The sequence below is a fragment of the Lepidochelys kempii genome, chromosome 27, assembly GCF_965140265.1.
Source record: "Lepidochelys kempii isolate rLepKem1 chromosome 27, rLepKem1.hap2, whole genome shotgun sequence".
NCBI classification, from domain to species: domain Eukaryota; kingdom Metazoa; phylum Chordata; order Testudines; family Cheloniidae; genus Lepidochelys; species Lepidochelys kempii.
The window spans coordinates 6,525,914-6,670,092 of record NC_133282.1 but is presented as its reverse complement, the minus strand read 5'-3'; the positions used below and the strand labels follow the sequence as shown (position 1 = coordinate 6,670,092).

Here is a 144,179-nt window from a genome sequence, read left to right as displayed (position 1 = left end):
GGCAACACTTTTTAACAGAAAAATTTCCCTGTATCATGCATCTATCAGCATCCTTAAAAATAAACGTGGATTGTGGTGACACGGACTCCCACTGGTGGTTCACTGCTCTGTCAGCAACTCGTCAGGCCTGACACACTAACTGCACCGAGCACACTGCTGTCAAATGACAGCTGGCAACACACAGGTCATTTGTATCATTGTGTGATGTGTGCGTGGACGGTGCATGAAGAGTTACGTGTGTGTGCAGGAAATACGTTCTAAAACATTTTGATGGCAGAAGCAATAAACAAATTTGCCCTAGACAGAGGAATGTTGATTTGCTTGTTTGCCTAAGTCTCACATGGAAACCAAGCAGGCTGATACCAGAGACAATGGGCAGGTCATTTGCTTCTGAGGTAAACAACAGAAATTAGCAGGAGGATGAGGAAACAGTCTGGCATTAGCACACCAGAGTCTGAACCCCAGGGGGCCAGCCTGACTCTTGAGCCAAAGACAATGAACTTTGGGAAATACAAGGAAAAGCAAAAGGGCATCGTGTTATCACAAAGAGGCCAGTGCTCTTTGTATGGTGGATACCCTGCCATGTGGGTGGGTTTGACAAACTAGGGTACAATCCAGACCAATGCAGGGCTGTGTCACCCCTGCCCCGTAACCTGGGGGGCCTTGCTGCTGTAGTGTCCAACCTAGTCTGCCCACAAACAGCCTGCGGATCATTTCCAGATGTGTTTGTGTAACTGCACACTGTTTGTTGCACTTGGACTAAACTCCGTCTTTTACCAGCCTTGGTTATACCGCAGGGAGACCCCCAACACACTAACAGTCCAAATTTCCCCCCATGAAATGTAGTCTTGTGCTGCCCAGTCCTCTCCTGGACAGTCCAAATATATTAAGTCTGTTAGTCCTTTAAGGGAATAAATACACAACAGTTTATTACCTTAAATAGTTACCCACACACTTTTTAAAAACACACTGGATTAGATAAAACAAGTTTATTAACTACAAACAAACAGATTAAATGAATACAAGTAATGAGGCATAAAATACATAAGTGGTTACAAGAAAAATAAAGATAAAATGTTGTCTTGTGCCTAGCTTACCAAACTACCTGTATATTAGATTCAAGCAGAGTTTCTTACCACATTTCTAGCAGCATTACTGACCAAACTCTTCAGGTCAGGACCCCTCCTGTAAAGCCCAAAGGCGGTTTCCTTTGTCTTCTAAGGTGCAGAGAATGAGGTGGGCAAGGAGAGAGAGCAGAGTGTCTTGGGGGTGTCATCCTCTCTTTTTTATAGTTTTTTTAGTCTCTTTTTGTAAAGCATTTCCATCTAAGAACAAGTAGACAGGCAGTCTGCTGGAGAAAGGAGACTCTAGGCTGTTTCTTTGCTAAAATGCGGACTTCTTTGTTCCTGCCAAAGATTGGTCACTTGGTAGGTGATTGTCCGTCAGCTTTGTTGACGCCTCGCTTGCCCTTTATCTTTGAGAAACTGATTTAACCACTCCCCAAACTCACCTGGGAAATGCACGTCAGACACGATTTTTATGTTCATAACTTTACATATAATGGTACTATATGCACTCTACCATGATATTACTAGGCAACAAATTATGAATGTTCACCTTGTACAAAGATTATTACAATAGCGTGCAGGGGTGTATTCCACCACAGTGGGTAATGCTAAAAGGTTTCTTTAGTTAGAAACTTATTTTAGTCAAGGATTTTAGCTTGTTAAGTTTTAGTCACTTAGAAGCATGTTATGCTTGTTTGATTTGTAACCATTTCTGTCTCTATTGTTCTTAATATCCCTTAAATTTCTGTCCTTGGTTAATAATCTTATTTTTGTATCATAAGCACGACAGTGCTATTATAGGATGATCTGAGGAATGGAAAATCTGTCTTATGAAAGGAGACTCAAGGAGCTTGGCTTGTTTAGCCTAACCAAAAGAAGGTTGGGGGGAGAGATGATTGCTCTCTATAAATATATCAGAGGAATAAATACCGGAGAGGGAGAGGAATTATTTAAGCTCAGTACCAATGTGGACACAAGAACAAATGGATATAAACTGATCATCGGGAAGTTTAGACTTGAAATTAGATGAAGGTTTCTAACCATCAGAGGAGTGAAGTTTTGGAATAGCCTTCCAAGGGAAACAGTGGGGGCAAAAGACATATCTGGCTTTAAGATTAAACTCGATGAGTTTATGGAAGAGATGGTATGATGGGATAATACGATTTTGGCAATTAATTGATCTTTAAATATTCATGGTAAATAGGCCCAATGGCCTGTGATGGGATGTTAGATTGGGTGGGATCGGAGTTACTATAGAGAATTCTTTCCTGGGTATCTGGCTGGTGAATCTTGCCCATATGCTCAGGGTTCAGCTGATGCCATATTTGGGATTGGGAAGGAATTTTCCTCCAGGCAGATTGGAAGAGGCCCTGGAGGTTTTTCGCCTTCCTCTGTAGCATGGGGCACGGGTCACTTGCTGGAGGATTCTCTGCTCCTTGAAGTCTTTAAACCATGATTTGAGGACTTCAATAGCTCAGACATAGGTGAGAGGTTTATCGCAGGAGTGGGTGGGTGAGATTCTGTGGCCTGCAGGAGGTCAGACTAGATGATCATAATGGTCCCTTCTGACCTTAATATCTATGAATCTATGAATTCCTGGTTAAATAACGCAAAATGGTAGTACATCTCTCTAGAGACAGCGAACTTGGTAATTGCGACAGTGACCAGGGTTAGAGGCTACAGGGAGATGCTTCTGGAGAGTTTGGGGACTGAAGTACAATAAGGGTTAACCTGCCAGGCAAAATTAGGACTGGTGGCATCCTGTGGAATCTATGGGGCTGGCTAACAAACTGGAGTGGCAAGGAGTTGTCACTTTGGTTAGCACCAGCAGATGCAGAGGGGTGACTTACAGTTCTGGACACCCTGAGAAAGCATCACATCTCATGACAGATGTCATGCCTTTGCTTTGCGAACAAGAGAAGTGGGGAACTCAATGACCCCTACAGACTAACTGGGTAAAAGATTACACTACTTGTCTTCTTAAGCAATTTTCCACTTAACAGAAAATTTGCTTTAGAGCATCGACATAAATTCCATTTGAAGTAAAACACTGGGTCTGTACTCTCATACACACTATTTCTCTCTCGTATGCCTCCACTCCAACCTTTGAAGTGAGGTTTTTCTTCAAAACTCATTAGTCCAAAGGATGTATCTTACATCAAATATACTTTAAAAGATTAGTCACCCTTTCCTATACTAAAAGGGAACTAATGTAAAATTGCAGTGTTCCAGTATAATTTGGGTTATCACAAAATCAGTGTCTTACTCTTTAACCAATAATTAACTTCATGTTTAATTTCATTTTCATTGGTAACAATAACATATTCAAAGATTACAAAATCTTATATGTGTTAGTTTTCTCTTAATTTCCAGTTCTACCAAGTGAATCCCAGGTAAAATTGCATTCTGTGTCAACATAGGTGTCTTCCACTTCTTTGAATTCATTTATCTCTTGGTCTTCTGCTATCAGTGTTGGTAAAAGGGGCCTCACACTATGTGGGAAGGTCTGCATCATGAGAACAAGCACCTCTACTCTATTTTCACACTTTCTAATCTTTCAAATTAGCAGGACATGAAGGAGAAGTGATGCACAAAACACCCGGGCAAAACTAAGAGACAAAAGCAGAGAATCAACATTTATGTATCTGGCTGTCTGCACTTGGGAATCTGACATATCTATTCCCTCATTGGTTATCATCACTTACACAGCATGAAAGTCCTTGTTGTCCACCGAGGGAGCCAGACTGGGATCCATGAGGAAGGAATGTCCTTTGAAGGCTTCTTTCTTTGCCTCTTGAAACTTTGGCTCCAAATGGTAACGGCCAATTGTTCCCAGTTTAACTATGGCATCCTCAGGGACCTTACTCAGTGCCATTAACCTAGGGAAAGGTATTCTAAACATAGTTTTACCTGGGCTATAGACCACCGTAGAGTCCTTCCCTGGGATGAAAACCAACCAGTGGTACCTGCTATTACTGAGTGCTTGCCAAATCCTTGGCCTTGATCAGGGTAAATTTACACTTCTCTGGAGCAGAATCCTTTACCAAACCACCCAAAATCTCAGTAGTGTTACTGAGGAAAGACTTCTCCAAACATATCCAATTTGTTTCTTTAATCTGATGGCACAGGTCTAAATTATGGACTGCATCAGAATCCCTGCAAGCCACCAGAAGTGGGGTATCTGTTCAAAAATCACTATTTCGCAACTACCTCACATTCAACACGGAGTTCATTTTATACACATTTGCAACCTGTACAAAGGGTAAGTTCAGCAAAAATGCCACTTCCATTTTCTCCACATCCACACAGATGGGGACAGTGTTTCCCAAAACATAGGCAACATACCTGATTAGGAAGGAAACATCTTCAAAAGTAATGTGAAGGGCCTGGGCCACAACAACTTTGGGAACCAAATATACGGTTATTTTTCCTAGTTCCAAGTCACTTACTCTGCAATTCTCTTCCCAGACCATTGGAAATGATACCGCCTTAACCAGCGGAACATGGGTGCGATTGTAGTCAGTTACTTCAGTTAGCTGCACAGATTGGGGTGTACTGTTATTTACCATCTCAGAGTAGAGATTTTAAAACACTACTGTTTCCATGGTAGCATGACCAATAGGTTGAAGCGTGACCTCTCCTGATGACTGAACTGCATGTGAACATCCCCCATGGGCCACATCATCATGGAAGGGCAAGGAAAAAACAAAAAGAAAGAAATGACTATTTTAGCCAATGGTCATTTGTCTCAAAGTCCCCACTAAATCCGAGCTATGTTCCGTTTAACAAAACTGCCATCCAGTTATGTGATTAAATGGTCTTCAGAAAAGAGAGAGAAACTGACAATACCAAGGGGTATAAGACACTTTTAGTTTCATATAAACTAAAATTCCAGAGCAGGCTATACCTGATGACTCAAATCAGGACAACAGATTCTCCCATTTTGTTGTCCTCTGATCCACCCAAATGTGCTTCACTCAGCACCATCTCATTATTTTTGAATCATGATATTTTCAGAAGTTTTAGCATCATTGTAATGGAGAAAAATAGCCAAACTTCCCATCAGCAACAATCCCAGTTTAGCAGAAAAAAGCACAGAAGCAGCTTTGCCAGTTGAGGGAAACACAGATTAAAGCACAGAACAATTACTTGGTGTTTGGGATTCATTCAAATTCCTGCTTCAGGTCTGCGAGGAGGGGCAGAATGCAGGCAGGATAAACTCTATGGATATGTCTACACTGCTAAATAAAGAAGTGGCAGCGAATCTCAGATCCTGGGTCTCTCGACTCCGGTTCATGCTACAGCGCTAAAAGCCCTGTCCCCAGGCTTCAGAGCCCAAGCTCCAGCCTCAGCTGTTTCCTTGGCTATTTTTAGATCTGTAGCTTACGCCCACGCATGTAGATCCAGGCAGGCTCTAAGACTTGCTACTGCAGGAGTTTTTGGAGTGTAGACATAACCAATCTGTCTCCAAGGGGGAACTCAATGCCTCTGACAATCACTCTGCTGACCGTGGGGGGACCGTGATGCCCAGGGTTTGTCTAGGCTAGGAAAAGTGATGGAGGTTAAGTCAGATCAAGGAGGAACATGCTAGATAATGCTTGCCACTGTGGGCTATGGCTGCACTGCAAGAATAGTTATGTTTTACATCAGGATAGTTAACCTGAGCTAATTATCTCCATGGAAAATCCTAGTGGAGACACGGCCTAAGTAGATTATATCTCAGTGTAGATAGTCGAGGTCACCCTTATCTCCCCACCCGGGGCTGATGGACATTCCTGGCAGGTGAGGCATACCATTCCCTCCACTACCAGGACAAAAGAGCTGATAGAAGGGGCCCTGCGATTCACCCCAAAGGGTGAGCTGCAAAAGGCAAAAGTGGGGCAGCTGAGAGACTGCGGTAACACAACTGGTGCAAACAGCCTTAAAGGTCTCTATGTGGGAATTAGCAAGGGTATCTTTGGCCAGCCTTAGTCAGTGGGTCTACTGTCCTTTGTGGATCCTCTGATGTCTAATAAGGTTTGAGCGGTCATTGAAGCTTTTCCCACACTTGGAGCATTTAAAGGGTCTGTCTCCCGTGTGGATTGTCTCATGTCTAATAAGGTCTGAGCTCCGAGTAAAGCTTTTCCCACACTCACAGCATTCATAGGGTCGCTCTCCTGTATGGATTCTCCAATGTGTAATAAGGCTGGAACTCACACTGAAGCTTTTCCCGCACTCTGAGCACCTATAAGGTCTCTCCCCCATGTGGGTTCTCTGATGCGTAATAAGGTTTGAGCGGTCGTTGAAACTTTTCCCGCACTTGGAGCATTTAAAGGGTCTGTCTCCCGTGTGGATTGTCTCATGTCTAATAAGGTCTGAGCTCCGAGTGAAGCTTTTCCCGCACTCTGAGCATCTGTAGGGTCTCTCCCCCACGTGGGTTCTCTGATGCTGAGTAAGGTTTGAGCTGTCAGTGAAGCTTTTCCCACAGTCATGGCATTTAAAGGGTCTATTTCCCGTGTGGATTCTCCAATGTTTAATAAGGTTTGAACGCTGATTGAAGCTTTTTCCACACTCTGAGCATTTATATGGTCTGTTCCCTGTGTGGATTCTCCAGTGTGTAATAAGGTTTGAGCGACTACTGAAGGTTTTCCCACACTCAGTGCAGGTGTTTTTTCTCTCTCCTGTGGGGATTCTCTGCTGGGCTGTGGTTTCCTGGAGGTCCTTGCCACTTCCCCGACAATCCCCCGGCTGCCTCTCTGGCCAGTGCTGACTCTCATGCCCTTTTCTCCGCTCACAACTCCAGTGAACATTCCCTTCAAATCTTTCTGAAAACATCCCGGGTGGTTCCTCTTGCTCGTGATCTTTCTGCTGAGGATTCTCCTGCTTGTTCTTACTTACTGTCCCTTCACTTGCTGGGATAGAGAGAGAGAATCCAGGCATGAGTTATTCCAGGTGCTAGGCAGAAAGGAAACCTCAGATAGGGGATGGGAAAAGGGGGAAACAAACTACAGTAATTGCTGGAGAGATGCAAATAAACAACCCAGGAGCTGAACCCCTCCCATCTTTCCCCAGAGAAGAGAGAGGAGACCCATCCCATGCAAACACTCAGGAGGAAGGGAGACTCAGGAGGGAACTACTGCCCTGTGTCAGTGAGGATGGGTGGGAAGCTGTGACCTCCTTCATGAGGATGCATCACATGCTGTGGACAACCCTGATTAGAGTTCACAAGGGCTTTGTAGGGAATCCCACTCTTTTCTTCAGATACCAAGAAGTTTTGAGTTAGTTTAACTGATTCCTACCCCTGCAGGCACCTCCCTGGATCTCTTTTTCCTCTGAGTCCTGGAGGCCCTGGACCCATGGCTCTTCCCCTTGTTCCAGCTGGGAGACATCATCAGGTTTGGAAACTGGAAACCCTGCTCAGGGGAAAAGAAAACAAGGGAGAGCAGGTGAATTTGTGGGACATTTGTCACAAACAATGTGTTGTGCGTTTAATCCAAGCTCATTTTAAAGCAGCGAAATCCAGGTGCCCCAAGCTGCAGGACACTGCTAATGGGGGAATTTAACCACCTGCGTCTCTGCTGGGAACACACCCAGCCAGACACTTGTCATCAAGGGGATCCTAAAACACACAGAAGGCAACTGTATGTCGCAGAAAGAGAAGACTGCAGACAGAGGAGTGGCCCTGGCTGCGCTTTGCACCAACAGAGGTGCCCAGTGACAACGAGAGGCCTCAGGAGATGGGGACCATTGGGCTGGCTGGGTCCGCATGCGTGAGGAATGTCGTCAACATCAAATGCAGCAGCTCAGGGTTATTAGACTTCAAGAAATTGAATGTTGGGGAATTACGGACTCTACTGAGTTACGTGTAATGGGAGAGAGTATGAAAATCCCCCAGGGTGGGGAGAGGGCCGGGGAATTAGACACTAATTTGGGAGAAACAAACTGTAATTATTCCGGAAAAGGAGAATGCAAGAAATAAAACTCAGGCCACATGACCTAAGGAGAGACCAGCTCAAAGATCCAAGGAGCCTGCAGGGAAGAGAGATTGTGGCTGCTGCAGATGGGGAGTGGGAAGTGAGATCCTCTGAGTCCCCAGAAGTCTCACTACCATCCTGTGACATCACCAAGAAAGTGCCCCTTTATGCCGGAGAAGGGGTTGTCCCATGGCAGGGAGGAAATGCAGGAATGGTGTCCAGGGTTTCAGTGGGTAGGGACGAGGGGTGCAGGGGGAGGACAAGAGTTATGACAATATAAAAAATACGTAAAAGAAAGTGAAAGTGGACTAAAGAAAATGGAGGGTAGGCTCCAAAGCAACGGGGCTCGGGCAGGGATTCTGTGTTCATGGGTTGGGACTCCCCCAGCCCCAGATCCCTCCCAACCTGCCCTCCCTCCCTGGTGGCCATTAGTCTTATTCCTCCACACTCCCCGGCCCGCCCCCAGCCCTCCTCACATCCTGGGACCACAGCACCTGCTCCTTGTGTTCTCCTCCCCTGGCCCCAACCCCCTTCGCTTCCAGGTCCTCCACCGCTTTCCACCCCACCCTCCCACTATTCCAGGCTTCCCCACTCCCACGTGCTCATGCCCCACAAAAATTCCCTTCCCCCCCACCAGCACCACCACTGCCTGCAGTACATGCCCTCCCTTTGCTCACAGCACCACCAGCCTGCCAGCTCCTCAGAGCTCCTGTCCTGAATGCCTCCCATTGTCCAGCCCTCCTCGGACCTCCAGAGCACCTGCTCTACAGTAACCCCATCCCCACAGTCCTCCCAGCTCCCAGGAGCTCTTTGCCCCAAACCTTGCCCTCCCCAGCCTACCAGTGCCCGGCCCCTTCCAGAACATCGAGTTCAGCCAAGTCCAACTCACGAAAACCAACAAATAGGGTTATGGTACCGGCCCACACAGCCGAACTCTGCACTCTTTGATTGACGGCCCCATGCACCCATCACGCATTCTGCCTTGGCCCTGTATGGACCAGGAGCTCCCTACACTTCGCCTGCCCCGCAGGAGAGCACCATACCTACTCAGTGATACAACTCCTTCAGCCCCTTTAGAGCCCCGGTGTGCACAATTACCATTGACTTCCCCTTCATTAAACCCACACCACACACATCTCTCCCCTAACTGCTGACACACCCCATGGCAAGATGGCCCCTGTGCCCTGCCAGTGACAATGCAGTGCTAAAATCAGGCATGCTAGATCTCTCAAGGTCCACACAGACCTCTTTCCTCATATCCCACAGGTTAGGGAGAGGGGCTCATCCCCCTTCCCCCCCACCCCCAGAGAGCCACAGCTCCCCAGATCACCTCATAACACAATGACTGTGCTGCCGAGCTCCTCCAACACACACCTCCACCACTCAGTACTGCCACACTGGATGGAACTGTGAGACACTTGATACTGTTATTACCAATATTTTAAAGTTGCAATGAATTGTGCCAGATATGCTGTGTAAGGTGTCAGGGATTTGCAAAGTACAATCATCTTGTTTATATGTCTGTATCACCTTTGTATTGTGTTCTAGATCTGTATGGTACATCTGTATTTCAAAATTTGTGTTGTGTTTCTGGGTGACACCCTCAGACAGAATGGCATCAGAACTAAGCCTGCTTGATGGGCTATCAAGGGACATCAGCTGTACAATGAACCCATTAAAAAGGCCAGGGACTACACCTTATGAGTCAGCAAGACATGTAGGGGCAGGCCTATGGCCAGAGAACTCTAAGGCTTTTCCATGCCATATATTGTGAAGTCTGTGTTTGGGACAAAGGAAGTACCAGCCACATGGCAAAAGGAATATAAAGGGTGGGGCTACATCTTCTCCATTTTGTCTTCATTCCTGCTTCTTACCTCTGGAGTAACTATTCTACAAATGAAGCTCTGAACAAAGGACTGAATGACCCATCCAAGCTGAGGATCTGTTCCAGAGGGACTTTCAAGCCGGAAAACTTACCAATACTGCTCAGAACCTGATATATGGACTTTGAAGTCTCGTATGTATCTGACTGCTTTATCATTTAACAGCTCTCTTCTTGTTTTACAATAAACCTTTAGTTTTAGACACTAAAGGATTGGCTGGCAGCATGGTATTTTGGGTAAGATCCAAACTAATATTGACATGGCAATGTGGCTGGCCCTTTGGGGGTCAGAAGAACATTTTGCATAGTGAGCGGAGCCAGAGGACTGGAATGCAGTAAAGGGGGCTGAGCGATTTCTTTTTTAGCTTCTTGGTACCAGCGCGGGGAATCAGGAGCAGTTTGCGACTGGTTGGTGAATCTAACTTCAGTGAGAACCACCAGTTTTGGGGGAATCTGCTCTTCTTTTTGCAGCCTGCCCTGACTTTGACATTTTCAGTGAGGGCTGCCCCAAGCACACCGGGTCACAAGAACAGCTACTCCTAATGCAATGAATGCAGCTGGAGTACAGGCCAACAATAACAAAGGACCTGCCAGCTCCAGGGGGGAAGAGATGGGTTGTGTGGACATTCACCTTAACTCTCCATTTCCTGGGCTGCAGAACTTTTCAGTTTTGCTGAACTCAGCATTCTGGAAGGGCAGGTGCTGTCACCAGGCCTCTGCATTAATGATGTTTTTTTCCATTTAGTTTCTCCTTCAGCGTCTCTCTCCTATCACCCTTTCTATTTCCTTCGCCCTCTCCCCTCCCTCTGGCTGGACGACTGGGCCACCCTCTATTCCTGGGTTCCTTCACTCTCCTGCAAATGCTAACAGCAGCGAATGCCATTTTGGCTCCAAACTTTCTGCCTCGTCCCCATCTCTCCTAACCATTCTGCTGGTTTCAGGATCTCTGGCTGTGATAGGGACACAGCAGTGAAAGGGTTACTGTGCACAGCTGCAACCTGCCTGAATTCAGTCGGGTTTCATAAGTAAGGAAAAGATTATGAACAGTGGGTTTTATTGGAATCAGTAGTTCCCAGGGTCAGTCCACATGTGCTATAGTAGCTAGCTGCTCACCCAGATTTGGTCCATATACAATGTAGCGCTCTCTTCCTATTCATAGCCAATAGGGATATAAAACCTGGTCCAGTGTTTCTCATCTGATGGGGCATGGCCCCCAGGTGGCTCAGGAAAGACAGTCATGAGGGCCAGGAAATAAAGAAAATCTCATTGCCCCTGCGCACTCTTATCCCTCAAGGTCAGGGATTCTCTCTCAGCCTCTTGAAACACATACCATGAAGGGTGAACACCCTTCCATAGGTCTGTTCTTACTTTTAGAGTAAATGCAAGAAAGTTGCAAAAATTCCTTACCTCGGACAAAGAATCGCCAATGTGAAGTGTGAGAAACACTGATCTCCACTAGCGAAGCCCCCTCCTCTTTCAGGATAAGCCCCTATACATCTCAGTGCTCTCTTCCCTTCCACAGCCAGTCTGTACACAGTATAGCAGCCCCATGTCTCATTCAGCATCAGTCTAGACAAGGGATAGCTTGGTTCCAGTCCCTCACTCCTGAGACTCTGCGGCCGCCCTGTGGCCTTTTTCAGTCGCTCATTAAAACTGCAGACTGCCCCGTGTATGGATGTTTCAGCCTTGTCTCCCCATTTCACACCACTCAGGTTCTTGTTCCTTTCCTCAAAGGGAACTGTGCCTGTCAGCTCAGGATTCACTCTGACCCCCACCAGACATCACCGCAGGAGTGATGTCACTGTTCCACCGCTTTCAGGTTTATCTCGGGCTGGAGGCAGCAATCCCCTGCCGCTAACACGGTTCTTGGTCTGAAACCTCCCCATCAGAGACAGAAACGTACCTGTGTTGTTCTCCAGCTCTAGTCGCAGAGTCTCTGGGGAAGGAGAGGATGGGAGAGGTGAGAATCCAGGCCCTCGCGTTCATGGGCATATTCCTATTGGTTACTAACGTGCCTGCTTTTCATTATGAGATGGTGACCCAGAGCGAGGCTGATAACTCAGGCAGAGCCAGCCCCACAGGGCTACTCGCATGGGGAAGGGCAACTCCCTGAGCTGGGGCTGTGAGACGGAGCCCAGGGTCAGCGACATCACTATAGCCCTGACTCCTCCCCACGGCGAGGATCCCTCTAACTAGAAGGGACGCTGCTGCAAACTCCAATTCACCTTTGAATCCCAGCAGCACCTCCTGCAGGATGGCACTTTTCAGAGAGAAATCGCTGAGTCTCTTCTCCAGCTCCGCAAACCCCGGCTCTGGCTTCTGAAACGGCCCATCCTCCCTGTTGAGGAAAGCAGGAAGGGTGAGACATGGGTCCGATCTCCAATCCCAGAAGCCCCCAAACTCTGGGAAACCTGCATCTGAGCTTTATCATCTGTGATGTCACCCGCCCATAGCTCTGTGCTCTCCATGGGCCCAGAGACATGGGATGTGGGAAGCCACTGAGGCACAGAATGGAGACAGGTTCTGGTGCCCTCTCTGGAACACGCTGGGGTGCTGAGCCACCTCCACCCTAGGTTATTCCAGTAACAAGGGGCACCAGCATTGGGATATGTGGAAAGGGAGGAGAGGAGAGACGAAAGAGTGGGCGTGTCCCATGTGCTCACAGCGGCCACAGAGCCCAGATCTTCCCCAGGGATTTAACTTGGACTATTTAATGCCAAAAGCCCTGAGAACTTCAGCCAAAGCAGTGACCCCAGGGGTGTCAGCCCCATTGGTGGAGAGCACTGTATCCCACTTTTTATCATTGTCCTTCAGCTAGGTCATAAACTGGGGACACCCAGGCACAAAGATCAAGGGGGGAATCTGCCCCTTATGTAGAAATCTTTTAATTACTGTTCTTTATAAAGTACTTCATTGTCACAACTTTTTTCACTCAATGGGAAAACCGCCACTTCTGCTATTGCTACCCTTTGTTTCCCTGCCTTCCCAATCCTCCTCCCTCTCTCATCCTTGTCTGTGTGTCTCTCCTCTGTTCTTTCCTCCTTAGAGAAACTCCCTATTCCTACCTCTCAAGGGCTTCACTCCCATCCCCTCCGCTCAAGAGATCAGCAGTGGAATGTTTAACGTTGACCTTCAAGTGACATCATTACAGCTGACACACCAATGAGATTCACATGGGCCAGGGGAGTTCACAAATCTCTGAGCCAGGGTTTCAGGCTGTTTCACAGACTCAGGCCTGGTCTGCACTCGAATATTAGGTGGTCTTAACTACATTGCTCAGGGGTGCGAAAAATCCACACCTCTGAGCAGTGCAGATAAGCCAACTTGAGTGCCCCAGTAGACAATGCTAAGTCTAACAAGGAAGTCTCCCATCAACCTAGCTACTGCCTGTCAGGGGGGTGAATTACCTATGCCAATGGGACAACCCCTCCCGTCGCCATAGGGAGCGTCTACACTGAAACACTGCAGCAGCGCAGCTCCACCGTTTCAAGTGTAGACGAGCCCTCAGGAAGGCGGCATCGCCTCCCTTTGCATTTCGGAAGGTTTCTTTGCAACCATGAAGGCTAGAATCCGATTTTAAAAAGACAGAAGCTGAGATTCTGCACACTGTGAACACGTGACATAGTCACATAAATACACGAGCCAGGCTGGGTCTGGCCCACACGCCCTATGTTTGCCAGCCCTCATTAGCTGTCAGATAGTAAGAGGCTCTTCTCCGTCCTGAGGCAGCCACTAAGGAAAGACGTGATCTCAGGCATTCAGCCAGTGTGTCACAGCAGGGGAAGCGCCGTCGGCAGTGGAATTCCAATTCTAAACCATCGCTTTCCAATCGAATGCGGGAAATGGAGCCCAGGACGTACCTGCTCTCAGTGCATCCCGCACCCTGCAGAGGGGGAGAAAGAAGAGGTTGTCAATGGGCCGGTCCCAGACTGGCGTGGCCTCCTGCTCTGCAGGGGAGTCACCACTGGAACCCCAGGTATTTGGGGAATTTCAGACACTTGGGTTCACGTTCAGAGAACAGCTGACATCTCCCTCCCCACAGCTGGGACATCTGCCCCCAGCAATCCCAGGAGTCCCTGCTAGGAGGTCACCATTGGGGAAAGTCTCTCCCCAGGCACTTTACAGGAAGAGAATATCCCCCCTAGTGCTGAGAGCTCCCCCAAGTCCCCTCACACCACTGAACCCACTAACCTGGGACGACATGGGACCTTGGGCCTGGCGGGGAGAGGGTGGGCTGGGAAGTTCACCCTCAAAGTGCAAATGCAGACAGACAGGGCAGGAGAGGCAGTCTTGGGGTTACAGGACCCAGGACTCCCAGGTCCCATCCCTGACTCTGACACAGACTCACTGTGTGACTGTGGGCAGAACTGTGTTCCATCCTGTGCCTCACTTTCCCCTTTGTACAATAGGGATAATGTTCCTGACCCCACCTTGTGAGGTGCATTGGGGTCTAGGGCTGAGAAGCAGCGTATTACCACTGCCATAAGCCAGTCTGACCTGTGGGGATTGGCTCCTCGGCTGCTGCTGCCCCTTCCCTCCCAGAAGGGAAATCTCCCCAGACAGTCTGGAGACACCTTCATCCCTTCTCTTGACAATGGCTCTGGCTAGCTCTTCCAGCTGGGACAGCAGGAGCTGCTCCTGCTCCTCCAGAAACCCTCGCAGCTCCTTCCACTCCGCAACGATCTTCTGCCGCTCGGCTTCAGTCTGTTTCTGCAACCCAGGGAGAGGGCAGCTTGGTAAGAGGGGAGAATCAGAACTGTGCCTCCCAGCAGATGGGGGAGTTATTTACCAGAACACAGGGTTGATGCAGCAGATGACGGGAGTTCAGTTAGGCCAGGAAGGGTGGAGGAAGGAGGGCGGGGTGAGCTGTCCATGGCTAACAGGAGGGGCTTTTCTCCCAAAACCTCATCAAATTGCACTCAACCAAACTCTTCTTCATCTGCCGACCCACATTTCCCTTCCCCCGTGTCCCCTAAGCTCTAGAAAGGAACCCTGGTCATTATAATATCTGAGCAGCCCTTGGGCAGGTCTCTCCAGGCCACAGACTGACACTCTTCTGCACAGCAGCCTCTTGGACCCTAAACACATCATGTTGCTCCCACATCTGACCCTGCCCTCTCTCTGGGATCCAGTGGGGATGTTCTCCTGCCTGAGGCTGGCTGGATGGGCCCTGTGTTTGCTGTATCATAGAATCATAGAAGATTAGGGTTCAAAGAGATCTCACAAGGTCATCTAGTCAAACCCTCTACTCAAAGCAGGACCATTCCCAACTAAATCATTCCAGCCAGGGCTCTGTCAAGCCGGGTCTTAAAAACCTTTAAGGATGGAGATTCCACCACCTCCCTAGGTAACACATTCCAGTGCTTCATCACCCTCTAGTGAAATAGTTTTTCCTAATATCCAATCTAGCCCTCTCCCACTGCAACTTGAGACCATTCTGTCATCTGCCACCACTGAGAACAGCCGAGCTCCATCCTCTTTGGAACCCCCCTTCAGATAGTTGAAGGCTGCTATCAAATCCCCCCTCACTCTTCTCTTCTGCGGACTAAATAACCCCAGTTCCCTCAGCCTCTCCTTATAAGTCATGTGCCCCAACTCCCTAATAATTTCCATTGCCCTCCGCTGGACTCTCTCCAATTTGTCCACATCCTTTTGGTAGTGGGGGGCCCAAATCTGAACACAATACTCCAGATGTGGCCTCGCTGAATAGAGGGGAATAATCACTTCCCTCCATCTGCTGGCAGTGCTCCTACTAATGCAGCCCAATATGCCGTTGGCCTTCTTGGCAACACGGGCACACTGCTGACTCATAGCTAGCTTCTTGTCCACTGTTATCCCCAGGTCCTTTTCTGCCACTTAGCCAGTCAGTCCCCAGCCTGTAGCGGTGCATGGGATTCTTCCATCCTAAGGGCAGGCCTCTGTACTTGTCCTTGTTGAACCTCATCAGCTGTCACTCGGGGCACTCTGGACCCAGGCAAACCTGAGGGGAAAGGGGCTCTGGGCACCTACCAGCAGCTCCACGCTTTGCCGCTCCTCCTCGGCTTTTTGTAGACAGGCCAGATGCTCTCCCAGTGCCTCCTGCAAGAAGTGGGGAGGGGGATGTTACAAACTGCTCCAAAGGGCCTCACAGCTCCCAGATTTCAGGGCCCAAACCTGCCCTGTACGTGCCTGTGCAGAGCCCCTGGGACTCCGACTTTCTTGCCAGATACAGTTCAGCCTCAGCGAGGAAGATCTCACGGGGGCAGAGAGAGCAGAACCAGGTTTTCCAAGGAAGACACAGGACACCCTGGTGAAGTGCCAGGTGCAGCCCAAACCTCAGCCCCAAACATTCCCCAGCCCCACCCACATCCCAAACAACTAACTTCAGACGTTCCCCCAACTTCCCCAGCTCCATCTCCAACATACCCAAAGTGCCGGATCTGAACATGGACCCCCTCAAACCAAATAACCCCCAAACCACCCCCCCCCAACACCCAGCTCTGACCCCGGCACACACACTGGTACACCCCCAGGCCCAGCTTTAAACCTGCCCCCCATCTACAGCCCCCTCACACCAACACATCCCGAAGTCTGGCTCTGACTCCCCCACGGACACACCCCAGAGCCCAGCTCCAAGCAGCCCCCCGATCCCATCAGAAGGGCCACACTGGCTCAGACCAGTGGCCCCCCAGCCCGGTCTCGTGTCTCGGGCAGTGGCAAGTGTCAGATGCGTCCAGCCCCGACTGCGGGCAGAGTTTGGGGACACCCGCAGTTGGGGGCGGGAGGGAAGGAGAGTGTGTCCCGGACTATCCTGGCTAAGAGCCATTCACCAGCCGGGTCCGCGCCCCCTGCTCCCGGTGTGGACGCTCCCTGGTCTCTGTTCCGGCATCGGGGCTTGTCTGGCTCGTTCCCCGTCCCGTCCCCTGGCCCCGGACACCCCGTTACTTCCCCGGCTGCGGGGAGCGCGGGGAGATCTGCCCCCAGAGCCGCCCAGCAACCCCGGATCTGCCCCGGCGACCCCGGTTCTGCCCCCAGAGCCCCCCCCCGTGACCCCGGGTCTGCCCCCAGAGCCCCCCCCCCGTGACCCCGGGTCTGCCCCCAGAGCCCCCCCAAGAGACCCCGGATCTGCCCCCAAGAGGCCCCCCGTGACCCCGGATCTGGCCCCGGCCGCGCGGCCCCGGCCCCGGCCCACCTCGCTGCCCCGCGACCGGCGGGGCCGGAGCAGGCGCCGCGCTGGGCCCCCGGCCCCGGCCATGGCTCCCCGGCGGAACAAAGGGCTGCGGGGGGGCGGGAGCGGCGGCTCCGCCCCGGATTGGCCCGGCGGCGGGTGGGGCCCGCGCAGGGGGGTTCGTGACGCTCGGTGACTCCAGCTCCCGAGAGAGGAACCCGGAGCCCGGCTCGGCGGGGCGGGGGACCTCGGGGGTCTCGCCCGGCAGCGGGGCCGGTTCCAGCGGGGGAAAGTCCCTGCGAGGCAGCCCGGCGGGGAGGAACAGAGCGGAGAGCGGGCAGCGGTTCCAAGCTGGCTTGGCGGCGGCGGCTGCTGCTTCTCTGTGTCTGTCTCTGGCCATCAATGCCCGCGAAAGGATAAACTACAGTGAAGCTGCTGCCCTCAGCTCCGGCCGGATTGTAGGCGAGAAACAGAAGAATGTTTCTTTCCGAGCAAAGCAGAGAGTCCTAGATCCTAGGGCCAGAAAGGGCCACTGTGATCATCTGCCCTCCTGCAGAGCACAGGCTGGAGAAATTCCCCAAAATAATTCCTAGAGATCTGTTAGAAAAACAGCCAATACTGATTTTAAAATGGCCAGCAAGAGAGAATTCACCACCATCCTTGGTAAATTGTTCCAATGGTTAATCACCCTAATTGTTAGCAATGTGCCCCTTATTCCGGTCTGGATTTGTCTAGCTTCAACTTCCAGCCATTGGATCTCTGCTACATCAAGGAGCCCATTATTCAGTATTTGTTCCCCATATAGATACTTATAAACTGTGATCAAATCACCCCTTGACCTTACCTTTGTTCACCTGAGTAGATTGAGCTCTCTGTGTCTATCACTACAAGGCAGGTTTTCTAATCCTTTATTCATTCTCGTGGTTCTTCTCTGAGCCCTCTCCAATTTATCAACATCCTTCTTGAATTGTGGGCAGCAGACCTGGACACAGGATTCCAGCAGTGATTGCACCATTGCCAAATACAGAGATTAAATAACCTCTCTGCTCCCACTCAAGATTCCCCTGTTTATGTCGCCCAGGATCACATTAGCTCTTTTGGCCACAGCATCATGTTGGAAGCCCATGTTCAGCGGATTGTCCACCATGACCCCCAAATCTTTTTCAGAGTCGTTGCTTCCCGGGATAGAATCCCCCATCTACCACTGACTTGTCCTCCCCATTATTTACCACTCCTCCAATTTTTTTGTCATCTGCAAACTTTACCAGTGAAAGTTTTATGTTTTCTTCCAGGTCATTGATAAAATGTTAAATAGCATAGGCCTAAGGCCAAGAACCAATCCCTGCAGGACCCCACAGAAACTGGCCAATGATTCTTTGTTTACAGTTACATTGTGAGACCTCTCAGCCAATTTTCAATCCGTTCAATGTGTGCCTTGTTAATTTTATATTATTCTAGTTTTTTAATGAAAATGTTGAGCGGCACCAAGTCAAACACTTTTCAGAAGTCTAAGTGTATTCCATCAAGGCTATTACCTTTATCAACCAAACTTATAATCTCATAAAAAAAGATACCAAGTTATTCTGACAGGATCTATTTCCATAAATCCATATTGATTTGCATTAGTTACATTACCCTCCTTTAATTCGTTATTAATTCAGTCCAAGATCAGCCACTCCATTTTCTTGCCCAGGATCGACGTTAAATTGACAAGCCTGTAATTACCTGGGTCATCTCGTTTATTTTTTAAAAATTGGCACAATGTTAGCTTTCTTCTAGTCTTCCGGGACTTACCCCGTGCTGGAAGACTTATTGAAAATCCATGTTAATGGTCCTGTGAGCTCCTTTTAAAACTCTTGGATACAAGTTATCTGGACCTTTGAAAAATAAACCATAAAAATGTCTAACTTCGGTAGTTTCTGTTTAATGTCCTCCAGAGATACTGGTAGAATGGAAAGAGTGTTATTACCATATGATGAGACTATATCTGTTTGTTCCCCAACTACAGAACAGAAATATTTATTGAATACTTCTGCCATTTCTGCATTACTATTCATAATTCTACCATCTCCATCCAGTAATAGACCAATACCATTGTCAGGGGATTCTTCTTCTTCTAATTTTATTTTTAAAATCCTTCTTATTGTGCTCAACATTGCTGGCCATAAATTTCTCCTTGTGTCTCTTTGTTTCCCTTATCCACTTTATACCTTTCCTAAATTCTGATTTATATTATTTACTATTAATTTCCCCTTCTTCCATTTGTTATATATATTTTTAAAGTTTTTTAAAGCAGCCTTCACTTTCCCTCTAAACCAGGTCATTTTTTTTTTTTTTAACCACCACAGCCTTCTTCCTCAATGGTGGGATTTTGGCGTTTGCAGTATCTGAAATGATTCTGTGACACTGTGTGCCTCAAAGTAAGCACCCTGGAACCCGCATATTCACTGCTGTCATATAATTATGATCCATTTTGTATAAAGTATACCCTGTAGGGTATCATTTTAAAAGTCTTGATCATAGAAGATTAGGGTTAGAAGAGACCTCAGGAGGTATCTAGTCCAACCCCCTGCTCAAAGCAGGACCAATTCCCAGTTAAATTATCCCAGCCAGGGCTTTGTCAAGCCTGAACTTAAAAACCTCTAAGGATGGAGATTCCACCACTTCACTAGGAAACCCATTCCAGTTCTTCACCACCTTCCTAGTGAAATAGTGTTTCCTAATATCCAACCTAGACCTCCCCCACTGCAACTTGAGACCATTGCTCCTTGTTCTGTCATCTGCTACCACTGAGAACAGTCTAGATCCATCCTCTTTGGAACCCCCTTTCAGGTAGTTGAAGGCTGCTACCAAATCCCCCCTCACTCTTCTCTTCTGCAGACTAAATAAGCCCTGTGCCCTCAGCCTCTCCTCATAAGCCATTGCCCCAGTTCATTTTCATTGCCCTCCGCTTGACTCTCTCCAATTTGTGGGTGGGGGGGACCAAAACTGGATGCAATACTCCACATGTGGCCTCACCCGTGCTGAATAGAGGGGAATAATAACTTCCCTTGATCTGCTGGCAATGCTCCTACTAATGCAGCCCAATATGCCATTAGTATTCTTGGCAATAAGGGCACACTGTTGACTCATATCCAGCTTCTCATCCACTGTAATCCCCACGTCCTTTTCTGCAGAACTCTCGCTTAGCCAGTCGGTCCCCAGCCTGTAGCGGTGCATGGGATTCTTCCTTCCTAAGTGCAGGACTCTGCACTTGTCCTTGTTGAACCTCATCAGATTTCTTTTGGCCCAATCCTCAAGTTTGTCTGGGTCACTCTGGACCCTATTCCTACCCTCCAGTGTATCTACCTCTCCCCCCATCTTAGTGTCATCCGCGAACTTGCTGAGGGTGTAATCCATCCCATCATCCAAATCATTAATAAAGATGATGAACAAAACTGGCCCCAGGACCGACCAGTTGGGCACTCCGCTTGATACCAGCTGCCAACTAGACATGGAGCCAATGATCACTATCTATTGAGCCCAACAATCTAGCCAGCTTTCTAACTACCTTATAGTCCATTCATCCAATCTGTAATTCTTTAACTTGCTGGCAAGAATATTGTGGGACACTGTATCAAAAGTTTTGCTAAAGTCAAGCAATATCATGTCCACCGCTTTCCCCATATCCAGAGCCAGTTATCTCATCATAGAAGGCAATCAGGTTGGTCAGGCATGCCTTGCCCTAGGTGAATCCATATTGACTGTTCCTGATCACCTTCCTCTCCTCCAAGTGCTTCAAAATGGATTCCTTGAGGACTTGCTCCATGATTTTTCTGGGGATGGAGGTGTGGCCTGTAGTTCCCTGGATTCTCCTTCTTCCCTTTTTTAAAGATGGGCACGATATTTGCCTTTTTCCAGTCATCCAGGACCTCCCATGATCACCATGAGTTTCCAGAGATAATGGCCAATGGCTCTGCAATCACATCAGCCCACTCCCTCAGCACCCTCGGATGCATTGCATCCGGTCCCATGGACTTGTGTATGTCCAGCTTTTCTAAATAGTCCTTACCTGTTCGTTCACTACTGTGGGCTGCTCACCTCCTCCCCATACTGTTCTATCCAGTGCAGCAGTCTGGGAGCTGACCTTGTCTGTAAAGATCGAGGCAAAAAAAGCATTGAGTACATCAGCTTTTTCCACATCATCTGTCACTAAGTTGCCTCCAGCATTCAGTAAGGGTCCTACACTTTCCCTGAACTTCTTCTTGTTGCTAACATACCTGTAGAAACCCTTCTTGTTACTCTTAACATCTCTTGCTAGCTGCAACTCCAATTGTGCTTTGGCCTTCCTGATTACACCCCTGCATGCTCAAGCAATATTTTATACTCCTCCCTTGTCATCTGTCCAAGTTTCCACTTCTTGTAAGCTTCTTTTTTGTGTTTAAGCTCACTGAAGATTTCACTGTTAAGCCAAGCTGGACAGCTGCCATATTTGCTATTCTTTCTGCACATCGGGATGGTTTGTTCCTGTGCTCTCAAAAGCCTTCTTTAAAATACAGCCAGCTCTCCTGGACTCCTTTCTCCTGCATTTTAGCCTCCTAGGGGATCCTCCCCATCTGTTCCCTGAGGGAGTCAAAGTCTGCTTTTCTGACGTCCAGGGTTCGTATTCTGCTGCTCTCCTTTCTTCCTTGTGTCAGGATCCTGAGCATTAATATCCTGTTGGATTGGACGTGCTGTCATTGTATGGGAAGTTGTGAAGTTTTGCCATGTGCATTACTGAAATATGTTGTGAGGTTGGGAGATGGCCACAGCCAACCTTTCAGTTACAACAAAGGACCAGCCAGACACGTGCTGATGGCCCATTAAAGGGAATTCGCTCTCCCACTGGCCATCCCAGAGACTTCTCCGAGAGAGCACATATCACTTCCTGGCAGGGATCTCTCTAGCAAGCTAGAAGAAGGTATAAAAAGAGAGACAGTGACATCATTACTTGTCCTCTCCCCCATGCCATCTCAACACCTGGAAGAATGTCTGGAAGACAAAGGCTTTGAACTGGGAAAGGTGGTTCTAGTCTGTGTATTGAGGAACCGTAACCTGCTGGTACCATCTGTCAGGATGAGACATTTTTTGATTCAACTCTTGCTTAGACTAAAAGTTTAGGATTTAGACTGCATAAACATGCATTTTCCATTTTCTTAAGGAAACTACATCTGACGTTTATGCCTATCGTTTATAATCACTTAATCTATCTTTCTGTAGTTAATATATCTGTTTTATATTTTACCTAAAAATACCCATGACTGAATCTTAACCTTAGTTATGAACTGCCAGGTCTCCTCTCTGACTTCCTCTCTCAGATTCCTTGGAGGCCAGCTCCATCCTTCCTTGAACTTGGGGTCCTGCTGTTTCCCAGCACTGGCTGTCTAGGACCTCCTCAGCTCCTCTGATTAATGGGATGCGTTTGCATCCCACTAAGAACCACTTGGTAATTATACAGTGGGGATTGGAAACCTTTTGGTTTGAATGAATCACAGGGTTCTCCATGGGCAGCATGTGACACCCCCCTTCAGGGAGGCTAGCCCCCTGGCCCTGCCCCTCCCCCCCAAGACCCCACCACTTTCCCCCTCACCCACCGGAGTCCTCCCCACCACTGTGGCCGGAGGAGCCCCAGCTGACCCATCCCAAGCACCGGGCTGCCTGCCCCAGCTACCCTGAGCCCTGGGTCCCTGGTTGGCCTGCCCCAGCCACTCCAGCTGCCCCAAGTCCCAGGCCAGCAGCTGCCCTGAGACCAGGCCGACCCCTGGGCTGCTGGCCATCCTGAGCCATCCCAGGCCACCGGCTGCCCTGGGCCACCAGCTGGCCCTGGCTGCTGGCCAAGCCCCAAGCTCCAGGCCACCAGCCCAAGCTGAGCCCCTGCCAGCTTTGGGAGAGAGGGGGAATGAGGGTGGGGCCTCTGGACAGAGTGTGGGTGGGGCTACAGCCTGGGTTTGGGGAGGCTTAACCTCCTCTGGCCTGTTATTTCTGCTGTGCATTGGGTTCTTGCCAATTAAAGTGTTTCCATATGCCACCCAATTCAGGCTCTGCAAATACAATCTCTGCATAGAATCAGTCAGACCTGGGCCTTTGACCTAAGGACTGTGAAGAAAATGTTTGAACTTTCTTTGCCCTGCCACTAATTCCAAGGGGGTTACACCGCTCATTTGGAGCTGTGCATAACTGATTCCAATGGTAGGATCCAGCTTCCTCATCTCACAGAAGAATTCACTCTGTAGCTCCAGAAACTGAAACACACAGCAATAGAGATGCCAGCAGAACTGACTGGACCTTCTGTCTGTCATCCACCACCCAGGGTGGGTTTCACACGGCTTCAGTCAATAAGCCAATGAGTTCCTTCTTCCCATGGATGTTTGTAGCATAGGGGATGGGGGGCGGGGTGGAGGTGGAACCTGAAAAGACTTTCCTGATTCAGAGTTTCCTTTTCAATTCAGTTTTTCAGAAGAGAGAGGATAACTCTCTAAACTCTACAGAATGCCCCATACTGTTGCTCTCCCCACACTGAGTAGCCAGCAGCTAAATTTTCCCACCAACAACACCAGTGACAGATGAGTTAAGAGTCTTTAACTCCCGCAGTCCAAGCCGTGCAGATCCAGGAACAAGCGCCAGGGGCCAGGGACACTCCTGAGTGACAAATCCTTGCTGCCTTGTGACAATCCCATTCCAATATTTTGAAAAGAGATATTGATACACACAAAGGAAAACAAAAGGGGGGAGGTTCTGTCAGGAATGGAGCTTTAGCCCACTCCTCCCTACTGAGACCAGAAGACCCAAGAAAGAGGAAGCTAGAGGCTTGAGGTTAGTGGCTTAAACCACTATGCCACCTTGCCACTGCTGAAAACTTGGTTTACTGAGTATTGAGAGAAGGAATCTGCCTTGGTATTTCTCTTAAGTAAACCATTTCATGGCATGTCTAAGCAGTTCACTCTACCTGAACCATCTTCTTTGGATGCTACTTAAATCCTGTGGAACAGAAATGTCACACCCCAATGGCCCCCTCTCTCAGGGAGGCACCGGGGAAGGCAGATCAGCACTGTATGTGGCTAACACTGTTGCAAGCATCGCAAAGCATTTTGGGGAGGGTCAAAGGTGTGTGAGTGGACAGTGGAAGTTTCCTTTGCAGAATACGAAAGGCCAGGGGGGAGAAAGAAGAAGAGCAGAGAACTGGTTAACTCAACACTTCAGCTAGCTCCATCTGAAGATAAGATGCTGGCCCCTGCCCAAGGTCATGGGCTTAACGAAAAATCAGCAGCTGCCCAGCCGTGAGAAGAGGAGAACTAAGTTGAGCAGAGCTGCAGATATAGCAGCGAGAACAGTGAGATCAAATGAGAGGGGACAGCGAAGGCCAACGGAAGGGAGCCGGGATGTTTTGGGAAACTGAGGAGGCCACAGCAAGCCGGTTTGGACTGGCACAAAAGGCACCAGAAGCAGAGGTCGCTGAGTGGAATACCCCCACAAGGAGCCCAGGACTTAAAACCCTCCTGAGAGCTGGAGCAACTCGGAGATCAAGAGTGGATCCTTGGACGACCTGGGCCCAGGACACCACTCCTGTCCACCCTCCCCCCCTCTTTTTCTGACGTTACACCCAGGCCTGGCCAGTCTCGGGTCGTGCATGTGTGAGTATGAAAGTGGGTTAGGGCTTGGGGCACTAACACTTTCTTTCTTCCCCTGAGTGATGTGGGAGCGTTCCCAGCACTCTCTGCTGTTATTTTATTATTTTATCAATAAAACTTTAAAACGCAGACACTTGACGTGTTCCGTACCTCCTCCCCAAAGATCCTGCGGCATCAACCTTATCAACTGACACCCCAGGCAGATTGGTAACGAAAATCTGTCACAGAAACAGCAAAAAAACACCTTTTTTCTACCCAAAGGCTCCACGAATTAACAGCTATAGGAGACTCCAGGTAATGATGGTGAATGCAGGACATCAAAGTGGCCAGCAGGGGGCAGGAGTGCAGATGCAGCTACCTCTGAGGAAACAAACAGTCTTTAACGAGGGTCTCTGGAGTCTGCTCCACATAGAGTTTTCCAACTGAAATACTGTACATGGACATTCCCAGAGTAGAGCTGAACAGCAAACCTGGCTCTCAACACACAGGGTGTGTTTCTGCGCTTTGTTCGGTTCATGTACAATAACCCAGAGAACTTTGTGAACAACAGAACAAAGCATGTTGTTTTTTGTTGGTTATTTTTTTAAGTCTTCCCTTCCCCGTGTGCTCAGTGATCTGGCACCCACAGCTTGTTGCAGGTGCGTTGGGAATTTAGTGGTGAGCAAAGCTCCATTCCAAGCTGGGGTGGTGATTTCCGGCCAATGCAGCAGTCTGTCGTCTTTGTCTGGAATTGGGTTAATTTCTGGCATGTTGTGTGATACGCACACTAAGAACAGAATGAGTGAATAAACATCCCAAAGCCCAGCAGGCTGTAAAGGGCTGGAATATACAGCGAGCTCTGGGTGCCACCCTTGTGTCATCTAACAAAGACAACAACCTGTGGGAACATCCATCTCTGCATCATAGTCTTCAATGTTCCATGCCCAGCTGTAGGAGATGGGTAGAGAGGCGGCATAAATGTTTTGTGTCAGTTTTTGCTACTGCACATTTCTTTTATGTTACAGTAACAATCAAATTAACAAAAGGGAGAGGGAAGGAAATGGAAAAAATAAAATGAAAATTATAATATACTTTGGTAAAGAAAAGATCAAGGTTAAGCCAAACAAGGCTGGATAATAATAATAATAATAATAATAATTAATAAATAGTAAAAATAAAATAAGCATGTTGAGGTCTCACTGACATTTGAACTCAAATGACTGGATTCAAAGTCCACAGTGAGACCATTATACCATGGGACCTGCTACTGCCCTTCCTCTGAACACCCGTGATGACCAGGACTGAGTTGGGACAAGTTTTTGTTTCAGACTTTGATTCCCTCTGTGTGTGCCCTGTCTCTTTCTCTATTTTCCCTATCTGGCATTATGTGTGAAAGAAAGCATAGAGTCAAATATAGTAAAAATCTTAAATGAATCAACCTGTACCACAGAATCTCTATGGATAGACATTCCATGCTTGAATAATAAGAATATAGTGGTAGGAATACACTACCGACCACCTGACCAGGATAGTGATGGTAAATGTGAAATGGTCAGGGAGATTAGAGAGGCTATAAAAATAGAAACCTCAATAGGGGATTAAAACTATCCCCATATTGACTGGGTACATGTCACCTCAGGTCAGGAGGCAGAGATAAAATTTCTAGACACCATGAATGACTGCTTCTTGGAGCAGTTAGTCCTGGAACCCACCAGGGGAGCAGCAATTCTTCATTTAGTCCTAAGTGGCGCACAGGATCTGGTCCAAGTTGTGAATATAACTGAAAGAAAAGGAGGACTTGTGGCACCTTAGCGACTAACCAATTTATTTGAGCATAAGCTTTCGTGAGCTACAGCTCACTTCATCGGATGCATACTGTGGAAAGTACAGAAGATCTTTTTATACACACAAAGCATGAAAAAATGGGTGTTTACCACTACAAAAGGTTTTCTCTCCCCCCACCCAACTCTCCTGCTGGTAATAGCTTATCTAAAGTGATCACTCTCTTTACAATGTGTATGATAATCAAGGTGGGCCATTTCCAACACAAATCCAGGTTTTCTCTCCCCCCACCCCACTCTCCTGCTGGTAATAGTACTCCCAGCTATCTTCGAGACACCACTGATTTCCTAAGGAAACTACAATCTATCGGTGATCTTCCTGAAAATACCATCCTGGCCACTATGGATGTGGAAGCCTTCTACATCAACATTCCACACAAAAATGGATTATAAGCTGACAGGAACACTATCCCTAATAATGTCACGGCTAATCTGGTGGCTGAACTTTGTGACTTTGTCCTTACCCATAACTATTTTACATTTGGGGACAATGTATACCTTCAAATCAGCGGCACTGCTATGGGTACCTGCATGGCCCCACAGTATGCCAACATTTTTATGGCTGACTGAGAACAATGCTTCCTCAGCTCTCGTCCCCTAATACCCCTACTCTACTTGCGCTATATTGATGACATCTTCATCATCTGGACCCATAGAAAAGAAGCCCTTGAGGAATTCCACCATGATTCCAACAATTTCCATCCCACCATCAACCTCAGCCTGGACCAGTCCACACAAGAGATCCACTTCCTGGACACTACGGTGCTAATAAGCGATGGTCACATAAACATCACCCTATACCGGAAACCTACTGACCGCTATTCCTACCTACATGCCTCCAGCTTTCACCCAGACCACACCACACGGTCCATTGTCTACAGCCAAGCTCTGCGATACAACCGCATTTGCTCCAACCCCTCAGACAGAGACAAACACCTACAAGATCTCTATCAAGCATTCTTACAACTACAGTACCCTCCTGCTGAAGTGAAGAAACAGATTGAAGAGCCAGAAGAGTACCCAGAAGTCACCTACTCCAGGACAGGCCCAACAAAGAAAGTAACAGAACGCCACTAGCCGTCACCTTCAGCCCCCAACTAAAACCTCTCCAATGCATCATCAAGGATCTACAACCTATCCTGAAGGACAACTCATCACTCTCACAAATCTTGGGAGACAGGCCAGTCCTTGCCTACAGACAGCCCCCCAACCTGAAGCAAATACTCACCAGCAACTACATACCACACAACAGAACCACTAACCCAGGAACCTTGGAACAAAGCCCATTGCCAACTGTGCCCACATATCTATTCAGGGGACACCATCACAGGGCCTAATCACATCAGCCACACTATCAGAGGCTCGTTCACCTGCACATCTACCAGTGTGATATATGCCATCATGTGCCAGCAATGCCCCTCTGCCATGTACATTGGCCAAACTGGACAGTCTCTACGTAAAAGAATAAATGGACACAAATCAGATGTCAAGAATTATAACATTCATAAACCAGTCGGAGAACACTTTAATCTCTCTGGTCACGCGATTACAGACATGAAATTTGCAATATTACAACAGAAAAACTTCAAAACCAGACTCCAGCGAGAAACTGCTGAATTGGAATTCATTTGCAAATTGGATACAATTAACTTAGGCTTGAATAGAGATTGGGAGTGGCTAAGTCATATGCAAGGTAACCTATTTCCCCTTGTTTTTTCCTACCTCCGCCCCCCCGCCCTCCGTTCCTCAGACGTTCTTGTTAAACCCTGGATTGATGCTGGAATTGGCCCACCTTGATTATCATACACATTGTAAGGAGAGTGATCACTTTAGATAAGCTATTACCAGCAGGAGAGTGGGGTGGGGGGAGAGAAAACCTTTTGAAGTGATAAACACCCATTTTTTCATGGTCTGTGTGTATAAAAATATCCTCACTGCATTTTCCACTTTTATGCATCCGATGAAGTGAGCTGTAGCTCACGAAAGCTTATGCTCAAATAAATTGGTTAATTGGCCACAAGTCCTCCTTTTCTTTTTGCGAATACAGACTAACAGGGCTGCTACTCTGAATATAGCTGAGTCACTCAGTAATAGCAACTATAATGTAATTGAATATAACATCTTTGGGTGGGGGGAATACCAAAGAAACCAAGCACAATAGCATTTAACTTGAAAAAGGAGAAATACAGAAAAATGAAGATGCTAGTTAAATGGAAATTAAGGGAAACAGTTACAAGAATGAAATTCCTAAAATTTTTTTAAGTACATCAGAAACAGGAAGCCTGCCAAACAGTCAGTGGGGCCACCGGTCAATCAAGGTGCTAAAGGAGCACTCAAGGAAGACAAGGCCATTGCAAAGAAGTTAAATGAATTCTTTGCATCAGTCTTCACTGCAGAGGATAGAAAGATTTCCAAACCTGAGCCATTTGTCACCTAAAAAGGTGACAAATCTGAGGAACTGTCCTAGATTGAGGTGTCAGGCTTTGGAACAACTTGATAAACAGTAATAAGTCACCAGGACTAGATGGTATTCACCCAAGAATTCTGAAGGAACTCAATTATGAACTTGCAAAATTATTTAACCTATCACTTAAATCTGCCTCTGTACCAAATGACTGGAGAATAGCTAATGTAACATCAGTTTTTTAAAAAGGCTTCAGAGGCGATCCTGGCAATTACAGGCTGGAAAGTCTACCTTTAGTACCAGACAAATTGGTTGAAGCTATAGTAAAGAACAGGATTATCAGACATATAGATGAACATAATATGTTGGGGAAGAGTCAACATGGCTTTTGTAAAGGGAAATCATGCCTCACTAATCTATTAGAATTCTTTTAGGTCAACAAACATATGGACAAGACTGATCTAGTGGATACAGTGTAGCTGGACTTTCAGAAAGAAAGAATCTTAAGCAAAGTAAACAGTCTTGGGACAAGAGGGGAGGTCCTCTTCTGGATCAGTAACTTGTTAAAAGACAGGAAACAAAGGGTAGAAATAAATGGTCAGTTTTCAGAATGGAGAGAGTAAATAGTGGAGTCCCCAAGGATCTATACTGGGACAAGTGCTATTCAGTATATTCATAAATGATCTGGAAGAAAGGGTACAGTGAGATGGCAAAGTTTGCAGATGATACAAAATAATGCAAGATAAGTCCAAAGCTGATTGTTAAGAATTACAAAAGGATCTCATAAAACTGGGTGACTGGGCAACACAATGGCAGATGCAATTCAATGTTGATAAGTACAAAGAATGCACATTGGAAAACATAATCCCAACTACACATACAAAATGATGGGATTTATATTGGCTGTTACCACTCAAGAAAGAGACCTTGGAGTCATTGTGGATAGTTCTCTGAAAACATCCACTCAGTATGCAGCAGCAATCAAAAAAGCTAACAATGTTAGGAACCATTAGGAGAGGGATTGCTAATGAGACAGAAAATATCATAATGCCTCTATGTAAATCCATGTTATGCCCACACCTGGAATATTGTGTGCAATTCTGGTCACCCCATCTCAGAAAAGATGTAGTAGAATTGAAAAAGGTAAAAAGACTGGGACCATTCAGTTTACAAAAGAGATGATTGAGGGGAGACGTGATAGAGGTCTATAAATCATGACTGGTGTGGAGAAAGTGAACAAGGGACCCTTATTTACCTGTAACCCTTCTGCCTGTCAGAGTTGGCAGCAACAAGGGCCGTGTTCAATATCTAGGGGATCCACTCCAATAACACAATGCAAACCAGCTCAAGCCCCCACCCAGTGACCTGGGACAAATATATACCACCCCCGCTGGGCGCCTCCAAGAGGCAATACTTCCCCTCTCGCAAGCACATAGTCTGAGTGTAGCAAAAAGCCTTTTAATAACAGAGAGAAACAATGTGGCATTATGTTGGCGAAACACCACCAACAGGATTCATAACACAACCCATGAGCAAAAAAAAAAAAAAAACCCACCCCAAGCAAATTGGGGCATGCCCTTTCCCTTTGGTTCTTGAGTCCAGCAACCCCAAATCACCCAAAGTCCCAAAAGTCCAATGACCCAAAAGTCTCTGTCCCTGGTCAGGGCAGCCCCAGAGTTCGAAAGTTTATCTGCAGAGCTTTACCTCCCAACCTGGGTGGAGATGGGGGCGGGGGTAAGAGGCACCTTACATGATCTGAAGCTGAGCGCCCCACAGTTCCATAGGCCTTCTCTCCGCTCTGCCAGCCACCCCACGAACTGCTTTGCTCAGCTCCACTCTGCTCTGCAGCCCACCAGCAGCTCCCACCGTCCCACAAACTGCTCCGCGTCCCACCAGCAGCTCCCGCTGTCCTATGAACTGCTCCACTAGCCAGTCCACAAGGCGCTCCAGCCGACCCGCAAACTGCTCCACAACATATCTTCAGGCTCCCCCACTACTTAACGCAACACTCAGGGATTTCAGCTCTTAGTCCGTTCAGCTCTTTGGCGAATTCAGCTTGCAGTAGGGGAGCCTCAGTGCTGGTGCACCATTAGCCCAAAGTGAGCTCAGTGGTCTGTAACTAGACTCCTAATGAAATCAAAATTAGCTCTGATATTCCACAGTGGAGAGAGGAGGAAGTGCAATTAGCATGTAAGGCCCTCACCAAGGGGCCCATGCCACCAAGTATTAATACTTGTCCCCAGCCTCTCTCAGTTCACAGAGTTTTGGAACCCATGACCCTTGCCTAGCGAGTGCTACTTAGTTGATGGCGAGTCCCTCCATCATAACAAAAGGCCAAGTACAGTTCCAAGCACAGTTCCCATAATCAGGGTAATAACAATTTATTCTTCCTGCCCCAACAACAGAGACACTGGGGCTCCCACAGCAGCCAAAGTGACCATTTGGGCAGCTATGGCCTCATTCTAGGCGGGGTGGGTGTGCCTATGCAAATGAGATCAGCCCCTGAAGTTCTTTTCCACAACTTGCCACACCTCACCACCAGATGTCAGGGTGGAGCTCACCCTGACACTGCTTACATCCCCCTTCACATAATACAAGAACCAGGGGTCACCTGATGAAATTAACAGGCAGCAGGTTTAAAACAAACATTAGGAAGTACTTCCTCACTCAATGCACAGTCAACTGGGGGAACTTGTTGCCAGGGGATGTAGTGAAGGCCAAAATTATAACTGGGTTTTAAAAAGAATTTCGTAAGTTCCTGGAGGATAGGTCCACAATGGTGATTAGCCAAGATGGTCAGGGATGCAACCCCATGCTCCAGGTGTCCCTAAGCCTCTGACTGCTAGAAGCTGGGACTGGATGACAGGGGATGGATCACTTGGTAATTGCCCTTTCTGTTCATTTCCTCTGAAGCATCTGACACTGTCCACTGTTGGAAGACAGATACTGGGCTAGATGGACCATTGGTCTGTCCCAGTATGGCCGTTCTTATGCTCTTATCTGTATTTCTCTCCTCCCCAATCTCCGCCTTTCCCCTCTTGCTTTCTTTCCCTGCATTTGCTCAGGAACTCCCCCCACAGCACTTAGGAACAGCCAGGGTTGACACAGCTATTCATTAGTCGGGATTGTACCCTGCTTTGTCACACCAGTATCACCCATCTCTGGGAGGAACAAATCTGAATTGCCTTTGGAAAGCCACCTTTAATAATTCAGGTATGAAATCATTATAATACGTTAATAAGATTAAAGCATCCTCAATTCCAGTGTCACAATCAATGTAAATGCTTTGTCCTTATATTTTATCAGACATAGAGTTGCCAACTTTCTAATTGCACAAAACCAAACACCCCTGCCTCCTTCTTCCCTGAGATCCTGCTCCTGCCCCGCCTGTTCTTCAAGGCCCCGCCCCCTGCTCTCCATCCCCCTCCCTCCGTCTCTCGCTCTCCCACACCCTCACTCACTTTCACCAGGCTGGGGCAGGGGTGCAGAAGGGGGGTGAGGGCTCTGGCTGGGGGTGAGGGGTTTCGGGTGTGGGAGAGGGCTCCGGGCTGGGGCAGGGGTGCAGGGGAGGTAATGGCTCTGGGCTGAGGGTGTGGGCTCCAGGTGGGGCCAGAAATTAGGGGTTTAGGGTGAAGGAGAGGGCTCCGGGCTGGGGCAGGGGGTTAGGGTGCAGGAGGGGACTCTGGGCGGGTCCCAGAGGCACTTACCGCAGCTCCCAGGAAGTGGCCACCAGGTCCCGGTGGCCCCTAGATACATTGGTGGCCAGTAAGGCTCCGCACCCTGCTCTTGTGCCTGCAGGTGCCGCCCCCCGCAGCTCCCATTGTTCACAGTTCCCGGCCAATGGGACTGCAGAGCCGGCACTCAGGGCGGAGGCAGCGCATGGAGCCTCCCTGACTGACCATGTGCCCAGGGGCCGCAGAGACCTGGTGCCTGCCTTAGCCCCGGGCCCCCGCTGCAGCACCTACCGGACTTTTACCGGCCTGGTTGGCGCTGCCAACCAAAGCCGCCAGGGTCCCTTTTCGACCGGGCAGTCCGGTCGAAAACCGGATGCCTGGCAACCCTAATCAGCCACAGAAACAAAGTGAGTCAACCTAAATCCCCTTTCAGTGTCAATACACACGGAAGAATCATGTGTCAGTGCCCTGCACAAGAGCCCTGTGTGGCTCAAACACTTGTCTCTCTCACCAACAGATGTTGGTCCAATAAAAGATATTCCCTCCCGCACCTTGTCTCTCTAATCTCCTGGGACTGACACAGCTACACAACACTGCATAAAGCCCTGCATGACCTTTACTGGGTCAGGATTTGGGGTTTGGGTTTTTTTTCAGAAAAAGAAAAGGAGGACTTGTGGCACCTTAGCGACTAACCAATTTATTTGAGCATCAGCTTTCGTGAGCTACAGCTCACTTCATCGGATGCATACTGTGGAAAGTACAGAAGATCTTTTTATACACACAAAGCATGAAAAAATGGGTGTTTACCACTACAAAAAGTTTTCTCTCCCCCCACCCCACTCTCCTGCTGGTAATAGCTTATCTAAAGTGATCACTCTCCTTACAATGTGGATGATAATCAAGTTGGGCCTTTTGTACTGGTAAACACCCATTTTTTCATGCTTTGTGTGTATAAAAAGATCTTCTATACTTTCCACAGTATGCATCCGATGAAGTGAGCTGTAGCTCACGAAAGCTCATGCTCAAGTAAATTGGTTAGTCTCTAAGGTGCCACAAGTACTCCTTTTCTTTTTGCGAATACAGACTAACACGGCTGTTACTCTGAAACCCTTTTTTTTCATGTTTTGCATGTAACAAACGTTGAACCTTGTCATTAATATTGCTATTTCCATCTTGGGGATGTATTTAGATACCTGTTGTTCTGTTATATGCTTATATTTTACATAAAAAAAATAAAAATAAAGTTAAACAAAATCACTTGGCTTTTCATTCCTGAGGTTCTGGTGCCATCGTGTGGCCATTTTATTCCACTCCTGCCAATTAAAAGCTTCAGCATTTTGTGAAGAAATGATAGTTCCTGGGGAGAGACCCTGCAGGGGAAGCTGCATTCATTTAAAAAAAAAAAAAAAGAGTACAGATTGAAATATTCCCCTGGCACCTCAGTCTCAAGCTGCCTGCCCCGCTCACAGCCCAGGAGTTGCTGATGCCCCTCAGCCCCAGGGTGTGAAGCCATGGCGTGGTGCACTCCTTGCTCTTCCATGAACTTCTGCAACCTCATGATCCAGGAATCACCCAGAGTCCACAGGTTGGAAAGCCTGGCAGCACACACATTTATTTTCCCTCAGCAGTCCAGGTACCTGTGCTGTCAGTTCCAAACCTCCGCACTGTGTGTCTTTGGAAACACCATATTAGCCTGCCCCAAGATTAAGAATAGCAACTGTAGTAAATTACAGATTTTTTTGTCAAGCAACCAGCCCCTCCTGAAAGGACAAGGCCCCCCAGAACATGGCTCAAGCGAAAGGAGTGGGGGGAAGAGGTCTGTGTAGATGGGCATGGGCCACCCAGACCTGGCACACACATGGGGGGCAGCAAGAGGAGTTCTGACACCCCCCATATCCCAGTTTATAAGAAGGATGCTGGGAGGGGCAGAAGCCCCCCGAATTTGGGCACTCAAGTGGGAGGGGAGAATGTGGGGCTGGCAGATGCCTCTGCCCCTATTCTCATCCAGTTGCCCTGCCACTGATCCTCATCCTGTACTTAACTTACCTCTATCCCTAGCTTTCATCTTAACCCTAACACTGATTCTAACTTCAGTTCTACCAGAGGACAGAGGAATAGAACTAGGATTATCTTGAATATTTTGTACCATCTGAAAACCTGCACCTATATCATACCCTAATCTAATCCTAACCCTACGTGTAGAATGAAACCTAATGATAACCCTACACCCAAATCCTAGAAGAGCCACAAACCTTAACCCTTACCATAGCCAACCCCAACCCTAGCCCAAACACCAACCTCAGTCCTAACCAATGTTCCCTCTAATTTTTTCCATTCTTGTGCAGAATGAATTTTGTTATGTGCAGCAACATCAGGGTAAAGTGTGGATGTACACCACCAGTAGAAACAAAAAACCTAGATATAATATATATTTTTAAAAAGTTATAATTACTCCAGCCAGGACAGGACAGGACAGGACAGGCATTTTAGAACTCACTACTCAAAGAATTAAATTTAAGCATAAGAGAGAAATAAAATTATGAAATGCATAGACCAGTCAAAAAACTAAAATAATGGCACATTAAAAGAATAACAATACAGAGAATATATGTGCACTGCAGGAAGTACCAAGAAGTAACAACACCAACACAAGAATGTGTTGGGAGGTGAATGTGAAAGAGACAAAGTGTGTGTGTGGTGTGTGACAGAGACAGTATGAGGTGTGTGAGAGACAGTGTCTGAGTGTGTGTGTGTGAAAGACACAGAGACAGTGTGTATGTGTGTGAGACACAGCATGTAAAAGTGTGAGACAGTGTGTGTGTGTGCGTGAGAGAGACAGTGTGAGACAGAATGTGTGTGTATGTGTGAGACAGAGACAGAATATGTGTGTGTGTGAGAGAGAGATAGACACACACACACAGATTGTGTGTGTGTTGGCTGCTGGGGAAGTCTATGAGAGACCGTGCACTGTCTCTTTAAGCCACTCGCACCAGAAGGCTCAGACCGCAGCAGCTGCCAGCAGCTCTCCTGCTCCTGAGCCCTGTCCCCTCTCCCCCGCTCTGCAGAGGTTGGGTACATGGGCAGAGGGAAAGCAGGGGGAGGGGGACACCCTGACAACAGCACCTCCCCTTCTCCCCCCGCCCCCCACTCTGCACAGCAAACAGGAGGGTGCCGGGAGCAGCTGGCCCGGGGCTCCAGGGCAGAGGGCAGGAGCAATGCAGCTGCAGAGCAGCACGGGGATGGGCACCTGAACACACGTTGCGTTGCGGTGTGCGGCACTTGATTCGCTCCTGGGCGGCCGCGTGCTCAGAGGGAACACAGGCCCTAACCCTACATTTATCTTCCAACACAACTCAAACCTTAGCCCTAGTCTTCTCCTTCTCTCTACCCCAGCTCTTTACTGGGACCTGTGCTGTTCAACACACTCAATGATCTGGACAAGGGAGTGAACCGTGAAGTGCTGAGGTTTGCAGATGACACAAAATTATTCCAGATTAACCTTGTCCTATTCTTTGAGCCTAACCTTATCCCCATCCTAGGCCTATCTAGACAGCACTAACCCTAGTCCCAGCAGTACCATGTAAGCCTAGCCCCAACCCTAACCGTAGAACCATCCTTAACCTTCGCTCAAACTCCATTCCTAAACCCTCTCCCTTCACGTAACCCTAATCCAACCCCTAGACATAGCAGTGAGCCTCAAACTACCTCCAACTCTGACCCTCTCCCTAACCCTAAGCGTATCCCTTTCCCAATCTATAACCTTAAGCATGACCTCTCCACAAATCTAAGCCCTAGCTCACCCCCGCTTCCTAATTTGGCTATTTGAGGCCTAGCTATTCCAGCCAGTAATCACACCCAGTGTGAAGAAATTGTGGAAACTTTGTGCAGCTGGACATGGAACAGCTGGAGCAGGAAGAATCCAGACTGTGAGGAGCACACAGGATTCCTGACACCCAATCCCTCAGTTTGAGCCCAGGGTTTGGGCTGCCTGTTTGGAACCTGTGTCGGTTCTAAATTCACACACAACCCTATCAACCAAACAATCTGAATGTTCAATGCAGTTTAGAAGCACCCAGAAGTCTAGTCAAGCTAGGGCCTTCTGCAACAAACTATGAAAAGCAGAGGTTAAAAACCACTGCGGTCAATGTCACTGAACGGGAGACTGTCCACAGTAGATGTTGCAAGAAAATGTGGGAGCCAAGAAAGAGCTCCTGAACACTGGGAAAGGAAAGTACTGAAGAGCCCATTGAAAATAATGGCAATGAGATTAACCCACTCAAATTCTGGCTAGTTACAATAATTTAGCAAAATGATTACCCTGGCTATTTACAGGGTTGTAGCCTACTTAAACTCACAGAAGGTCTATGTACTGCAACATTTGATCACTCTAAACACAGCAGGAGAAGCAGCACTTATTCAGAATCAAGCAAATAAAAGGCATAAAAGAATAAGCCCTGAGAGCCACACATGACCCCCGGGGCTTGAAGCAGCTACAGCAGAGTGAGATCACACAGAACATGGTGGGCTACTGCCTTAAAAAGCCAGGGTCTGCCTTTCATAGAATCATAGAATATCAGGGTTGGAAGGGACCTCAGGAAGTCATCTAGTCCAACCCCCTGCTCAAAGCAGGACCAATCCCCAATTAAATCATCCCAGCCAGGGCTTTGTCAAGCCTGACCTTAAAAACCTCTAAGGAAGGAGATTCTACCACCTCCCTAGGTAACGCATTCCAGTGTTTCACCACCCTCCTAGTGAAAAAGTTTTTCCTAATATCCAACCTAAACCTCCCCCACTGCAACTTGAGACCATTACTCCTTGTCCTGTCCTCTTCTACCACTGAGAATAGTCTAGAACCATCCTCTCTGGAACCACCTCTCAGGTAGTTGCAAGCAGCTATCAAATCCCCCCTCATTCTTCTCTTCTGCAGACTAAACATTCCCAGTTCCCTCAGCCTCTCCTCATAAGTCATGTGTTCCAGATCCCTAATCATTTTTGTTGCCCTTCGCTGGACTCTCTCCAATTTATCCACATCCTTCTTGTAGTGTGGGGCCCAAAACTGGACACAGTACTCCAGATGAGGCCTCACCAATGTCGAATAGAGGGGGACGATCACGTCCCTCGATCTGCTCACTATGCCCCTACTTATACATCCCAAAATGCCATTGGCCTTCTTGGCAACAAGGGAACACTGCTGACTCATATCCAGCTTCTCGTCCACTGTCACTCCTAGGTCCTAGCCAACTTTCTACCCACCTTATAGTGCATTCATCCAGCCTGTACTTCTTTAACTTGCTGACAAGAATATTGTGGGAGACCGTGTCAAAAGCTTTGCTAAAGTCAAGAAACAATACATCCACTGCTTTCCCTTCATCCACAAAACCAGTAATCTCATCATAGAAGGCAATTAGATTAGTCAGGCATGACCTTCCCTTGGTGAATCTTTAAAAGAGGCACTTTAATTCTGTGAAAAGAAAAGGAGTACTAGTGGCACCTTAGAGACTAACCAATTTATTTGAGCATAAGCTTTCGTGAGCTACGATGAAGTGAGCTGTAGCTCACGAAAGCTCATGCTCAAGTAAATTGGTTAGTCTCTAAGGTGCCACTAGTACTCCTTTTCTTTTTGCGAATACAGACTAACACGGCTGCTACTCTGAAACCTTTAATTCTGTGCTGACAGAAAGCTCAAGTCTCATCTTAATACAAAGGCTATTCACAGGTAACTACATAACATAAATGCAGAGTTCATGCTGCCCAACACTGCCTCGTGCCCTTCCAGAATGTGGATTGTGGCTAAATTTAAAACCTCTGAAAACCAGGGATTATAAAGTTCTGTTACACACTGTCTCTGCCCTGCAACCTGAACTCTACCCCTGGAGCGGGCACTGGCCACTCAGAATAAACGTTTAGTTCAGCTAGGGCTGCCCCACAATGAACAGACATGAGGACTGACTAACCCAAATGCCTCACACACCTGCATTCCCTCCTGCCCTCCGCTCTTAGGGGGACCTCTCTGGAATGGTGCAGGTGCCAGACATCTGAAAAGAGAAGCAGCTGCACCTAGAGGGATCCAGGATTCCTCATTTGTGCACTAACTTGGCTGTGTGAGAAGCACAATGGTAGATTCTTGCAGTGGGGATTTCTAGCCATCTGGTAGCAGACATCAGAGGGCGATGAACATGTCCCAGAGGGAATCCTTATGCCCAGGGTCAGGGGCCAGTAACACCTGACCACTCTGCGGTAGTTTGTTGGCATGGGGGAAGTGGCCAAGTGGCCAGGTGTAGCCAGCTGGTGTCATTCAGCTCAACCCAAATATGATTTTTGCTTCAGTGAAGACAAGGTGTAACACCTTGGAGCAGGGGGTTGGACTAGGTGACCTCCTGAGGTCTCTTCCAACCCTGATCTTCTCTGATTCTATGAACTTCTCCTACAGTGCTCCTGATCGGTCACTATTGTGCTCCACATCCCCTGAAGGGTAGAGTGCGGTCTCATCTGCCACAGCAAATTGTGGGGTCCTTCGGAGAGGAGAAAGTTCAGGTTGTGGGGGAGGGGCGCGGTACGTGCATGTTAACAAGTTCCTGGGTTATAAATATTTCCATGTGTCTACACTTGACATTCTAGAAGGGCACGAAGCACGTACATTTCTATTGGTGCCTAAATTTCCACTGGGGGGCACGTGCAAACTGCCTCAGTCCTGACAACTGGTGTCTAGCTCAAGTCTGTGCCCTGGCAGGCTCCCAGACTAGGTGTCCCCTTGTAGATCTCACCTGTGGGGCCTGATCCAGTAGGTGTGCTCGGAGGAGATATGTGCAACCGACGGCCTCAGCACAGTTCAGGAAGCCACTCCCTCAAAGCCTGCTATTATTTCACAGACATTTCCAATCTTTCACAGCAATGATTGCCTTGCAAGCCTCCATCACCACAGCACAGCAGTTGACTTGTTGATGCCAAACTGATTAGCCACTGGCCGGTAGCAGTCTTGGGATGCGGGGGAGGTGGTGGGGAGAAAGGGCTCTGAGGTGGGGCTGGCGATGAGGAGTTTGGGGTGCAGGTAGGCTGCCCCGGGTCTGGGGCCAGAGGACTCCCCCATCCCTCTCCCTGCCGGCAGAAGCTAGCTCCAGGGAAGGGGCCTGTCTCTCCCCTGCTGGCAGGCATCACAGGAGCTCTGGGGCTGGGGCCCACAGCAGCCCTGCAGACCCCAACTTGCGCCCCTCCCCAGTTCCAGCCCACCCCCTACCACTCTCCTCTCCAGGTCCCTGCTGCATGGCTATTTATAGCCTGCTCCGCGGCTGCACAGCTTAGAGGGAATTTAGGAGAGCCGCACTTCGGGTCGATGGGAGCCGCCACTGGTTTGCGGGCCTTACAATGAAGAGCACTGATCTAGTGCTTCATACCCTCTGGGGGGTTGAGTCTGTGATGTCAGCCGGGCCGGAGAGTAGAGTCACTCAGAGAGGGCAAAGTAAGACGTACACTTTAACTCAGTAATTGCAGGTTTTGATAGGCCTAAGCTTAGCTGCCTCCAAGTTCTGGAAGAGCATGAAATAGCCCTGAAAGAGCACATGAAAGAGCAACCTTCACTCTAAGTTAACAGAGTTTTCTGGCAGTGAATATACATGGAACGCTTCACATTTCCAAAGCACTACACACCCAGCGACTCACTCGCCACACCACCTTCGTCAGGCCCTGCTTGCCCACGGGGAAACTGAAACGGCCAGAAACGTGAAACGCCCTATTCCAACTCCGCTCAGCCTCCGAGCAGCAGTGCCAGCCTAAACACTCAGCTCAATCCTCCGGGCCAGGCTGCTTCTCTTTCTAATCTTTACTTCAGGTGAGCTGCTCAGCCAGCGTCTACAGCGTTCTTAAGGACCATCAAACAAACCAATTGTGGCCAAGGTTACAAACTGGAGGCTAATTTTCACCTTCTCTATACAGCAGACCAACTCTTTACCATCTATTCATTTTGTTTTTCAGATGTCAGGAATGCAGAGTAGTCTAGTGGTTAGAGAAGGGGACTGGAGTTAACTACTCTGTTGGGTTTAGTGTGCAGGGACTGGATGGTGTTGGTAGCCTATGATACACAGATGGACTAGACCAGCAGTGTCCAATACATTTGCCACTAGCCACATGTGGGTAATAGGCTATTGAATTGTGGCTAATGCATGCGGCTTTTTTATAATGTGGCTAAAAAGAAAAATTCAAAACCACAGGTGTGGCTTGCATCGAATTTCTATTGGACACCGCTGGACTAGACGATCTGGTGGTCCTTTCTGGCCGTGTACTCTAGGACTCAATCCCATCCATTTTTTTCATGATCCAAACTTGTAGCACAGCATATGGCTCTTTACACTTAACAGGATTTTTATGTGATCCAGTGCTTCACAGGAGCTTCTTACTGGACAGTTCCAATACAATCCTATCTGGTAAGCCACAATGTCAGCCGGGGGAGGCAGATCTCCCTCTCGCCCAGACGACCGATTGGTCTCACAGGGAATGATCTCCACTTGCTCTTGGTGAGAGGAACAGGCAGCAATCGAACAGAAGCCACCCTTGAGGCACAGTGCAGATCCTCTGCTGTGCCTGCCCCACTACTGCCCTGACGTGCTTATCCTGAAGGCCCAAAGGGCTGCCCCCCAATGTCATTTCATCAGTCTGGATGTAACAATATGGGGCTGGGGCTGCCAGAACTGCCACATCAGGCATCTTGCATGAACCATAGATTCATAGATATTAAGGTCAGAAGGGACCATTATGATCATCTAGTCTGACCTCCTGTACAACGCAGGCCACAGAATCTCACCCACCCACTCCTGCGATAAACCTCTCACCTATGTCTGAGCTATTGAAGTCCTCAAATCATGGTTTAAGGACTTCAAGGAGCAGAGAATCCTCCAGCAAGTGACCCGTGCCCCATGCTACAGAGGAAGGAAAAAAAAACCCAGGGCCTCTTACAATCTGCCCTGGAGGAAAATTCCTTCCCGACCCCAAATATGGCAATCAGCTGAACCCTGAGCATGTGGGTAAGATTCACCAGCCAGATACCCAGGAAAGAAAAGAATTCTCTGTAGTAACTCAGATCCCACCCCATCTAACGTCCCATCACAGGCCATGGGGCCTATTTACCATGAATAGTTAAAGATCAATTAATTGCCAAAATCATGTTATCCCATCGTGCCATCTCTTCCATAAACTTAGCGAGTTTAATCTTGAAGCCAGATAGGTCTTTTGCCCCCACTGCTTCCCTTGGAAGGCTATTCCAGAACTTCACTCCTCTGATGGTTAGAAACCTTCATCTAATTTCAAGTCTAAACTTCCCGATGGCCAGTTTATATACAGGGAAGCCTGGCTGTTTAAAAATAGCCAGAGCTTCGCGAACCAGCTGAGCGGCGGAGAACCAGCTGAGCAGCGGGGACAGTAGAGCAGCTCACAGCAGGAGTTTGCCTGGGAGTTCGCCTGGAGTGAGCCCAGTGAGGCTTACGTCTTGCAAACTGCTCTGAGGAAGCTCGTAGTAGGAAGGTGATATGGAAGCGGGGGGTTCAGCTGTTGTGACCTGCACTGGATGTGCCATGTTTGTCTTTCTTCCACAGGACAGAAGCGACTTTGTCTGTACAAAGTGCAAGCTGGTCTCCATATTGGAAGAGAAGATTGAAGGTCTGGAGCAACAGATAACGACCCTGCGTTGCATACGGGAAACTGAGGATTTCCTGGACGAAACTCAGGATAGGCTTCTAGGGGCACAAAGCTCTACAGATATAGAGCAGGTTGCACAGAGGAGCCAAGAGGCCAGTGAAGAAGCTTGGCAACATGTGACCTCCAGAAGAGGTAAGCGGAATGTCCGGGTTCCAGTAACACAGACACAGGTAACTAACCGCTTTCATGTTCTCTCCACAGGTATCGTTGCAGAGAGTGGACCAGATGATATGTCTGGGGCGAGAAAGCAGAAGGAGACTCCGCTGGTTGGAAGGCATGAGATGCGCTGTCCTGAGGTTGGGGGTTCCACGACCACCACTCCCAAGAGGAGAAGGCGGGTGGTGGTGGTCGGGGACTCTCTCCTCCGGGGGACTGAGTCATCTATCTGCCGCCCTGACCGGGAAAACCGAGAAGTCTGCTGCTTGCCAGGGGCTAAGATTCGCGATGTGACGGAGAGACTGCCGAGACTCATCAAGCCCTCGGATCGCTACCCCTTCCTGCTTCTCCACGTGGGCACCAATGATACTGCCAAGAATGACCTTGAGCGGATCACTGCGGACTATGTGGCTCTAGGAAGAAGGATAAAGGAGTTGGAGGCGCAAGTGGTGTTCTCGTCCATCCTCCCCGTGGAAGGAAAAGGCCTAGGTAGGGAGCGTCGAATCGTGGAAGTCAACGAATGGCTACGCAGGTGGTGTCGGAGAGAAGGCTTTGGTTTCTTTGACCATGGGATGGTGTTCCATGAAGGAGGAGTGCTGGGTAGAGACGGGCTCCATCTTACGAAGAGAGGGAAGAGCATCTTTGCCAGCAGGCTGGCTAACCTAGTGAGGAGGGCTTTAAACTAGGTTCACCAGGGGAAGGAGACCAAAGCCCTGAGGTAAGTGGGAAAGTGGGATACTGGGAGGAAGCACAGGCAGGAATGTCTGTGAGGGGAGGGCTCCTGCCTCATACTGGCAATGAGGGGCGATCAACAGGTTATCTCAAGTGCTTATATACAAATGCACAAAGCCTTGGAAACAAGCAGGGAGAACTGGAGGTCCTGGTGATGTCAAGGAACTATGACGTGATCGGAATAACAGAGACTTGGTGGGATAACTCACATGACTGGAGTACTGTCATGGATGGTTATAAACTGTTCAGGAAGGACAGGCAGGGCAGAAAAGGTGGGGGAGTAGCACTGTATGTAAGGGAGCAGTATGACTGCTCAGAGCTCCGGTACGAAACTGCAGAAAAACCTGAGTGTCTCTGGATTAAGTTTAGAAGTGTGTGCAACAAGAGTGATGTAGTGGTGGGAGTCTGCTATAGACCACCGGACCAGGGGGATGAGGTGGATGAGGCTTTCTTCCGGCAGCTCACGGAAGCTACTAGATCGCATGCCCTGATTCTCATGGGTGACTTTAATTTTCCTGATATCTGCTGGGAGAGCAATACAGCGGTGCATAGACAATCCAGGAAGTTTTTGGAAAGCGTAGGGGACAATTTCCTGGCGCAAGTGCTAGAGGAGCCAACTAGGGGGGGCGCTTTTCTTGACCTGCTGCTCACAAACCGGGTAGAATTAGTGGGGGAAGCAAAAGTGGATGGGAATCTGGGAGGCAGTGACCATGAGTTGGTTGAGTTCAGGATCCTGACGCAGGGAAGAAAGGTAAGCAGCAGGATACGGACCCTGGACTTCAGGAAAGCAGACTTCGACTCCCTCAGGGAACGGATGGCCAGGATCCCCTGGGGGACTAACTTGAAGGGGAAAGGAGTCCAGGAGAGCTGGCTGTATTTCAAGGAATCCCTGTTGAGGTTACAGGGACAAACCATCCCGATGAGTCGAAAGAATAGTAAATATGGCAGGCGACCAGCTTGGCTTAATGGTGAAATCCAAGCGGATCTTAAACATAAAAAAGAAGCTTACAAGAAGTGGAAGGTTGGACATATGACCAGGGAAGAGTATAAAAATATTGCTCGGGCATGTAGGAATGTTATCAGGAGGGCCAAATCGCACCTGGAGCTGCAGCTAGCCAGAGATGTCAAGAGTAACAAGAAGGGTTTCTTCAGGTATGTTGGCAACAAGAAGTAAGCCAAGGAATGTGTGGGCCCCTTACTGAATGAGGGAGGCAACCTAGTGACAGAGGATGTGGAAAAAGCTAATGTACTCAATGCTTTTTTTGCCTCTGTCTTCACTAACAAGGTCAGCTCCCAGACTGCTGCGCTGGGCATCACAAAATGCGGAAGAGATGGCCAGCCCTCTGTGGAGATAGAGGCGGTTAGGGACTATTTAGAAAAGCTGGACGTGCACAAGTCCATGGGGCCGGACGAGTTGCATCCGAGAGTGCTGAAGGAATTGGCGGCTGTGATTGCAGAGCCACTGGCCATTATCTTTGAAAACTCGTGGCGAACCGGGGAAGTCCCGGATGACTGGAAAAAGGCTAATGTAGTGCCAATCTTTAAAAAAGGGAAGAAGGAAGATCCTGGGAACTACAGGCCAGTCAGCCTCACCTCAGTCCCTGGAAAAATCATGGAGCAGGTCCTCAAAGAATCAATCCTGAAGCACTTGCATGAGAGGAAAGTGATCAGGAACAGCCAGCATGGATTCACCAAGGGAAGGTCATGCCTGACTAATCTAATCGCCTTTTATGATGAGATTACTGGTTCTGTGGATGAAGGGAAAGCAGTGGATGTATTGTTTCTTGACTTTAGCAAAGCTTTTGACACGGTCTCCCATAGTATTCTTGTCAGCAAGTTAAGGAAGTATGGGCTGGATGAATGCACTATAAGGTGGGTAGAAAGCTGGCTAGATTGTCGGGCTCAACGGGTAGTGATCAATGGCTCCATGTCTAGTTGGCAGCCGGTATCAAGTGGAGTGCCCCAAGGGTCGGTCCTGGGGCCGGTTTTATTCAATATCTTCATAAATGATCTGGAGGATGGTGTGGATTGCACTCTCAGCAAATTTGCGGATGATACTAAACTGGGAGGAGTGGTAGATATGCTGGAGGGGAGGGATAGGATACAGAAGGACCTAGACCAATTGGAAGATTGGGCCAAAAGGAATCTGATGAGGTTCAATAAGGATAAGTGCAGGGTCCTGCACTTAGGACGGAAGAACCCAATGCACAGCTACAGACTAGGGACCGAATGGCTAGGCAGCAGTTCTGCGGAAAAGGACCTAGGGGTGACAGTGGATGAGAAGCTGGATATGAGTCAGCAGTGTGCCCTTGTTGCCAAGAAGGCCAATGGCATTTTGGGATGTATAAGTAGGGGCATAGCGAGCAGATCGAGGGACGTGATCGTTCCCCTCTATTCGACATTGGTGAGGCCTCATCTGGAGTACTGTGTCCAGTTTTGGGCCCCACACTTCAAGAAGGATGTGGATAAATTGGAGAGAGTCCAGCGAAGGGCAACAAAAATGATTAGGGGACTGGAACACATGAGTTATGAGGAGAGGCTGAGGGAGCTGGGATTGTTTAGCCTGCAGAAGAGAAGAATGAGGGGGGATTTGATAGCTGCTTTCAACTACCTGAAAGGGGGTTCCAAAGAGGATGGCTCTAGACTGTTCTCAATGGTAGCAGATGACAGAACGAGGAGTAATGGTCTCAAGTTGCAGTGGGGGAGGTTTAGATTGGATATTAGGAAAAACTTTTTCACTAAGAGGGTGGTGAAACACTGGAATGCGTTACCTAGGGAGGTGGTAGAATCTCCTTCCTTAGAGGTTTTTAAGGTCAGGCTTGACAAAGCCCTGGCTGGGATGATTTAACTGGGAATTGGTCCTGCTTTGAGCAGGGGGTTGGACTAGATGACCTTCTGGGGTCCCTTCCAACCCTGATATTCTATGATTCTATGATTCTATGATTTGTTCTTGTGTCCACATTGGTACTGAGCTTAAATAATTCCTCTCCCTCTCCGGTATTTATCCCTCTCATATATTTACAGAGAGCAATCATATCTCCCCTCAGCCTTCTTTTGGTTAGGCTAAACAAGCCAAGCTCTTTGAGTCTCCTTTCATAAGACAGGTTTTCCATTCCTCGCATCATCCTAGTAGCCCTTCTCTGTACCTGTTCCAGTTTGAATTCATCCTTCTTAAACATGGGAGACCAGAACTGCACACAGTATTCCAGGTGAGGTCTCATCAGTGCCTTGTATAACGGTACTAAAACCTCCTTATCTCTCCTGGAAATACCTCACCTGATGCATCCCAAGACCGCATTAGCTTTTTTCACGGCCATATCACATTGGCGACTCATAGTCATCCTATGATCAGCCTATACTCCAAGGTCCTTCTCCTCCTCTGTTACTTCCAAGTGATGCATCCCCAGCTTATAACTAAAATTCTTGTTATTAATCCCTAAATGCATAACCTTACACTTCTCACTGTTAAATTTCATCCTATTACTATTACTCTAGTTAACAAGGTCACCCAGATCCTCCTGTATGATATCCCGGTCCTTCTCTAAATTGGCAATACCTCCCAGCTTTGTATTGTCCGCAAACTTTATTAGCACACTCCCACTTTTTGTGCAGAGGTCAGTAATAAAAAGATTAAATAAGATTGGTCCCAAAACCGATCCCTGAGGAACTCTACTGATAACCTCCCTCCAGCCTGACAGTTCACCTTTCAGTATGACCCGCTGTAGTTTCCCTTTTAACCAATTCCTTATCCACCTTTCAATTTTGATATTGATCCCCATCTTTTCCAATTTAACTAATAATTCCCCATGTGGCACCATGTATCAAATACCTTACTGAAATCTAGGTAATTTAGATCAACTGCGTTAACTTTGTCTAAAAAATCTGTTACTTTCTCAAAGAAGGAGATCAGGTTGGTTTGGCAAGATCTACCTTTCGTAAAACCATGTTGTATTTTGTCCCATTTACCATTGACCTCAATGTCCTCAACTACTTTCTCCTTCAAAATTTTCTCCAAGACCTTGCATACTACAGATGTCAAACTAACAGGCCTATAGTTACCCGGATCACTTTTTTTCCCTTTCTTAAAAATAGGAACTATGCTAGCAATTCTCCAGTCATACGGTACAACCCCCGAGTTTACAGATTCATTAAAAATTCTTGCTAATGGGCTTGCAATTTCATGTGCCAATTCCTTTAATATTCTTGGATGAAGATTATCTGGGCCCCCCGATTTAGTCCCATTAAGCTGTCTGAGTTTCGCTTCTACCTCAGATATGGTAATATCTACCTCCATATCTTCATCCCCATTTGTCATGCTACCATTATCCCTAAGATCCTCATTAGCCTTATTAAAGACTGAGGCAAAGTATTTATTTAGATATTGGGCCATGCCTAGATTATCCTTGACCTCCACTCCATCCTCAGTGTTTAGCGGTCCCACTTCTTTCTTTGTTTTCTTCTTATTTATATGGCTATAGAACCTTTTACTATTGCTTTTAATTCCCTTTGCAAGGTCCAACTCTACTTGACTTTTAGCCTCTCTCACTTTATCCCTACATGTTCTGACCTCAATAAGGTAGCTTTCCTTGCTTATCCCTCCCATCTTCCACTCCCTGTAGGCTTTCTGCTTTTTTTAAATCACCTCTCTGAGATGCTTGCTCATCCAGCTTGGTCTACAACTCCTGCCTATGAATTTTTTCCCCTTTCTTGGGATGCAGGCTTCCAATAGCTTCTGCAGCTTTGACTTGAAGTAATTCCAGGCCTCCTCTGCCTTTAGATCCATAAATTCTTCAGTCCAATCCACTTCCCTGATTTCCTTAATTTTTGAAAGTCAGCCCTTTTGAAGTCAAAAACCCTAGTCGCAGATTTATTTTTGTTTATCCCTCCGTTCAGTTTGAATGGAATTAGCTCATGATCACTTGAACCAAGGTTGTCCCCTACAACTATTTCTTCTATGAGGTCCTCACTACTCACCAAAACCAAATCTAAAAACCATGTGCACCTCCACTGCCCAGACTGAATGCCACACATCTGGCTGAGTGCAGGAGTGGCTGCAATTGCAGTTCATAGCTGCCTGAAGCTGCTGTTGTTCCTACTGAGTAGTTAGCTAGAACACTACCTCTGGACACCTTCAATCCCCCACCCCCCATTCACCACCTATCCAGCTACAGTTGCCAGGTTCTGTGCAGTTCCACTTCCTTCCTCTGCGACTGCCTGGGGTAGTGCATTAACCTATTCACTACTACACATGCAGCTGCACAAAACATGGCAGGCACTGGCTGCTGGTGACAGAGGGCGGGGTGGTTTTGCAGCCCACAACCAAGCCCCTTGCATTGGGATGCTTGCCATTCAGTTTGCTGTGCCTTGCATACTGGAGAAGTCACAACATAATTGATGGGACGATGCCTTAAATCAATGGTTTTCAAACTTTTTTTTCTGGAGACCCAGCTGAAGAAAATTGTTGATGCCTGCGACCTAATAGAGCTGGGGATGAGGGTTTAGGGGTGAGGAAGGGGTTCAGGGCTGGGGCAGAGGGTTGGAGTGAAGGGTGGAGCCAGGAATGAGGGGTTCAGGGTGTGGGATGGGGCTCTAGGCTGGGGCAGGATGTTGGGGTGCAGGAGGGGGTCAGGGCTCTGGGTGCAGGCTCAGGGATGGGGCCAGAGATTAGGGGTGGAGGGGGCTCAGGGATGGGGCTGGGGTTCGGGGTGCAGTTTTACCTTGGGCGGCTCCTGGTCAGCAGCGCAGCGGGGGTGCTAAGGCTGGTTTCCTGCTTGTTCTGGCACCATGGACCACGCTGCGCTCTGGAAGTGGCCAGCAGGAGGTCCAGCTCCTAAGTGGAGACATGCAAGTGGCCCTGCACAGTTCTCGCCTGCAGGCACCGCCCCCACTCCCAGGTTCCCAGCCAATGGGAGTGCAGAGCCAGTGCTCGGGGCAGCGTGCGGAGCCCTGTAGCCCACCTGCCTAGGAGCTGGACCTGCTTCTGGCCGCTTCTGGGGCACAGCACAGTGTTAGTACAGGTAGGAACTAGCCTGCCAATGGGACTTATAATGGCCCGGTCAATGGTGCTGACCAGAGCCACCACGATCCAGTATTGGATCGGGGGGGACAGTTTGAAAACCACTGCCTTAAATGAAAAACCCTCCCTAGCTGATGGCAGGGCCTTTTCACTAGTGGATCTTCAGCTATTGAGATTTTCCCTCTGGCAATGCAGCAGAGGCAACATTTGGCAAGCTTCAGGAGCCAGAGGCAGGACCATGGAGACCCAGTAGGACTTACAGACCTGGGCATCTTACAATTTACTAACATACAAAATAACTAGGGCTGTCAAGCGATTAAAAAAATTAATCACGATTAACCAGTTAATAATAGAATACCATTTATTTAAATATTGTTGGATGTTTTCCACATTTTCAAATATATTTATTTCAATTACAACACCGAATACAAAGTGTACAGTGCTCACTTGATATTTATTTTTTATTACAAAGATTTGCACTGTAAAAACAAAATAGTATTTTTCAATTCATCTCATACAAGTACCATAGTGCAATCTCTTTATCATGAAAGTTGATCTTTCAAATGTAGAATTATGTAAAAAAAGCCTGCATTCAAAATAAAACAATGTAAAACTTAGTGCCTACAAGTCCAGTCAGTCCTATTTCTTGTTCAACCAAACAAGTTTGTTGACATTTGCAGGAGATAATGCTGCCCGCTTCTTGTTCACACTGTCACTTGAAAGTGAGAACAGGCGTTCACCTGGCACTGTTGTGGCCGGCATTGCAAGATATTTACATGCCAGATGCGCTAAAGATTCATATGTCCCTTCATGCTTCAACCACCATTCCAGAGGACGTGTCCTTGCCGATGATGGGTTCTGTTCAGTAACAATCCAAAGCAGTGCAGATCGACACACGTTCATCTTCTGAGTCAGATGCCACCAGCAGAAGGTTGATTTTTTTTTTTTTGGTGGTTTGGGTTCTGTAGTTTCCGCATAGGAGTTTTGCCCTTTTAAGACTTCTGAGAGCATGCTCCACACCTCGTCCCTCTCAGATTTTGGAAGGCACTTTAGATTCCTAAACCTTGGGTCAAGTGCTGTAGCTATCTTGAGAAATCTCACACTGGTACCTTCTTTGCCTTTTGTCAAATCCGCAGCGAAAGTGTTCTTAAAATGAACAGGTGCTGAGTCATCATACGAGACTGCTATAACCTGAAATATATGGCAGAATGCAGGTAAAACAGAGCTGGAGACACACAATTCTCCCCCAAGGAGTCACGAATTTAATTAACATTTTTTAAACAAGCGTTATCAGTATGGAAGCACGTCCTCTGGAATGGTGGCTGAAGCATTAAGGGGCATACGAACGTTTAGCATATCTCACATAACTACCTTGCAATGCCGGCTACAAAAGTCCCATGCAAAAGCCTGTTCTCACTTTCAGGTGACATTGTAAATAAGAAGCAGGCAGCATTATCTCCTGTAAATGTAAACAAACCTGTTTGTCTTAGTGGTTGGCTGAACAAGACGTAGGACTGAGTGGATTTGTAGGCTCTACAGCTTTACACTGTTAAGTTTTTGAGTGAAGTTATATAACAAAAAAAAAAATCTAAGTTTGTAAGTTGCACTTTCACAATAAAGAGATTGCACTCCTGTACTTGTATGAGGTGAACTGAAAAATACTATTTCTTTTATCATTTTTACAGTGCAAATATTTGTAACCAAAAATAATATAAACTGAGCAGTATACACTTTGTATTCTGAGTTGTAACTGAAATCAATACATTTGAAAATGTAGAAAAACATCCAAAAATATTTAAGAAATTTCAGTTGGTATTCTATTGTTTAGCAGTGTGATTAAAACTGCGATTAATTTTTTTAAGTTAGTTGCGATTAATCTACAGCCCTAAAAATAAGTATCCAATCCTCTGCATTGTATTGCTTTGCAAAACCTACATTATTCACACACGAATCACATGAACAAGTGGGATGGCTACTTTTCCTTTTGCTAAGCAGGTAGGGCTAGTCAGAAATGGGGGCAGCAGGACTTGCTTCAAAAGCAATAAAACTTTCATAACAACTGGAACATTACCAAGTCCATGGAACTGGCTCAGAAGCAGGACATCATTTCTGCTGATTAGACTGAATCCTGGGCAAGAAGGAGGGGAATTTTACACACAGCACATGTACGATAACCGCTGTTTCAGGCCGATCCTGGTTTATGATCTGACAAGGGCACAGGAGGTGGTTGGTAAGAGGGCCAACAGGACTGAAAATGCCAGCTCTAGAGCAGCCATCACTACTAAAGCTGGCTTTAAAATTTTTCAAACACAATACAGGAGAGAAAAAGCTTTAGCTATCATTCTCTTCCTCCTTTAGTGACTGTTTAAACAAGCGCCAGGAGGTTCCACAGGTGACTGCTGAAAGAGGTACAAATACAGAACAGTATTTGCACCCTCCACCCCAGGGAGAAAAAAGGAGATTGACAAGGAGGTAGGCAGAAAAAGGAGCCTGGAGTCTAATTTCATTTTTAAAATAAACTGCTACCTAGATGAGCTCGAAGTAGCACCTATTGATCTGCAGAGAGCACAGTCCAGGTTGTGCCTAGAAGAAGGGCATTAGCACACCGATCACGATGAGGATTTATTGCAAGGATTCTTGCCTCCACAAAAAAAAAGGAAGGTCTCCTTAGTAAAACAGAAGGACTCTTAACCACACATATTTTGAGGTCAAAGAACTTCAGTTCCAAAGGATTTTATTTCCACAGCTGCTGCTTCAACCCAAAATAGAACAGAAGCGATTTAAACTAAAGGAAAAATGGCATCCTTGCCCATCTCCACTCTCAGTTTCCATCCCAGACTGCTGGATGGCAGTTGTATATGCAGTTGGACTAAAAAACAGAAAACTGAGCAAGGCAGTGTGCCTGAATGTACAGTAATGATCTAAATGACAGCAAAATGTGCAGCTTGCTGGGGAAGGAGTCCTGCCTCATTATATGATGAACGCTGCCATTTTAGGTGCAGCACTGCAAATTTCATGGCCAAATGGTGCCCATATGAGCATAAAGTCCACGCAGACTCAAGCTGTAGTTCTTTCTACGGACACTTTCTTCTCAGCAACAGACCTAGTTCTGCCACCAGTCAGATCCAAGGAGCCCCACTGATCCACAGTACTTCAGCTCATACGATGGCAGAAGCCTCCCCTGTGATTCTATAGATTTGGCCAAAGTAGTTCTGCTGCAGGCCCTTATTCCTTGCTCCTTTCTTCTCTAAGGCTCAAGGGTACACGGAAGGGCTGAACCAATTTTTCATTTTCTCAGCTGCTCTCAAGTTTTCCTGACTTGATAACATCTTTCGAGCACAACGTCATCTGCTAGAACAGATGAAAGGGCGGACTAGAAAGCTAGAGTGCTCACAAGCATAAACAATGCTTGAGAAGCATGGAGCATTCTGACATACACAGCTCAGGGACTCTGGGTTTTTTCCACCTTACTCTGCGGGATGGATAGCCTAATGCAGTGATTCTCAAACTTTTGTCCTGGTGACCCCTTTCACATAGCAAGCCTCTGCGTGCAACCCCCCATATATATTAAAAACACTTTTTTATATATTTAACACTATTATAAATGCGGGAGGCAAAGCAGGGTTTGGGGTGTAGGCTGATAGCTCATGACCCCCACATCATAACCTCACGACCCCCTGAGGGGGCCTGACCCCCCAGTTTGAGAACCCCTGGCCTAATGGGATCATCGGGGTAGGTCTCACCTGATCGATCCCCTGCACTGCAGGGGTATCAGGCAGTGGTGGCACCTCAGTTTCTTCTGTTTTCTGCCTGGGGCACACAATGGCTCAGTCTCTCCCCACTGAAATAATTTAGTCAACTCATTAAGCTCAATACAGGATGAAATGTAACAGCCTGTGAAAGGTCAGACCAGATCCCTTCTGGCCTAGACTGTAGGTACCAGTACTGTGGTAGCTCATACTTTACTTCAGGTCTTTAACTCATTGCTGAAGCCAGTTTTCTTGCCCACAATAACTAGACATTTAAGTGGATATGAAAAATGTATCCTTCTTTTCCAATTTTCAGCAGGCTACCTAACACTGCAGTGTACAGAATGCAATGAACAGAAGTACACCCATTGCATTGGGGGAGAGGAACGTCGTGCTTATTAGTGATTTGTTTTGTTTTTTTTAACAAGGTACCGTTGCATCTGGTACAGAAAACTGAATGGGTTCCCAGGAAGACACAAAACATGTGTACGTTATGGCAGCTCAGAGCATGACGACCAGAGACCTGGAAGTCCGGGAAGCGCCAGTGAAGGTTGTTTAAAGTGGACTCCTCCCAAGTTCCGGAGATGACTATTCTGTGACAGAAACCTGTCAACTGGCGGGAAAAAAATGGTGATGTTACAATGAGACACTGCTTTCCTTACTACACACATTTAAAATTGGGTAAAGTTCTGTGGCTAAATCGTCATCATGTCTCAGCCAGCTGTTTCCTCTAACTCTCCTTCAGGTGCAAAGATGCTTTTCAGAGTTCTTTGACAGGCAGCCGGGGTATATATATATAAGGATAACCCTTCCTCCAAGGCTGGGGGACAGGAATTTCCTTTCATTTCTGGGCAGAAAGCTTTAGGAACAGCACTCTTCCCCTTCCCTCCACCCCAGTGGCTGTAAGTATGAGGTTTGCTGCTCTAGTTCCATCCATCTCTCTGATGTGTTGTGTGAGGTGCACGTTATTAGCCAGGATGGGCAGGGATGGTGTCCCTAGCCTCTGTTTGCCAGAAGCTGGGAATGGGCAATAGGGATGGATCACTTGATGATTCCCTGTTCTGTTCACTCCTTCTGGGGCACCTGGCACTGTTGGAAGTCAGGACACTGGGCTAGATGGACCCTTGGTCTGAACCAGTTTGGCCGTTCTTATCCCAATGCTAAAAACCCACCAGTCCCACATAGGAACTCGCCAGGCTGCATTTCAATTTCCTTCCAGAAACCTTGTCAAAGGTTTCCTTCCAGAGATCCATCAGGGAGGGAGACTGAAACTAGCTTGCCAGGGCAGACTGGCTGTGCAAGCAAGCAAAGTCTTGTGGTTGTTGGAGGTTGAACTTGATAGAGAGACGACATGGATGAAGCACAGAACTTCTTTTACAGATACAAATCTACTGAGGTACATCCCTACTCCCCAACTGAAGGCAAGGGGATGAGAGAGCGGTTCCTAAAAAGTGGTAGGAAGAGGAAGAAAAGTGGAGGTTAAACTAGACATTTAAAAGCTTTCTACTGAAGAGTATTTCTCTGCTTCTGGATTGCAGCACTCAGCATTCACTGGGAAGTCAGTGTGGGAAAGCGAAAGGCCTTTCAAAGACATGCAGGGGGTGTGGAAACAGACTCAGAAACACGGGAGCAGCAGCAGCCACTGAGCCTGAGGCAGGAAGAGCCACGCTGGGTTAAAACTGTTGTTACCTTAAAAAAGGAACTTGGCAGCGGCCGCGGTGATCGTGCCCTTCCTGTGAGAGCTACGCCCCACCTCTGCAGAGGGGTCCGTTTCCATTCGGGAACCACAGAACTCACACTGCACCCCTCTCCATGAGTATATGCTCTGCAGGGCAGGCCCCTGTAGGGTTTATTACTTTCCTCACAAGGCTTCTGCGTGTGGCAAATAACAGAGAGAGCGAGCGAGCGAGAGACCGACCACCAGCACAGGGAAGGCACATCACATTTTTCCTTACAGTTCTTATCTCCTCCATCCCCTCTCCACTCCCCGCTCCCCCATAAAAAAGCAAAGGTTATCACAACCATTCCTAGTAGGAGAGCTGATCAAAAACATTCATTGCACCTAGCTCCTGTGTAGCTAGAGTCTGCAGTATACAGGCAACAGGCTAACCGCATTAAAGGCTGGGCTTCTATTTCCAGTTATGGCATCCTCAGCCACATTTGCTCTCCTCTGCATGGCCCACATGTGATTACATCTGAGTGTCACTTGGCACACACTGCAGTTTACAGAGCAGGACTAACCCAAAGGTCACAATGAACTAGGCAGTACATTTGGGGAGGGCAGTCTGTCGTCATCCAAATGGGTCTCTCCTCTGGCTCGAATTACCAGCTCACGTCAGGTACTGCACCACAAGGAACATGACCACGCAGCTCAAGAGCATTCCGCCGATCATGAAGTATTTGTCCTGGAAAGCCCGCTTCTCAATCAGTCGCATCACTGTGTTCGATAAGCCCAGCATGTTGGCAACATCTAGGATCTTCTTGTGAGTGCCCTGAGAGTGACCAGGAGTAAAAAAACCAAACCCGTTAGTTTTGTGTCCCAGCACTTTTCATACCTCATGTTAAGGACATTTCAGCTCTGGAGACAGATGGCTGCCTATTTGATCCCCACATAGGGGATGGAGCTCCCCACTGACCAACAATTCTCACCACTCAAGAGGGAACAGGACACTTGGGAATTAACTGGGACAGAACACATAAAAATTAAGAACAAGAGTGAGATCAAAGGTCCAGAATGAAGGATCCAGAAGGGGACGCCACACTGAGGATCTCAGACAACGTCCACTGCTCCAAGAAGATGTTAAGGGAACCATGTCCGAGAACTTCTCGGTGGAGACCAGATATATGATCTAACAAATACATGCAAGATTTTACAGTCAGACATACCTCCCTAATCCAGCTTCTTCCTCCCAGACTGATGGATGACCAATGCTAGGAGGCTGACAACATCTCAAGGCTTGTGGGGGCCATTGATAGGGTGTGTAAAAATGAAAAGGTGTATGAGAAATGCACCCAGAATCTCAATAAGAGGATCTGGAGGAGACAGAAGAGGGCCTGCAACCTGGTGCACCACGCCTGGCATGTCCCACGGACTCCCTCCTGCTGCTAAAGGGGGTTGGACTAGATGACCTCCTGAGGTCTCTTCCAACCCATATCTTCTATGATTCTAAAGGGGCTATGGGGGTATCTGAACTGCACCCGCCACACCCCCATATTCACAGCTATGTGAAGGAGCCACCAATTTAAACTCTTGGAGAGCCCTGGAACCAGGGGGGATTAGTAACTGGCCCACTGGGGATCTTCACCATTGCATGGTGGCAGTATGCTCTGACACTCAATGTTAGGCGGGACTGAAGGGCGAGGAAGTGTACAAGAGAATAAAGGGTGACAATTACTGACAATGGTGATAGCAACTTTGGATTTGAACTGGACTGAGACTGAAACAGCCATCTGACAGTAACCAATCTAGCCAGGTTTGAACAGGCCACCATTACTACTCCCCATCATCTGTGTAACAAACAGAACTGCATATTGCAACAGATACCAACGTTATCACTTGTGTACACAGAAGCACTGGTATTTGCCCTATTTGTTGAAATTAGTTTCTTCTCCCCAGCTGATGACACTGCTAAGATTCCTCCTCCCCATCCCTTGGGGCTCACATTAAAATTTGGGAACACTGCACCTTCAAATTCAACCTTCTGTCTGCCTCTGCAGCAGCCTATAACACTTCAGCCTCTTTCAAAGAATCCTTGCTGCATCAGAAAAAACAGAAGGAGCAGAACCCAAAGAAGTATATAGCTTTGCCTTGCTTGGAAAAAACGAGCCTATTAGTGGTCGTTCTTGTCAGACCAACCAGAAAAGGCTGTAGGTACACTAGCTGAGACTACCATGTTCCCAGGGCCACTCCTATTCATGAGTCCAACCCACTTCCCACCATCCGCAGCACAGAGAGGAAAAGGGCTGAGACCAAATGAAAAGACACTAGATATTTATGTAAACTGCTCCCAAGCACTTTCACCCTTTGCAAATTTGAGATGTGGCACTTCGTCAGCTGGTAAGCACATTATGGCTAGACTCCTTCAGAGCCAGGATGGGAACTTTCAAGGTTTGGCCATGAAACCAGTCTTATTTACAGTGCAGAGTGCAAAAATTCAGGACTAATAAAAAAGTTTAGTACCGACACCCTTTGAGTCCTCTGGTCTGCCAGACAAAAGGCCCAGTATACCCAGCAGCAATGTACGCTTTCCCAAAGTGTTTCTGTGTCAATATGCCTCAATCCTGGAGAGAACATGTCCCTAAGGGTGAGAAGAGCTCTACCACCATGGCTCTTTCAGTTCTTGGTTGATCTGAGCAGAGTGCCAGCAAGAGGGCCAATTCATGACAAACTCTGATGGTGTTTTTGGTGATGTGCACACTCGTTTCCTGGAAATTGGATAGACCACGAGCACCACACAGCCATCAGATAGTAACAATTTTAGGATCTTACTGACCTGGGCTGGATGTGACTCAGTGATGTAGAGGTGAACAGTAATACAGGAGACAGCTTGAGTCACACAGTCCCCCAAAAGGAAGCAATGTCAAAACATTTAAGGAGGCAGTTAAGCAATTCTCCCCAAGTTTAGCTAGGACTTTTGAAAGCTGTCATGATACAACAAGTTTGTAAGTGTAAAAGCTTAAAATGTTAACCCATAAATATCATGCTGATGCATTTGAGCGCGCCGCACCCCCTCCCCCATCCTCTGCACCGGTCCAGGTTCCCTTGGTCATTCTCTCTCATGTCCCATGAAAGAGTTAATTCTGTATCTTTGAGCAGCTGACTGTCACATTTGAACAGAGCCTGAAAATAAGGGCAAAATGCCCTACTGATCAAGGGACATCAAGAGATATGGCCCCTTTCAATACAGAAATTCAGACAGGGATAGACTGTTCACATGTGCTGGCTCTTTGAGACAGCATCTTTATCACATATCTCAAAAAAAAAAGACAATTATTTACAGCAGCCTTAATATAAGTAGCTGAAAGATCTTTCCAGACATTAAGGCCTGGTCTACACTTAAAACATATACCGGCATAGCTATGTTGATTAGCGGGGGTGGGGTCTTTTTTTTTTTTAAAAACCACCAAACATAGCTATGCCAGAATAAGTTATAATGTAGACGCACTTATACTGGCATAAAAGTGTTTTTGCCGGTATAGCTTATGTCTCTCAGGGAACTGGTATAAGCTACACAGGCAAATAAGCTGTATCTATACTAGAAGGGTTTACTGCTGTACCTAACCAGCAAAACTTTTCTGGTGAAGACAAGGCCTTAGTCTCAGAATCCACCTATAAGGTATGCATTATTTCCCCATTTTAGAGATGGGTAGACAAGATAAAAAGAGAAAGTGACTTGATCAACGCCCCATAGCAATTCAAGAGCACAGTTTCAGAATAGCATCCAGGGGCCCTGATTCCTAGTGTCCTGCTAAGGCATCCTATCTCAAAAAGTTGTTTCAAGTTATTGTCTGTTACTGCCTAAAACAAGTTTCGAGGGTTTGAACTTGCAGGTCAGTTGAAGTGCAGGACTGTTCTTGCCCAGCACTCTGAACCTGAAGTGCTGGGTTTAAACAAACCAATGGGTGTCTATTAGGCCTGGTCACCATAAATGAAGAAACTTGGGGTCTTTTTGGTAAAAGGGATGCCCCACCTTTAGCGTCATTCTCTGGTCCCTCAGCCCATGCAGAATGCTGGTCCCACTGCCAATAAGATCATCCATGCCACGATGGGCATTCTGGAGGGATTCATTAAACTGTAATGTTTCGTCGATCGGTATGGTGGTGTCAGAGTCCTGTGGGGAAATGCAGGGTCTTGGTTACCTCTCCAGCTTGGTGAGTCGCACTCCCCCTCCCCCAACCCCTAGGCAACTGTTGGATCCAGAATGGACAGACAGAAAATGAGCAGGGTGTGGGGGGGAAATCTTGGGGCAAGTTGTTTTGTTTTTAAGGGAATGAACTACACAGATAGGATGGCATCAACACGAGGAAACTGGTTCAGATGAGCCTAAGCTGACAATGCTTGAGGGAAAGGTTGACCAAAGAGATCAGAGTTGGTCTAACTCTGCTCTCTGACCAAAAAGGGAGCAGAATCAGGCTAAAGCTGGGTGCTTTTGAAACCTCCACTTTAAGGCCATGTAGAGTAGAGTACTACAATATGGAGCACTGAATGTGTCACTAAGCAGCAGAAAGGGGATTTACAAGGGAGTCACTTTATCATGGTCCGTAAGTATCCACAGGGGAAAGATTTCTGATAGCAGAGGGCTCTTTAAAAAAAAAAAAAAAAGAGAGACATAAGATGTAATCGCTGAAAACTGACGCTGACATTTAGTCTAGAACAGGGGTGGGCACACTACGGGCCGCGGGCCGCATCTGGCCTGCCAGCCATTTTAATCTGGCCCTCGAGCTCCTGCTGGGGAGCGGAGTCTGGGGCTTGCCCTGCCCCGGCACAGGGTCAGGAACTGCTCAGAGTGGCTCCCGGAAGCAGCAGCATGTCCCCACTCTGGCTCCTATGCATAGAGGCAGCCACAGGGCTCCACACACTGCCCTTGCCCCAAGCACCACCCCCACAGCTCCCATTGGCCAGGAACCACAGCCAATGGGAGCTGCGGGGGTGGTGCCTGTAGACAGGGCAGCGCATAGCAAAGCCGCTTGGCCGTGCCTCCTCGTAGGAGCTGGAAGAGGGACATGCTGCTGCTTCTGGGAGCTGCTTGAGGCAAGCGCCGCCAGAGCCACCCCCTTGTGCCCCAACCCCCTGCCCCAGCCCTGATCTCCCTCCAGCCCTCCAAAACCCTCGGTCCCAGCCTGGAGCACCCTCCCACACCCGAGCCTACACCCCCAGCCAGACTCCTTAGCGCCCCCTCCTGCGCTCTGAACTCCTCATTTCTGGTCCCACCCTGGAGCCCGCACCCCCAGACACAGCCCTCACACCCTCCCACACCCCAATCCCAATTTCATGAGCATTCATGGCCCGCCATACAATTTCTGTACCCAGATGTGGCCCTCAGGCCAAAAGGTTTGCCCACCCCTGGTCTAGAACAAAGGCGCAAATTTTTTAACAGCAACGATAATTGGAACACACTGCTCTAGGACTCATCGATTAAGTGTGAGCTAGAACATCTCTTTTAGCAAGAAACATCCAATTTATAAAGTTCTGGGTTTGACACAGGAATCACTTGGTGAAATTCTAGGGCCTGTTGTGGGAAAGGTCAGAGTAGGTGATCACAACGGTTCCCTCCGACACTAAAAAATACATTAAAATACAAAAAAAAAAAATCTATGAATCCTATCTTCTCTGGACATATGGCAGATTAAAAACAAGCCAGCCAATAGACAGTGAGCCATGACAGAGATCATGCACTCCCATCCTGTTTTAAAAACAGCATCCCTTGTGGCACTGTAAAAAGTGGGTATGGGAAGACTGTTCCAGCTGCTTCCTTGTACTCTGAATGGCAACAGCATCACCCCTTTTCACTCTAATGGGAAGTGTAACATGTAAGAACTAAATAATAACATGGACCCCGAGAATGCCCTGTGGCTTTATTGTGTAGGCTTGTGGCATCACACTTGTCCAGAGCGGATTCTGATGATTATCACAGTGATACACTGATATTGTGCTGAGGGTGCTTTAAACATGCTCATCATTTGACCACACTTTTCTTCTGGCTATAAAGAAACAACAACCAGAAAAAGGGGGTTTAATTTCAGCTGAGGTTCTCTTCAGTCAATGGAGAGAGAGTTTGGGAGTTCAAATTATTTGAAGAGCAGGGCCGTTGACTAGCAAAGGCATCCCTTATACCAAACATTTATTAGGCACTGGACTTCAATTAAGTGTTCATGGCTTTGAAGAAAGAGTCCAACTGCAAATTGCTCAGTGATCAGTCTCATGGATTGTCATTATCCCATGAGTCCATTACGCTTCGGAGCAAAACTACCTTAATTTCCAATGCAAGAAATTTTTCAGGCCACCTTTATACATTACAAATCATCAAGAAGAGGGCATAAGCCTAATTTTTTCTTCTTTAATTAGGACAACAGCATAATGCTAATACGATAAAATCATGTTATTTCTACAGGATGGTGCAGTAGAAGCTTTAAGATAAAGATGAAATTTAAATATCTGTAAATCAAACAAAAGGTCGCAAACAATATTATAGTTTTCAAGAGTCCCATTTTCCATCCTAAAGAGCTTGATTCAGCTTGGTTATATACTTATCCCACACAGTTTTGCTTAACACGACCGCATAAAATACAATACTATGTGTAACAGGAAAATGCAGAATTATGTAGATCATAAACTATCGAATTTTCAGGGACTTTAGAGTCCCAAAAGGTAAGTGCTGCAGCTGAAGCAAGAATTTTATCTATTTGTGAATTAAAGGGACAGGCTAGAGCTTTAAAAGCGATAGCCTGAACTTTCTTTTTAAAAATTTGTTGTTAAAAGTCTCACTGAACATGTAACTGAAAAAGTTTAGAGAAAAACAATCTCTCCATATTCCAGTTCACATTTTGCATCTGACAGCCCTTTGTACAGGTAGTGTTACTGTCACTCTATTGTCAGTTTCCTCTTCTGTGGATTTTTCACAAAACCAGGGAGAGAAAAATCAATGTTAGGAAAATGCAATTGTAAAGATATAAGAATTTGCAGGGGAACTCAATGGAAGTCATAGCACCCAAAACTGTAACTTTTAAAAACAGACTACATTTCAAGTTGGCATTCTTCAATGGGACAACCATCTATAACTTTGGGGTGGCCAAACAAAAAGCTAAATCCTCGAGAGGTGCATTTACTTTGGCCTTGGCACAACTGTCATGAAAATTTAACAGCTCAGGCCTCTGTTTTGCTTGACCTCCCTTTACAATAGTGAACGAGGACAGGAAAAATCAATGGTATTTTATTTGTCTGAAAAAAGTTACTGGTCCTGGCTCGAAGGAACAGAAATCTGGCAGCTTGACCTAACTCTGTTGTTCAGAGCAGAATTTCTCTGTGTGTTCACATGGTAGTAGATTCTCACCATGTAGAAGCTAAGAACTAAACTGTATTTAACATTTAAAAGCAGCATTTGAGACTAAAAGGCAGCTGCCATCTTGCAAGAAAGTTATGCTTATGGCAGAGGGAGGTAGGGGACCCCAGATTCAAACTTAAGCTTGTTTCCACCTAATTCTTGTTTGAATCAGAAAAGCTTCTGCACAGAAACACTCTTCCAACTGCACAATCTTACCCCAGACAGATGAGAAATAACTGGCAGTCACTGGCACTGAGGTAAGTAAAATACACTGTTAAATGATACCACTTTCCAACCAGAATGCAGCTCAAATGCTATTCTTAAAGGACATTTCAAAGCCTATCTGTGTTGTGGAGTGCTTACATAAACTCTCATATTCCTGAACTGGAAATAACCTTTACATTTTTAACAGTGAGGGTAATTAATCATTGGAACAATTTACCAAGGTTTATGGTGGATTCTCCATCACTGGAAACTTTTAAATCAAGATTTGATGATTTTCTAAACGATTTGCTCTAGTTCAAACAGGAATTATTTTGGGAAGGCTCTATGGCTCATGTTATGCAAGAGGTCAGGTTAGATCACAGTGATCTCTTTTGGCCACCGAATCTATGAATCACTACAAAAAGCACAACAGGGGTGGTTCTTTCTAGAGAAATTCTCTCTCTTTTGTGCTTGCCATTTTACAGTTTTGACTTTGCTTTTAAAAAGTTGCCTTACATCCAAATCCAGTGTTTTCTTTTTCTACTTTCATAAACATTTGCATCATCTCACAGCAGATGCTTTATGGCAGGGGGGAGGCAAACTTTTTGGCCTGAGGGCCACATCTGGGAATAGAAATTGTATGGTGGGCCATGAATGCTCACAAAATTGGGCTTGGGGTGCAGGAGAGGGTGCAGGCTCCAGGGAGGAGCCAGAAATAAGAAGTTCAGGGTGCAGGAGGGGGCCCCAGGCTGGGGAGTGGGGTGCGGGGGTGTGTGTGTGTGAGGGCTCTGGCTGGGGGTGTGGGCTTTGGGGTGGGGCTGGGGATGAGGGGTTTGGGGTGCAGGAGGATGCTCCAGGATAGAGGGGTTTTTAGAGGGTGGGAAGGGGATCAGGGCTGGGGCAGGGGTGAAGGGAGAGGCTCAGGGGTGCAGGCTCTGAGTGGCATTTACCTCAAGCAGCTCCCAGAAGCAGTGGCATGTCCCTTCTGCGGCTCCTACGTGGAGGTGCAGCCAGAGGGCTCTGCTACACACTACCCCGTCCACAGGCACCGCCCCTGCAGCTCCCATTGGCTGTGGTTCCCGAGCAATGGGAGCTGCGGAGGTGGCGCTTGGGCCAGGGGCAGCGTGCAGAGCGGAGCCCCTTGGCTGCCCCTACGTGTAGGAGCCAGAGGGGGGCCATGCCACTGCTTCCAGGAGCAGCATGGAGCGGCCCCCGACCCTGCTCCTCGGCTGGAGCGCGGCAAGCCCCAGACCCCGCGCCCCAGCTGGAGCTTGAGGGCCAGATTAAAACGGCCCGCGGGCCGTAGTTTGCCCACCCCTGCTTTATGGTCTAATCCTGTATCCTCCACTCCATCTCCTCCCCAAACTTTGATATAAAGGAAGCTCAAGGGATATTTACATTAGCAGTGAAAGTGCGTGCCAGGAGCTCCTCTCGCTGTTTTTCCTGCTGCTCCCGATTGTAACGGCGATGCTGGAAGTTCCTCAGTGCTGACTGCAGGTGCTGGACATCATATTTCAGCTGGTCAACTCGGCTAGAAAGGATCAATGAGAAAAAGATGATAACTCAAGGAAAATTCACTGACAAAACACATTGTTAATGCAGAGTAAAGGTTACCCAGAGGTATCTCATGCTCTTCCAGAATATCAAATTCAGCAAACATGTGAAAACCAGGAAATACAATCTGCTTAAGTTACACACCCACACAACCTACACTCTGCCCTCTTTGAGCAATGCTTCAACATGCTCATAACACATACCTGCACTCTGCCTTTGCACGGTATTAAACAGGAGCTGCCTACACCTGCTCTACACTCAAACACCACACTGCTAAATTTTACAATTCCAAGCCCTTTACAGTCTCTTCATTTTTATGTGCTTGATGCCATCTAACAAGATACTTTCACTTACCCTTCATTAAAACTACAGACTGCACTCATCTCCCATCTAACTGCTGACAATCTCCACAGCAAGACCATCCCATGCCCTGCTACTGACACTCATAGGAAAGGCCATGCTGGGTCAGACCAAAGGTCCATCTAGCCCAGTATCCTGTCTTCCGACAGTGCCCAATGCCAGGTGCCCCAGAGCGAATGAACAGAACAGGCAACCACCAAGTGATCCATCCCCTGTCGCCCATTCCCAGCTTCTGGCAAACAGGCTAAGGACACCATCCCTGCAAATAGCCATTGATAGACCTATCCTCCATGAATTTATCTAGTTCTTTTTTGAACCCTGTTATACTCTTGGCCTTCACAACATCCTCTGGCAAAGAGTTCCACAAGTTGACTGTGCATTGTGTGGAGAAATATTTCCTTTTGTTTGTTTTAAACCTGCTGCATATTAATTTCATTTGGTGACCCCTAATTCTTGTGTTATGAGGAGTAAATAACACTTCCTTATTTACTTTCTGCACAGCAGTCATGATTTTATAGACCTCTATTATATCCCCACTTAGTGGTCTCTTTTCCAAGCTGAAAAGCCCCAATCTTATTCACCTCTCTTCATACAGAAGCTGTTCCATACCCCTAATCATTTTTGTTGCCCTTTTCTGAACCTTTTCCAATTCCAATATATCTCTTTTGAGTTGGGGCGACCACATCTGCATGCATTATTCAAGATGTGGGCATACGATGGATTTATACAGAGGTAATATATTTTCTGTAGTATTATCTATCCCTTTCTTAATGATTCCCAACATTGTTAGATTTTTTGACTGCTGCTGGACATTGAGTGGGTGTTTTCAGAGAAGTATCCACAATGACTCCAAGATCTCTCTCTTGAGTGGTAACAGCTAATTTAGACCCCAACATTTTATACTCAATGCAGTCCTGTAATGAGGTGTTCATGATCTCTCAAGGTACACATGCACCACTTTTCTTTGATCTCACACACTCTGGGGTCAGGTAGAGGGGCTCACACACACCCAGAGGGGCACCGCCCCTCCAGATTGCTTCATATCTGGAACAGAGCTCCGCCAAGCTGCTCCAGCTAATCCCATTCAATGCAGTTACACCTAACACAGCAAATGCAGCTGGAGTACATGCAGGTAATTCCCAGTGGCTACTGCCAGTTTCAGTGGGGCAGAGTTAAGGTTGTGTGGGCATGTACCTTAGCTCTTCATTGCCTGATTTTCAAAAGTTTATGTTTTCTGGTCTTGAAGGGCACAAGAAACCACCAGGCAACCTTAAATCTGCATTAATTTTTTTGGTCAGCAAATCGCTGAGCTTTAGTTCCCCGTCTGCGCTACAGAGACGATACTACTTTCTTTTTTTCCTCATGTGTTGTCTGTGTCACCCCTTTCTAACCTAAGCACTTAGTCAAAACTTGGGGTCCTGTGGGTTATTTCAGCTAGGAAGAGAAATCAATGTTAGAGTCAAGTATTTCCTTTGATACAAGGTGTTTATTTAGAGAAACGTACCAAATCTTGCTTCCCTGTATGCAGCAGAAATCGAACAGAAGATCTTTATTTTATTCTGGAAGGGCATGAGAAACCAGCAGGCAATCTTAACTTTGCGTTATCCAAGTATTTTGTCAATGAATTTCCAAGTTTTTTCTTTTTTTTTTAAACAGAAAGAGAAATGTTGGTAGAAGTTAGTGGTCACTGAGGCAGTTATGTAGGTTTGCAGCTGAGATGCTACTATAGTTCTCAAAGAACTTTACTGTAAGGAGGGAAACATTATCATCCCCATTGTACAGATGGGAAAACTGAGGGCTAGTCTATACTACAAAGTTGACATAATACGTTTTGCATCTAGTTATGCATGTCTACACTGAAATCTGTCTCCCACTGCTGTAAGTGCCCCGTTACGCTAACATAGTAACGTCATCTCCCCGAGTGGCGCAAAACCATGGTCGATGTATGGAAGTTGACACAGTGTAAGCGTAGACACTGCGTTACTTATGTGAACCCTAACAGTCCTCCAGCAGCTATTCCACAATGCCTGATACTGACTGCTCTGGTCACAATTGTGAGCAGGGGTCATAGAGACTGGAATACCCCACCCCCACTCCACTTAAAAACCCCTATGAATTTTTGAAATGCCTTTTCCTGATTGTCCAGCTGAGCAGCAGTCCACTGTTGTGTGCAAATGCCCAGCTGACTATGCCAGCTACATGATCCAGACATGTGCCTGCCTGGAGTAGACAAAAGATATGGGACATCTTAGGCCTATAGGGAGAAGAGGCTGTGCAAGTAAGTATAGCTCCAAACCAGCCGTAGAAACGTCAACATCTACAAGCAGATTGCTCGGGGGATGCCAGAGAAGGGGTATGACAGAGAGCAGCAGCAGCGCCATGTGAAAGCCAAGGAGCTGCGGCAGGCAGACCAGAAGGCCAGGGAGGCCAACAATCAATTGGGTGCAGAGCCATAGACATGCCACTTTTACAACATGCTGCATGCCATACTTGGCAGAGACCCCCACCACGACCCCACACACCACCATGGATCTCTCCAAGGAGCTCAAGTCACAGGCCCCTGCTGGGAACAGCAAGGAGCTGAACAAGGAAGAGGAGGAGTGTGGGGGACAGGTGACCAGGGGATCCAGCTGTATAGCAAGCCAGGACCGGTTTTTGACTCCATGGCAGTCCAGCCAGTCAAGCACAGGAGAGCCCAGTGCAGGGGAAGGAACGTCAGGTAAGTTTGTAAATAAAATTTCCATTGCAAGGGTGGTTACCCCCAAATTAACAGGACAGAGATTTCAACTTTTCATTAATTTACTCACATCAGCAGAGGTAGCGGTACAATAAAGGAAGGGAGTGTTGCTAACTGCTTTTCATTCCCCTGCAGAGTTTGGCAGCAGGGGCCATGCAGAACAGTTTGTTTATGGACACGGGGATGTCCCTTGAATCCTCCTGAGAGATCTCAATGAAACTTCTCTGGAGGTACTCTACAATCCTTTCCCAAAAGGTTTCAAGGGAGGGCTACCTTATTTCTTCTTCCGCGATAGGACAATTTCTCACGCCAGGTGGCGAGAACTTCAGCAGGCACCATTGCTATAAATTAACTAGCGGCATACAAGCCTAGGCAGCTTCAGGATGCCACCAGCAGCTGTGCTGTCTCTACCTTGGATACTCTCAGGAGTGAGATATCAGCTAAAATCACCAGCGCCTGTGGAACATGGTGCTAGTATTCAGTACCATTGCCCTACATTCATAGTTTCATGCAACCGAGCAATTTCCTCATCTGCTCCCACACCCCTGGCAGATCATACTCACCATAACTTGAGTTGAGAGTGGATCCAAAGCAGAAGTGTCAATATTCTAATCTTGTTTTACACTTTTGGGGAGCAAGAAAAGGGGGGATTTCTGCATCTTCCATTCCTACTATCCTGACTATACCTTGTGTGTGTTTTATCTAGCTGTGGTCACTTCAGCTTTGAAGGGGACTCTTCACACAAGTGGAACGACTGACTCAGATAAGGAGGAGAAAAAAGGAGGATGGTGGGAGGACATGTTCTGCAAGACTCTTCCAGCCGGTGCTGCATCAGACCTTGACAGAGGGCTTGGAGGGTGAATATGGCAGGCCGTACAGAGAAGGAAAGACCAGGCAGAAGACAGGCTCAGGAAAAGGAGAGGGAGATACACCATAACATAACAGAGCTTCTCCATCAGCAAACTCAGATGCTGCATATTCTTATGGATTTCCAGGTTCAACAACCTTGGGCTCGAATGCCATTGCAGTCGTGTCGCATTGCAGCACTGCGCCTCCCTACACCCACCCTCAGCATCCTACATGGCCTCAGGGCCAGCATGCCTACCCCCGCCACTTCACCCTGGGGGAAATCATGGACAACCACAGCTTCACATACATCTGCCGTGGCTCCCACAGGTCAGCATATGTGTAGCTACATTTCATTTTCTGCTTTCTGCCAAGGGGTGGGTTCAAATTACCATGCCTGGATGTTGCTAAGATTCAACAGCTGTAACGTGCCCCCTTCAACACCCAGGTCCTATAAGTCCTGGCTGGCTAGCAAATCTCTTGGGTATTCTGTCTGCTTAACTTTTTAATGCGGTTTTCAATTTTGTCCGCTCAAAGTTGGAGTGGGTGCCATATACCAGCTGGTGTAAGGTGTAAATGTCAAGCAACCGAGACCATTTCAGCCCCGATCAGAACCGCCGTGTGATCCCTATGGCTGCACACACATAGACACACACACAAAAAGGTAGAAGTTGCTGTCAGCCTTAAGACATGCTATTTTGTCCTGGGGCTGTATCTTGGGAACCTCTTGCTCAAACCACCTCAAATTTGGATCACTAATCCTACTCTGCTCCTCAGTGAGGCACACCAAATTTCAGAGCATTATGAGTAAGTATGTGGATTTTAGAACACTTAGGAGTCAACCTTTAAACAGAAAGGAGTTCTCAACCTTAACTATAGCAGAACAAAAAGAAAAGGAGTACTCGTGGCACCTTAGAGACTATAATGCAACAGGAGGCAACCAGGAAACCTTTCTTGGTCTTCAATGTGTGAATAGGTATTAAAAATTCATTATGATCAGGTTTAAAAATAGTATTTTGTACTTATCTAGCACATTACAGAACAATTAATGAAGTCTCAACACCCAAGAATTATAATACCTGCTGGGCCTCAGTTGTGCAGCAAAACAGAGAAGTGATGTAGACATGGTCAGTGGCAAATCAGACCCGGACCCCTGAGCTGTCTCAGGCATGCTCCCTGACTAGACCGCACTGCTTCCAGACGAGCATTTAAAACCCAATTTCAGATAGATTTTTGAAGGTAGGAATTGAACAGTTTTTCTTGTTTACTTCTTGGCCCATGAATCCAAATGCATCATTTCACCATTAGTGAAATGGAACAGGGTTCTGAAAATGCCTAACTTTTATTAAAGTCCTTTCCCTAAGGCTAGGGTTTTCAAAGTTCCCTACAGGTTGAAGAGCAGCACTGGAGTGAAGTGTGTGGCAAAGTTCATAGAACAGAAAGAAAGGTGTAAAGTTCTGACTACAATCAGACAGGAGATATGCTTCTCATTACCATTATATGAGCAGAAAATTAAGAACAAGAGTTACTCTTTCAAATAAAAACCTGAGAGACCACAAATCACAGCAAAGCCACCTAATCAACCGGGTAAGAAAGGAGGCCTCTGAATTGGAGGAGAATCTCTCACAGAAGTCTTCCACATTCAGGTTGTCTCTCAGAAAAATACCGATCTCAGGGTAACATTCCAAAGCAGTAAGAGGGAGGTAACAACCAGCCTGTTTTGAAACATATCATTTGGGCAGCATTCTGAAGATGGTGACTCCCTTAAGACCATTTGTTGCATGACTCTTAAGGAGTGAGGAGAAAGATTTAAGTGGGGAAAAAAGTTTCTCTTTCATAAGATCACAGACCTAAAGGCAGAACCCACAAGTGTTCCTGACCATTTATAAACTCATCTAGACTTTAAGACATATGGATAGCACACTTTTCAAATTTGGTTGCCTAAGACGGGGCAGCCAGCCAAACTAGCATATAAGTCAGTATTACGGTATCTAAAACAGGTGTTTGGGACCTAAATGTCAATATGACCAAAAACTTTGGTGCCTAAGTTTGAAAACTGGGCAATAAAGTAATATGAATTCGAAGCATTAAGTCATTCTCTTCCCCAACCCCACAAAGGTCATCTAAATCTCTCATGGAAGAACACTGCTCTTTTTAAGCATGACAGGAGTGTGGAGTACAGAACAGAACAGAGACAGGAGTCCTAGGTTCTATCACTATCTTTGATATAAACTTGGTGTATGACCTTGGGCAAGTTGCTTCACCTCTGTACCTAATTTCCACCACCTATAAGATAGAGATCATCTGCAAAATCCAGGTCTTCAAGGGATGAGAAGGGTGTCCATCTGATGCCTCTTGACACATCTTCTGTTGTACGCCACATTACCCAGTTGATGGCAATGTTGAAGAGGATTGCAGACATGACACACCCCTGACGTACTCCTGTTTTGACTTCAAAACTGAGCTCACTGTGATCAACACTGCGTGTAAAGTTGGCATAGAAGCTTTTGACAATATTGATTATACGGAGAGGGTTTCCATATGCCCGCAGAATGCACTATTGGCTGGTCCTGTGAATGCTGTCAAAAGCCTGTCACATACCCAACATCACATACAAGAAAAAAAACTATTAGACAACACATTCAGCCAGCAAATCAGACTGAAAAATCAATCGTGCCTCACCATCGCTAGTACGAATAGAGGATCACATTCTCCCCAATGTAGAAACATTCACATACTCGGGCAGCAGCAGCCAGGGTGGTGGAACAAGCCAGGACATCCGAAACAGAATCAATAAAGCCAGGAACATCTTTAGAAGCTAAATGCAATCTGGAAATAATTAAAATAAAACGCCAAAACCGAACTCAAGATTTATCAGTGCTGCGTACTTTCAACACTACTGTATAGTGCAGAATGATGGGGAATGACAAAATATGACATGTCCAAACTGTCTTCATTCCATACAACCTGCCTCAGAAAAATCCTCCGTATCTTTTGGGTCAGAACAATCTCAAACCAATACCTATTCACACAGTGCAGCCAAGTAGATATGAGCACCATCATTACCAGAAGGCATTGGAGACAAATTGGCCATGTACGTTGGATGGAAACTGATTCCATCACCAGAACAGCAATAAGAGAGACACCTGAAGGCAAGCGAAAATGAGGCTGCTTGAAAACAAAATGGTGAAGAACTGTGGAAGCTGAGCTGAAAAACCTGGGGCACAGCTGGGGAACCATTGAAAGGCTTGCCAGAAACAGACAGGAGTGGAGTAGCTTCACTGCTGCCCTAAATGCTAGAGGCATAATGGTTACTAACTAACTAAAAGATAGAGATAAGAAGGCTCAATATTACAAAGTTGAGATCCTCTGGAAAGGAAAGCACGCACTTACAGTTTAGCATTCTGTCGTTTGTTGGCAGGTTCTTTGCTAGATAGGATCTCTAGGCGTTCCAGGTTGCTGAATATTCTGTCTATTCTTGCCTGAATCTCATTTTCTACCACTGTAAGGAAAAAAAAAGGAAACAAGTTGTTGGAAGAGACTAAATATACAATGCACTGTCTTAAGGAACTGGAGACACGTTAGTCCAGATTTGGAAAGATATTTAGGTGCCTAACTCCCACCGAAAACAAGGAGCGTTAGACACCTAGACACTTCTAAAAATCTGTTCTATTGTATACCACAGCCTCAAAACATCTGAAATTAAACACAGACTGAGCACACTAAGACAAAGAAAATGAACCTGCATGTTTGGCTCAATGAACCCTGGGTCAATTATTCAATAAAATGTGTACTTCTGTGGCACTTCCCAGCCAAAGATCTCAAAGACTCAGATCATTCCTGCAAGATAGGTTAATTAACCTATCATCTCATTTTACAAAAGCAGAAATGGAGGCTCGCCTAAGAGTATAGAGAGAGAGCTGAGAATAAGACCCAGATCTCTCAGTTTCCAGACCTGCTCTTCAGCCAAAAGACCAGCACTATCCTCATGAATTCCTCAAGTTCACAAGAACGTGTGCTGTATGCCTCACTGGATTTATGGAGCAGTGTATTTACTGTTTTACAAATACAAAAATCCTGGCCCCACATCAATCTAATTTAATTATGTAATTACTGGCATAATGATGATACTATCATTTAAAAAAGTAGCAACAAACCCTGGATTTTTCCCCTCTTTCACAAACTTTAAACTGACACAGATTAAATTCTGAAAAGCAGACACCTGAATTTGCCTAACTTCTCCCGAGAACAAGTTCTCAAGTACAAGTTTGTATGTTTGCACACACTCACCTGCAGAGGCAGAAATTGACTCTATACCTTTATTTTTGAAATCTGTAACACCAGTGTAATGGTCAGAAAATTCACCTCCAACATCAGAGTACCAATGATTTAGGAAGATATAAAAGAGAAGAGGTTTTGGCAGCTAAATTTATAGCTTGTAAGGCCAGAAGGGACATATGTGATCTTCTAACCTGACCTCTTGTATAACACAGGCCACAGGATTTCTCTGAATTAATTCCTTAAATTGAGACTACTAGGGAGAAGGCTTAGGTCTAGGGGGTCTGTGGTAGATCTCTCTGAAATGCTTCCAATTTCATATGCAGGTTCAGCTAGGCAAAGGGAACTTCAGATCTCAATGCATGATTGAGACGATGGTGTAGAGAAAAGGGGTTTCAATTTCTTAGGCAGAGGGTGCTTTTGGGGAAAGGAGGAGATTATACATTTTGGAACGGGGCCCCTCCTTTAATCAAAATGGAAGCAGACGGTGGCACATAAAATAAAAAAGGTGTTGACTTAGGTTTAAACTAACAGCCAGAGGAAAGCTGACAGGGGCCAAGGAGCACGTATGTCAGACAGACATCCATCAAAGACAGTGTTAATTGTGAATCTAATAAAGGGTCGGACACAAAAAACACAACTGACCTAGAGCAGGGGCAGCAAAAGAACACAAACTTCTGAAACCCTACTGACATCACAGATTAATAAAAAGAGGCACCTGGGCAGCAAAAAGAACTATAAATGTTCTTTACAGAAACAAGAGCCACTTAAAACTGAAAGCAGGCAATGCCTCACAGCAGATAAGGACTTCGACCTTTTGGAAGCCTGGTGGAACTATAAAAATCAATAGGATACTATAAAACCTGGGAGAGCTACAAGTCTTCTGAGGATACTCAGGGCCGTGCAAAGATTCCTGTTCTTTCCATGGCCCTGTGGGGCTGTGTGTGGCCTGTGACTGATTTATTCTGTGGGTCAATGGCCCCAATAGAAAAAAAGGTTCCGCACTCCTGGACTAGATGAACAATGGGTCAGCCTGTGTCAGATCTTACTACTTCAAAAAGATATTACAAAGGATTAACAATCCAATATAAAATGTAAACAATTTGAAACTTGACGCAATCACATTCACATAAATATCTGGCATCCTCAGTTCCAGATTTTTGCAGCGTCAGATCTGCACAACCATACCAAACATCAACTCTCCATTATGAGGATTTTCATAATAGGAAAGCTGCTGTTTGGAGGATAACTTAACTGAAAAAATACTAGGATTCGTGTCTTTTTCTGACACATCCTTCAGAAAGCCTTGGTCTTATTTAAATCCAACATAAAACTGAACTGAGTAATTAGATTTTAGTTTTGTGATGTGGACCATTGCTTCATTCCCAGGAGGCAAAGACTGAACTCCTTTCACAAAGAACAGCTAATGGAATCTTAAAGTATCTGAGTTTAAATGCTAATAGGAAACCCAACCCATGAGCATTAGATCAGTGGTTCTCAAATCCGGTCTGCCGCTCGTTCAGGAAAGCCACTGGCACGCCGGACCGGTTTGTTTACCTGCTGCATCCACAGTTCGGCCGATCGCGGCTCCCACTGGCCGTGGTTCGCCGCTCCAGGCCAATGGGGGGTGCGGGAAGCGGCGCGGGCCAAGGGAAGTGCTGGCCGCCCTTCCCGCAGCCCCCATTGGCCTGGAGCCACGATCGGCCAAACCTGCAGACGCGGCAGGTAAACAAACCGGTCCAGCGTGCCAGGGGCTTTCCCTGAACAAGTGGCAGACCAGCTTTGAGAACCACTGCATTAGATCACACCAACAGTTGAGTTGCCTTATTTAGTTGTTAACTTACAGTGCACTGACTGCTTGTCGGAGATCTCCAGATGACCCATGTAAGACTGAACCTCATGGACTTGCCTATCAAAGGAAGAGAAGGAAGAAATGGGAATTAGAGTCAATCAACAGCTATTAAATCTGGAAAGATATTTTTTTTAGTACAAACAAGTGGCAGACTTGAAATACTAAGAAATATATAGTGTAACGTAACATTCAGAACTAGTAACCATTCAGAAAGGGAACTAGGTTTCCATTATTCTAATGCAAACACCATACAGCTTTTCCTAAGAGTGTGAGGGCACAAAGAAGACCTTAAGTGTCCAGAAATCAAAGTTCCCTCTCAATATGTATCTGTCACTGCAGTATTTAAGGGGTAAAGACCAGAGTAAAAATCCAATTGAATTGACAAAGGTTATTCCGAACGTTTCCTCAAAGTTAATAGAGTAACAAGAGACCCCACTCACTTTATATATTCCATAAAGTGAGCCAACACAGTTACCTTGTATGTGTCAAGAACCACATACAAAACAAACAATGTGAGTGGTATGGTGGGAACCACTAGCTCTGCCAACAAGACCACCTGTTTTGGAAAGACTAAGAATATTAGGCCAGAGGGTCAAAAAGGGCAAAAACAGGGAAGTTCTAGCTGTCAAAGGAGAGAACTGCTGCTCTGCCCTTCAGCACCACTGGGAAAAACATACATAATGGAGCCCAGATTGTACCCATCAAGAGGAAAACAATTTTCAAATCAAGATTGGATGTTTTCTGGCCTGTGTGATACAGGAAGTCAGTCTATGAATCTAAGGAAGTATCCCATTGTGACCATCTGACCTCCTGTATAACACAGGCCAGAGAACTGCCTCAAAATAGTTCCTAGAGGAGATGTTTTAGAAAAACATCCAATCTTGATTTATATTTGTTACTAACAACATTCCCTATCTTCCATTTGTTATGTATTCTTTTCATTGCTTCCTTCACTTCCTCTCTCAACCAGGTCTTTTTTTAACCAATAAGACCTTCTTCCTTGATTATGGATTTATGGACATTGAAAAGTGTTCTAAAACAATCAGAGAATTGAACTGGTAGATCTAGTCCTTGTTCAGTTATTGGTTTCATGGGAATGCTCTGGATCTGGGGGAACAAGAGATTATCTTGAATACTGAGTTCCTGTGAAATCAAACTAATTGACAAAAATCTACAGCCAAAAGCCAGCTCAGGTGACATGACCATACAGCAAGTGGACATGGGAATGGGAGCAACACAAGCCTAGCCCCTTCATTACTTACGATCAATAATATTATTACTGATTTTTCTAAAGCACTAGTAGAATAATAGACTAGCCAGCCCTTCCCTATTGAAAAAAGAAAAGGAGTACTTGTGGCACCTTAGAGACAAACAAATTTATTTGAGCATAAGCTTTCGTGAGCTGCAGCTCATTTCATTGGATGCATGCAGTGGAAAATACAGAGGGGAGATTTTATATACACAGAGAACATGAAACAATGGGTGTTACCATACACACTGTAATGAGAGTGATCAGGTAAGGTGAGCTATTATCAGCAGGAGAGAGAAAAAAAACCAAAACCTTTTGTAGTGATAATCAAGGTGGGCCATTTCCAGCAGTTGACAAGAATGTGTGAGGAACAGTAGGGGGGAAAATAAACATGGGGAAATAGTTTTACTTTGTGTAATGTTTTTCCACTGAATGCATCCGATGAAGTGAGCTGTAGCTCATGAAAGCTTATGCTCAAATAAATTGGTTAGTCTCAAGTGCCACTAGTACTCCTTTTTTTTCTTCTTGTAATGACACAACCATAGAATCATAGAATCATAGAATATCAGGGTTGGAAGGGACCCCAGAAGGTCATCTAGTCCAACCTCCTGCTCGAAGCAGGACCAATTCCCAGTTAAATCATCCCAGCCAGGGCTTTGTCAAGCCTAACCTTAAAAACCTCTAAGGAAGGAGATTCTACCACCTCCCTAGGTAACGCATTCCAGTGTTTCACCACCCTCTTAGTGAAAAAGTTTTTCCTAATATCCAATCTAAACCTCCCCCACTGCAACTTGAGACCATTACTCCTCGTTCTGTCATCTGCTACCATTGAGAACAGTCTAGAGCCATCCTCTTTGGAACCCCCTTTCAGGTAGTTGAAAGCAGCTATCAAATCCCCCCTCATTCTTCTCTTCTGCAGGCTAAACAATCCCAGCTCCCTCAGCCTCTCCTCATAACTCATGTGTTCCAGTCCCCTAATCATTTTTGTTGCCCTTCGCTGGACTCTCTCCAATTTATCCACATCCTTCTTGAAGTGTGGGGCCCAAAACTGGACACAGTACTCCAGATGAGGCCTCACCAATGTCGAATAGAGGGGAACGATCACGTCCCTCGATCTGCTCGCTATGCCCCTACTTATACATCCCAAAATGCCATTGGCCTTCTTGGCAACAAGGGCACACTGCTGACTCATATCCAGCTTCTCGTCCACTGTCACCCCTAGGTCCTTTTCCGCAGAACTGCTGCCTAGCCATTCGGTCCCTAGTCTGTAGCTGTGCATTGGGTTCTTCCGTCCTAAGTGCAGGACCCTGCACTTATCCTTATTGAACCTCATTGAACCACTCTCAGTCTTTATTCAAGCCTAATTTAATGGTGTCCAGTTTGCAAATTAATTCCAATTCAGCAGTCTCTCGTTGTGTTTGAAGTTTTTTTGTTGAAGAATTGCCACTTTTAGGTCTGTAATCGAGTGACCAGAGAGACTGAAGCGTTCTCCCACTGGTTTTTGAATGTTATAATTCTTGATGTCTGATTTGTGTCCATTTATTCTTTTGCATAGAGACTGTCCAGTTTGGCCAAGGTACATGGCAGAGGGGCATTGCTGGCACATGATGGCATATATCACGTTGGTAGATGTGCAGGTGAATGAGCCTCTGATAAAAAGAAAAGGAGTACTTGTGGCACCTTAGAGACTAACCAATTTATTTGAGACTCTGATAGTGTGGCTGTGATTAGGCTCTATGATGGTGTCCCCTGAATAGATATGTGGACACAGTTGGCAACGGACTTTGTTGCAAGAATGGGTTCCTGGGTTAGTGGTTCTGTTGTGTGGTGTGTGGTTGCTGGTGAGTATTTGCTTCAGATTGGGGGGCTGTCTGTAAGCAAGGACTAGCCTGTCTCCCAAGATCTGTGAGAGTGATGGGTCGTCCTTCAGGATACGTTGTAGATCCTTGATGATGCGTTGGAAAGGTTTTAGTTGGGGGCTGAAGGTGATGGTTAGTGGCGTTCTGTTATTTTCTTTGTTGGGCCTGTCCTGTAGTAGGTAACTTCTGGGTACTTTTCTGGCTCTGTCAATCTGTTTCTTCACTTCAGCAGGTGGGTACTGTAGTTGTAAGAACGCTTGATAGAGATCTTGTAGGTGTTTGTCTCTGTCTGAGGGGTTGGAGCAATTGCGGTTGTATCATAGAGCTTGGCTGTAGACAATGGATCCTGTGGTGTGGTCTGAATGAAAGCTGGAGGCATGTAGGTAAGTATAGCGGTCAGTAGGTTTCCGGTATAGGGTGGTGTTTATGTGACCATCGCTTATTAGCACCATAGTGTCCAGGAAGTGGATCTCTTGTGTGGACCGGTCCAGGCTGAGGTTGATGGTGGAATGGAAATTGTTGAAATCATGGTGGAGTTCCTCAAGGGTTTCTTTTCTATGGGTCCAGATAATGAAGATGTCATCAGTGTAGCGCAAGTAGAGTAGGGGCATTAGGGGACAAGAGCTGAGGAAGTGTTGTTCTCAGCCAGCCATAAAAATGTTGGCATACTGTGGGGCCATGCGGGTACCCTTAGCAGTGTCACTGATTTGAAGGTATATATTGTCCCCAAATGTGAAATAGTTATGGGTGAGGACAAAGTTCAGCCACCAGGTTTGCCATGACATTATTGGGGATACTGTTCCTGACGGCTTGTAGTCAGTGTGGAATGTTGGTGTAGAGAACTTCTACATCCATAGTGGCTAGGATGGTGTTACAGGAAGATCACTGATGGATTGTAGTTTCCTCAGGAATACAGTGGTGTCTCAAAGATAGCTAGGAGTGCTGGTAGCATAGGCCTGAGGAGGGAGTCTACATAGCGAGACAATCCTGCTGTCAGGGTGCCAATGCCTGAGATGATGGGGCATCCAGGATTTCCAGGTTTATGGATCTTGGGTAGCAAACAGAATACCCCAGGTCGGGGTTCTAGGGGTGTGTCTGTGAGGATTTGTTCTTGTGCTTTTTCAGGGACTTTCTTTTGGTAACCCTCAGTGGGATCAGAGGGTAATGGCTTGTAGAATGTGGTGCTGGAAAGCTGCCTAGCAGCCTCTTGTTCATATTCTGACCTATTTATGTGGATGATAGCACCTCCTTTGTCAGCCTTTTTGATTATGATGTCAGAGTTGTTTCTGAGGCTGTGGATGGCATTGAGTTCTGCACGGCTGAGGTTATGGGGCAAGTGATGCTGCTTTTCCACAATTTCAGCCTGTGCACGTCGGCGGAAGCATTCTATGTAGAAGTCCAGTCTGCTGTTTCGACCTTCCGGAGGAGTCCACCCAGAATCCTCCTTTTTGTAGTCTTGGTAGGAAGGTCTCTGTGGGTTAGTATGCTGTTCAGAGGTGTGTTGGAAATATTCCTTGAGCCGGAGACGTCGAAAATAGGATTCTAGGTCACCACAGAAGTGTACCATGTTCATGGGGGTGGAGGGGCAGAAGGAGAGGCCATGAGATATGACAGATTCTTCTGCTGGGCTAAGAGTATAGCTGGATACATTAACAATATTGCTGGGTGGGTTAAGGGTAAATGTTGGAAATGGTCCACCTTGATTATCACTACAAAATATTTATTTTTTCTCTCCTGCTGATAATAGCTCACCTTACTTTATCACTCTTATTATAGTGTGTATGGTAACACCCACTGTTTCATGTTCTGTGTATATAAAAGCTCCCCACTGTATTTTCCACTGCATGCATCCAATGAAGTGAGCTGTAGTTCACGAAAGCTTATGCTCAAATAAATTTGTTAGACTCGAAGGTGCCACAAGTCCTCCTTTTCTTTTTGCGGATACAGACTAACACGGCTGCTACTCTGAAATCTTCCTTATTGAGTTACTATTTGTATTAGAGACACAAGGTAGGCGAGGTAATATCTTGTAATATCTTCTGTTGGTGAGAAAGAAAAGTTTCTGAGCCACACAGAAGTTGGTCCAATAAAAGATATTACCTCATCTATCTTGTCTCTCCAATATCCTGGGACCGACATGGCTACAACTACACTGCATACTCTTTGTATTGTCTTTCAGCCTGATTTAGGTCCAACAGATGTTTTGAGAAGAACTTTGCTCTTTTCCCGTTTAGCACTGAAGGTCCCAGACACCCAATTCAGCATCCTGTACCACTGCCTCAACAAGCTGCAAGCACCATGTATGTAAAAGACTCGTGCTAAAGAATTCAGATGGTGATATGCTATTACTCTCAGGGAAGCCTCTTATGGGACATCAAAAGGCTGTCCATAGGCCATTATAATGTACCACTATGATGTGCATTAAGAATACTCTTAATAAATCAGCTGATTATGAGTTTGCAATTATCTAATAAAACAGAGACTTCATTTTCTTTTTTTAATGAATCTTTTTTCATAGGGAATTGTCTCAAATTTTGAACTTTAAAATCCGAGCTCATTGGACAAACAAAGGCTGCCATATTGTTTAAAAAGTTAACCGGTTAAACAATTAAAATAATATCAGTTAACCAATTAAACAGAGAGGGGCTGGGGCTGCTCTGGCCAGCAGGGGGCCAGTGGAGCCTGCTGCTGCTTCGGCCGGCTGGCTGGCACAGCCCGTGTAGTCTTGGGTTGGCTGGGGTTGGGGCTGGAGCTGCTCCAGCTGGCCCGGGGTTGGGGCTGCTGCGGCGGACTACAGGTTAACGGTTAGGCTGGGTTAACCAGTAAGATTAATGCTTACCAGTTAATAGATCATTATTTTACATCCCTAAATTCCAACGTTGCTCACAGTAACAGTGTCCAAAGTCCTAGCTTGCTTATGGAATCAGTGAGGAGCATCACGGTTCAGCTATTTCAGGGATATGGAAGAACATTTAATATGATGCCAAAGGTCAGTGTGTCTTAGTAGCTAGCCTCCATAGATAGACAGATTAGACATTTATTAGCAGTAAAATGGAGCAGGGAGATTACACTACCTCTGTATTCCATAGGTGCAACTGCGACTGGAATACTGTGTACAGTTCTGGTGTCCACAATCCAACTGGAGAGGGTTCAGAGAAGAACCACGAGAATGATTAAAGGATTAGAAAGCATGCCTTATAGTGATTCAGCCCCTCCTATCTATTGAGCTTAAAAACCAGAAGGTTAAGGGATGGCTTGATCACAATGTACAAGTACCCACATGTGGAACAAAACCTTTTGTCACGGGCTCTTCAATCTAGCAAAGAAAGATATAACACAATCCAATGGCTTGAAGTTGAAGCTAGCCAAATTAAGACTGGAAATAAGGCATATTTAACAACGAGGGTAATCAATCATTGGAATAATTTACCTAGAGTTGTGATGGATTCTCCATCACTGGCTATTTTAAATACAGATTGGACGTTTTCCTAAAACATATGCTGTAGCTCAATCAGGAATGATTCTGGGGAAGCTCTACAGCCTGTGCTATGCAGGTCAGACTAAATGATCACGCTGTCACCTTCTGGCCTCAGAGTATAGGAACATTTATGTCTAAGGGATACTGGACATAGTAACTGGTCTAAGATAGTTAAGACTCTACACAACCTCAGAGCTTCTTCAAGTCCCTCTTTAAAACATCTTGTTCTAAAGGGCCGAATAATTGTTTTTATTAGTTAAATAAAAACTACCTTAAATGTGCTAAATGCATAAAAAAGTAAGTTTATCATAACATGTTTTGCATTTAAAACCAATGGTTTATTAAACAAAGAAAGTATTATCAGTAGTTAGTGACCTGAACTGATTGCTTTTGACTGCCATGTGCTTCCAGATTTTAGAAGCAGATCTCATCCTCTCATACCTCATTTTTATTAATAGATTGGAAAAGAAAAACTAGCTTTCCTGCTTTTTTCATCTCCCAAATGGTTTCTCCATTTTGAACAAACTAGTCATTGAAATGAACTGAAAAAAGTGAAATGAAGAATCCTCTCTTTGCACCTGCAGAAGAGGCAAATGGATGTCTAAAGCCTCTTTAGCACAAACTCTGCATGCAGTTCAGTGGTTTTACTTTCTTTAAAACTTCATCAGCAAACATATTACTTCATTTTTTATTTATTTTATTTGAATAAGTTATAGTAAATTTAGGCCTTAACATAGGTTGTCATAAATTTATTCAAAATTAAATTTGAAATTTTGCAAAATTTGCAGACAATGCAAAATTACGAAAGATAGTTAAGTCCAAAGCTGACTGCAAAGAGTTACAAAGGGATCTTACAAAACCGGGTGACTGGGCAACAAAAGGGGAGATGAAATTCAGCGTTGATAAATGTGCGTTACTATTAACGCACATTGGAAAACATAATCCCAACTATACATACAAAATGATGTGTCTAAATTAGCTGATTACACTCAAGAAAGAGATCTTGGCATCACTGTGGATAGTTTCCTGACAGCATCCGCTCAATGTGCAGCAGCAGTCAAAAAAGCCAAGTGCGTATTTTGAGCCATTAGGAGGGGGATCAATAAGAAGACAGAAAATATCATAATGACACTATAAATCTTATGCTCAAATAAATTTGTTAGTCTCTAAGTGCCACAAGTACTCCTTTTCTTTTTATAAATCCAAGGTATGCCCACACCTGGAATACTACATGCAGTTCTGGTCACCCCATTTAAAAACAGATATATTAGAATGGGAAAAAGTACAAAGAAGGGCAACAGAATTGATTAGGGATATAGAACAGATTCCATATGAGGACAGATTAAAAAGACCAGGACTGTTCAGTTTAGAAAAGAGACAACTAAGAGGGGATATGACAGAGGTCTATAAAATCATGAGTGGTGTGGACAAAGTGAACAAGGAAGTTATTTACCCTTTCACATAACACAAGAACAAGTGGTCATCCAATGAAATTAACAGCCAGCAGGTTTAAAACAAATATAAGTAAGTATTTCTTCACACAATGCGCAGTCAACCTGTAGAACTCATTGCCAGGGGACGTTGTGAAGGCTAAAAGTATAATTGGGTCAAAAAGAATTAGATTCGTTTATGGAGGATAAGTCCATCAATGGCTATTAGCCAAGATGGCCAGGGACGCAAACACATGTTCTGTATGTCCCTAAACCTCTGACTGCCAAAAGTTGGAACTGGATGATGGGATGGATCTCTTGATAATCACCCTCTTCTGTTCATTCCCTCTGAAGTACCTAGCACCAGTCACTGTCAGAAGACAGGATACTGGTCTAGATGGACAACTGGTCTAAGCCAGCATGGCCAGGCTTGAACTATTTTTTTTTTTTTTTAAAAAACCCTGTATTTAAATAGGTTTCAGAGTAACAGCTGTGTTAGTCTGTATTCGCAAAAAGAAAAGGAGTACTTGTGGCACCTTAGAGACTAACCAATTTATTTGAGCATGAGCTTTCGTGAGCTACAGCCGGTTATGAAGTGAGCTGTAGCTACATCGGATGAAGTGAGCTGTAGCTCACGAAAGCTCATGCTCAAATAAATTGGTTAAGTCTCTAAGGTGCCACAAGTACTCCTTTTCTTTTTGTATTTAAATAAAAACCCAAGTTTTGATTAATAAAAATAACCAATTTTTATCCACATTCCTTCCAATTTACATTCACCAAGCTTATCTCTCCTCCAAAATACTTCCGAACAGACACCTGGTTTTTGTAAAGTGCTTTAGTAATAACTCCACTCTGTTCTGTGTTGTATCCACTAGTGCTTTTCAACAGTAAAATCTTGAGACAGATACTTATACTCTATACATTATGGTATCATCCAGAAGCCCCAGTTGGGAAGGGGGTTCCTTTGTGTTTGCTGTACAAATGCATAGACACTGTTCCTTCCTTTAAAGAGCTTACAGTGTGGTGCTACATAAATAGCAGCAAATATCGTAGCAAGTCCTGTGTATTCCAAGGACATTGATGCTTGTTGATACAGAAAGAGGGTACACAACATTAAAACCAATCTTTCTTATCTACCCTTGCTCCCATTTCCAAAAGGGATGTAATAACGGAAGAAGAAAGCCATGGATTTTACAAAGAGAAAGACAACACTACTGTAAAACTACTATTTAAATTGTGACACTTTGGTTAAATTATTATCGCAACAAAAGTATTGATACTAAAAACACTAACGCAGTACCATGGCCAGCAAATTAGCTCACATCTGCCCACTGCAAGGTTTCTTGCACCTTCCTCTGAAGCATCTGGTGCTGGTCTCTGTTGGAGACAGAATACCAGACTACACAGACTTCAGGTAATTCCTGTGTTGTCCTCTTTCTTCTAAACTTTCTTAGTTATGTCAATTCCAAGACAAGCTATTTGTTTGTTGGCACTTATTCATAGGACACCATTTTTTAGTGTTCCAGAGTCATTGTGCTGATACCACTTATGCCAGGGGTTCTCAAACTGGGGGTCGTGACCCCTCAGGGGGTTGCAAGATTATTACATGGGGGGGTCCACAAGCCTTCAACCTACATCCCAAACCTTGCTTCGCCTCTAGCATTTATAATAATATTCAATATAAAAGAAATGTTAATTTATAAAGGAGGTCACACTCAGAAGCTTGCTGTGTGAAAGGGGTCACCAGGACGAAAGCATGAGAACGACTGACTTATGCCATAAACACCAACCCTTACAAAGAATCAGCACAGCACTTGTCAGCTGAAATGCTGCATCCTGGAAGTGTGGTGGTGGGCGATGTGTTCACTCTACAATAACTAGCCTAACATCCCTTTAAAGCTTCCTGCACGATTTCATTCTGTCCCTTGCTGCAAATCAGGAGATAGAAATTTGGAGAAAAAGTGAAAAATGAGGTTCCGGACGCTAGAGAGCCCAGGGCACTTTCCATGTTCTTCCTATGGCTCGGCACCCCCCAACTTCCAGTCTGGACCATTGTACCTCGCCCGCTCCCACGCCCACCCCCTCAGCAGCTCACATCGGACAAAGCCTCTTTCCTCGCAGCGGGACACGGCTGAGCCGCGCCACGCTCCGCGCCAGAGGGGGCTGCCCGGGGCGGTGCGGGAGGGGCTTCCCGCACGCAGGAGAGAGCCCGGCCCCGGCCCCGGCCCCATCCCGCCTCGGGCTCGCCAGGCTCCCCCGCGGGATGCGGCCCAGCCCAGCCCGGCCCGGCCCGGCCCCTCTCTCACTTGTTGGTCTGGTGGTAAAGAGCCTCCATCGCGGCCGCACAGCCCGGCCCGACTCCCTCCCGGCGCCGCGCGACACGTCAGCGCCCGCCACTTCCGGCTTCCGCTCGCGCGAGGCCCGGCTCGCTTCCGGCGGGAGAGGCTGCCCGGGCTGCTGCCTGACGGCGGGGCGTGGCGCGCGCGCGCGCGCGGTGCAGGGCAGCCCGGCGGGGGCCTTCGGGGGCCCGGCCGCGCGAGGAGCGTCCTGGGCCACTGGGGGGCGCCGCGGGGCTGCGCGTGGGCGGCCGGGAGCCGGTCCCTCAGCGCGCCCGGCCGAGGCACCCCGCGGCCTGCTCTGAGGCACCGCGACAGTGGGGTGCTGGCAGCCCCGTGCTAAGCGAGCGGCGTGAAGGCCGCCGAGCTGGGGCCCCCCTTCCCAGCCTGCGCTGGCGGCGTCCGCTGCCCCCGGCCGCCGCCTCTCCCCAGGCGGCAGTGGCGGTGCAGGCCCGCGTGAGGCCGAGTGCGTTCAGCCGGCCCCGGCCCCGGCCCGTGGGACGGTGCTGCCCCGCCCCCCCAGCGGCGGGAGGGAGGGCGCGAAGGGCCCTGTAGCGAGAGCCCCTGGGCTGGCCTCCCCGCCCCCTTGCCCCTAGGCGCGGGGTGAACGTCAGGCCGTCACAAGGGCCAGACTGGGTCAGAGCCAGGGTCCATCCAGCCCAGTGTCCTGTCCGGCCAGGGCCAGGTGCCCCCGCGGGCATGAATGGGGCAGGGAGTCCTCGAGTGGCCCGTCTCCCGTCGCGCATTCCCAGCTCTGGCAAGCAGAGGCTCGGGGCACCCTCCCTGCCCGCCCTGGCTAATAGCCATCGATGGACCTGGCCTCCATGAACTTGTCTAGTTCTTTTTTTAACGGTTATAGTCGGATGACCCTGCTGATCATCAGCCTGTGGGGCCCTTGGCAGGGGAGATGACAGCGGAAGAGGGAGAGTGACCGCTTGTGGGGGGAGATGTGGCCCCTGCTGGCAGATTCCCTCTCGCCGGCTGACTCTGGTGGTGCTGCTTGGGAGATAGCCTCGGGGGCAGGCATAGAGCTAAAGCTAAGCACCGGGCTGGAGCATAGCTGCTTCCCTTCAGTTCTGGATCAGGTTTCCTCTTGGGGGGGGGGGGGCAGTGCTGCTGCTCTGCCCTGTTTACTGTCCCCCCCTCCCCCCACGGGGGAAAGTAGTGGGAGGAGCTGGCTGAGGAGCAGGGTTTTGGGTTGGTTTGTTTTTTTTGTGGGGGCAGGGTTTATTGGTGCTGTCCCTCCCCTAGAGGAGCCCATTGTGGAGGAGTCTGCCTGTGTCCTTAACATCTGTCCCCGCAGTTGGGGCCAAGATTGAGATTTCTGCCTCACCAGTGGGGCAAACTCTGTGAGTGGGGATCTCTCAGACTGTTTGGGAGCGATCAGGGCTCTGGGTCTAGCTGACCTATGTGGGGATGACCATCTCCCTAGTCTGGGTGCTGAAGCTATTATGGTGACACCTCTCTTCCTCCTCCTGCCCTTGACCCTGCCCTGCCCTGGAGGCGCCCCCCAAACCCTGGTCTCTGCCCAGTAAATGATGGTGCAGGCCTTTCAACTGTTGAGCCCGTTGTTGTAGCAGCATTGGCTGGCACCGAGCAGTGAGGTGCCAGGCATTCTGAGATGTCCTCCTCTAAGGCGGAGCAGCTCAGTCTCAAGCCCATTCAAGATCTAGGGTCCAGGGCCTTCCAAGGGGATTGGTGACGCTGGATTCATGGGCTCTGAGCCTGTTGAGGTGGCACCAGCTCCCAGCCCTGAGCCCCTTTAACTCAGCACTTGGGGCAAGAATGAAGGGTCTGTTAGTTCTGTTGAGCCTAGCATGGTGGTGTTGCAGACACTGCAGCCCTGAGGAGGGTTCTAGACGTATGCCCTCCATCAATGACCAGTAGCTGGACCTGGGGAGCGGTGCCGGGGACTGGAGGTAATTAGACCCAGATGGACCCTGGGAGTGAAGTCAACGCCTGTGAGGAAGAGTGAGCTTGCCTAGGAGTTATATAGAGGACCAAGGGGCAGGGGGCTGGAAGAGACTACAGCCAAGCCCAGGCTGAGGGTCGACTGACTAGTGGCCACCACTAACATCCTCAGAGGGATTCTTGACCATCATGCCTTGGTGGGTGTTTGGCACAACCGGCACCCAGACAACGCCACCTCCTTCAGCTTTGTCTGGGTGGAATTGCGCCAATACAGTTAGACAGAATTTACATTTCATGCTTTAACATGGGCCTGTTCCTCTGACATTCGGCTGACCCCCTACTCAGACTATCATTTAGTTTTTGTGAATGTTGCTCTTATAGCTGAGTGGTTGGGGCTGGCTTATTGGCATTTTAATAACAGCCTGTTGGAGGATGTGGGCTCTGTGGAGTCCTTGTAGGAATTTTAGCTGACTTGGCAAGGGAAGAGGTATGCCTTTCCCTCAGCATGGACAAGCTCCAGGCCATTGACGGCCATTTGGCCCATGGTACTTTTGTCTGGTTGTGTGTCCAACTCCTTCAGGAGGTGGATCACAGCTCCCACTTCTGTGCCCTGGAGAAGAGGATGGGTGCTAAATAATACCTGTCTTCTGACAGACGACAGTACCTCTCTTACAGATCTGGAGAAGATGCAAGAAAGGGCTAGGGCTTTCTATGCTGACCTTTTCTCTCTGGATTCGAAGGCAGTGCTTGTGGGGTCCTGCCAGATAAACTCCCAATGGTGAGCATGGGTGACTAGGACTGGCTGGAGTGTCCTCTCACTCTGGCTGAGTTCTCAGAAGCCCTCCATCTGATGCCCACTAACAAACCTTGGGCATCGACAGGCTGACTGTGGAGTTCTACTGCACGTTCTGGGAGGTCCCTGGCCTGGACCTTGCTACCGTTTAGGCTGAGTCCCTGGAAGTTGGTCTCTACTGTCATGTAGGCAGGCTGTGTTCAACCAGCTACCAAAAAGGGGGGACCTCTGCAACTTGAGGAATTGGCACCCAGTATCACTCTCCAGCACAGGTTATAAGGTTGTAGCTAAAGCCATCTTGCTGCAGCTGAAGTCTATTTGGGCAGATATGATCCACCCCGACCAGGCATACACTCTTCTGGGCTGGACTTTTTCTGACAACCTTTATCTGATCTGGAACCTTCTCTGGATAGAATGTAGAGTTGGTCTGTCTCTTGCCTTCCTGTCTCTTGATTAGGAAAAAGCATATGACAAGGTAGATCACTGTTCTCTCATGGGAATCCTGCTGTTAAACCCCCAATGGGTTGGAAGAGAAGCCTGGAAATAGTTCCCCCTTCCTCCTTACTACAGGTACCCCTTGGTCTGACTCTGATCACCAGTAGCAATCCGTTTCCTCACCCCCAGACCTTCCTGCCAGAGGAAGAGTACTAGGCAATTACTGGGGTGCAAACAACAATAAGATTTATTACAAATAACTTGGTTAACACACAAATTGGCATAAAGCCAGGACCCCAGAACTATAAGTGGGTTAACAAGATAAACAGGTAAAACTGTATATCACCATTTCACAGGGATACCAGAAAGGGAACAGGGATGCTACAACAGGATCAGGACCACAGTTGGAACCAGAACAGAAGAGGACAACAACCAGGAACACAACAGACTGGACGATGAGGATTAGGAACAGGATCAGGACCACACTTGGGAACAGGTGAGTTGATCTTTCTTGATGTTATTCTGCAGACACTGGGCTTCCTTTGGGAGGGACAGCACACTTCACAGAGTGTGCTGGGCTTTTATGCTCTCCTGTTACTAGGCAGGCTATTCCCAAGTCACATGACAATTTTCCTGCTCTTACAGAAAAAGGGTGGTAATTGATGAACAAGAAGGGGGTCAAAGACGGAGGGCAAACAGCCACTTATACAAAACAAAATGGTGAAAGCTAAAAACAAGCCTTACACTGTGGGCATTTGGCTTCAGTCCCCATTTTGTGGGGTTCTTCCAGGTACTGGAAGCCTTTGCAGAGTGTATGGTCAAGCTCAACTGGACCTGTTTAGACTGGTCAGCTTTGGTCAGGGAGTGTATCAGGGCTGCCTTCTGTCTGACCAGTTATATGCCATTGCCATCAAGTCCTTCCTTTGTCATCTTTGCAATCAGTTGAAGAGATAGATGCTTGGTGACTTGGCCTTGAGGATAGGCCTGTTGACGTATGCTGATGACGTGCTCCTTATGGCCCAGGACCCGGAAGACCTGCTGCACATAGTCTTTCCAAACAATCCACTCAGCAGCCTCTTCTGCCCAGCTGGGTCGAGAGCTCTGATGGTCGGGGATGGGTGGCAGGTGGGTTCCCTCCCACCTGCTCTCCACAGTATCCACTGGCTATGGGTTTGCTGCTCTATCTGGGTATCTACCTGTTTGCCATCAATCCCTCCCACTGTATAATTAGGCCAACTTGGAGGCCATGGTAATTGACCAGTTGCAGGCATGGGTGGGGCCTTTCCGTTTGGAGGAGGGCATTGGTCATCAACTAGTTGGTCCTGTCTATGCTTTGGCATTGGTTCAACAACCTTAGCCTGCCCCCAGGTACCCTGGCCAACCTCCAGAGGAGGGTCCTGGAGTTTCTTTTGGCTGGGGAAACACTGGGTCTCTGGAAGTGTCCTGAGCCTCCCTCTTAAAGAGTGAGGGCAGGGCCTAGTTTGCATTCACAGCCAGGTCCCTACATTCCACCTTCAGCCCCTGTAGAGGCTCCTTTATAGTGCCTGTAGTCTGGAACGGAGCTGGTCAGGGGATGTCTTCCTCCGCCGCGGATGAGCCCCCTGATTGAGTCTGTACAACCATCACTTGTCTTGGGACTTACCTATGGGTAAAAGTTGATATGGCTGCCCTCTCTCAGGGCTGTTTCGCCTACCAGTCAGAGCCAGTAGGGCTGTCCTGTTCAGCAGGGCTGTGTGGTCTATTGGCCAGAGTCAATCTAACAGCCCTTTCTCAGGGCTGCGTGGCCCAGCGGCCAGAGTCAGTATAATGGCCCTCTTCAGTAGGGCTGTTTGGCCTGGCAGCCGGTTGGGGGATTGGGCCGCCGCCTGGGGCTGGGGGTTGGCTGCTGGGTAGGGGGACCCAGGCCCTCTCTTCTCAATGGGGTCCCAGTTCAGGGCCCTGTCAGGGAATCCGCCCGAAGCACACTGACCCCACGTGGCTCAATAACTGGTCCCTATGAGCTACTTCCTACCATGTTCCTGATGCGGCATCCCCGGGGTCTCTGGGCTCCTCGGCCAGTACGGCTCCCAGCAGCTCTGAAACTCCTTGGGTGTCCTCCAGAGTGTCAGTCTGCCATCTGGGGCTTCCGTGGTTCCCGGCCTGGAGCTCTCTGCGTGCGTCCTCCCTCTTCAGTGGTCAGCCCTGAATGAACCGAGCTGCTACCTTTTATATCTAGTCTCCAGCCAGAGTATGCCCAGCAGGGCTGCAGGGGCATGGCCTCCTCGGTCCAGAGAGTAGAGTTAACCCTCATGGTACCAGTGCGGGGCAAGTGCGCTCTGTCACAAGGGTAATTAAGCACCCAGATTAGACAAACACCTAACAGTGATGGTCTAGATAATACTTAGTCCTGCCTTTGTATGGGGGACTGGAACAGATGACCTATCAAGGTCCCTTCCAGTCCTACATTTCTATGATTCATGGTCCAGCAAGCTCCTGAGCCTGCTCTTTTAAAATCCTTGGATGCAAGTTATCTGGATCTGCTGATTTAAAAATGTCTAACTTTCCTAGCTTCTGTTTAACATTGTAGCAGAGTCCTCGGTGGGAGAACTTGATCACACCCGGTTATCTAGACTGGGTGGTTCCAACATAGGCTCCACTTCCTTACTGTTTGCAAGGGAGGCTCTTCCGTTTGTGGGCCTCCTTAAGTCTCTGCAGGTGGGGAATTAAAATTTAAGTCACAAATCTCAGTGCATTCAGGGATACCCCCTGTCACAAACATCCTCCAGAGATACTAGTGGAATGGAAACCATTAACATTACCATATAATGAGACTATATCATCATTTCCCCCCCCCCAAGTATAGAACAATATTGTTAAATGCTTCTGCCTTTTCTGCATTATTATTGATAATTCTACCATTTCCATTTAGCAATGTACAAATACCATGTCTGGATTTTTTGTGTCCCTTATATATTTAAAAAATTCTTCTTAATTGTCTTTAACTCTGCTGGCCATAGATTTCTCTTTAAAAAAAAAACAAAAGGAGGACTTGTGGCACCTTAGAGACTAACAAATTTATTTGAGCATAAGCTTTCGTGAGCTACAGCTCACTTGTCCCTTGTCTCCCTTTATCAAATTTCCACATTTCCTAACTTCTGATTTATATTCATTGCTATGAACTTCCACTTTCTTCCATTTATTGTATATATCTTTTTATTTTTTATAGCTGCCTTCATTTCACCTCTAAACCAGGTCAGTTTTTTTAACCAGCACAACCTTCTTCCTCAGCTGTGGTGTTGTGGCTTTTGAGGCATCTAGTAAGGTGTTCTTAAATTATTCCCACTTAACATTCACACTTTTTTTCTGGCTAAATTCTTCCTCCCAGCTGATTTGGCTCATAATTGGTTTCAGCTTTATGAAATTGCCTCTATTAAAGCACCAAGTATATATATTAAAGGTCTGGACTTTGTTTTTCTTGCACATTATAAATTTGATCAAGTCATGGTCACTTGTACCTAAGCTACCATTAAGTTTTAGTTCTGTGATCATTTTCTCTTTACCTGTTATTCTAATAAAGAATTCCCACATGTTGACTTCAGTGCATTTTGAGTTAGGAAATTGTCATCTATAATATCTGATAGTTCTCAGGATGTTTTAATATTGGCAGCATGACACTTCCAATATATGTCACTTAAATTGAAATCCCCCATGCTCATGCAGCATTTCTTCCTACACGTAGGTAGGTGCATAAGTAGCCAGTCATCCTGATTCCTAGTGTGATGTGGTTGCCTGTAGCAGACACCAACTAATACCCCATACTGTGCTTTATATGTTAGAACCTAGATCTATAAGCATTTAAGATCATATTCTTCCAAGTTATCAGTGAGTTGGAAACAGGTAATGCCATTTTTGACATAGAGTGCTACTTGCCCTCCCCTTTAGCCCATTCTGTCATTTCTAAATATAATCCATTTTTAGAATTTCAGACGTGCAAATCATCCCACCAAGTAATATCAACTAGATCAAATTTATGCTCATACATGAGCAATTCCAAATCCTCTTGTATGTTACCCAGTCTCCTAGCATTGGTGTACAGTCAATTAAATAATTTCTTCTCATCAACTCCTTTGGGTCCTTGCTTAATTTTGTTCTCAACATCTTGATCTTGTGCTGAGTGCTCATATCTTCCCTCTTTTTACCCTCCCATTTTGCAATTAGTTTAATCCTCTCCTGTCCATTGTCGCCACCCTTCTCCCATGGTGGACCCCATTCAAACTATACAGCACCATCTCCCCAGAGAAGGTAGACAAAACCACAAAATCAAAACCCTCCTCTCTACATTACTTATGTAGCCAGCTGTTCACTTCCAGAATCGTCTGTCTTCTGTTTTCCTTTGCTCATGGTCCAGGAAGGATCTCAGAGAAGATTGCGTGGACATTCTATTTTTTTTCAGTATGTTTCCAAGTTCCATGAAGTCATCTAATTTCAGTGGGGTATCCCACATTGCAGTGTCCTTAGGGCTGATAAGAACCATCATCAATGGATCCTTGCCCGTCGACTTCAGAAGCTTATGCAGTCATAGAGTGATGTCTCATGTTTTAGCTCCAGCGCATCATACTGTTGTTTGTCTGGCCCTTGTAGAATATTCTTTCAATTCTTTTGAGTATTGAGTCTCCCAACAAGGATTGTCTGTTTTCCTAGGATAGTTGGAGAACTCTTTGCAGAGAAGCTTGATTTTCGTACAAGTTGGGATGATCTGCCATCCATGTGTGTTTCCCACACATCTCTCTGTTCCCTTGGACTGGCTGGATATTGACAGGTATTTTCTAAAGTTTCCACATTGAGGACCTGGTATTGACTGGAAACTTCTAGCTGCGTGGAATTCCTCCCAGTCCTCTTCTCTCTGCTGCCCACAGCCTGCCCATCCTCATCTGTCTCCGGTCATGCAGAATGCTGTCGTGACCTCTTGCCTCTGGTGATTACGAAGTATCAGGCCTCCTCTCTGATTTCCACTCTCTCTGATTCCTTGGTGGCCAGTTCCATTCTTACTCAAACCTGGAGTACTGATGTTTCCTGAACCTGTCTGTCTAGGAACTCCTAAAGCTTCTTTGTTTCTCAGCAGTGTCTTTACTTGTCCCTTGAATCCAAGAATCTTCTCTTTTGGCACAGCCATCAATTTGCACTTCATGCACATGAAATCCTTCATGCATATGAAATGTCTTCAAGTAGGAAAAAGAACATGGTTCATCCACTGCAGCTCATTACCACTGTTCCATCACTGGCCATCCTGATATCACACACAGTGCTGAATCTGGAAGGAAAGCCTCTTGCATTCCCTCTCTCAACTCCCTCCAAAACTCCGCTGTTGGCTGCCTCTGTTCGCAGCTTTGGAATTTGCCTAGCAAGTGACTTTTTATACCAGTTCTTCCCTGTGTCACTCAGCTCAGTTCTGCCACTCACCAGCAGGGAGCGATTAACCACTCAGAAACTCAAATGGCTGGGCTGATCTGAACTCCAAGAGTTAGAGCCTCCTGGCCTTTAGCAAAGCACCCTGCTTACTGAGGCCATACACAGAGTACAAACGGTCAACCAAACTGCACTGCTCACCATGTCCTGCTACCTCCACGCACAGTCGGCAGCTAATCCCTCTGAAACTCCCTTTAGCAGCTCTTAAATTTGCTTAGCAAATGACTTTTTATACCAAATTCTAATGAAATGGATGCACAGCGCTTCTTCCTCCTCTGCATTATACTGAAAAAAGCCTTTTGTTTCTATTCATAGACAGGGAGAACCTGTCTGTTGTAAAGTTCCTTCTTTACCTTCAGATGGGTTTGACTGTTTACATTGGCCTCTGATGGTTTTCTACTGAAAGTCTTGATACTGAGCAAGGCAAAACTGGGCAGGGTGACAACTCCCTCCTGCCTGAACCAGCGGCCCTCACTGAGACATATTATCCCCTGGTGACTAAGAGCATATTCCTAATATAATTACATTATTTCTTAAATATTACCCATACATACATCTTGCAATGGTTTGAATTGGGAAAATTTACGAGCTTTCTGTAGATGCCTTACATTATTATTCTTTGTGGATAAATATCCTGTAAGATGTGTTTGGAATGGTGAGCTGGTCAGTCTGAGGTGAGAGTTATTTGCAAAGAACAGGGAACCCTTTGCCAAGGAGCCTCTGTGTCACACAGTGAAGTTAAGGTTTAAAGAGTTAGTGGTTTGATTAGTTTATGGGCTTTTTTACATTAAAAATCAACTGAAGTTAAATTGCTGCGTATTTTCTTAAATGATCTTTTGTAATGCTAGCAGGCTGGCTCCTCAGCCGGTGTATGTTGTCACAGCTAGACTGACCACAAGGGAGCTAAGCTCATCATATGCCAGCTGAAGATCCATCCCCGTCTGGTCTGCATCCTCCTCAGATGTTCCCAAAGCTTTCAGAAACAGCACCAAGCCTCAGCTGAAGTTAATGATGCCAAAACATAATGAGAGTAAATAAATGAGATATCACCTGTCCTCACAGATGCCAACTTTCTGATTTCCCAGGGGTGCTCCACCCATCGCTCTATCCCAGGCCCTGCCACCACTCCATCCCTTCCCCTAAGGCCCCACCTCTGCCCCACCTCTTCCCACCCCTGCTCCTTGTTAGTTACCTCTTCCTGTCCTGTTCTGCCCCCTCCTCTGAGCACGCCTTGCCATAGGGGACTGATGCCTCCCCGTACTGGGGGGGGGGCCACAATCTAAAGGGGAGGTCACATGACTGGTCACATGTACCCACACCCAGCCCAGGGCCACCATGCTCTCCCCGCCCCACATTACCTGCAGGGGAAGGCACTCTGTCCTCCCGCTGTGCCTGCCCCCCCCCGCAAAAATGCTCCACCGCTCTCCCTGGTGGGGGGAAGTCACTTCTAATGCTGGCCCCTCCCCCGTCACTGCTCTGCAGCCCAGCAGTTGCCTGAGCGTGCCTGGATGGGAAGGAGGTGACTCCCACTCCCCACCCAGAGTAGCTTGCCAGGGATCGTGGTTGAGCGAACCAGAAATGTGTCAGGGAGGAGGGGGGAGCTCTGGCTCGCTCAGCTGCGGTCCCTGGTAGCCAAGCTCGGGCAGGGAGAGGAATCCACCTCCTCCACAGCTAGGCTGTCTCAGGCAGCCGCCACACTGCACAGCAGTGTTCCAGCAGCTGGAAGGGGCTGGTCCCACCCCTTCCTCTTCTGGCCCCCCATCCCTTCCACTCCTCAGCCTCTGGGGAGTCGTCCCCACCGACGCATTGCCCAGCCCCATCCTCATTCTGCCTCTCCCTGCTCCCGCTCCCCCTTCTCCCCCCCAGCACCTCCTGCATATCGCTGAACAGCTGATCCTCGGTGGGCGGGTGGTGCTGGGGGGAAGGAGTAGGAGGGGCCCGCTGGTGGGTGCTGAGCCCCCACTATTTTTTTTCCATGGGTGCTCCAGCCCCAGAGCACCCACAGAGTCGGCGCCTATGCCTGTCCTGATTTACAGTCCATGTTTCTGCTGAGTGAAGTGAGGCCCTACACTCAATGCAATGACATTTCTCTAAATAAAGGGCTGGTTCTAGTGTGCGGAATCCATTTAGTTACTAATGTTCCAACTGTTTCATTCTCTGACATGTATCATCAACAGAACTGTCAGTTAAGTGCTAAATCCGGGATTTTTATAGCAAACATTGATGTAAGTGTAACCCTTCTGCCCGTCAGAGTTGGCAGCAACAAGGGCCGGGTTCAATATCTAGGGGATCCATTCCAATAACACAATGCAAACCGGCTCGAGCCCCCACCCAGTGACCTGGGACAAATATATACCACCCCCGCTGGGCGCCTCCAAGAGGCGATACTTCCCCTCTCGCAAGCACATAGTCTGAGTGTAGCAAAAGTCTTTTAATAACAGAGAGAAACAATGTGGCATTATGTTGGGGAAACACCACCAACCGGATTCATAACACAACCCATGAGCAAAAGCAACCCCACCCCAGGCAAATTGGGGCATGCCCTTTTCCCTTTGGTTCTTGAGTCCAGCAACCCCAAAAGTCCAATGCCCCAAAAGTCTCTGTCCCTGGTCAGGGCAGCCCCAGAGTTCGAAAGTTTATCGGCGGAGCTTTACCTCCCAACCTGGGTGGAAGTGGGACGGGGGTAAGAGGCACCTTACGTGATCTGAAGCTGACCGCCCCATAGCTCCATAGCGGCGCTCCGCTCCGCCAGCCGCCCCACAAAACTCCTTCGCGCAGCTGCACTCCGCTCCGCCAGCCGCCCCACGAACTCCTTCGCTCAGCTGCGCTCCGCTCCGCCAGCCGCCCCACGAACTCCTTCACTCAGCTCCACGGCCCACAAGCAGCTCCTGCCATCCACACACTGCTCTGTGTCGAACTGCTTCACCAGCCGTCCCGCAAACTGCTCCACAATATATCTTCAGGCTCCCCCACTGCTTAACACAACACTCAGTGATTTCAGCTCTTAGGTGAATTCAGCTTGTAGTAGGGGAGCCCCAGTGCTAGTGCACTGTCAGCCCAAAGTGAGCTCAGCAGCCTATAACTAGACTTCTAATGAAATCAAAATTAGCTCTGATATTCCACAGTGGAGAGAGGAGGAAGTGCAATTAGCATGTAAGGCCCTCACCAAGGGGCCCATGCCACCAAGTATTAATACTTGTCCCCAGCCTCTCTCTATTCACACAGTTTTGGAACCCATGACCCTTGCCTAGCGAGTGCTACTTAGATGATGGTGAATCCCTCCATCGTAACAAAAGGCCAAGTACAGTTCCAAGCACAGTTCCCATAATCAGGGTAATAACAATTTATTCTTCCTGCCCCAATAACAGAGACACTGGGGATCCCACAGCAGCCAAAGTGACCATTTGGGCAGCTATGGTCTCATTCTAGGCGTGGTGGGTGTGCCTATGCAAATGAGATCGGCCCCTGAAGTTCTTTTCCACAACTTGCCACACCTCACCACCAGATGTCAGGGTGGAGCTCATCCTGACACTGCTTACATAAGAAGCAAGCAGGATTCACTTTGGAATTTCAGGTAAGTGTAGCAGGAGTTAGAAAGCTCAGATTTGCTTTAAAACAGAGAATTTGGCCTGGAAGTTGCAAAGGAGGGAATAAGTGGATCAATTTTACAAAGGGTCATTATCCTGAACTGCTTCACTAATAAGTGAAGTTAAACCTGCTGAAATCAAATCCAGTCTCCTCATGGATCCATCTTTTCTGTTCCTAGCTGATCCATCAAATTCTGAACAGTAACACAACAGGCCAGGTGCAGTTCTTTGGAAAAAGAACCAATCCCAAGTGTTCCAAAATCAGGAATCAAGCCTCCCAGAATCAAGATGCATGAGACAAACAAAACAAAAAATGAACAAATATGTTGGGTTCTTTTTACTTGCCTTCCAGTGTCAGAGCCTTTCGGTCACACTCAAGTCACATTTTAAAACTTTTCTCTGAAAACCACAAGGGCTAGAAACTCACTTAAAAAAACCAAAGAAACAAAAAAAACCCATACCAACCAAAAAACAAAACAAAACCCCACCCCCAAACCAAAACACTTAAAAACAACCCTGAGATTCTCCCATAGTCACATGCCTCTAGAAGCTATGGCTTTAAGAAAATGGCCAGATATGTTGGCAGCACTGTAATGTTTTTCTGCCTTTCTTTTGTGGAGAAAGTGTTTTTTCTGAAGGCAAGCTGGTATGCTTGTTAGACTTTGAGAGACAAGGTAGGCGAGCTAATACCTTTATTGGCCCAACTTCTGTTGGTCAAAGAGACAAGCGTTCGAGCTCCACAAAGCTTTTTTTCAGGTCTCTGGAGGCTAGACGTTGAGTCCTTCCAGGGAGAGCCTGTCAGCAAATTGGCTCATTTAGCGACAACAGCCAGGTGCATGGAGGGTAAAGAGGAGTTTTGTTCAAGGAAAGCCCCTGTATTGTAAACAGGATAAAAGGGGATGGAAAGAACCACTTATCACTGTCTAATACATCCCCAGGTCATTCCTGTGCTATCTCCTAGTGGAGGAAAAGGATTTCGTGTTAACAGGTCTTGTTAACTCCAAGGCCAAAGGTTGGGATTTTTTGATTGTTGAGCAACCAACAGCCGTAATGTGCCTTGAGAAGAGCCGCTCAAACTCTCCTTTAGCTCTGCACTGCCCCCTACTCAGAGCCGTGGCTAAAGTCACAATGGCACCCATAAGGAAATCCAACTCTTGGCAAAGTCACCTTTGTCTCGCTACTATTTCAGGATGTGACCCAAGTCCACAGTCAGCAGAGCATGGCAGGGGCAGAAGAGGCTTGTTCTTGCCCTGCCCGGCCTCGCCCCATAGGAATCTTTCTGAAGAGAAGACCTTGTCACTCTGTTATGATCAGACCCCAATAATAGGGCTGTTTTTCTAACCCCAGTCCCCAGCATGCTGATAGCGAGACACGTATATGCACACACCCACACAGGCACTCTCTTGCACTCTCACTGTTCCCAAGGTTTCTAGGAGATGAGCGTGCCTCCTTAATACTAGGTTTCAGAGTAACAGCCGTGTTAGTCTGTATTCGCAAAAAGAAAAGGAGGACTTGTGGCACCTTAGAGACTAACCAATTTATTAGAGCATAAGCTTTCGTGAGCTACAGCTCACTTCTTCAGATGCATATCGTGGAAACTGCAGCAGGCTTTATATATACACAGAGAATATGAAACAATACCTCCTCCCACCCCACTGTCCTGCTGGTAATAGCTTATCTAAAGTGATTTCCAGCACAAATCCAGGTTTTCTCACCCTCCACCCCCCCCCCACAAACCTGGATTTGTGCTGGAAATCACTTTAGATAAGCTATTACCAGCAGGACAGTGGGGTGGGAATAGGTATTGTTTCATATTCTCTGTGTATATATAAAGCCTGCTGCAGTTTCCACGATATGCATCTGAAGAAGTGAGCTGTAGCTCACGAAAGCTTATGCTCTAATAAATTGGTTAGTCTCTAAGGTGCCACAAGTCCTCCTTTTCTTTTTCCTTAATACTAATAACTGTGGAGCTTTGAAAGCAAGGAATGCCAAACCTCAGGGCATGCTGAAGGAACGAGAAATGTAGATGAGTGCTTGATAGAGACTCATCACTCAATCCAGCTCCAGGCTATGGGACCTGCATGTCCGAACTTTGACAGGCTCTCTTTTACATAAGCCAGACCTCACAGAGTGCCTCACAGCACTTTGGGAGCATTGGGGGAGGGAGGGAGTCAGAAAAAGAAAACATGAGAAGAAAGTCAGAGGCTTATCCATCAAGATCCTTCAAATGTTGGGCAGCATGCTGATCTCAAACCTGCCTGAGCACTGACCTTTGTAAAGGTGCATGGCACCACCTCCCTTCTCTGAATGAAGCACATTTCCCCCAGTAATGTGTCTGGGAGGTGGCAGTAAGATTGGCTGCCAGCTAGGGCTGTCATGCCCACCAGTTTGTAGGCAGTTTGCCATTGTGCAAGAGACAGCAAAGGGGCAGGGCATGGGTGGGGACTGGTATGTCTAAGGAGACATGGGCTAATGCACCATCCTTCTTAGGCCAACAAGATGTTTAGCTACATGCTCCCCTCTTCAGCCTCCCTCCTGCCACTAGCACGGAGTAATATGGCAGCCATGCAGCCGTGCTCAGTAATGCAGGATCGAGGTACCTTGTGTCCAGGCTGTCCCACTAATCACTTCTCACCTGGCCCTTAGAAGCAGTGGTTAAAGTAGCCTCAACAGTCATCACCCCAGTCAGAGGAGGGGAGCTGTTAGGCAGTTCTGCTGCTCTCCAGAGATGGAGATAGCAGGGCAAGCGACTTGAACCCTGCCTGTGAGTGCAGCGCTTTGCTCCCATTTGGGCAGGATCCAGCTCTTGTTATGAGCTTTTGTGACCTACTGCTGTGAGATGGAATTCCACATCAAACCCTCCCCATGATGGTGGTGTTACTCAGCAGAGCTAGGAGTGGATCAAACAGACAAAAGGCATTTCAGGAGCTTTGGAGATTCTTTGCAGTGAAGCTGGCATCAGACCTGGTTAGTCTGGGCTTGGTTTGCACCAAAGGCCAGAATTTTCAAAATGCTCAGCACCCACAATTGGAGCTAGATTTTGAAAACAGCTCAGCACCTGTTGTGGGGAGGGTACACCCCATCACAGCACCTTTGTAGGCAGTAGAACAAGTGGTCAGATTCCCCAAAGAACAGTCTGAATAAAAGTGTCACAATGGGAATTGCTGGGACCAAGGTTCCTGAAAATCTGTTCTCAGTTGTAGCGCTCACTACTTGAAAATGTGCCCCACATTTCCATTAGCCTGACTAGTTCCTCTCATGAGCAGCCCACCCCTGCTCTGCCAGCAGATTTGCTGATGTGTTCCTCAGGCGGAATTTTTGTCCCAATAACAATGTCACACTAACCTGGTGCCTTTCATCTGGGGACCTCAGGCTGCTCTGCAAAAGTGTATACTATTATCCCCATGACACAGAGGAGGAAACTGATCTGAGAGAGGCTGAGCTGCCCACAGTCACACAGTAAAGCAATAACAGAGTGAGGACTAGAAACCAGGGCCTCCATGGTCAGAACTGAGGAGTGTTTTGGGGGACTCAGTTGGAGATACCTTGAAGAAGCTGATTGTCAGAGGGAGGGTGCTCCGCACTTTCTGAAAGCCCCCCCCCCCCCGCTGTTTCTAAAATTAGGAATCCAAACACTGAATAAGGAGTTACGTTTGGAAGTCATAGGCCCGGCTCTTCTGGTCTCCCATTCAGCTCACTAAACAGTGCTTTTTAGGACAAGTGTTGTCAAACTAATCCAGATCACACAGAGCTGCTTTATTGCTTGACACAGGAACCAGATTTGAAAATCATGCCAACAAGTGTAGCCTAGTGGGCCAGCTTACCTCTATTACATTCACTGCTTTGCATTATATTCTACTTTATTATATTCAGCAGTAATGCAAGGAAACCTACAGGCTTGTATCCTGTAAGATGCTGGCTTCAGCAGTTAGCATGAGGCTTAAGGCCTGCGAACTTTGGCATAATTAAACTTAGGTAACTCATAAGTTTTGGGGAACTGGAAGTAGAGTGTAGGGCAGGGAATTTTGTCCATAATGACATCAGCCATCCACTGAACATGAACTGACACCAGCTTCTGGAAGGTTTTAGATGGAACATCTGACTGCAAGAGTGCCATGGCAATGAATTGACATATATGATACAGGGGTGAAATCATAAATACACCAACCTATAGAAAAAGGACATCTTAACATTGGTAAGGGGGGGAAATACAAATAAGGAAGAGGGGAGAAACCCCTCTTGAATATGCATTAGACATGGTAACGTCAACGTAACATACTATAAAAGTGGCATCCCAGGGCAGTTGGGAAAGCGATGTGGCCCTTGGGAGGGGCCAGAATGATGGTAACAGTGATGAGGAAGATAATGGCTAACATTTCAGGTTGTTTTGCAAGGGATGGTGGGAGTATGGATGTTCAGATGTACTTTCTGTATTACCTCTATCTACCTTACTGAGTTAGAGTGTGTGAGACTTCGCTAAATGTATTAATAAATTATTTATTTGTAAATCTAAAAGAGTTCCTGTAGTGTGAATGTTGCACCTGTGCACATCGGGGTTCCCAACTATATAATAATTTTAATAATACTGGGCCTGATCTTGGGACAAGAACCTGTGAACCCTCAAAGTGATTACTGGGAATTTGTATTCATAATCTATAGATCAGGCTACACAGGGTATAATCCCTATTCATTGGAGGATTCAGATATAAGGTAAAACCACAGGAGAGTTGAAAAGACATCTACCCGCATCACACTAACCCAGTGGTTCTCAACCTGTTTACCACTGTTTGCTGCATATGCAGCTCTCTATGTGTTATATGGGCCACATCCACACAATATATACACTACCTTTATAGCCCTGAGGATGTCACATGGGCTGCAGCTATTTGCTGACTGGGCCACAAGCGGTTCACAGTCCGCAGGTTGAGAACCACTACACCAACTTTTTGCTACTCTGTTTGCAGCCTTCAACTACCTGAAGGGGGGTTCCAAAGAGGATGGAGCTCGGCTGTTCTCAGTGGTGGCAGATGACAGAACAAGGAACAATGGTCTCAAGTTGCACTGGGGGAGGTCTAGGTTGGATATTAGGAAAACTGTTTCACTAGGAGGGTGGTGAAGCTCTGGAATGGGTTACCTAGGGAGGTGGTGGAATCTCCATCCTTAGAGGCTTTTCAGGTCCGTCTTGACAAAGCCCTGGCTGGGATGATTTAGTTGGGTTTGGTCCTGCTTTGAGCAGGGGGTTAGACTAGATGACCTCCTGAGGTCTCTTCCAACCCTAATCTTCTATGATCCTATGTTGTGAATCAGTACAGCTGCAGGACTCATGACTTTCACTTCTGCTCCCCATCACAGTCTTAACTTTCACTAATGTGGTTGCACCAGAAGAAACCATTCTGGAAAATCTTAGACACCCTGAAGGAAGAGAATGCAAGTGAGTGATTTGAATGTTGAGGCTACTGCTAGGACTGCATCGGGAGAAACTCCCTATCTGAGATATACATAGTAAATATATTGTGTATATCAGTGATCACATTATCCTTTGCACTTGCATGGCATCTTGAATCCTAGAATCTTGAAATATTCTGCAAACATTACAGATTAAGTCTTGTAATCTTTTTACAAATTTGAAAACTGAGGCACAAAGAGAGTGAAATGACTTGTCCAAAGTCGCACAGAGAGTCAGTGAGATAGGTTCTCATCCTATCTCTAGACTGCTCTCCAGTAATGGACTCTTGGTACAGTATCCCTGACTGCAACCTAAAATGTCAAATTAAACTAAATACAAGGTTGTGAGGTAATATCTTTAATTGGACCAACTTAAACTAAAGTCACCATTCATTTTCCTCTCCTTGCTTCGGCGGTCTCCGCCATTCCAGACAGCTCCTGCTCTGCTCCCTTAGCTTGTCATTTTGCATGCTAGCCTGGGCACTCCAGGGGCTGGGGCATGCTTTTTGTGAGAACTTCCTGACACAGAGAGGCCCGGGGACTGCTTTTCTGTCAACCCAGTCTGGAACTTGGTGGTAGAGAGAGAAGCCTTGCTGCGAGCAGCATCCTGCCTGGATCCCCTTTGCAAACAGGCCTGAGGGGAGCAAATCCCTTCTCTGGATTGTTTGTTTGGCAGGGACGGAGAGAGTTTTCTGAAGAATGTTATAGAGGAGCTTTTGCTAAAATCTTGTGTGATGTTATCTAATAAAATATAACCCTGTAGATCAGGGGTCTCAAACACGCAGCCCGTGGAGTTATTTCCTGCTGCTCGCCATAGGCGCCAACTCGGTGCTCTGCGGCTGGAGCACCCACGGGGAAAATTTAGTGGTTGGTCTGCATCCACCAGCAGCCAAGCTCCCCTTGAGCTGTGGGAACGTGGCGTGCTCGGGGAGGAGGCAGGGCCAGGGCGGGGATTTGGGGAAGGGGTTGGAATAGGGGCAGGGACGGGACGTGTTTTGTCATTTGAGTGAGGTGATTTGACATTCTGCTTTGGCTGCTGTCTGCCGAAGGTGGAAGGTTTGCAGTGCTGTGGGATGAGCGATTTGGGTGGGAAGTTCTCTTCAGGGTGGGGTTTGGATGGTTTTGTTTCCTTGAATCAGATCAATGTGCCTCTATCCTCTATCAGGACAGCACCTCCTGCCTCCTGTTATAAGACATGCTCACACGCTGCACATGTTCCCTGCCTACAAACTGCAGCTGGCTGCTGCCTGCCCCTTCAGCATTTTCATTCTTTTGTGTACATGAACTAGGAGGCTCTTCCCCCACACGAATGGTTACAACAGAACATCACCTTGTGGAAGCTAGTGTCCTCTTTGCTTTTAACCCCAGCCCAGGTGCTCAGAGCTGGGGGAGTCTCAAGGACTGCATCCTGCACATGTTGCCATACCTCTGGCCCCAGAGCCCTAGACTACCTTTAAATCAACAGACAGGAGTCCCAAGAGACTTGACCACCAGAGCCTAAGCTGAGACCAGCAAACTCATATCATGTAACATCAGTTTGGCTTTAAATCCTGGACTCAGGAGGTGAGAACCAAGTGTCTTGCCCAGGCTCTCCATTTTCCCTTTCAGATCAAAACCCTCTTGGTGCCTCCAGAGTAGCTGACGGGGCAGGCGAGCCATGATATGTTCAGCAGGACCCCACAGGTTTCATTTAGCTGTAGTTGTTCATTTTTTTCATTTTTGACTATACTTTTGTATCGTTGTATGAAAAGGTTTCAGTGATGTGGCCCTCAGGCCAGTGTACTAGTCCTCATGTGGCCCTCGTGGTCATTTGAGTTTGAGACCCCTGTTGTAGATGATTCTCGCTACCACTGTTATATAATTGCAACAAATCTTGTATAAATTGTGTCAAGTAAGGTGTCTATGGAAGGGTAATGATTTGCTGAATATGGTTATGCTATTTGCACGCATATATCATTTTTGAATCTGAAGTTATGAGTATTGGCGCTATATCTGCATTTCTAATGTGTTTGCTTCTGGGAAACAGCAACAAGGTGTTTAGCCAGCACATTGTGAAGAAACTATTCAAGTTAAGTGGCTCATAAAAAGGACACCTAACTCACAATGGAAGACGCCCATCTACACTGAATGGACGGATCTGTGAATGTTCTGTCAGGTATTGGTAGTGGCTTTTCCTGTGACTAAGTGAAATCACTCAGGGATATGTGACTTGCCCATGTGACTCCAAACTCCATCTTTTACCTGTAATTTTCCACTAGCCATGCTGAGGGCTTTGTTTGAGACAATGGATTTCCTTCCCTCCACATGGCAGAAGCTATAAAAGGTGCTGAAAACATCTCCATTTTGTCTCTTTCAAGCTCCAGCCTCTTTCCTGCTCAAGCCTCTGGACTATGGACTTGTACTAATGGGAGCATTTTGTGACACTTCCAGTGATTTGGAAGCAACCAGAGACTTCAGCCAGCAGTTTATTCCATCACTGCTACAAGACTGATCCAAGACCTTTGCAATTATTGTATGTATTTGATTTCTTTAACCAATTTTAATTTTCTTTCTTTCTTTCTTTCTTTCTTTCTTTCTTTCTTTCTTTCTTTCTTTCTTTCTTTCTTTCAATAAACTTCTAGATTTTAGATACTAAAGGATTGGCAACAGTGTGATTTTGGGGTAACATCTGAGTTGTATATTGATTGGGGTTTGTGGCTGGTTCTTTGGGATCAGAAGAACCCTTTGTTTGATTAAACTGGTTTTACAGAACCACTCATCTTTAAGTCTAGTGTCTGGGTGTTGAATCCACATCTGGAATGCCTGAGGAAATTGCTTTTCTGACTTCTTGTTAGCCAGTGTGGTGAAACAGAAGTTGACTTTTGTTGCTGGTTCGGTATATCTTATAGAGAATAACCACCAGTTCTGGAGTGTGTTTGCCCTATTTCTCAGCAGTTTGACCTGAATTTGGTATTCTCAGTCGTGACCCACGAAGGCAGGTGACACCCTGGACCAAAATCCTCCCGTCCTTGCTCATGGTTTACTCTGCCAAATGCCCAGGATAAGCCTAAGGACTGAGTAAACATTCACTGTGGACCTCACTATTTGGCCTTCTAAGTCCAGGGAATTTGCAGTCGAATCCACGTTGTTAACTCCCATCTCAGAGGAGTCCTGGTCAGCAGTGCTCCCTGAGGTGCAGGGGCTGGCCAGGAAGGTACAAACACTATTGTGCTCAGCACTCTCACTGGGACAGGATTTTCAGAGTTGTTCAGTGTTACAGGTTTGATCTATGGTCCTCTAGATGACAGTGGCAAGGAAGCACCACTGTGTCATAGAATCAGAGAAGATCAGGGTTGGAAGAGACCTCAGGAGGTCATCTAGTCCAACCCCCTGCTCAAAGCAGGACCAACCCCAACTAAATCATAGTTAGGTTATGACACCTCTTTAAATGTCAATCTTCCCTAAGTCTTTTAAAATTGACTTAGGGTTCTCTGAAATTTGGTGTGCCTCAGGAGAGTGCAGGGTAGTAGAGTGACCCACATTTGCAGTGATTTGAGCCAGGGGTTCTGGAGATGGAAGCCCCCAGATATAGCCATTTTAATAAAAGTTTCTAGGTGGGGTTTTTTGCTCTGAGTTAGAGATCAAGCTGTTGATGAGCTATGGGTAAGAATGGTCGCAATCTTAGAATCATAGAATCTGTCCAGTTTTACCCAAGATAGTGCATGGGGCCCACTAAATCTTTGGGGAGTCCAAATTAAGAACAGTAAGATGGAGGTTGTGGAATCTCCATCATTGGAAATTTTTAAGAGGCAAACAGCTCTCAGGGTTGGTTTAGATTACACTTAGTCCTGCCATGAGTGCAGGGGACTGGACTAGATGACCACTCTAGGTCCATTCCAATCCTACAATTCTCTGAGTCCATGATTTAAGAAAATATACATTTTTACACTGTGTATGCACCATTACAGAAAAACAGCTAGAGGGTTTCCACTCCCACCATTTTATGACTTTTAAAACTCAACTTTTGTAAGTGCTTTAAAATAGGAATGGTTAGTCTGATGGCTTGGAAATCTGGTGGGCCTCCTGAGGGCGCAGAGTAGCATTAGTGATCCAAATTTTAAATTTGGGATCATTTGACCTAGGGGTCCCCGAGTTACAGGCTGCCCCCAAAAACTTGTTTCCTTCTGTACTGTTAAACCGAGAGGTACTAATGTCTGGGTGAATCACAGACCTCATTGAGGCAGGTGATTGTGAACTCACCCATCAGTTAACATAACTAAGGATAAGTCAATCACAATCCCCCACATTAGACAAAAGGAGTTTTGGAATAAGTGTCCGGAGGGTGCTATAATTTGTGAGTCATGGGTGGCAATTGGATTTTGATGACTAAGTCTTTGTGGCGGGAGGGGCAGAATTAGGCATGTGAACGTTTCCTGGGCAGAGAGCCGTATGGAGTCAGAGGAGTAGAGAAATAGAGCGGAGAGTGGTGTGGGGCTGCAGCGAGGGGAGAGGGGATTGTGCACCCGAAGCCTTCCCTCCAATGCCCTACACCCCCAGCTCTGCCCATGCACCCCAACTTTCCTGCATCCCCCAGCAATGCCAGTGCGCCCCAGCCTGCCTGAACTGCATAGCACCACAAGCCTTGCACACCCAGCTCTGCCAATGCACCCCAACCACTCTGGGTCCCAAGCTTCCTGCAGCTCAACCGCCCTGCAGTCTCAGCCCTGCCAATGTACCCCGATCACCCTGCACCTCAACCCCCTGTACCCCCCCAGCTCTGCCAGTGCATCCCAACCCTGTTGTCCTCTAATAACGAATGGGGAGGGCAAAAAGTGGTAAGATCTGAGCACTCAGTACAAAATTGAGAGGTTGAGAACAAAATTCATCAAGGAAGCAAAGGACATGAAGAGAAGACATTCTTGAATTGCCGGTACACCAATGCTAGGAGCTGGGTAAGAAACTAAGGGAGTTGGAATTGTTCATTTCTGAGCATACATTCGATCTAGTTGGCATTACAGAATGCTGGGGGATGATTAACATGCTTGGAATGTTAAAACTAGGGCCGTCAAGCGATTTAAAAAATTGTGATTAATCGTACTGTTAAACAGTAATAGAATACCATTTATTGAAATATTTTTGGATGTTTTCCACATTATCAAGTATATTGATTTCAGTTACAACACAGAATACAAAGTGTACAGTCCTCACTTTATTTTTGATGACAAATATTTGCACTGTAAAAAAGAAACAAACGAAATAGTATTTTTCAATTCACCCAATACAAGTACTGTAGTACTTTTTTATCATGAAAGTTGAACTTACAAATGTAGAATTATGTACAAAAAATAACTGCATTCAAAAATAAAACAATGTAAAACTTTAGAGCCTACAAATCCATTCAGTCCTACTTCTTGTTCAGCCAATCGCTCAGACAAACAAGTTTCTTTACATTTACAGGAGATAATGCTGTCCGCTTCTTGTTTACAGTGTCACCTGAAAGTGAGAACAGGCATTCGCATGGCACCATTGTAGCCAGCGTTGCAAGATATTTATGTGCCAGATGTTGTAAAGATTAATATGTCCCTTCATGCTTCGACCACCATTCTGAAGGACATGTGTCTCTGCTGATGACGGCTTTTGCTTGATAACAATCCAACGCAGTGTGGACCGACACATGTTCATTTTCATCATCTGAATCAGCCAGCAGAAGGTTGATTTTCTTTTTTGGTGGTTCAGGTTCTGTAGTTTCCACATTGGAATGTTGCTCTTTTAAGACTTCTGAAAGCATGTTCCACACCTCAGATTTTGGAAGGCACTTCAGATTCTTAAACCTTAGGTTGAGTGCTCTAGTTATCTTTAGAAATCTCACACTGGTACCTTCTTTGCGTTTTGTCAAATCTGAGGTGAAAGTGTTCTTAAAACAAACATGTGCTGGGCCATCATCAAAGTCTGCTATAACATGAAATATATGGCAGAATGTGGGTAGAACACAGAACAGGAGACATATAATTCTATCCCAAGGAGTTCAGTCACAAATTTAATTAATGCATTAATTTTTTAACAAGCATCATCAGCATGGAAGCATGTCCTCTGTAATGGTTGCCAAAGCATGAAGAGGCATACAGATGTTTAGCATATCTGGCACGTAAATACCTTGCAACGCCAGTTACAAAAGTGGCATGCAAACATCTGTTCTCACTTTCAGGTGACATTGTAAATAAGAAGTGGGCAGCATTATCTCCCTTAAATGTAAACAAACTTGTTTGTCTCAGTGATTGGCTGAACAAGAGGTAAGACTGAGTGGACTTGTAGGCTCTAAAGTTTTATATTTTTTTGGCTTTGAGTGCATTTATGTAACAAAAAAACCTGTGTTTGTAAATTGCACTTTCACGATAAAGAGATTGCACTACAGTACTTGTATGAGATTAATTGAAAAATACTATTTTGTTTATCACTTTTACAGTGCAAATATTTGTAATCAAAATAATAATATAAAGTGAGCACTGTACACTTTGTATTCTGTGTTGTAATTTAAATCAATATATTTGAAAATGTAGAAAAAGCATCCAAAATATTTAATACATTTCAGTTGGTATTCTATTATTTAACAGTGCGATTAAAACTGATCAATTGTGATTAATTTTTTAAATCACGATTAATTTTTTCGAGTTAATCACATGAATTAACTGCAATTAATTGATAGCCCTAGTTAAAATCAATGGTTATAACCTATTTAGGAAGAATCAAATGGTCAAAAGGGGAGGGGAAGTGGCACTCTATTTCAAAAATGGCATTACCTGTTTTCAAGTCACTGATAGCTTGGAAAAAAATCTTGAATGCTTATGGATCAAAGAACAAGATGGCGTCTTAGTCAATGTCTGCTTCAGACCACCAAATGATACTAGGGAACAGGATGACCATCTCCTTACATACCTATCTATAATGTGTAGGAACAAAGGCATGATCATGGGTGACTTCACTTTGAGTAACATGTGCTGGAGGTGTCACACTGCCAGTACTAAAACATCCTTGCAATTTCTAAATATTATAGATGAACATTTCCTAACTGAAAAAACATTGCATTCAACTCAAGAGAATTCTATATTAGACCTCGTCTTGACAGATAAAGAGGAAATGATGACAGATCTAAAAATTAATGGCAGTTTAGTACAAGTGATCATGACTTGATCACATTTATAATGTGCCAACAGAATGAAGTCCAGACCAGTGATAAATATACTTGATGCTTTAAATGAGCCAGTTTCACAAAGCTGAAACCAACAATGAGCCAAATCAGCTAGGAAGAAGACTTTAATAATAAAAATGTGAATGATAAATGGGAATTGTTTAAGAACACTTCACTAGATCCCCCCAAAAGCCACAATCTAACAATCAAGGAAGCAGGACATATTGGTTAAAAACAAACTTGGCTTAGAGACTGAAGCAGCTATAAAAATAATAAAAATATAAAATATAACAAATGGAAGAAAGGGGAAGTTGACAGTAATGAATATAATCAGAGGTTATGAACTGTATAAAATTGATAAAGGAAGCAAAGAAGCAATCTATGGCCAGTAAAGTTAAGGACATTACAAATAAGCGTTTTTGAAAGTATATTAGGAACAAAAAGCATCCCAACAACGGCAATGGTGGAATTAGTAAGAATAATGCAGAAGCGTTCAATACATATTTCTGTTATGTGTTTGGGGAAAACAGATTAAGTAGCTGGATCAGGTGATAACACTCTTGCCATTCCACTGGTATCTCAGGAGGATGTTAAACAGCAACTACTAAAGTTAGACATTTTAAAATTAACGGGTATGGATAATTTGCATCCAGTAGTTTTAAAACAGCTGACTGAGGGGCTCACTGGACTATTAATGCTGATATGGGACTTGATTAAGAAAGAACTAAAGGAGGGTAATATAATTAATGGCCATCAACATGGGTTTATAGAAAATAGATCCGGTTAGACTAATATTAGATCTTTTTTGATGAGGTTACTGGTTTGACATTTTGATAAGGGTAATAATGATATCGATGTAATACACTTAGATTTGACTTGGGGGCACATGACATTTTGATCACAAAACTTGAAAGATATAAAATAAACATGGCCCACATTAAATAGATTATAAACTGGCAAGCTGATAGATCTCAGCATATAAGTATAAACTGGGAATCATCATCAAATAGTAGGTTTCTTGGTCCTGGGATGTTTACATTTTTATTAATGATCTGGTGGTCTCAAAATGTAATTATAAATAGGGAATTGTCATTGAACTGGTGTGTTACTAGTGGGTTCCTGGGGAGATTGATTCTTGCCCCTGTGCTATTTAACATTTTATTAATGACTTGAAAGAAAACATAAAATCATTATTGGTAAAATTTGAAGATGACACAAAAATCCGGGAAGTGGTAAATAATGAAGAGAACATGTCACTGATTCCAAGTGATCTGGATCACTTGGTACACTAGATACAAGCAAACAGTAGGTGTTTTAATATGGCTAAATGTAAATGTATATGTCTAGGAATAAACACAGATTGGGGGACTATATCCTAGGAAGGAGTGACTTTGAAAAAGTTTTGGGGGTCATGGTGGATAGTCAGCTGACCATGAGCTCCCAGTGTGACTCTGTGGCCAAAAGAACTAATGCAATCCTGGGATCGATAAATAGGGGAATCTTGAGTAGGAGTAGAGAGATTATCTTCACTCTGTATTTGGCCCTAGTGTGACCATTGCTGGAATCCTGTGTCCAGTTCTGGTGTCCACAATTCAAGAAGGATGTTGATAAATTGGAGACGGTTCAGAAAAGAGCCACAAGAATGATTAAAGGATTAGAAAACCTGCCTTACAGTGGTAGACTCAAGGAGGTCAAACTATTTAGCTTAACAAATAAAAGGTTGAAGGGTGACCTGAGTATAGTGTATAAATACTTACATGGGGAACAAATTGTAAGTAATGGGCTGTTCAGTCTAGTAGAGAAAGGTACAACATGATCCAGTGGCTGGAAGTTGAAGACAGGCAAATTCACACTGGAAATAAGACATCAGTTTTTAACAGAGAGGGTAGTTAATCATGGGTACAATTTACCAAGGGTTGTGGTGGAGTCTCTGCCACTGGCAATTTTTATATCAAGACTGGATGTTTTTCTAAATTATTTTGGGGGCAGTTCTCTGGCATGTGTTGTACAGGAGATCAGACTAGGTGATCATAATGGTCCCTTCTGGCCTTGGAATCTAGGAATCTTGTCTGCAACTCTGGCCAGCACAAGATGCCCTAGCGGAAGATGCAAGAAACCCCATACTAGGGAGATGTGGGATAATCTGTAGCTATGAAGGACTCACCCTAATCCTTAATGGTTAGGGATTGTAGCACGAAGATTTATATCCCTTCCAAAATGTTTGATAGAATTAACTATTCTAACTCTCATTGTTCTCAATATCCAAGTGCAATTTCTCTTTGAATCTTGCTAAATTCTTGGCCTCAACAATATCCTGTGGTAGTGAGTTCCACTGTCTCATTTCACACAGTGTATAAAAGTGTTTTATTGGTTTTGAATTTATCACCTCTCAAATTAATTGATTACCCCCTTTATCATGTGTTATGAGTAAGGCTACGATTTTATCACAGAGGTCGCAGAAGTCGCAGAATCTGTGATTTCCAGAAACCTCCGTGACTTCAGCCCATGGTGGCTGGGAGCTGCAGGGTCCCCCCACCGGGGGCGGTGACTGGGAGCTGTGGTGCCCCAGGAACTCCGAGTGGCGGCAAGGGAACCCCATAGCTCCAATCTGCAGGCGGTGGGGGACCCTTGAGCTCCCAGCCCCCACAGGTGTTGGGTGCCCCCAGAGCTCTGAACAGGGCCCTGCAGCTGCCCAGCCACTGCAGGCAGTGTGGGGACCCTGCAGCTAAGCTCCCCATTTTGTCATGGATATTTTTAGTAATTGCCCATGATCTGTCTGTGACTTTTACTAAAAATATCCATGACAAAATCTTAGCCTTAGTTATGAGACAGGGAAACCAGAAGCTCAAGATCATTCACTACTTTATGTATTTTTATCATGCCTCCTTTTACTTGTCTCCTCTCTTAGGTAACAATCCCAATCTATTCTCTCTCTCTTCATATGAGAACTTTTCCAGGCCCTTGATCTTTCTCATCAGCCTTCTCTGAACCCCTCAAACCCGACAATATCCTTTTTTAGATGGGGTAACCCGTGCTGCACACAGCATCCAGATGAGACTGCACCTTTGCGTTATATAAAGGCATTAGAATAGTCTCTGTGCTAGTCTCCATCCCGTTGCTTAAGCATCCTGTATCTTGTGAGCTGCTTTGACTGCCGCAGCACATTGAGTAGAGGGTTCACTGAGGTGTCCTCAGTGGTGCCCCAGTCTCTTTTTCTGCAGCCTGTTTTTAGAATGGAAAAGCAGGGGTGGAGAATTGAGAGATTAAACAAGACAGAGCAGAAAGCTTTGAATTTTTCCCTTAATACTCAGCCATTTAATGACTAGTTTGATGACAAGCATGAAATTAAATAGACAAAGGAAATTCTCAAGTGTCTGGGAAGCAGATAATCAGGCTTTGCCTGGGACAGCATGAGATAGTGTATATTAAAGACTGAGTGAGGTTCTGCTTTGTCTGTGAGGTTGGTTTAACGCCGTGGCTGCCTGGGTTGGCCCTGGAATCTGACTGCTGATTTCTGCTGGTCTGACTTTGAGTGTACACCAGAGCTCTCTAATGGCCAACTCCTGAGGTTCTGGCTTAGATTTTACTCAGTCCTTAAAAAGGCAAAACTCCCAGTGAAGTTAGTGGGAACTGCAGTTGCTCAGCATCTTTGAAAATCAGGTTACTTATTTAGGTGCCTAAGTATAGATTTTGGTGCTTAATTTTAGCCCCACAGGTTTGAACATTTTGGCCTGAGTAAAGAATGAGTTAGGGCCTAAGAAATGTGCCCAAACACTTAGGCTTAGATCCTCAAAGGCATTTAGGTGTCTAACTCCCACTGATTTCAGAAGCCACTTAAGAAATCTACAGTGGGTGAGACATAATTAAATGAGAATGTCAGAATAGGGGTGGGAGAGGGACATGGGGAACAGTGCTGGAGACTGGGGGTGCCACAGGACCTGGCCTTGAGCTTTTGGGCCCAGGATTTAAAGACTTGATCCAAGCTGAACGAAATAGAGAGGAGACTAAAATGATTGATAGAAACGGGGACCATGCAATCGTCCAATGTGACTGTAAGGCACAATGAGGCAGGCAATGCACTCAGGTGCAGAACAACACGCACCACAGGAGTGGCACTGCAGGGAGAGCAGGGCCCAGCAGGTCTCATGGAGCTGGTTTGGAATTTTCCAACAAAATGGTTTTCTGTTGGGAAATGCTGATTCATCGAAACCAAGCCTGTTTGTGGGAAAGGGTCAATTTCTACGACTTTCCTGAGTTTGAAATTTTTTGAAAAAAGAATCTGGAAATGGTTGAAATTTAACATTTTAAAAACAAAAATTTCATTTTTCATTTCAAAACAACTTCTTGTTTAAAAACTTCAGTTAAAGCAAAAATAAAAAATTAATGGACCCAGTCTGAATTTTTTTTTTTTTGGTCAGCTTATGAACATTTTTGAGATTTCAACTTTTTATCTCAGTTCATGACAGGATTTTTTTTTTTTTTTTTGAAATCTTGGCGATTCTCTCAGGCTGGGAAAAACTATTTCCCACCTTGGTGTGATACATATAAATGGGGGCAGGGGTGGCAGACCTTGTCCATCTGCCATTCAGTCATGGAGGTGAGAGGGCCAGGGGAGGAGAGCGCTGCTCAGGGATGCTGCTCCTGAGCCCAGAAAGGCCAGACTAGAGGCCCTTATGTCTGACAGTGTAATAGACTCAGAAATTCTTTGAGCCTTATGTGCAGCCTGAAGCTATTCAAGAACTCAAAGCCCAGACATACACCCACAAAGGGTTAGCTTTTAATGAATGTTAAATGTTTGCAGAGACCTTTGACCTGCGTTAATGCTGCTGTTGACCAGCCAAGGGCTCAGTAATCAGTGACCACACATTAGGCTCAGCTGCTCACTTCAGTGCTCAGGGCAGTGCTAAGGCTCAGCGGCTTGGGCAGGGGCCCGGTCAATGGTTTTAAGGGTATTTTGCAAGGGCTGCCTGCTAAAAAAAGCCCTTCTGCGTAGAGCATCAGTGAGCTCTTCAACCTTCCCAGTCAGTTACTCAGCAGATTTGAAGGGGGTTAAAGCAATGGTGCATGGCATTTGTGGCTGATTTGTTCTACGCAGCAGACAAAATGAATTGGAGAACCATGCTGGGAAGGAAAGATGTGCATTTAAAATGTCCCTGAATGGCAAGGGGAGGCAGGGGGAAAAGGCTTCTTCTGAACTCTCAAAGGCATTGAGCTCCAGCCCCAGTCTTGGTCAATAGCTGAACCTTATCCAGATACATAAAGAGAAAGAATTTTGAAAATTCTAACTGTATAACTAACCGCAGGGTCTTCTTATTGCAGTTTTTTTCAGACTGGTAATCCATGGTCATTTTAGTCACCTAAAATAGCATGGTGATCTGCTATACACACCAGATTGCACAAAGATAGATCCATTCCCATCCCAAGATCATAGAATCATAGAAGATTAGGGTTGGAAGGGACCTCAGGAGGTCATCTAGTCCTACCCCCTCCTCAAAGCAGGACCAATCCCCAACAAAATCATCCCAGCCAGGGCTTTGTCAAGCCTGACCTTAAAAACCTCTAAGGATGGAGATTCCACCACCTCTCTAGGTAACCCATTCCAGTGCTTCATCACCCTCCTAGATGGCAGAGTGGCGGGGCTTATGCTGGCTCTGCTGTGAGGATTGATAGACCTCAGTCTCCAGGGCTGTCAACCTGGCAACCAGCACAAAATTCATGTAAAAACTGGTTTTAAAAAAGGAAGTGATGCGTAGAGCAGATGTATGGAAAACTAGTAGTAATGGGAACAGCCCACCTCCCTTAGTTTTAAGACAAAAGCAAGGATGGAGTAAAATTCTGACCTTCATACCATCCGGGTATCCCCACTGAAATGAATGGGTACCTCAGAAGCAGAATGTGGTCCGTGGCTCTGCCTGTGACTCTGGGCAAGGGTAAATTAGAAGGATTTGCATTTTGGGAGTCCTAGCGGCTGCTGTTCTGGGAGCTGCACAGGGGCTTGATGGAAGGTCTGTGCTTTAGAGCACAGAGGAGACCTCCAGCCAGAGTCCAGACATCTGTGGAATCTGCAGAGAAGATCGAACATGTGCCCCTCCATGCATGCACGTTACATGGGGAAGCAGGGATGGGCCATCCTTATGCCTATCCTAACCGAGTCCCCGCAAATCCTACTCACACCATAGTGCGTCAGAGCAGACCCTGAGTCACTGATTCTACGCTGGCACCTCGCCAGAACGGCAAAGGCTGGACAAAACCATGCAACGTGTTCCTACCCTAGCATCTTCCTTGATCAATTAATAGAAATGGCCAATTGTTGACAATTCACCATCAATAATCACCTGCCATTAGTGAGATTTGTTGCAACCCTGCAGTTAGTCTAGGATACGTTTTAGGATCCTAAGGGCCACACTAGAGGCAACCCTGTTATGTCCAGCTTTTCAAGGGAGGGTGGGGGACTGAAATTGTCTTCAGTAGTGTCACCACAACATTCAACAGTTTAATGATATCTCAGCTCATTGCAGTATCTGTGGGCCCCTCGGTGATACATATGATGGTAGGATAAAACATAAGGACGTAAGAATGGCCATACTGGGTCAGACCAATTCTCCGTCTAACCCTGTCTTCTGACAATGACCAATGTCAGGTGCCCCAGAGCGAATGAACAGAACAGGGAATCATCAAGTGATCCATCCCCTGTCACTCACTTCCAGCTTCTGGGAAACAGTGGCTAGGGACACTTCAGAGCACAGTTTTGCATTCCTGCATCCTGACTAATAGCCATTGATGGACCTATCCTTCATGAACTTATCTAGTTCTTTTTTTAACCTTATTATAGTCTTGGCCTTCACAACATCCTCTGACAAAGAGTTCCACAGGTTGACTGTCTGTTGTGTGAAGAAAAACTTCCTTTTGTTTGTTTAAAACCTGCTGCCTATTGATTTCATTTGGTGACCCCTAGTTCTTGTGTTATAAGAAGGACTAAATAATACTTCCCTATTTACTCTCTCCACACCAGTCATGATTTTATAGACCTCTGTCATATCCCAACTTAGTCATCTCTTTTCCTAGCTGAAAAGTCCCAGTCTTATTAATCTCTCCTCATATGGCAGCCTTTCCATACCTCTAATAATTTTTGTTGCCATTTTCTGTACCTTTTCCAGTTCCAGTATATCTTTTTTGAGATAGGGCAACCAGATCTGCACACAGTATTCAAGCTGTGGGCGTACCATGGATTTATATACAGGCAATACGATATTTTCTTTCTTATTATAATATCTATCCCTTTCCTAATGATGCCCTAACATTCTGTTCACTTTTTTGATTGCTGCTGCACATTGAGTGGATGTTTTCAGAGAACTATTCACAATAACGCCAAGATCTCTTTCTAGCGTGGTAAAGGCTAATTTAGACCCCATCATTTTATATGTATAGTTGGGATTATGTTTTCCAATGTGCATTACTTTGCATTTATCAACATTGAATTTCATCTGCCATTTTGTTGCCCAGTCACCCAGTTTTGAGCGATCCCTTTGTAGCTCTTCGCAGTCTGCCTGGGACTTGAATAGTTTTGTATCATTTGCAAATTTTGCCATCTCATTGTTTACCCCTTTTACCAGATCATTTATGGATATGTTGAATAGGTCTGGTCCCAGTACAGACCCTTGGGGGACACCACTATTTACCTCTCTCCATTCTGAAAACTGACCTTTATTCCTACCCTTGTTGTCTATCTTTTTAACCAGTTACTGATCTATGGGAGGACCTTCCCTCTTATCTCATGACAGCTTACATTGCTTAATGCCTTTGGTGAGGGAGCTTGTTGAAGGCTTTCTGAAAATCCAAGGACACTATATCCACTGGATCCCTCTTGTCCACATGCTTGTTGACTCCCTCAAAGAATTCTAGTAGATTGGTGAGGCATGATTTCCCTTTACAAAAACCATATTGACTCTTCCCCAACAAATCATGTTCATCTATATGTCTGATAAGTCTGTTCTTTTCTATAGTTTCAACCAATTTGCCTGGTACTGAAGTCAGGCTTACTGGCCTGTAACTGCCGGGATCACATCTGGACCCTTTTAAAAAAATAGGTGTCACATTAGCGACCCTCCCGTCACTGGGTAAAGAAGCTGATTTAAATGACAGGTTACAGGCGACAGTTCGTAGTTCTGCGTTTTCACATTTGAGTTCCTTCAGAACTCTTGTGTGAATCCCATCTGGTCCTGGCGACTTATTACTGTTTATCAGTTTGTTCCAAAACCTCCTCCTATTGACACCTCAATCTGAGCCAGTTCCTCAGATTTGTCACCTAAAAGGAATGGCTCAGGTCTGGGGATCTCCCTCATAGCCTACCTCAGCTGTGAAGACTGATGCAAAGAATTAATTTGGTTTCTCTGCAATGAACTTAACTTCCCTGAGTGCTCCTTTAGCATCTCGATGGTCCAGTGGCCCCACTGGTTGTTTAGCAGACTTTCTGCTTCTGATGTAATTGAAAAAAAATTCTGTTACTTTTTGAGTCTGGCTAGCTGTTCTTCAGATTCTTTTTTGGCCTTCCCAATTATATTTTTACACTTTGCTTGCCAGAGTTTAATGCTCCTTTCCATTTTCCTCAATAGGATTTAACTTCCACTTTTTAAAGGATGCCTTTTTGCCTCTCACTGCTTCTTTTACTTTGTTGGTCCTATTACTATGTTTGTTAGTCTGGGGTATACATTTAAATTGAGCCTCTATTATGGTGTCTTTAAAAAGTTTCCATGCAGCTTGCAGGGATTTCACTTTTGACACTGTACCTCTTAATTTCTGTTTAACTAACCTTCTCCTTTTTGTGTAGTTCCCCTTTCTGCTGCGGTATTCCCCCCCCCCCCACAGGGATGTTTAATTTTATTATGTTATGGTCACTATTACCAAGCAGTCCAGCTATATTCACCTCTGGACCAGATCCTAAGCTCCTTTTAGGACTAAATCAAGAATTGCCTCTTCTTGGTGCATTCCAGGACTAGCTGCTTCAAGAAGCGGTCATTTAAGGTGTCCAGAAACTTTATCTCTGCATCCCGTCCTGAGGTGACACATATGCAGTCAATATAGGGATAGTTGAAATCCCCCATTATTATTGAGTTTATTATTTTTATAGCCTCTCTAATCTCCCTGAGCCTTTCACAGTCACTATCACCATCCTGGTCAGGTGGTTGGTAATATATCCCTACTGCTATATGCTTATTATTCAAGCATGGAATTTCTATCCAGAAAGATTCTGTGGTACAGTTTGGTTCATTTAAGTTTTTTACTTCATTTGACTCTAAGCTTTCTTTCACGTAGAGTAACACTCCCCCACCAGCACGATCTATCTATCTATCTAATCTATCTATCTATCTATCTATTTACACTGCACTTATCACCCTGCTTCACAGGTCCCTGGCATTTAAGGCTTGGCCAGGAATCATGTCCCAGAGGTGTTTGTAAATTCACTACCTGAGACACTATCTGGCCCTTGTACTTGAAGCAGGTGATGTGCTGTTCTCCTAAGGTCTGAATTCCTCTTCTTTGGAGACAAAGATGCCATGAACTCCAGGGATTAGGGAGAGAAGTGGTCAGTTGTTTCTAGTAGGATGCACCCCAGCTCTTGTCTTGCTAACCTTCACAGGCACCCAGGCACCTTCATAGCTTCCGCAAAACCATCAGTTAGAACTTCTCTTATCATTCTTTGTATCACAGGAGCACCCCTGGCCCAGTGAAATCATGTCCCCACTGGGCTAGGGGCTCTCTATGTATACAGTAAGAGAGAGACACTGCAGTCAAAGGATGCACCTGGGGAGCTGAGGCACCGGGGGTTGTGGAGCCATATAGAGCTTTGGACCAGATTATTCATGTGCTTGGCACCCACAATGAGGGTGAGATATTTCAAGAGAACTTGCACCCATTTAAACATCTAGAGAAGAGCCAGATTTTCAACATCCCATGTGCTAAGCAATTTTGAAAAGCGATTTGCCAAAGGTCACCAGGGAGTCTTTGGCTGAGCGAGGAATCAAACCAATGGCTACGTCCATGCTGCAGCTAGGAGATGTGATTCACAGCTCAGTACATGTGGGAGCTCTGCTTCAGCCAGGATGCTAAAAGTAACAGGGTAGCCACAGTGGCACAGACAGCAGCTTGGACTAGTTTCCCAAGTGCAACCTCATCTGAGATCCTAGGTACGTCCTCAGATGGTTCATCCCAGCTACTGCCCAGGCTGCTGCAGCCACGCAGCTATCTTGAGCAGAGTTAGCACGTCTACATCTACCTAATCTGGGTATGAATCCTACCAGGGGTGGTGTAGTTCTACCCAGAGACTCCTGAGTCTCCAACCACTCCTTTAAACACAGGTCCATCCTGTTTACAGGAAGTGAGTAATTTGTGATTGATAAGGCCTGTGGAAAAGGCCAGGGCAGTATTTAGTTCTCTAATAACGGATATGTCAGATGTTAAAAGCACATATTAAAGCAACTTTAAAGAGCAAATAATTTTGTTCAAATTTCAAAAATGTCAAACAGTTTCATTCTGCTGTGTTTCAAAATAGGTTGACTTTCCATTTGTCAGCATGTTCATCATTCTGGTTTCATCCCCTCATTTAAAATTTCAAAATCTATTTAATTTTTGAAATGTTTATGTTGTAAAAGGATCCGACTATGTGACTAAACTGACCATTCCAAATTAGGACTAAGGAGAAGAGTGAAACTGGACTCAGGAAAGAAGATTAAAAACAAATACAGGATAAAAAAAACGACCCAAAAACCAAAAACTGGGTTTGTGGAACATTTTTAGGACATCAATCATTGCTGAAAAGTGGTGACATTTTGTCCAAAAAATTGTTTTTAAGAAAATATTTTCACCAGCTCCTGTTCACAGTCATAAACCCCATGGTAACTTTATTTTGTTTTAGCTTATTGGATAGTCTGTTATTATTTTGCATGTAATTTACAGATTTTCAGCATTTATGCTGAACACAGAGAACCTGTCACTTACTATGTTTGTATATCATGTGGGCCCCTGAACTGGCTGAGATTCTGATGCTAGCGCAATATAAATGTTAAATAATAATAATAATAATAATAAGAGAAGCCACAATTGCTTTTGTTTTCCATGAATTTAGTTCTGATGGAAGTTCCCTTGCAACTGAAGTCCTCTGCCGATACCACAGACAGCAGCTGTGCAAGCATCCTACAACACGACCACCCCCTGCCAACATGCCTCATCCCAGATCAGGAGGCACCATCTCCAAGGGTACTTCAGACGCCATGGCTCAGCCAGTGTTTTTCCTCTCTAGAGACACCCAATGAAAGTGTCCATTGGGACCAGCTGTGGTGGCAGCTTTTGGAATTGGGTGGAGACCCGGGCTGGTTCTGAATCCCATTACCAACCCCCTGATTCTCTTACTGCGATGAGAACCCAGGAAATCTTTGCATGCATTTGCTGTGCATCCCATAGCTCTGCGTTATGCAATGCTCGAATCAGCTTTGTCTTGAGCGGACAGTTGACCACATCACAAAAGCCATCAAGGTGGCAGCCTCTGCTCAAAAGAAACAGGCCTGGGAAAGAAGGAGTGGTGCGGATCAAGAACAAAGTGCGTTAGAGGATCTGCATAAAAGAAAACTTACACCAGCCTGCACTGTGCCTGGTGAAAGTAGGACTAACTGAACATTAGAGAGGAGTCCAAAAGCAACATTCAGAAGCAGATGTTGATCCAAGATCTGTAACTGCCAGGCTGTTTGGATCTGGAGTTCTGGTTCAGGCTCCTTGCTAATGAAACCAGAGTGTATTTTTAAAAAGAAAGGAAACTGTGTATGTATTTCAGTGTAAAATTATGAGACCCTCTTAAATTAACACTCAAAAATGGATCCAGCCTCGTTAAAAGAATAAAGAACCAGTGCAGCGAAGGGTGAAATGCAGTAGGAAACTGACCTGATAAAGGGATAATCCTGGTCAATGAATAACATTTTCCATGCACTGATGCAAACTACATAATGCATAGTTCATAAAGCAGCAGTGGCAGCTTCTGTAACAAATCTCTTCTATGGGAATGGTAGACTTGAATAAAGTTGATCTAGGGTAAAATTTTCAGTAGCCCCTAAGTGACTCAGGAATGTAAGTCCCATTTTCAAAAGTAACTAAATTACATCTGCAAATGGGATTTAGGCTCACGAGTCACTTAGGTGCTATTGAAAATGCCAACAAGGAAACCATGAGGTCTAGTGGTCAGACCAGGTGAGACTGGGAGTTCAGACTCTGAGGTTCTGTTCCTTGCTCTGAAATGTATTGTGTATAATGGCTGCCAAAGAAAACTGAAAGCCAGAACTCCTGGGTTCATCTTCTGGCTGGGCCACTGGCTATGCGTGTGACCTTAAGCAAGTCTCTTCATCTCTCTGTGATTCCCTTTTCTTAGCTGCTCAATGGATCCTACCTCCCAGAGGGGCCGCAAAGAGTTGTTCATTAATCAAATCCTCAAGCTCCCTGGATGGAAGGTGTCTCATAATGGGCCAAGCCTTAGGCCCATGGAAATCAATGGACATTTTGCTATTGACTTCAGTGAGGCATGGCTTTGCTTCAAGAGGCTTTTAGCATAATGGTGGAAGGGGGGGACGGAGGAGCACTGAGGAAAATTGAGCCCCTCCTTCCTAATCAGGGACACAGTGACACCTTTGGAACCAGAGCAGAGAGAAGAGCTGAGCAGATGTGAAGCCTGGAGTTCCTCTTGGTCAGCTCGCCGGCCATGCGGGCTCCAAAGCCCTGCTGAATGGGATGACTTAGGAGGGAGGGAGGGAGGGGGGCTTCATCCTCTGAGGTTTACACTTCTGAGTACCTGCCTCTTAACAGCCTCTCTCCTGCGGCTCTCCTGCTGGCGGAAGCAGCCGGATCATTTTTGAGGTCAGATCATGGAATTTTAGCTGGAGGCGCTTTGTGTCTCAGGAGAGCCCCGCTGGTTTGTTCGGCTGAGAGATCTAAGGGGGGGCCGCTGCAGCAGAAATGGCTTGTTTGGGCCATAGGCCGCCTGCCCTGGATCTGCTCCAGCACATTCATGCAGGCCCCCCACTGTCTTGTTTAATCTTTCATGCAGCTCCAGTTGCCCTAGGCTGGACACTTCAGTGAGGCAGCTTGATAGAAGTGATGATTAGCTCCGCACCCCTCTGTGCTATGCTGGCGACTGGGAAATGTACGTCTAATGGCCAACCCTTCACCAATCCCCAGCCATGCCCCTGAGGGCAGCAGGGGTCATTAGCGGCCGCTTGCATTGGAGGGGCGTGCTGTTTGTCTCATTCTCTTGCTCAAAGGCACATGAAAGAGCTACAGGTGCAGCAGATCTGACCTGCCTGTTCCTGCTGGGTGCCTCCTCCCCAGTTTCCCTGCCACTGGGACTCTGGTGTCCCGGTGAAAGCGCCTTTGAAAGCAGGAGATAGACCTGGGTGAAATGTGTCTGTCCCCTGCCTGCTCACACCTAGACTTGCTGCCCAGTCTGAAGCGTGACATGGGGACCCAACCCTCCATGGACCCACCCTGGCTTCAAGCCCCCTACTATCCACCGAAATCTCCCCTACCTCCCCACAGGGACTGATCCCTGTTCAGTTACAAGCCCTTCCCACATCAGTCTGCCTGGGGCCCAAACATGTCTTACTTCCTATAGAGCCTCACAAAACCTAGGGGCTGTTCTGGTGCCTCTTGAACAAAAACCATGCCTGGGAATGAACAAGGGTTAACGACAGATGGGCCCAATCCCCAGCCCATTGGTCTGTGTATCAACTTTACCAATGTTTGGGAGGCTCAAGACCTACGGGAGATGGGAACTGGGGCCTCATCCCAGCCAGAGTTGGTTGACTGGGTAGTGAGTATAGATCATCAGTAGCTGGGATCTCTGTCTGGGAAAGGCAACAGTTTGTGCAGCTCCTGGCAGAGGAGAACAGCTCTTCCCAGCATGCAGAGGAGTGGGGCCATGTTGAAGCAAAGCCGTCCCTCTGCCCAGAGGTTTGGAAGAAGCCAGAGAACAAAAGATGGATGTCCAGGCTCAAATCATGGAGACTGAGCCACAGGAAAACCTGGCCCAAGAAGCAGGAGAATGCTAGAGGAAGCTTGTTAAGAAAGTGCAGGTAGTCCTGATGGCCTGTATGTCCCACAGCCCACATACTGACCTGGTGCCCAGGACTCACTGGACTCCCTTCTTGAAGCTAAACAGAAAGTGGTTGTGAAACACAATCAAGGTGTGGTAGTACTGGCTACGGAAAAGCAATTTTGGGGAAGTTCATCACTCCACAAGTGTATCCCAAATGCCTTGTTCCTCTCTGTCCATGTCCCATCCTGGGACAGTTTGGTGGCAGTTCTGTGAGCGGGCTATGAAGTCTGAAGGGTTGTATGAGGCAGGGCTCAAATGGGAGGGACTAGCTGCCACGTTGAAAACGATACCAGAGGGGCAAGTGCAAAAGTCTCAGCCACGATGACATGGTTCTGGGCCATGAGAGGCTCTGGGCACAATGGACTGGGGCTGTGCCAGGAACTGAGAATCGGCATTGCCGATATGCTGAGACCAGGGCCAGGGGCTGGAAACAAGCAAGCTGGGGGCATGACAGGCACACAGCACTAGGATCAGGAGAAGTGAGCTGAATTCACACTTCTCAGGGCTGTTGTTTCAGGCTGTGTTCATCATCTTGGGATGTTCTCATTCAGCTGAGCACATTCCATTGAGATGAATGGGACACTTTCTTAGATTCGTAGACTCCAAGGCCAGAGGGACCATTGTGATCATCTAGTCCAGTGGTTCTCAAAGCCGGTCCGCCGCTTGTTCAGGGAAAGCCTCTGGTGCGCCGGACCGGTTTGTTTACTTGCCGCGTCTGCAGGTTCGGCCGATCGCGGCTCCCACTGGCTGCAGTTCACCACTCCAGGCCAATGGGGGCTGCGGGAAGGGCGGCCAGCACGTCCCTTGGCCCGTGCCACTTCCCGCAGCCCCCATTGGCCTGGAGCAGCAAACCGCGGCCAGTGGGAGCTGCGATCGGCTGAACCTGTGGACGCAGAAGGTAAACAAACTGGTCTGGCCTGCCAGGGGCTTTCCCTGAACAAGCGGCGGACCGGCTTTGAGAACCACTGGACTAGTCTGACCTCCTGTATAACACAGGCCAGAGAACTGCCCCAAAATACTTTCTAGAGCAGAGCTTTTAGAAAAACATCCAATCTGGATTTAAAAATTGTCAGTGATGGAGAATCCACTACGACCCTTGGTAAATTGTTCCAATGATTAATTACTCTTATCATTAGAACATAAGAACAGCCATACTGGGTCAGAACAAAGGTCCATCTAGCCCAGTATCCTGTCTTCTGACAGTGCCTAATGTCAGGTGCCCCAGAGGGAATGAACAGAACAGACAATCGTCTAGTGATCCATCCCCTGTCACCCATTCCCAGCTTCTGGCAAACAGAAATCCTGTCTCTTCACAGCTATGCGAGAGTCTGCCTTTGTCCATGACATTGCTTCAGCTGGCATGGCCTTAGCTGTCTCCCATTCCAGAACTTCACTCCTCTAATGGTTAGTAACCTTTGTCTTCTGCCTCCCTGGTATTTATTCCTCTGATGTATTTATAGAGAGCATTCATATCTCCCCTCAGCCTTCTTTTGGTTAGGCTAACCAAGCCAAGTTCTTTAAGTCTTGTCTTATAAGGTAGGTTTTCCATTCCTCGGATCATCCTAGTAGACCTTCTCTGCACCTGCTCCAGTTCAAATTAATCTTTCTTAAACATGGGAGACCAGAACTGCACACAGCGTTCCAGATAAGGTCTCATCAGTGCCTTGGTACTAATGCTTCCTTCTCTTTCCTGGAAATACCTTGCCTGATGCATCGTAGGATCACGTTAGCCTTTTCCATGGCCACATAACATTGGTGGCTCATAGTCATCCTGCGATCCACCAATACACCCAGGTCTTTCTTCTCCTAGATTGCTTCCAGCTGATAAGTGCTCTTCCCTCTAGCCTGAGAGTTCACCTATTAGTATGACCCATTGTAGTCTCCCCTTTAACCAGTTTCTTATCCACCTTTCAGTTCTCATATTAATCCCCCATCTTCACCAATTTAACAAATAATTTCCCATGTGGAACTGTATCAAATGCCTTACTGAAATGAAAGTAGATTAGATCTACCGCATTTCCTTTCTCTAAAAGAAACAGTTATCTTCTCAAAGAAAGAGATCATGTTGGTCTGGTGCAATCTACCTTTTGTAAAACCATGTTATATTTTATCCCAATTGCCATTTATCTCTGTCCTTAACTACTTTCTCTTTCAAAATTTGTTCCAAGACCTTGCATACAATTGAGATCGAATTAACAGACCTATGGTTTCCCTGATCACTTTTTCCCCTTTCTTAAAAATAGATACTGTATTAGGAATTCTCCAGTCATAGAGTATGACCCCCGGGTTCATGGATTTATTAAAAAGCCTTGCTACTGGGTTTGCAATTTAGTTTAAACTGAATTAGCTCATGATACTCAAACTAAGGTTGATCTCTACACCCAGTTCTTTTATGAGGTCCTCACTGTTCACCGACACCAAATCTAAAATGGTATAATCTCTTGTTGGTTTGGCGAGTATTTGGTGAAGAAAACTGTCAGCTATCACATCCAGGAAAATCTGGGCCCTGTTATTATTAATAGTACTTGTTCTCCAGTCTATATCTGGGGAGATAAAGTCTCCCATAATCACACAATTCCCAGTAATATTTATGTAATTAAAAACTTTAAAGAGATCTCTGTCCATATCCAGATCAGATCTTGGGGGTCTGTATCAGACCCCAAGCACTATCCCAGGGGAGCGTCTGGTAGCTTTCTTCCCCAAAATGATTTTGACCCAAACAGACTCTGTTTTATCCTTTCCATCACTTCTAATTTTCTTACAGTCTACCTCATCACTAATACACAATACTACTACGTTTCTGTACCAGGGACTTTCCAGCATTTGAACTTGGACCTCAAAGGAGAGAAAACAAAATGGAACAAGAAAAGGAGTACTTGTGGCACCTTAGAGATTAACCAATTTATTTGAGCATGAGCTTTCGTGAGCTACAGCTCACTTCATCGGATGAGCTGTAGCTCACGAAAGCTCATGCTCAAATAAATTGGTTAGTCTCTAAAGTGCCACAAGTACTCCTTTTCTTTTTGCAAAGACAGACTAACACGGCTGTTACTCTGAAACCTGTCAAAATGGAACAGGACAGCTAAGAGATCTGCTGGAATGGAAACTGAACGTCAAGAGTGACAAGACTGTCTAGTGCCTTTGATACTGAAACAACTTTAAATCCTAAATAAGGGACCGCAAAATCCCTCTTCATACATCTTTCTCCAAAAGACCACAAGTCATTAGAGCATGCATTAGAGAAGAAGCTATGCCCAAGTTTTATTTAAGTAATGCCTTTGGTGGTGGCAAAAGAGAGATTAAGTTTTGAACTTAGCCAAAACTTAGTACAAAGTCAAAGAAATGCACCATGGAAATTTTGTGTACTTAATTCCCGTTGGAGTTCATTCTACAGTCTCAGACCAGCCCTCACGCAAATTCTTGTCTCCAGCACAGACATGTTTTACCCTTATTATAGAGAGTTTCATTGTGCCAATGGTCTTCATTATAGAGTATCATTTGGTCTTTTAGATATCTTGGTCCCAGGCTGTGGAGTGCCTTGAAGGACTGAGATCTTTAAATTTATTTGATATTCTATGGGAAGCCAGTATAGAGAACGGAAGACGGGTCTCATGTGCTTGCAGCAGCCTGTGTTGCTGAAGAGACACATTGAAGTGTTTGTACTAGCTGAAGTTTCCAAAGTGCTGAAGGTTTCATGTCCAGTGTGAAAAAGTTCCTCCTCTACTTTGGTGGGTATTGCACTTATTGGCGGATTTGCTTGCCTTGGAGCTTCATGGCAGCCCTCAGTTTGGCCATTTTTGTGAATCCACAATCCAGGTTAACTCCTCCTGTGTCTGACCAGGAGTTGGGAGGTTTGGGGGGAACATGGGCCCGCCCTCTACTCCGGGTTCCAGACCAGGGTTCTGTGGAATGCAGCTGTCTAGAGTGCCTCCTGGAACAGCTGTGTGACAGCTACAACTCCCATGGCCTCCTCCCAACACCTTCTTTATCCTCACCATAGGACCTTCCTCCTGGTGTCTGATAATGCTTGTACTCCTCAGTCCTCCAACAGTCTGCATTCTTACTCTCAGCTCCTAGCGCCTCTTGCTCCCAGCTCCTTACACACGCACCACAATCTGAAGTGAGCTCCTTTTAAAACCCAGGTGCCCTGATTAGCCTGCCTTAATTGATTCTAGCAGCTTCTTGATTGGCTACAGGTGTTCTAACCAGCCTGTCTGTCTTAATTGTCTCCAGAAGGTTCCTGATTGTTCTGGAACCTTCCCTGTTACCTTACCCAGGGAAAAGGGACCTACTTAGCCTGGGGCTAATATATCTGCCTTCTATTACTCTCCCGTAGCCATCTGGCCTGACCTTGTCACACCAAGTATATCTCATTGCTGTAGTCCAACCAAGAGGTGACACAGGTGTGAAAAACCAAGGCTGGGTCATTGTCCACCAAGAAGGGGCAGAATCTCCTAGCCAACCAGAGATGATAGAAAGTTACTTGAAGAAGCTGCTACATAAGTGCTCAGCATCATCGAGGATTCCAAGAGTAGCCCTTAGCTGTGGACTGAATTGACCACTTGCGGGTGGGCACCTTCCATCAAAGGAGACTTCACGGTGGCTGCAAACTCTTCAAAATGGTGACAAAGAGAAGGCAGAAATGTTCAATAGATAGTCCTGTTCTGTATTTGGAATGAAGCAGGAGGATGTATCCATCCCTGATGTTAGGGACGGAGCAGAAGATTTACAATATGTAACAAAAGAGCACATGAGGCAGCATCTGCTCTAATTAAATATTTTCAAATCAACAGACCTGGATAATTTACACCCAAGAGTCTTAAAGGAACTAGCTGAGGAGCTCTCTGAACCACTAATGTTACATTTTCGTAAAACTTGGAAAACTAGGAAAATTCCCAAGGCTTGAAGGACTGCCAATGGAATTCCAATATTTAAAAAGGATAAAAGGGATGACCCAGACTAGTAGACACCGATGCTGGATGAAATAATGGAATAGTTAACTCAGGACTCTGTCAACAGGGAACTAGAGACTAAAATGATAATTAATGCCAGTCAGAATAGTTTCATGGAAGGACAAAGAAACCATGTTGTCATTTTTCAACAGGATTGCAGATCTGATTTATAAAGATCATTGTGTTGATATAGCTTACTTGGATTTCTCCAAGGCCTTTGACTTAATACCACCATTTTGATTTAAAATCGTGTATTATATGGAATGATCAGGATCTCCAGGAGATGGATTAAAAGCTGGTTTACAGATAGATCTCACAATGTTGTTAAAGAGGAAATACCAGTGAGTGGGGCTGTTTCTAGCTGGGTCTGCCAGGTATTGGTTCTTGGTCCAAGGCCAGTTAATATTTTTATCAATGATCTAGATGATGATATTAAATCTTTGCTGGTGAAATTTGCAGATGACACAGAGTTTGGTGGGGGTAGCGACTATCTGGTGATCTGAATTGCCTGACTACATGGTCACTGTTAAGGATCAGGCTATGGGCGGTCTTGCTTAAAGGTCAGGGCAGGAGGCTGGTTTAGTGGTTGGAGCAGAAGTGACCAGGACTAGTGGCCAGAGCCTGAATCAGGAGGTGAGTTACCAAGTCCAGGGTGTGAACTGGGGCACGGAATCAGGAGTCAAGAGTCAGAGCCATGGTCAAAATCTGAATACCAAGTCCAGGCAGCGAGCTGGAGCTGATAGGAATCAGGAGCCAAGGATCAGAGTCGGAGTATCATCCGGAGCAGGTGCAGAAGCCAAGGGTGGAAACCAGGAGGCGGGGGAGGAAACCAGGATCCAGGACCATGGAGCAGGAGACAGCAGCAGGTGTCAGCAGTGAGGGCTAGGAGCTGAGAGCAGGACCAGACACACAGCTCTGGGCTTGGAGTGCTATAGAGCAGCGAGAGACCCAGGGCTGCCTGCAGGGTTTAAGAATGTGCCTGCTGGAGTCTTCAGCCAATCACATGTCTAGGTGAATCAGCTGAGGGCAATGTGTCTGGGCTCAGCTATGGGGCCCTGACAGTCACAAGCTAACCAGATATGTTTTAACACGGACAAGTGCAAGGTAATCCACCTGGTAACAAAGAATGCGGGATATAAGTACAGGGTGGGAGACTGTCTTGGAAAGCAGTGACTCAGAAGGACCTGGAGGTCATCATAGACCACCACTGAACATGGGCTCTCAAGCCATGGCAGAGGCAAAAGGGGCTAAGCGATCCTTGGATGTATAAAAAGGGAATATCAAGAAGTAGGGAAGTGATCTTGCTTTTGCACGTGGCATTGGTAAGAGCACTACTAGAATATTGCGTCCAGTTTTCATGTCTGTATCTCAAGAGGATGTGGAAATATTGGAAAGCGTTCCAATGAGGCCCACTAAAACCATCCAGGAGCTGGAAAACAAGCCATATGATGTGAGGGTTAAGGCATGCAATTTATGCAGCTTATCGAAGAGAAGATTGAGAGGTGGTGTGATGACTGTGTATAGGTACTTACACATGGAAACAAACATCTGATGGGGAAGGGAGGTTTTTCAGTCATGCCAATAAAGACATAGCAAGATTCCATGGCCAGAAGCTGAAGTTGGACAAATTTAGTCCTGAAATATGTCTGGGAGGGAGGGTGGTTAAATGCTGGAACAGCTTATAAGGATTTACCATTGCTTGGAGTCATTAAAACAAAATTAGATCTCTATCTGAAAGATGTTTTAATCGAGTTTAAGAGAGAAATTCTACAGCCTGTGAGTGCGGTGGATGAGGCTGGGCGGTCAAGGTGGTCCCGGCTGGCCTTGGAATCTGTGTCTATGAATCCCCCTGCTCATCCCCTTTCTTCACGAACCACAGAGAGAACAGGATTGCCCAACATGTTCATAACACTTGTAGCTCTGCATTAGAACAGTGACTATAATCTAATCTCATGCTTCAAGGCTTCAGCCAGTCTCCTGCAGAGGTCAGGAAGGAATTTTTCCCCTGATGCACAATTATAATGAGGGAAGAGTTTGACTTGGTCTGCCATGGCTAGAGATGGGATACTGTCTGGGATGTGCTGGTAGTCTGAGGTGATACAGAAAATCTTCTGTCTTCCATGTCTGGCTGTGTGTCTTCCTCACATGCTCAGGATCTAACTGATCACCAGATTTGGGGTAGGACATTTTTTTCCCCAGAGTCAGATTGGCAGGGACCCTGAGGGATTTTTTTTGCCTTCCTCTGCAGCATGAGGTGTGGATCTCCTGGACTGATCATCTGGGCATGGCTCCCCTAATCAGTTCCTTGCAGTTGCTGGAGCCTCAGGCATAGTGGCACCTCAGTCTCTCCAGTTTTCTGCCTGTGTTCACAACAGTTTAGTCTCCTGGGGACTGAAATGCTTTGGTTTACCTGAAGCCATTGGGCTCAACATAAGGGTATTTGGGTGGAATGTGATGGAGATCAGATTAGATAATCTAGTGCTCCTTTCTGGCTGTAAATGCTATGAAACAGATTTCCCCTGTTCACTGGCATCAACTCTGTTTTACAGGGTGTCAGGGTTCCCTCCCCACTCTGAACTCTAGGGTACAGATGTGGGGACCCGCATGAAAGACCCCCTAAGCTTATTTCTACCAGTTTAGGTTAAAACTTCCCCAAGGCACAAATTCTTTGTTGCTGCCACCACCAAGTGATTTAACAAAGAATCAGGGAAAGGACCACTTGGAGTTCCTATTCCCCCAAAATATCCCCCCAAGCCCTTACACCCCCTTTCCTGGGGAGGCTTGAGAATAATATCCTAACCAATTGGTTGCAAAGTGATCACAGACCCAAACCCCTGGGTCTTAGGACAATAGAGAAATCAGTCAGGTTCTTAAAAGAAGGATTTTATTTTTTTTAAAAAGATAAAAATTACCTCTGTGAAATCAGGATGGAAAATAACTTTACAGGGTAACAAAAGATTCAAAAACAGAGCAGAACTTCCTCTAGGCTTAGTTTCAAAGTTACAAAAAACAGGAATAAACCTCCCTCCAGCAAAGGAAAAATTCACAAGCAGAACAAAAAATAATCTAACACGCCTTGCCTGGATTTACTTACAATTTTTGTAATATGAGAGACTTTTAGGATGGTTTATAGGAGAAGGAGTTTTCTGACTTGATGCTTCTCTGCTTCCCAAGAGAACACACAAAAACAAAGCCTCCCTCCTGCCACGCCCAAGATTTGAAAATAACTTCTTTCCCCATTGGTCCTTTTGGTCAGGTGCCAACCAGGTTATTTGAACTTCTTAACCCCTTACAGGTAAGGAGGAATTCTAAGCTACCCTTAGCTGTATGGTTATGACACGGGTGTTCAGCATTAGCCAGCTGGTTTCCATCCAGGAGCTGATCTCATTCACGTACTGGGCCATCTTGGTGGTAATGGTGTGGTTGTGTGGGGAGGAAAGGTAGAGCTGTGTGTCATCTGTGTATTGTTAGCACTTGAGTCTATAGCTTCTGACCAGGTCATTTAGTGGTTGCATGTAGAGAGAATTGGTTGCTGTAGGTAGGCAGAGTGGATCAATGGTATCTGAGAAGGCTTCCTGATCGTACATGATCTTTTCAGTGCAATAGAATGATAGTTCTTCACAGCACTTGGTGCTGCCATAAAAAAGATGGAGAAAAGTTGTTCTCTTTTGCCACAGAGGACAGGACAAGAGTCAGTGGGTCCAAACTGCAGCATAGCAGATTTAGGTTAAAGCTCAGGAAAAACTTCCTCCCTGTAAGAACAGGAGGACAATGGAACAGACGCCCGGGAGGTCGTGGAAGCTTCTTCACTGGAGGTTTTCAAAAGGAGGCTGAATAGCCGCCTGTCTCAGGGTATGTCTACACTATGAAATTAGCTCAAATTTATAGAAGTCGGTTTTGTAGAAAGCGGTTTTATACAGTTGATTTTGTGTGTCCCCACACAAATGCTCTAAGTGCATGTAGTCGGCGGAGTGTGTCCACAGTACCGAGGCAACCGTCGACTTCCGGAGCGTTGCACTGTGGGTAGCTATCCCACAGTTCCCGCAGTCTCCGCCGCCCATTTGAATTCTGGGTAGAAATCCCAGTGCCTGATGGGGCTAAAACATTGTCACGGGTGGTTCTGGGTACATATCTTCAGGCCCCCCTTCCCTCCCTCCCTCCGTGAAAGCAAGGGCAGACAATCATTTTGCCCCTTTTTTCTTGAGTTACCTGTGCAGACGCCATACCACGGCAAGCATGGAGCCCGCTCAGCTCACCGTCACCGTACGTCTCCTGGGTGCTGGCAGACGCGGTACTGCATTGCTACACAGCAGCAGTTTATTGCCTTTTGGCAGCAGACAGTGCAGTATGACTGGTAGCCGTCATCGACGTAGTCCTGGGTGCTCTTTTAACCGGGCACCTGGGCAAACATGGGAGTGACTCAGCCAGGTCATTTCCCTTGTTTCGTCTCGTGGCGATTCAGTCCCGCACTGTCTTTTAATCTGCAGCTAGCAGAAGATGATGGCCAGTAGTCATACTGCACCTTCTTCTGCCGAGCACCCAGGTGTTGACGATGGCTAGCAGTTGTACTGCACAATCTGCTGCCAGCAAGATGTATAAAGATAGATGAAGTGGCTCAAAACAAGAAATAGACCAGATTTGTTTTTTATTCATTTTCTTCTCCCTCCCTCCCTCTGTGAAATCAACGGCCTGCTAAACCCAGTTTTGAGTTCTATCCTTGAGGTTTTGAGTTCTATCCTTGAGGGGGCCATTCAGTTTCTTGCAAAGCCACCCCCTCTGTTGATTTTAATTCCCTGAAGCCAACCCTGTAAGCCATGTCATCAGTTGTCCCTCCCTCCGTCAGGGCAACGGCAGACAATCGTTCCGCGCCTTTTTTCTGTGCAGATGCCATACCATGGCAAGCATGGAGCCCGCTCAGATCACTTTGGCAATTAGGAGCACATTAAACACCACACGCATTATCCAGCAGTATATGCAGCACCAGAACCTGGCAAAGCGATACCGGGCGAGTAGGCAACGTCAGCACAGTGACGTGAGTGATGAGGACATGGACACAGACTTCTCTCAAAGCACGGGCCCTGGCAATGTGGGCATCATGGTGCTAATGGGGCAGGTTCATGCAGTGGAACGCCGATTCTGGGCTTGGGAAACAAGCACAGACTGGTGGGGCCGCAGAGTGTTGCAGGTCTGGGATGATTCCCAGTGGTTGCGAAACTTTCGCATGCGTAAGGGCACTTCCATGGAACTTTGTGACTTGCTTTCCCCTGCCCTGAGGCGCAAGAATACCAAGATGAGAGGAGCCCTCACAGTTGAGAAGTGAGTGGCAATAGCCTTGTGGAAGCTTGCAACGCCAGACAGCTACCGGTCAGTTGGGAATCAATTTAGAGTGGGCAAATCTACTGTGGGGGCTGCTGTGATGCAAGTAGTTCCCCTTTTTGAAGTTAAATGCTACTTTGATGGGGTTTTTTGGTATTTCCCCCCACACACAAGGATGTTAAATTTAATTACATTATGGTTACTATTACTGAGCGGCTCAGATATATTTATCTCTTGGATCAGATCCTGTGCACCACTTAGAACTAAATCAAGAATTGCCTCTCCCCTTGTGGGTTTCAGGACTAGCTGCTCCGAGAAACTGTCTGTGCTGGGGTCCCACTGGTTCTGCCCTTTCCACCAGCCTGTGTTTCCTCACTCTGTCTTAGTTCTGTCAGGCCCTCAAGCCTTCTCTGGCACACACACAGGTAGGAACACACCCAGCTGGAACTGGACACAGAGACACTGAGATCAGCTCTGTGTGGGAGGAATCAGATTGGGGATTCACCCAGCACAGATGTGCACACCTCCTTTAGGATATAACCCAAAATAATATTGTCTTGCGCTGTGTAGAAAGATCTGCACAGTGCAAGCTCATAAAAATTCACCCTCTTCCTCAATGTGGAGAGAGATATGCACAGCTTTTTGCGCTGCTCCCCACAGGTATGAATTGTACAAACTGGGTTTTGAAATGAACAGGAAATAAGTTTATTAACTACAAAAAGTAAATTTTAAGTGATTATAAGTGATAGCAAACAGAACAAAGCAGATTACTGAACGAATAAAACAAAACACACAAACTAGGCTTAATACATTCAAGAAACAGGTTACAAAATGTAATTTCTCGCCCTCAATGTTGTTTTAGGCAAGTTGCAGAGTTTCTGTAGCTTAGAGTTCCAGTTATTTCTCTTTACAGACTGACCCCTGCCTCAGGCTGGACTCAATCCTGTCTTTCCTTCCAGGTGTTTTTAGCAGGCTTCCTTCCTGGGCAGGCAATGGAGAAGGACCAAGATTAACCCCCTCCCCAGCCTTAAAAAGGATTTACCTAAGGCAGGAATCCTTTGTTTGATCTCCATCCCCCCACACTGGAAAAGTACCAGCAAGTTAAGACATTGTCAAGTACCAGGTGACACGGTCACCTGACCCTGCAGTGTCAATGCAGCATCCCAGGAAACTTCTCAGGAAGTGAGATTAGCATTTTCAAAGTTCTATTGTTCTCCTTAATGGCTCATCCAGGCTCTTTGCCTACTGTCTGGTGGGTGTTTCCCAGGTGAAAACACAGTTGTAATTGTTACATAGTTAATATTTCTAACTCCAGATACAGAAATGATACATGAATACAAATTGAATAATCACATTCATCAAATCATAACCTTTCTAATGATATTTCACATGATCCATCTTGCATAGAACATATCTTAGTTATGCTATATTCATATCATAACAATATTTCTATGAAGAATATAGAGTGTAACGTCACACTGTTATTCATGGTACCTAGCAATTTTATCTCTGCATCCTGTCCTGAGGTGACATGTACCCACTCAATATGGGGATAGTTGAAATCCCCCTTATTACTGAGTTTTCTATTTTTGTAACCTCTCTAATCTCCCTGAGCATTTCACAATCCTGATCAGGTGGCCGGTGTTATATCCCTACTGCTATATGCTTATTATTCAAACATGTAATTTTTATCTATAGATATCAATTTAATTCATTTAAGATTTTTACTGTATTTCACTCTATGTGTTCTTTGACATACAGTGTCACTCCCGCACCAGCACAACCTAGTAAATAATTCCTATATATTTTGCACTCTGGTATTACCGTTTCCCACTCATCATCATTCCACCAAGTTCTATGCGGCCTATTATATCAATATTCTCATTTAATAACCAGGCACTCAAGTTCACCCATCTCAGTATTTAGATTTCTAGCTTTTTTATACAAGCACTTATAAAATTTGTCAATATTTAGTTGTCTGCCTTTATGTGATTGAATGAGACTCTTTTGCATTTGACTGTTTCTCCTCAGTTTCTGCTTGTACTTTATCAACTTCTATCCTCTCCTCTTTAATAGGCTAGTAAAGTGAATTTCCTTTAATAAATATTCCTATAAGGGATGTCTCTGTCTGAACCATGCGCTCCTGTTGGCTTTCCCCCAGCCCTTAGTTTAAACCTTTTTAATTTTACAGGCCTGCAATCTGGTTCCATTTTGGTTTAGGTGGATCCCATCCTTCCTGTATAGGCACCTCCTTTCCCAAATTGATCCCCAGTTCCTAATAAACCTAAATCCCTCCTCCAAACAACATCGTTTCATCCACACATTGAGATTCTGCAGTTCTCTGTGTCTAATTGGCCCTGCACATGGAACTGGGAACATTTCAGAGAATGCTACCATGTAGTCCTGGACTTTAATCTTTTACTTAGCAGCCTAAATATGGCCTCCAGGACCTCTCTCCTACCTTTCCCTGTGTCATTGGTACCTCCTTGTACCACAACCACCAGCTTTTCCTGAGCACTGCACATAACTCTGTCCAGATGTCTCAAGAGATCCACAACCTTTGCACCCAGCTGGCAAGTCACCATGCAGTGCTCCCAGTCATCACAAACCCAGCTATCTATATTTCTAATAATCAAATCCCCCATTACTATTACCTCTCTCTTCCTAATAACTGAGGACTCCTCCCCCAGAGTGATATCCTCAGTGCATGCTGTCATCTGGAAGGAGGGTCCCAACGATGGGATCATTTCCCTCCACTCCAGCTTGATGTTCTCCGTCCCCAAGACTTTCATCCTCTTCAACAGCACAGACCCTGTCAGACTGGGGTTGGGACCTCTCTACCGTGTCCCGGAAAGTCTTGTCTATGTACCTCTCTGTCTCCTGTAGCTCCTCCAGTACAGCCAGTCTGGTGTCAAAAGGGCATACTCAGTCTCTGTGAGCCCCTTGGTATTGAGGGCCGTGAGATCCCGTCCACCTCAGTAAAGCCCTAAAATGTTCCCATTATCCTTTCTTAACAATTGAAGGGATCCTATCACAAATGCCTTTTCTTAGATGGCAAAGATGGTTTCTGCAGTGCTGTTGTAGCTGTGTTGGTCCCAGGGTATTGATAGACAAGTTGGGTGAGGTAATATCTTTTATTGGACCAACTTATATTCAGACCTGAAGAAGAGCTCTATGTAGCTTGAAAGTTTGTCTCTCTCATCAACAGAAGTTGGTCCATTAAAAGATATTCCCTCAATCACCTTGTGTCTCTAAGATGGTTTCTGGCAGGAAACAACAGATGAAGAAAGCAGCTCTTTGATGACCCTCTGGACTTCATTTGGCAGATATAGACATTGATAGGTATAGATAGCTGTGACTGCCATTTTGATGACAGAGAACTGCAGAGAGTCGCCATGCAGTGCTAGAGGCACTCCAAGGATTGATGTTATTGCAGATGCATCTCAGTGTTTGGTTGTGGAGACTTCCATGGGGAGGCTAATGTTGATCATGATCGTAACCTGATAGTCCTGCTCAATAGATCATAATAGGTCATTACAAAACCTAAACTTAATTTCCCCAATACTAATTTTTCCCTACTGTTACTCACACCTTCTTGTCAACTGTCTGTAATGAACCACTCTCTTACCACTTCAAAAGTTATTTTTCCTCCCTTGGTATCCTGCTGTTAATTGATTTATCTTGTTAGACTGACCTCACACTTGGTAAAGCAACCTCTATCTTTTCATGTATTTATACCTGCTCCTGTATTTTCACTCCATGCATCTGATGAAGTGGGTTCTAACTCACGAAAGCTTATGCCCAAATAAATTTGTTAGTCTCTAAGGTGCCACAAGGACTCCTTGTTATTTTTGCTGATACAGACTAACACAGCTACCACTCTGAAACCTACTAATCCATATGCACTCAAGCCATATTTGTGCTATAGCGATTCTACACAAGATAAATAAATACATAAGAACGGCCATACTGGGTCAGACCAATGGTCCATCTAGCCCAGTATACTGTCTCCTGACAGTGGCCAATACCAGATGATTCAGAGGGAGTAAACAGAACAAGGCCATTTATTGAGTGATCCATCCCAATTTGTCCACTCCAAGCTTCTAGCAGTCAGAGGTTTAGGGATGTCCAGAGCATGGGGTTATGTCTCTGACCTTCTAGGCTAATAGCCATTGATGGACCAGTCCTCCAGGAATGTAACTAATTCTTTTTTGAACCCAGTTATACTTTTGGCTTTCACAATATCCCCTGGCAGCAAGTTCCCCAGGCTGACAATGTGTTGTGTGAAGAAAAACTTCCTTATGTTTGTTTTAAATATCCAAGATGTTCTCTATAGATCCAAAGATGGAGAGTGAGGTCAAAAGACTCCATAAGCGAATGAAGCATCTATAACAAATTCCAGTATCCTTTGTGATGTTAATTGGTATTTCAATTTTTGGGAAATGGATATCATAGAGATTGCAAGAGCAGCCTCTCTCATTGAATACTGAAATGCTCAATTTTCTGACATGGAATGCCAGACACTGTTATTACTTCAGTTTGGCCATCAGCAACTTGCCCAGTTTTCAGCTGCAGCAGAATTTGAGCACATATCGCATCATTCCCCCATCACAGCCAGTCTGATGGCAAAGCAGGAGTAGCTGTCAAGATTGCCAAGAAACCCATTTAAAAAGCCATAGTGGGACCCCTGGACAGCATTACTAGCCTGGAGAAATCATAGAATCATAGAATATCAGGGTTGGAAGGGACCTCAGGAGGTCATCTAGTCCAACCCCCTGCTCAAAGCAGGACCAATCCCCAACTAAATCATCCCAGCCAGGGCTTTCTCAAGTCTGACCTTAAAAATATCTAAGGAAGGAGATTCCACCACCTCCCAAAGTAACACATTCCAGTGTTTCACCATCCTCCTAGTGAAAAAGTTTTTCCTAATATCCAACCTAAACCTCCCCCACTGCAACTTGAGACCATCAGTCCTTGTTCTGTCATCGGCTACCACTGAGAACAGTCTAGATCCATCCTCTTTGGAACCCCCTTTCAGGTACTTGAAAGCAGCTATCAAATCCCCCCTCATTCTTCTCTTCTGCAGACTAAACAATCCCAGTTCCCTCATCCTCTCCTCGTAAGTCATGTGTTCCAGTCCCCTAATCATTTTTGTTGCCCTCCGCTGGACTCTTTCTAATTTTTCCACATCCTTCTTGTAGTGTGGGGCCCAAAACTGGACACAGTACTCCAGATGAGGCCTCACCAATGTCGAATAGAGGGGAACGATCACGTCCCTTGATCTGCTGGCAATGCCCCTACTTATACAACCCAAAATGCCATTGGTCTTCTTGGCAACAAGGGCACACTGTTGACTTATATCCAGCTTCTCATCCACTGTAACCCCTAGGTCTTTTTCTGCAGAACTTCTGCTTAGCCATTTGGTCCCTAGTCTGTAGCGGTGCATGGGATTCTTCCATCCTAAGTGCAGGACTCTGCGCTTGTCCTTGTTGAACCTCATCAGATTTCTTTTGGCCCAGTATTCTAACTTGTCTAGGGCCCTCTGTATCCTATCGCTACCCTCCAGCGTATCTACCACTTCTCCCAGTTTAGTGTCATCTGCAAACTTGCTGAGGGTGCAATCCACACCATCCTCCAGATCATTTATAAAGATATTGAAAAAAACCGGCCCGAGGACCGACCCTTGGGGCACTCCACTTGATACCGGCTGCCAACTAGACATGGAGCCATTGATCACTACCTGTTGAGCCCGACAATCTAACCAATTTTCTCTCCACCTTATAGTCCATTCATCCAGCCCATACTTCTTTAACTTGCTGGCAAGAATACTGTGGGAGACCGTGTCAAAAGCTTTGTTAAAGTCAAGGAACAACACGTCCACTGCTTTCCCCTCATCCACAAAGCCAGTTATCTTGTCTTAGAAGGCAATTAGATTAGTTAGGCATGACTTGCCCTTGGTGAATCCATGCTGACTGTTCCTGATCACTTTCCTCTCCTCTAAGTGCTTCAGAATTGATTCCTTGAGGACATGCTCCATGATTTTTCCAGGGACTGAGGTGAGGCTGACTGGCCTGTAGTTCCCAGGATCCTCCTTCTTCCCTTTTTTAAAGATGGGCACTACATTAGCCTTTTTCCAGTCATCCGGGACTTCCCCCGATCGCCATGAGTTTTCAAAGATAATGGCCAATGGCTCTGCAATCATAGCCGCCAATTCTTTTGCACTCTCGGATGCAGCGCATCCGGTCCCATGGACTTGTGCTCGTCCAGCTTTTCTAAATAGTCCTGAACCACTTCTTCCTTCACAGAGGGCTGGTCACCTCCTCCCCATGCTGTGCTGCCCAGTGCAGTAGTCTGGGAGCTGACCTTGTTCGTGAAGACAGAGTCAAAAAAGCATTGAGTACATTAGCTTTTTCCACATCCTCTGTCACTAGGTTGCCTCCCTCATTCAGGAAGGGGCCCACACTTTCCTTGACTTTCTTCTTATTGCTAACATACCTGAAGAAACCCTTCTTGTTACTCTTAACATCTCTTGCTAGCTGCAACTCCAGGTGTGATTTGGCCTTCCTGATTTCACTCCTGCATGCCCGAGCAATATTTTTATACTCTTCCCTGGTCATTTGTCCAATCTTCCACTTCTTGTAAGCTTCTTTTTTGTGTTTAAGATCAGCAAGAATTTCACTGTTAAGCCAAGCTGGTCGCCTGCCATATTTACTATTCTTTCTACACATCGGGATGGTTTGTCCCTGTAACCTCAATAAGGATTCTTTAAATACAGCCAGCTCTCCTGAACTCCTTTCCCCCTTATGTTGTTCTCCCAGGGGATCCTGCCCATCAGTTCCCTGAGGGAGTCAAAGTCTGCTTTTCTGAAGTCCAGGGTCCGTATTCTGCTGCTCTCCGTTCTTCCCTGTGTCAGGATCCTGAACTCGACCATTTCATGGTCACTGCCTCCCAGGTTCCTGTCCGCTTTTGCTTCCCCGACTAATTCTTCCCGGTTTGTGAGCGGCAAGTCAAGAAGAGCTCTGCCCCTAGTTGGTTCCTCCACCGCTTGCATCAGGAAATTGTCCCCTACCCTTTCCAAAAAAATACATCACCTGAGGGCCTTGGCAGCCGGTCACTCCACTGCCTACAGCAAAGACACTTTTGCAGCCAGTAGTAGTGGAAAAAGTGGCTGAATAAATTAAACCACAATGACAGCGAGTCAAATACTACCTCGAGAAAGCAACTGAAAATCTCCCTGAACTCCAGCTAGGACAGCCAGTACGTGTGCAGCCAGCACCGAATAACACAGACAAGAGCTGGAGGGCAGGGACAGGTGTGTGAAAGGGGAGCCCAAAGGTCCTATGTGGTAGCGTCAAAGATCCCAAGGCCGGAAGGGACGACTGTGAGTATTTAGTCTGATCTCCTGGATAACACAGGCCAGAGAACTGCCCCCCAAAGAATTCATTTTGAACTAGGGCAGATCTGTTAGAAAAACATCCCATCTTGATTTAGAAATTGTCAGTGATGGAGAATCCACCACAAGCATTGATAAGTTGTTCCAATGCTTAATTACCCTCAATGTTAAACATTTATGCCTTGTTTCCAGTCTGAATTTGTCTAGCTTCCCATCCCCTCCCTCCCCACGTTCCTGCCCTTTGATAATCCGCGAGGAATCCAGTAAAGACTCCTGCAGGAATTCACAGCAATACATTCCTTCTCCCCCCATCATCCTCACTCTGGGCAAAACTCTCCTATTATGTAACTCTTCTGACAGAATCTGAAACCACAAGTATTTTAAGCTGAGATGAAGAAAGTAGTGGTCTGTAATCCAAACTGACAGCAACATTATTAATCAGTGAGGAGAGAAGGCTGCAGAGAGCAGATTGCTCCCAGAGCCAAGAACCAGTCCAATGTTGGGAGAGGGAACGGCTTGGTTCTAGGCGATGGGGACGGGATACAGAGCCTCTCACCTTGAGATCACCCAGTCAATAGCCATCAAAAGTTGTTAGCAGAAAGGGGGTAAGACAGGACCACTTGGTTCTGAAAGATGCACCTGTTCTCAAAGTCTGGAGAGCCTGGTCCAGAGCCTGGTCTAATGATTGCCATGGGGAAAGCACATTTTCCAAAGGGCTCAGGGCCAGGTTTTTGAGTGTGTAGCACTCACACGAGGCCAGATTTTCACAAGAACTCAGCCCAGAATATGCACCCAATCAGCTTGGAAATTCTGGCCTTACTGAACATTTGGGGGCCTTTGTGACACAAGCTGGACTCGTCTCAGACCAGTTTGTATCCCCCTTGCAGAACTCACAGGTTAGTGTTCAAGCATGCAAAGAGTGCAGCACTGAGGCTTTATTCCTCCATGCGCATGTGCTGTCCTCTCCTGTCAAGCACGTCCTGAAAGACGTGTTCTCTGGATTCCTAGACAAAATCATGCTATGTCACCCCCTGTTGGGGAGCTGCTTATTTGAGATAGTAAAATTAAACATGAATTCTACAGACTACTTACACAACTTTCTATTATACCCTCCACAGCATTTAGATCACAACACCAGCTTCTGAAAAAATATTAACTAACTCTTAACTTGCTTGGGAACCTCAGTATTTTCTGCTGGGTTTGGGAGGGATGTGCTTTGACACCTTTGTGTTGCACAAAATCTTATGTATCCTTTGCAGGCAGTTTGATGTTGGAGTTAGTGTGAATTTCTTGTGGCAACAGGAGACTGCTTTGCATTTCATAGAATCACAGAATCATAGAATATCAGGGTCGGAAGGGACTTCAGGAGGTCATCTAGTCCAACCCCCTGCTCAAAGCAGGACCAATCCCCAACTAAATATCCCAGCCAGGGCTTTGTCAAGTCTGACCTTAAAAACTTCTAAGGAAGGAGATTCCACCACCTCCCAAAGTAACACATTCCAGTGTTTCACCATCCTCCTAGTGAAAAAGTTTTTCCTAATATCCAACCTAAACCTCCCCCACTGCAACATGAGATCATTAGTCCTCGTTCTGTCATCTGCTACCACTGAGAACCGTCTAGATCCATCCTCTTTGGAACCCCCTTTCAGGTACTTGAAAGCAGCTATCAAATCCCCCCCTCATTCTTCTCTTCTGCAGACTAAACAATCCCAGTTCCCTCAGCCTCTCCTCATAAGTCATGTGTTCCAGTCCCCTAATCATTTTTGTTGCCCTCCGCTGGACTCTTTCCAATTTTTCCACATCCTTCTTGTAGCGTGGGGCCCAAAACTGGACACAATACTCCAGATGAGGCCTCACCAATGTCGAATAGAGGGGAACGATCACGTCCGTCGATCTGCTGGCAATGCCCCTACTTATACAGCCCAAAATGTCATTGGCCTTCTTGGCAACAAGGGCACACTGTTGACTCATATCCAGCTTCTCATCCACTGTAACCCCTAGGTCCTTTTCTGCAGAACTTCTGCTTAGCCATTTGGTCCCTAGTCTGTAGCGGTGCATGGGATTCTTCCGTCCTAAGTGCAGTATTCCGCGCTTGTCCTTGTTGAACCTCATCAGATTTCTTTTGGCCCAGTATTCTAACTTGTCTAGGGCCCTCTGTATCCTATCCCTACCCTCCAACGTATCTACCTCTACTCCCAGTTTAGTGTCATCTGCAAACTTGCTGAGGGTGCAATCCACACCATCCTCCAGATCATTTATAAAGATATTGAACAAAATCGGCCCGAGGACTGACCCTTGGGGCACTCCACTTGATACTGGCTGCCAACTAGACATGGAGCCATTGATCACTACCTGTTGAGCCCAACGATCTAGCCAGCTTTCTCTCCACCTTATAGTCCATTCATCCAGCCCATACTTCTTTAACTTGCTGGCAAGAATACTGTGGGAGACCGTGTCAAAAGCTTTGCTAAAGTCAAGGATCAACACGTCCACCTGCTTTCCCCTCACCCACAGAGCCAGTTATCTCATCATAGAAGGCAATTAGATTAGTTAGGCATGACTTGCCCTTGGTGAATCCATTCTGACTGTTCCTGATCACTTTCCTCTCCTCTAAGTGCTTCAGAATTGATTCCTTGAGGACCTGCTCCATGATTTTTCCAGGGACTGAGGTGAGGCTGACTGGCCTGTAGTTCCCAGGATCCTCCTTCTTCCCCTTTTTAAAGATGGGCACTACATTAGCCTTTTTCCAGTCATCCGGGACCTCCCCCGATCGCCATGAGTTTTCAAAGATAATGGCCAATGGCTCTGCAATCACATCCGCCAACTGCTTTAGCACTCTCGGACGCAGCACATCCGGCCCCATGGACTTATGCTTGTACAGCTTTTCTAAATAGTCCCAAACCACTTCTTCCTTCACAGAGGGCTGGTCACCTCCTCCCCATGCTGTGCTGCCCAGTTCAGCAGTCTGGGACCTGACCTTGTTTGTGAAGACAGAGGCAAAAAAAGCATTGAGTACATTAGCTTTTTCCACATCCTCTGTCACTAGGTTGCCTCCGTCATTCAGCAAGGGGCCCACACTTTCCTTGACTTTCTTCTTGTTGCTAGCAAACCTGAAGAAACCCTTCTTGTTACTCTTAACATCTCTTGCTAGCTAAGTGGCCAACATTCTTTGTTCCTAAATACATACATTTACATTTAGCCATATTAAAATACCTTTTGTTTGCTTGCACACAGTTTGCCAAACAATACAGATTGCTTTGTACCAGTGATTTGTTCTGTTCATTATTTACCACTCTCACAATTTTTGTGTCATCTGCAAATTTTATAAATGATGATTTTATGTTTTATTCCAGGTCAGTGATAAAAATGTAAATAGCGTGGGGCCAAGACCCAAGCCCTACAGTACCCCACTAGAAATACATCTGTTCTATGAGGCTTCCCCATTTATAGTT

At 46.2% G+C, this 144,179-nt stretch overlaps 2 protein-coding genes and 1 long non-coding RNA gene across 9 annotated transcripts; 1 reads left to right on the top strand and 2 right to left on the bottom strand.

The window, feature by feature from the left end:
- Window positions 1-3,342: 3,342 nt before the first annotated feature.
- Window positions 3,343-17,178, bottom strand: LOC140903794 (uncharacterized). Of its 2 annotated transcripts, none has more exons than XM_073325604.1 (8): window positions 17,074-17,178; window positions 15,912-15,980; window positions 14,400-14,612; window positions 13,763-13,785; window positions 12,128-12,240; window positions 11,806-11,838; window positions 7,346-7,459; window positions 3,343-6,958 (listed from the first exon to the last, which is right to left on the bottom strand). In XM_073325604.1, the coding sequence occupies exons 1-8, from the start codon at window positions 17,134-17,136 to the stop codon at window positions 6,048-6,050; spliced, it is 1,539 nt and encodes a 512-aa protein (XP_073181705.1). In that variant the 5' UTR covers window positions 17,137-17,178; the 3' UTR covers window positions 3,343-6,047. The 2 variants fall into 2 exon arrangements, with proteins under 2 accessions (XP_073181705.1, XP_073181706.1); XM_073325605.1 differs by having other exon boundaries at window positions 14,400-14,606.
- Window positions 17,179-54,741: 37,563 nt separating this feature from the next.
- On the bottom strand, window positions 54,742-84,305 carry GOSR2 (golgi SNAP receptor complex member 2). Of its 5 annotated transcripts, none has more exons than XM_073326315.1 (7): window positions 84,125-84,305; window positions 79,985-80,049; window positions 73,795-73,859; window positions 71,066-71,174; window positions 63,574-63,706; window positions 58,621-58,761; window positions 54,742-55,422 (listed from the first exon to the last, which is right to left on the bottom strand). In XM_073326315.1, the coding sequence occupies exons 3-7, from the start codon at window positions 73,832-73,834 to the stop codon at window positions 55,261-55,263; spliced, it is 585 nt and encodes a 194-aa protein (XP_073182416.1). In that variant the 5' UTR covers window positions 73,835-73,859; window positions 79,985-80,049; window positions 84,125-84,305; the 3' UTR covers window positions 54,742-55,260. The 5 variants fall into 5 exon arrangements, with proteins under 5 accessions (XP_073182416.1, XP_073182414.1, XP_073182411.1 ...); XM_073326313.1 differs by lacking the exon at window positions 79,985-80,049 and adding an exon at window positions 83,615-83,746 and having other exon boundaries at window positions 84,125-84,213; XM_073326310.1 differs by lacking the exon at window positions 79,985-80,049 and having other exon boundaries at window positions 84,125-84,253.
- Window positions 84,306-84,626: 321 nt separating this feature from the next.
- LOC140904068 (uncharacterized) lies at window positions 84,627-120,988 on the top strand. 2 transcript variants are annotated; one of them, XR_012156429.1, is made up of 4 exons: window positions 84,627-86,843; window positions 87,650-87,789; window positions 104,128-104,282; window positions 120,058-120,988. It is a non-coding gene; the product is annotated as an uncharacterized lncRNA (long non-coding RNA). The 2 variants fall into 2 exon arrangements; XR_012156428.1 differs by lacking the exon at window positions 120,058-120,988 and having other exon boundaries at window positions 104,128-104,521.
- The last annotated feature ends 23,191 nt before the right edge of the window (window positions 120,989-144,179 follow it).

Excerpts from the sequence above, each read along its gene's own strand:
- GOSR2 (XM_073326310.1), bottom strand. The coding sequence starts at position 84,153 with ATGGAGGCTCTTTACCACCAGACCAACAA. Across the intron at positions 73,860-84,124 it reads CTTTACCACCAGACCAACAA|GCAAGTCCATGAGGTTCAGT; the intron begins GTGAGAGAGGGG and ends TTCCTTTGATAG. Across the intron at positions 58,762-63,573 it reads CACGCACTTTCACTGCTAAT|GACTCTGACACCACCATACC; the intron begins GTAAATATCCCT and ends ATTTCCCCACAG.
- LOC140903794 (XM_073325604.1), bottom strand. The coding sequence starts at position 17,136 with ATGGCCGGGGCCGGGGGCCCAGCGCGGCGCCTGCTCCGGCCCCGCCGG. Across the intron at positions 15,981-17,073 it reads GCCGGTCGCGGGGCAGCGAG|GAGGCACTGGGAGAGCATCT; the intron begins GTGGGCCGGGGC and ends CACTTCTTGCAG. Across the intron at positions 11,839-12,127 it reads GGTGCTGCTGGGATTCAAAG|AGACTCTGCGACTAGAGCTG; the intron begins GTGAATTGGAGT and ends CTCCTTCCCCAG.